Source organism: Photinus pyralis, unplaced genomic scaffold (assembly GCF_008802855.1).
Source record: "Photinus pyralis isolate 1611_PpyrPB1 unplaced genomic scaffold, Ppyr1.3 Ppyr1.4_LG3a, whole genome shotgun sequence".
NCBI lineage: Eukaryota > Metazoa > Arthropoda > Insecta > Coleoptera > Lampyridae > Photinus > Photinus pyralis.
The window spans coordinates 11406884-11551062 of NW_022170509.1; the positions used below are offsets into that span (position 1 = coordinate 11406884).

At 35.5% G+C, this 144179-nt stretch overlaps 5 protein-coding genes and 1 long non-coding RNA gene across 28 annotated transcripts; 5 read left to right on the forward strand and 1 right to left on the reverse strand.

Annotated features, from left to right (window-relative positions):
* The first annotated feature begins 2588 nt into the window (after nt 1-2588).
* On the forward strand, nt 2589-55410 carry LOC116165317 (MAP7 domain-containing protein 2). 14 transcript variants are annotated; one of them, XM_031479644.1, is made up of 12 exons: nt 2589-2718; nt 37817-37846; nt 40829-40879; nt 46454-46960; nt 47113-47235; nt 48751-49212; nt 49888-50353; nt 51358-51814; nt 52189-52425; nt 52475-52587; nt 52632-52738; nt 54110-55410. In XM_031479644.1, the coding sequence occupies exons 1-12, from the start codon at nt 2679-2681 to the stop codon at nt 54121-54123; spliced, it is 2607 nt and encodes an 868-aa protein (XP_031335504.1). In that variant the 5' UTR covers nt 2589-2678; the 3' UTR covers nt 54124-55410. The 14 variants fall into 14 exon arrangements, with proteins under 14 accessions (XP_031335504.1, XP_031335507.1, XP_031335509.1 ...); XM_031479645.1 differs by lacking the exon at nt 2589-2718 and adding an exon at nt 13362-13392; XM_031479638.1 differs by lacking the exons at nt 2589-2718; nt 54110-55410 and adding exons at nt 18848-19353; nt 52804-53091.
* LOC116165319 lies at nt 36524-37050 on the reverse strand. Its single transcript, XR_004144128.1, has 2 exons — nt 36900-37050; nt 36524-36828 (listed from the first exon to the last, which is right to left on the reverse strand). It is a non-coding gene; the product is annotated as an uncharacterized LOC116165319 (long non-coding RNA).
* A 4602-nt stretch (nt 55411-60012) lies between the features above and the next one.
* Nucleotides 60013-63532, forward strand: LOC116165593 (RING finger protein 11). 2 transcript variants are annotated; one of them, XM_031480165.1, is made up of 3 exons: nt 60013-60218; nt 60272-60412; nt 60464-63532. In XM_031480165.1, the coding sequence occupies exons 2-3, from the start codon at nt 60305-60307 to the stop codon at nt 60800-60802; spliced, it is 447 nt and encodes a 148-aa protein (XP_031336025.1). In that variant the 5' UTR covers nt 60013-60218; nt 60272-60304; the 3' UTR covers nt 60803-63532. The 2 variants fall into 2 exon arrangements, with proteins under 2 accessions (XP_031336025.1, XP_031336024.1); XM_031480164.1 differs by having other exon boundaries at nt 60015-60412.
* Nucleotides 63533-68776: 5244 nt separating this feature from the next.
* On the forward strand, nt 68777-91057 carry LOC116166230 (nicotinamidase). Its single transcript, XM_031481097.1, has 5 exons — nt 68777-68893; nt 78906-79092; nt 89649-90017; nt 90068-90236; nt 90293-91057. Exons 1-5 carry the CDS (start codon nt 68859-68861, stop codon nt 90520-90522), a joined length of 990 nt encoding a protein of 329 aa, XP_031336957.1. The 5' UTR covers nt 68777-68858; the 3' UTR covers nt 90523-91057.
* An 8020-nt stretch (nt 91058-99077) lies between these two features.
* Nucleotides 99078-107637, forward strand: LOC116165897 (glutamate-gated chloride channel). Of its 7 annotated transcripts, none has more exons than XM_031480646.1 (9): nt 99078-99579; nt 99636-99748; nt 100560-100630; nt 100903-101126; nt 101182-101264; nt 101882-102016; nt 102077-102229; nt 102282-102562; nt 106549-107637. In XM_031480646.1, the coding sequence occupies exons 1-9, from the start codon at nt 99527-99529 to the stop codon at nt 106777-106779; spliced, it is 1344 nt and encodes a 447-aa protein (XP_031336506.1). In that variant the 5' UTR covers nt 99078-99526; the 3' UTR covers nt 106780-107637. The 7 variants fall into 7 exon arrangements, with proteins under 7 accessions (XP_031336506.1, XP_031336505.1, XP_031336504.1 ...); XM_031480645.1 differs by lacking the exon at nt 100560-100630 and adding an exon at nt 99876-99943 and having other exon boundaries at nt 99090-99579; nt 106546-107637; XM_031480644.1 differs by lacking the exon at nt 100560-100630 and adding an exon at nt 100223-100290 and having other exon boundaries at nt 99091-99579; nt 106546-107637.
* An 11385-nt stretch (nt 107638-119022) lies between these two features.
* LOC116165480 (epidermal growth factor receptor kinase substrate 8-like protein 2) lies at nt 119023-137745 on the forward strand. Of its 3 annotated transcripts, none has more exons than XM_031479949.1 (9): nt 119023-119177; nt 119904-120195; nt 127202-127348; nt 127402-128081; nt 128283-128745; nt 128792-128965; nt 136149-136263; nt 136884-137338; nt 137386-137745. In XM_031479949.1, exons 2-9 carry the CDS (start codon nt 119932-119934, stop codon nt 137458-137460), a joined length of 2373 nt encoding a protein of 790 aa, XP_031335809.1. In that variant the 5' UTR covers nt 119023-119177; nt 119904-119931; the 3' UTR covers nt 137461-137745. The 3 variants fall into 3 exon arrangements, with proteins under 3 accessions (XP_031335809.1, XP_031335811.1, XP_031335810.1); XM_031479951.1 differs by having other exon boundaries at nt 136887-137338; XM_031479950.1 differs by having other exon boundaries at nt 119023-119162.
* The last annotated feature ends 6434 nt before the right edge of the window (nt 137746-144179 follow it).

Consider the following 144179-nt stretch of genomic DNA (forward strand, 5'->3'; position numbering starts at 1 on the left):
TATAGGCAACCAATCGTGCAATTCGACAAGCTTCACCAGCCAGGCATAAGCTACCTGCAAATGACCTCATCTTCCTACAATAAAACCAGATTCCAGACCCTCATTAGCGGCTATTCAACAAAAGTAACTGATTTATGGAATTTCAACTTTCTCCTGATGTTTTACAGTTTTACTAATACTGGAAACCATTGAATATAGAATAGGAAGTCAAAGCTGAAAGCTATACATACCTATATAAAAATATTACTATGTATTACTTTCTAAGATATCATTCCTACTTACTTCCTATATAGGGATTTACAATAATGACTTTTTGAGATTTGGACTTGGGTAATGAAGGGAACAATTTCCGAAACAAGAAAAACTGGTCTTCAATTTTTGTGGTTCATAGCACAAATTTATTTAAACAATTATCACATCCGATCAAACTACGGCCCCATAGATTTCTAAATTTATATGATAACGATTTTCACAGGTGCGCGGATGTAAGAATGGTACTTTTCTTCAATTAGATGAACAGTTTTCGATATTTCGCATGGCTTCCGCAATGTAGCCCGGTATTTGCTGCGTTTTCAACCTTCCCCCATTTATCAAATTATATATCTGAATTTCGATCTAATTTACAACAAAATAAATGACTCATTTTTCATTACAAAAAATGTTTTAATAGATTTTCGGAAATTTTCCAATTCCAACACGACATTCGCCTGATGCTTTACGAAAATAGTTTATTTGGCTAGCCGTCAAACCTACAAATTAACAATTATCAAAAGCATAGGTAGATTAAAAAATTATCAAAGTCCTCGTGTGGGATCGAAGGGAGATCAGCGCATTTTTGTGTGGCAGATCAGTATTGTATTAGCCACCATCAAGAAGATCTTGTCGCAAGCTAACACATTCCCTTTGTCGGTACCCGCTTCTGACGTCCCCTTCACCCACAATTCGCATTTAGATGAATTTTGCTAAAAACTCTCCACAAAATAGTTCTCAATTTTTGGGGCACTTCTCATAGCTCTATTAGCCACACGAGAAAGAGAGATCGCGATTCGAGTTTTCAGAAACAAAATTCGCAGAGGAAGATACCTTTTGGGCGTCCTAAGTCAACTACCCCTCGCAGACGTGCGCCTTGTATAATGAGGTTAATTTCGTACCCAGGAAAAAAACAAATTTTCGCCACGCAGTTGTTGTGTCCGTTCACAAGATCTTTCCAACGGCACCATTTTGAAAACAATCTGAAAACTGATGGTGGAGTAAAAACTTCAAACTCGAATTGCGGGTGAGCGAGACGTCGGAAGTGGGTACCGAGAAAGGGGATGTGGTGGCCTCCGCCAAGATCTCATACGAGGACAATTTTTTACTAACGACATGCTGAAATAAAAAATTATCACTTGTAATACTACTAGTGCTTGCTATTTCCGGAAACTTTTCGAGCTCACAAATATTTGAACTTTCGCAAAATATTCGTGAGCAAGAAAAAAATTCTATTCAAGCACTGTGGTATTCGGTAAGAAAATTTCACACCATAGTGACCCTCAACGAAAAAGTGACGTTTTATGTCTAAACATTATTACCTTTTTACGTCAAAAAATTGACGATAAATTCCTTGGTTGCCATGAAAATGTGACACGAAATCCGCATTTCATTGGTCAACAAAATTGCTGGTTGAAATTTTCGTTGAGATTTATCACCTAAAGTATGTAAGACACAAGATTATCAATTTTTGTATGAACAGTTTTTTAACAGAGCTGCTAGATTCAAGAAGGTGCCGACAACAAACAATTCGTTATGTTTATCTATAATAGGTACATCGTCCAAATTGTACATAATTTCTATGTAATCGATATTATTAAATTGCTTTTTGATAAGTAGGTAACAATACACCTACATCAAATGTATGAAAAAAATGTATGAAACGGGTCTAAAAAAGTAAAACGTTGTTACTCCTAAATATTACATTTATTGACGTACAATATTTTTTTAATTATCGGTCAATTATCGTTGGTATAGACGAATAAATGGAAGGCATTGAGATTCTTTTGTTACTGGTCTAATAGGGTCATAAACCATTGTATATAAGTATAATGGTCATTAGGTGTTAATATTTTCCAGGTAAATGTGCTACCTGAGTTGCCTATCGTCATTGTATGGAAGGTATTGCATTTCTTCCGTCGCTATATTTTATATAAACTTTTGAGTAAAAATTACGTTTTATTTCATAATTTGAAGCAGTTCGTAATATATTTTTTGGGATTATTTTTTTGTTCGTTCATAGTAATACATTATTATGCTTTGCGAGGGGCATGCACATTACACAGTCTGAAGCCTCTGAGGATTAATCTGCTTCTAGAAATAAGGGGTTTACACCGTTGAGTGATTCACTCAACGTTTACACCAACTAAAAGGGTGCTACTTCAATAGCGGGGAAAATTACAACCCGTGTACGTGAGACTTTAGATGAATTTATTTACTTCCCAGGAACCTCGCAAGTTATAGTATAAATCATAAATTTGTTTTATTTATGCTAAAAATAATACAAATAGTAGCGCACTCGAATTCAGCCTTCAGCGTCATCTTTTGAGTACTAAATAGTTTTAGGCTAGAGCAAACTTCAGAGTATAGATTCGTTTGTGTATGTTATGCCGTTGCGTGAGTGGTAGTATGGAAGTGTTGGTGCCAAAATGGCAGAAACTAGACAGCAACTTCAACTGCGACTCGCAGGTAAATGACATTTTATATATTTTTACAAAGTGATAGGTGCACTTTTAACGTGTAGGGAATGGTGACGGCAGTTCTGTTTGATATATTTTTTGTCATATTGTTATATAACTAGAGGTTTAACCATCTGTAGGTTATTATGTGTAAAGGTTTCGCTAAATATTTGTGTTCGATATTAATTTATCGGCTATAAGAAAGTGCCCTTATTCTAATTAACGGTTTTCTTACTATCCCTATACTACGCTGGGATGAAATTACTGTGTTGATGACCTTTTTGCGTGGCCTTTTCAAGGCTAAGAGGACCACCTCAGACAATTAGCATATATAAATTGGGTAGGATTTATTTATTTTTTCACATCGTACTAAAGAAAAACGTGCAATGCAAGGAGAAATTTTAAGCGAAACTTTAATTTGTGTCGTCAAATGTCAATAATTGGAATTACACATGACTCGCCGGTTCTACCTACACCTTAATTTTGTTCCTCTGTAAAATTATTGAAAAAATTTTAATTTCCATCTTAATAACTGCGTTTTGACGTCATCCTACTGCACCTTGCGTTCGTGTTAAGAGCACTTTTTAGTTTTTTTTAATAATCGGCATCCGTTGTATTTTTGGAGCCCGTTAAATACGTGACTGCATATTTTCCTAGTAGGTAATCCTAAGAATTCCAACTTGTAATTGTATATTTTGATGTGGTTATTCATCTCTCCTGATTTTTGAAGTTCAAGTTGTAACTGTCTTTTCTCGTAAATTATCCATGTCTGTAAAAAAAAAGTTAATATTCGTTGTAGAACAATCGATACTTGAATAATTGATATAATAAATAGGATAAAACTCAAATCAACTGATACCTTTGGCTCTGGAACCACCTAAACGTCATTGATATTTAAAAATGACGTTCAAGAAGATGTCTTTCGTATGCAAATTATGCAGTTTTTAAATGTTTCCAATTGGTATTACGCCCAGGAAGTGACGTGCGGTGGTTGCAAAGTAATCTTGAATACTCAAATGGCACACGTCTAAAGAAAATTCAGGGTTCGTATTTACCGAAGGCTAAAAGCTCTTCGCAAATTAGGCTTCTTGTACAATGTGACATTTCAATAATAAAGATTGAACGATCTTTTCTAAGGGCAGGTTATTCATGTTTCAGTTAAACTTATCTGATAATTAATTTGTATGGAAACCAATGTACCTGTCAAGTAAAGACATGTAAAATCTGCCCCAATTCGTTTCAGATTGGTTAGATTGGAAAAATGCACCAATCACATTTCGTATTGAGCTCGGGCTTAAACGAGATTTAAAGGGTATCTCTTGCTTTTTGAGATACTCGTTGGAATTGAAAATTGTAATTTTTTAGAATCTTTAGACCCCGTACATACCTGCAGCGCCTATCAAAAAAGTTAAAACGCAATCTTTCCCTCTTTTTGTGTTTCAGTCAGGAAACATTTTTTAAACGGAACGGAATACAGGGTGTTCCTAAATATGAGGTAGGTAGGGGCTAATTCTTCGATAAAAGTTCATACAAACATAGGTTCGCAAACGCCGCGTTATCCATCTACAGGGTGCAAGTTTTCTTTTTAAAGATTTAATAGGGTCCAACCTTTAACATCCGCAAATTTTTTAGAACAACTTATTATTGTATTATATTATAAAGGGTTTTATTAGCCAGGTTGCGGACAGCATTTTCCGTTATGTTAGACGGCCATTTTCCCTTATAATATAAGTTTATAAGTATAAAACATTTTTATAGCAAAGTTAAGTTGCGGTGTGTGCTGGGCGTGTTCAATTTTGCTTATAAGTTTGAAGGAGTCTTAACCTCACTTTTATTTTACATTGTGTTAAAATGTCCAAAGTTCACTACTATGCTCTTAGACAAAAAGAAAAGAACTACCGCCAACATAAACACTGCACAATTGTAGGTTAGCAGGAAAATGTTATTTATGAGTGATTACGTACTGCGCAGTGACACATTATAAGAACTTCATTTTCATTGGTTCCGCTATTTATAAATATATCGTACAAAAAGCCCTCATACCGTAAATTATTTCTACAAAAATTTATATTTCTTATGTTATAAGAAAAAATGGCCGTCTAACATAACGGAAAATGCTGTCCGCAACCTGGCTATTAACGATCCTTGAGATCGTTATAATTTTGTATTGCTGTCTGTCTGTCCTGGTGCACGATAGCTTTGTTTAGAAACGTCCGATCGCTTCGAAAATCTTCAGGATCTAAGAAAGGTCGCTATTTCTTTTCAGCTACATAAACTATCTGGCCAAAAAGTTACAGCCCAAAAACTGACCATGTCTCTAAAAAAAGGGTTTCCTTTATAATTCTTGTTACAAAGAACATATGAATGTCCGGTTTTCTGTGTTGATAAATATTCCGTAAACCTGGAGCAAATATGCAGATGCAAAAAAAAAAAAAATGCGCATGCGCATCTCAACTTTTGTATTTGCACAATCAGATTTTTTTAATTAAACGTAATTGAAATCTTCAAAATATCATCTATTGAGTGTTCAAATTTCAAATTTTTTTGTTTATTAAATCTTGGCCGGCTCGACTGTGGTCCCTGTGTCGAACCCCCCCCCCCCCCCCCCACCAATACCGACTCAAACATAATTTAAATATTTTTGATGAAATTCTCCATTATTAAAACGTTATGTTGAGAATGGTAGATAATCGAATTGTGTTATAACGTTTATTTAAAAAAATAAAATAAAAAAATAAACGTTATAACTAGGGATGGACGATAACTGTTTTCACCTATCGATAAGTATCGGGTACTTACCTATCGATATATTTTACTTATCGATATGCCGATAATTATCGAAATATCGATGGTTATAGATACACCGATAACTATCGAAAGATCGATAACTACCGCTATATCGATAAGTATCGGTATATCGATAGTTCTCGTTATGGCGATACCTAGTTTTTAATATATAGGTATCGATATAATATTACCGATAATTTTTTTGAAAGCGTGTCTAAAAACTGCATGAGTTTACTTTTATATTTTGGCGAAAGAGCCCGACAAGACAAGAGGGCTCTTTTAACAAAATATGAAAATAACCGAATGCAGTTCTTGCAACTTTAATGGAGTTACCATATTAACTGTGCAATTATCGCAGGGCTCTTTAGCATTTCTGTTTTTTTGTGACTGGTCCTCTGTAACCATCAGTTAGATACCGATACATAGGCCATGATTACACCCTTTGATTGTCTTCTTTATTTTATCTAAAGAGTAGCCATTTTGATGCAACCTTTTGTTCAAGTTTTTGAAGTGCTTCTTTTTTTGAGCAATCGTCAGTAAGACGAAAAGATCTATTTTCTAAAGATTTTATTACTGCGTTTATTTGGCATGGATGATGATGTAACGTAGCGCTTCTCTTGAGAAAGGGAGCAAAGTTAAGTTTCCGAAACGTCGAGCAACTAAAAATAGTAAATTTACACGAGAGTAAACCCGAAAATGGATTTTATTAATAAAAATAGTAGCGCTCGTTGAAATCTCAACAATAACATAATTTTATCGTACAGTTATCGACATATCGATATATCAATAGTTATCGACATATCGATATATCGATAGTTATCGACATATCGATAGTTATCGACATATCGATATATCGATAGTTATCGACATATCGATATATCAATAGTTATCGACATATCGATATATCAATAGTTATCGATATATCGATAGTTATCGATAGTTATCGACATATCGATATATCAATAGTTATCGACATATCGATAGGTATCGATATATCCATATATATATTGGCTTATACAGTTGACCATTCAAATTATAAACATCTATGCGGTTATAAACACTTCGCTCATTCATTTGGAGTCTAGAGGGTGGTTCCAACGGCCCGAATAATTACCAGTTTTATACCTATCTTTATTCAAAGCACAGTGACATTGAGATGAACAATAAACTTAGTGGGAGGTTACACTACTTTCTCCCGATTCCTTTTTTACGTGAGACGATCTAAGGACCAAGACAGGAGTTGACAAAGCAAGAATATCATCTTATCTCTTGCAGCTATAATCATTTATACACTATAATGTAAAAAAGTTGCGCTTAGGTAAAGAAGACTCTTAAATATATGCCACAGAAAATCTAAGAAAAATAAACGTTATAACACAATTCGATTTATTTACCATAATTTAAATACTCTAGTGTTATCTAGTAATTAAAAATTAATTACTTGTTCGCGATATTTATGAACATGCCTATTATTTTTATTGAAAATTTAGTATCAACAATGTCTCCCGAAGTGGTGGTTAATAATTATTTATATATATTTTTTAATACTAATAGCAACATTTACCGAAATAATTGATTTTTTAAATGTTTTCGCAATATGTATTTTTACAAAGTGAAGTGTTTTTAAAGAATCGTAGACACGTCGGTAATGCCTCGATTTCTTATTTATTTGATGATTTCACGAACAACTAAGAAGACCGCAACAGCAAGAAAAATTATTCACTAATACCTCCCGAAAAATTAGGGTGGAAAAAAGAAAATCATTTAATATCTGCGCAAGTGATGCACCAATCAGCAGCACCGGACGACGTTTTAAAAATGATTTATTCATGGAAAACCGGTGTGGAGCAGCATGTGGATACAGAAAAAGTGGTTTGTATTGCTCACCTGCATGCATTCTTTGTAGTGGCAATGATTGCAATAATCATCCACCAATTGAAGAGGATCGAGAATTAGAAACTATGCATTTAGACGACGATTCGATTCTTTTTCGTCTATTTATTATTACTGTAGTATAAAAATATAATATTTTATAATGAAGTTTTAGTAAATGCACAATACAAATAAATAATAAACATCAAGAACAAATTATTATTATATGTACTATTACTTTGTGTGCTAGATGTGTTACTATTATCGTTTAAACAATATAATAATTATTAACCACGACTGGGGACTCTTCAGATTCTGGTGTCTGGCTCCATATCTTTTTTTTTTAAAGAAAAACAAACTTCCTTCTGAAAAATAGCCAGATAAAAACAAGATCACGTAATCAAAACAAGCACTTTTTCCAAATAAACCGCGGGTGTAACATGTTTCATTTGGAAGCAACCTCAACAAGTGGTGAAATTTGCATTTCTTGTTTAATTTTTTTTCTCATTTTTTTTCCGGCAACCATAAGAGTTAGAAGGGTGGTGGCACGTCTTTGAATAGGTTTTCGGGTATGCCCTTTCGGATTTTGCAAAAATGTTGTTAACATTCCTACCACGAAAGCGCGCACCCCTAAATGGGGGTTCGAAAAAAAAATTCGGATTTCGAACAAATTTGGTATTTGGGGGTTTTTGAACATGAATATCACGAATCTGAAATTAGTTTTTAAAAATTCGAAAAAAAAAATTCCACTACAATTCTTGGTCCGACAACGAAAAGCGAAAGAATTCCACAAAGTTCGTTGTGTACAGGGTGGCCAACTAAGAATGCGAGGTACTGTATCTGAGAATCTATGGTAGAGGCTTGCGGTAAAAAAAATATTACTGAAACGGCCACGAGCAAAATCTGGAAAATATTTTTAAGTTTCTGAAATGACCGCTAGGGGGGCGTAACTGCAATCTGGAATCTGAACAATTTTTGTTTGACAATTTTTCCTGTATCTCTAAAAATGAAGTGGTGGGGGGTATTCAAAGGTTTCCGTAAAAAACACCCTGTATCTTCGAAACGACTGAGCCAATTTTAACAAACTCGGGTTAATTGAAAAGAGTTATTCTTCGGCTACAAAGTTTTGTTAGTTTCACATATCGCCGCTTGAGGGCTTTCTTCGACATTCCGACAGAAATGGTTAATTTTCTCAAAAAAATTAAATGCCTTGGTTCGATTTTTTTTCATGAAAACGTAGCTAAATGATGCTTAAACAAGCTCGCGAAAACAGATCTAATTTGGCACGTAGTTAATTGAAAATGTAAATAACGATTTCGCCATTTTTATGGGGCGTGGCTCCCAAACGAAACACGTTGGACACTCGGTTTGCTTGTTTTGATCCCCTCTACCACCCACATTTTTTTACATACTTATATGTAATACACTGTATACCTACTGAATTAAAATTTTTGGTTCTCCGTAAACAAAAAATAACGGGACCACTGAGTTTTAGTCACGATTTTGGCCGCCATATTGAAATTGATTTGAGGCATATCAATCGGAATTCGAGGCAGTGACAGGCAAAATCGGATTCAGCAGTGTTCAATTTTACTCTAAAAAACGCATTCAAATTCATTGTCTCACAATTTGCCGTTAGCACTTTTACTGTTTACAATGCGCTTTTCTGAATTTCTCGCCCGGACTATTTCGGAAGTTTTATACTGTAGTAATGATTTTTGTTATTTAATTAATATTAACTAATAAATGTTCGATCAGTAAATAAGTCGCTTCTGATGGTGCTTTCTTCATTTAAATTACACGATTTGTTAAAGCATGTTAAACGACAATTGTTTATTCAATTATGGATTTTGGAAAGGAAAGAAGCTCTCACTAAACTCGGAAGCTGATAATAATTGCAAAATGTAATTAAATGTGAGAGGCCTTCGTTATTGCGTGTGCATAATTACTGTTAAAATGTGCATTGCGCTTAATGTCTGAGCGACGGTATTTGCACATACAACTCTAACCCTATTAATGTGGGTACTTTCAGTTCCGCTACCCCTCCCGTTCCCCAATATGATTTTTAATGTTTGATTTTCTAGAATTCAAAATGGGCCCAAGTAGAAAATGTTATAGTCATGTAGACTGAAATTTCAAAGTTTCAGAGGTTTTAAGGGTTTCTTCTTCCCCATTTGCCACTTCTTTGCTATACCAAGAAGCAATACAATAACTATCTTCTGGAATATCAAAGCTAATTCATTCATTTTTTATTTAATTCCTTCGACAAATAACATTTGTATGGAACAAGTCAATTAAACAAACAAACAATTAAATATTGGAAGATATAAAAAATTCTTGTATGTAGTAGAAACACCCATTGCCTAGATATACTCGTACAATTTCTTTTTAAATTTATTCCATGTAAGGCAGGTTCTTATATTACGAGGTAAATGGTTGAAAATTTTAATTCCTGAAACTGAGCGCTAATGCGCTAAAGCAAGACGGCGCTATGTCAAAGTTTATCAGACTTTTGTACACTCACGGACAAAATTAATGGTCCTGCGACAGCTACCGAGCTAACCAGATTGTATTAAGCGTCGCTATTATAAATGCAACAAACTAATCGTGTAATTAAAAATCTCATTCACTCACTCATAGCTCCCAAAAATATTCTTTGATTCGTGGTTTAAAGGTGCAGAATCTCAGATTAATATTAAAACACTACACATCAGAGTAGGCGCACAAAAAGAGCACAGTTCACCTGCAAAATTGAATTTGACGGAGAAAATGTTTCTCGTGGGTTTTAACTTGGGACTTGACTCCTCATTAAACATTAATGTCTTCAGGACTTTTCGTTGTTGGGGTTTGGGGAAACAACAATACCGATTTGCGATTTTCATTTGATACATATATGAACGGCATTTTTGTGGCGTGGTTTTATTGATTTGCTTTTATACTCGCTACTATTGGTCGTTGAGAGTGGGCACGATTTTTCTGGTATTATGTTCAAATTAGGGCATAGAATTAGCTAATAACACATCTAAAATGTAATGATTCAATTTCGGGGAAAAGCGTATTTCTTGTTGTTCTGATAATCTCATGGTTGTCGCGCAAAAACGTCCTGCATTGTCCATTTCGATTAACCTAATTGAATAATTTACACACCGCGTAGTTTTCTCACGGTTTACTTAGGTTGATAATTGTGTTTGATTTTGTGAATTGTTAATTTTGTCATTGTATCAATTTTTAGGTAGGTATATTGATGATCCGTTGCAAAACAAATAGTCTAAAATTAAGTGAAAAAATGAAAACGTGCGTTACCATACTATACCTCTGTAGCTCAAAAACCGTAAAAGGTAGAGAAAATGGAGTTGTGCTTCTGCAAAGCGGCAATCTTTCTGATGAAGTTTTAAAAATTATTGGTCGAAATCGGTTTAGTTTAACCGGAGATATTCGCCGGTTAAACCGGAAATCGATGCAACTTCTGTTTCTTTAAAATATTTGAACCGCCAAAAACTGAAAAAACTTCGATGTTACACCTTTTTTGACTCCTCGACCCCAACGCTTGCGCACTGTGCAGCTTATTGTGTTTTCGACGCTGCACAATTTGTCAAATGTTTACCGCTGCTCGCTTTCGGTCGCCATAATCTCATATTTGAATTCAGAGTAGATGATGCAATTTGTTCCCATAATCCCATTGGAAAAAGTTTGAAGTAATTCGCAATTTAAATCACTGACTTACTTAATACATATGAATTACTTCGTGCCAACTCTGTTAGTTGGATAACGAATGTTAATGCAGGATGGGGAGAAAGAACTTCATTGTGTTTTTAATTGCCGCACAAAAATAGCCCATTATTTTGATCTAAATAGTATTACTATTATCTGCATTGCATCGACCTAATACCTATAGTACACTTAAAATGGTGTAAACGTTCCCTTGATGATCTGGACAAATTTGCAACACATGATTATTTTTGCATTTTATTTTGAAATGTGTGTATTTTAATATATTCAAAATAAACATTAATCTCGTCCCCGGAAATCAGTGAAAATCCAAGATGCCTGCTGAATTCTGTATTTTCATTTAAAAATTTATAACATTGTGTTTTCAATGAAATTTGGCAAACAGTATAAAAAAATAACCACCCATTTCATTTTTTTTCCAAATGGCGGCGACTTAAATATATGTACATATTTAACTATTTAGTTTGAAGTATTAAAATGGCCGCCATTTTGAAAATAGTCGATCAATCTTTATTAAACGCCAACTTTTTTACAATTTACCTTATAACAAAACAAAACCAAAATTTCCCTTCTTTTCTTTAAAATCCACGTCATTCACTTCTCTGCTCTTCATCCTCGTTCTCAAGCATTCTTGCACCAATTTATATTTAATTTCTTTATCTTTTACCTCTTCTATTCTTTCCTCCCTCCATTTCCATTCCATCTCTCGTTTCCTTGCACCTCCCTTCCCAAATTTCATCATCTTCGACTTTTTTACATTTAACTTCATTCTTTTCCTTTCCCAAATGCCTTTCCATTCTTTCCATCATTTCGTTCATCTGTTCTACCTCTGTTGCCATGATCACTGCGTCGTCCTCGTATGCCTGTGGTCATATCTTTCGTCTTCCTATTATCATCCCTCCACCTTACTGTTTCCGTGTCTCGTAAGTAGAGATTAGTCTTAGTCCTGTACAGGCCCAAAATATTCCTTCTCTTCTATTTTTACCGTCAATCTTGTCTCTCCATATAGTTCATTGATTCTGCCCTTTAACCTTTTGTCCATCTTCTATCATCTTACATACTTTGACTTTTTCTACTCTGTCAAACGCTGCCTTTAAGTCCATAAAAAACGCGAACACCTTTCCGCTCTTTTTTCCAATTCTTTTTCCACCAGTCTGTGTAATACATATGCAGGCAATCGTGCCCTCTCTTTTCCAAAGCCCGTTTGTGTTTCCTCCAATATCCTCTTCTCTTTCTAGTTTTTCGTTCAGTATCATTGTATAGATTCTATACGCCGCGCCGTTGTCATTATAGTAATTTCCCACACAATCTTTGTCCCTCTTTTGTGAATCCGAACAATTACCTCCCTCTCTTCCTACCTCTACGTCTTTGTAGTCGACGATCGACTTCGGGCGCCCAAAAGTTACTTTCCGCTGCGAATTTTGTCACGCGGTTTCAAGTTTCTTAAAGCTCGAATCGCGGTCTCTCTTTCTCCTACAGCCAATGGAAGCTTGAGAGAAGTTGCCTGTGGAGGGTTTTTAACGAAATCCACTTAAATGGCGCATTTATATGACTGTGGGGCATCAGAAGTGGGTACCGACAAAGGGAAAGTGGTAACCCCGAACACGATCTGACTGATGGTGGAATCAAAACTTCAAACGCGATTTATAAGCGAACGGGGCGTCGGAAGTATGTCCCAACAAAGGGAATGTGGTAGCCTTCGACAAGATTTGATTGATGGTGGAGTCAAAACTGGCTAATAGAATACTGATTTGCTATATACACAAAAATTCGTCCTTTCGTTCTCACGAGTCTTCAGGATTTTTATGTTTGTATTTTACATTTTTGCCAATTTTCTTTGAAACAACAAAATCTTGAAATGAAAAATACAAAATTTAGTTTAGTCGAAAAAATCGAGTATTGGTAAAAATCGATAATTGAAATTTAAAATTTCCCATGCCTTGGTGTTTCTATCGGTACCAAACGCGTTAAACAGTACATAAAAATTGAGTACGTGGTTTTTTTAATTGCTCTCTTGTTTTTTTTTTCTAAAAGTATGTGGAGCCAAGGTCGGCAAGGCCGCTTTATGTCATACCTTAATTAGTATAGCGATGTGTTCGTCATATAGCGTTTATCTCGTGGGAAGAAGCAGTGGGTATTGTTGGTTGACTACCCAAGCACAATAATACCGACAATCTCCCTGATTATCCAATCATATAAGTAGGGTGTTACAACTGGATTTCGAACAGTGTATCAAAAAATGGATTGGATGAGCTTGGCTGAGTAAATTCCGATCACAAAATGTACTATGATCCAGGTAAGGAATTCTGGTTTAGTTCGTCATTCCGGCTTATCGTATTTGCTTAATTCGGATAACAAGTGCTTATCGCTTGATAAGACAATGTTTCCAGTGCATTTAGGTGATGAATTTTTACTTTTTAGTAGTGATATCCGCGTCCACATTTTGTAATATCTGGTTTTGTTGATCACTTTCTAAGTAGGTACATAATTGTGCGACCATAACCATCCCATGTTGTTTAATTATATATTAACAAATCTTGACATTACTTGTTATTTAAATGTTTAAGCTCTCACTTTCCTCATTTACGTTTTGCATTTGGTTGAAAACGAAACTTGTCCTGGACGTGTTGGGTAGGTAGGTATGTTACGCTATACCAGACAAAAATTCGTTTTCTAAATTAGAAATTAAACTTGGATCTCATTGTTATTGCAATTGAACAACCGCCTTTCGGATAAATCACTTCACGACGAACGTTGAAGAAAATTTCCCCGTATCCAACTTTTCTCTTTCGAAGAGGCTAATTGTCGATTTCGATAGATCCTTCCATATAATAATCTTTATTGTTATTTACCCTGGTCTTTCGTTGTTTACTCACAGCAAAATGAGAACGCTTAATAGAAAGACGAAAAAATACCTTCTGTACTTTACTCAACGTAAGAATTCGGAGTAGCCCATTTTTGTAAGAATAATCGATTGTCTAATTATTGATTAGCATCCTAATCAATTATATTTGCTTAATAATCGATCATGTGTGTTGAATCGATTATTTTAATGATTTGATTATGTTAGTACTTATGTCATTTCTAGAATTATGAGACTTTCTATGATCCAATAGCCGATTCCTTAATCGCTTCAGATACCTAATGTGTGTGTGTTGGTTTATAAATATGAATAGTATCAAGGTTTAGAAGTGTACTCTGCTTTAATAATCGCGTAAAGTTCGTAATTGTTGAATCCAGCGAAATTTTCGAGAACATTGAGCACTCAGAAATTTATAATTTTTTATGCTGTTGTTTCGACGCCGCGATTGATTATGAATTCGCGAGAATCTCTATCCGAGTGGCGAAACAGCAAATAACACTCTACGCTGACCATTTCTACGGATTCTGCACTCAACTTCGCCAAAGATCTATTCGACTGTTACACAAAAAAAATCACCGGCGTTGTCAAGGTCGTCTCTACTTGACCCCACGAGAATCTATCTTCGAATCATGTAAAAAAAGACTATTTTCTAATGTTGCACAAAATATACCCGGTGAGCTCTGTACAGTGTACTTACCCCGCGAGAGCTAACAACCATTTCCCCACTGCCTTCATGTTTCTAGCTCGACACCCCGTATGACATACATCTTTTTCGAATCCTTCCGTTCCATGAAATTCGTTGACAGCTAATAGCTATACATTAAGTCAGATAGAGTTAAGGCAGATACTGCGATTGAGGCGTAAAGAAAAATTTTGCTGTAACCTTAGACAATCACGCCGTATCTTACGACTCGCCCACTATATTGATGGTTCAAATCGTGTCTCACCATTGGGATCTCCGTAACGGTGAGACATACAGTGTAGGTTAAAGGGTGGCCACTTTTTGTGATTAAAACAACGCTTTTGAAATTTTGAAAAATCTTTTAAATATCACCCGAAAAAACTGAAAATGTCAAATTTCGTTTTTATCTTCTAGCTTAGACGGTTCCCGTTAGCACCTTTTACGGGTGCTTGTCCATAACAAGCTAGATGTAAAAGCTACAGGCTACTACTTTCTTATTTATTGTGGACGCCATATTGGATTTTTACGGAATGAAAAATAGAACAAAAAAAGACATTAATTTCAATGCGTCACCATCATAGTCATGTTGATTCAGCAAGATCTAGTCACCCCTGGAGTTACGTTGAGAAATAAATGTAAAACATAGGATTTTGAAGTATTTCTTGTAAATTTATGTAAAAGTATAGTGTGACACGTTTTTTGTCTACTATCTAATTCCGTAAAATCCAATATGGCGCCCGTAAGAAATAAGGAAGTAGTAAAGTCCCTAGATTGGTAGAGTACCGCAATTGATTTGTCCACTCCTTTGGAGTTAAAATGGCCGCCGATAATATCTGACGGCATCGCGGCATCGTGTTGATTACATAACCACAGATTATAACCTGCTTTCGTTGATATCACTGTTGATATTCGTCAATTCGTCATCGTGTTTTCGTGTTTGCCAGAGAGAACGTGTTTCGTGTTATTTGGTTTAAAAAACTGAAACAATGCCGGGTTGTTGTGTTCCTGGGTGTAACAATCGAAGCGAACGTGGTTACAGGTTATTTAGGTTACCTTGTGATAACAATAATGTAGAGAGAACTAAACTGTGGATGGAGTAGGTATGTACCTACGAGCAATTATTTTATTTCTAAACAGCTACTTTTCTATGTTTCAATACTAAAACCAGTTATTTGTTCCCAAACAAGCTTTATATCCACAAAACTCCATACAACAAAGCTTGGTAAAAGCTTTAATTTTTATTTGCAGTTGTCACTTCAGTCCCGGAAGTACGAAAATAAATTTTTGTAGATTTATCTAGATTAAATGTGACGTCTTTTCAAATTTCCCACCAAAGTGTTGGAGTCAAAATGGCGTCAATTGCGGTACTCTACCAATCTAGGGACTTTAGGAAGTAGTAGCCGGTAGCTACATCTAGTGTGTTATAGAAATTCTGATAACAGATTCTCCGAAAAAAAGTGCTAATGGAAACCGTCCATTTTCGACCGTTAGAGCTAGGGAAAATTAAAATGAAATTTGACATAATCAGTTTTTCGCTATCTCAGTTATTTTCAAAGATTTTTCAAAAATTGTGTATTTTTAGTCGCAGAAGGGCAACTTTCAGCTACGAATTTGGCCTACCCTGTACAGTGTAATTAACCCCGCAGGAGTCTTCGAATCTTTTCCAAAAACAACCCGACACCCCTTATGAGGCTAATCTTTTTCTACCAATAAAAAAAAATCCCTCCATCCAATGAAGTTATACCGCAAAAAATCAGATAGCAGCAACTTGAAACAATCACGCCGTATCTTACGACTCTTAAGTGTCTTAAAATCACTCGCCCACTATGTATGTAGGTATACAAAATTGAAAACATTTGGGACCTTACTGGAGAAGTACCGTTTCATTAGGCACTCTGTGTACATTAATTTAAAAGTGTTCCAGAACTTTATACGTTAACAAGACTGGATTGCAATAGACGTATGACCTAGGAAATAGCCCAACACAAAGCGTTTACGTATCTGCAGCCCTGCGGGTCGCGGGAAAGTCCCTTGGCCTATTTAAGTTCATCAAACGAGGCGGTTGCGTACACCAGCCTTTGCGAGTGTGCTCTTATTTATGTAATTTGTTGGAGACATCGTTTTTGAAGTCCATAATTTTTAATCATGGGTTCAAAATTAGTGGAAGATAAGTGGAAGCGGCATTCCCATTCTGCTTTTCTAAGAATATATACGAGGTTTGTCCGTAAGTTAAGGTCTCCCATACTTTTACACATTGCAACCAATAATAGATTCTGAAATCTTTGACTGTTTGCTATTTTGTTAACGCACTCTCCGTCACGATCAATGCTCTGAAAGCGTCGTACCACTCTTCCACCGACCTGCACAGGTAGGAATTGACAGCATTTAGCTCTTCGTCCCTTGCGAATTTCATTCCCCCAAGCGTTGTTTCCAGTTGGGGAAATTGTCACTGGGGGTCGAATCAAGGTTGTACGGAGGATGGTCAATGATTTCCCACTCCAATTTGGCGCTGAGATCCGTCGAGGTGTGGGCCACGTGAGAACGGGTGTAGGCGAACTTCCTTTTATTAGCCATACCATGGATTTGTTCTGTATAGCCTTTTTGACACTTGGAGAACTGGAATGCCGCCATTGTTCCTTAGTCTCTGGCGTGAAGTAGTGGACCCAAGTCTCGTCTTCCGTTACGAATGAATCTAAATATTCCTCACCTTGTTCGGCGCGCCTTTCTCAATGGTCTTTTTTTGGGGTTCACACAAATATCCGTTAAAATCTTGTCCACGGTAATCCTACAGTCGTCCCCTTCTGTTCGGCAATCTTTCGTCACTGTCTCGTCTGAAACCGAGGAACGCCCGCTGCCGGCCTCGGCGTGTATGCTAGTACGGGGTTCTGCGAACCTCGTGTACCACTTACGCACATTTTTTTATGACCATACACTTCTCCATACATATATACTGGCGATGGATCTGTTACTATCCACTTACTAGTTTACAGTTTATTACACTTAACACCAATATATTCTGGATCGCCTATGTTAGTTAATTCTCAGAAAATGGTGAGCATTCCCACACTAGAAGATTTAGGACTACACCACTGCCTAACACGAGTAGATACAGTTGTGTTATTGGATACGCGCATCTAATTTTTCCTTACACCCGATAAAAAATAGAGAAACCGGTTTTAGTTTTTTCACCAAGTTTTCCGGGTTTTTACCGAGCCTTTAAAACATTAGTAGGTAATTTTTACTAAGGTAAGGGCAACGAATGTCTTTTTACTCAGCCCTTAAAAATCACTGTTTGCCATTCATTACAACAATCAATGTATTTTCGAAAAAAAAACTGAAATAATTCACTAAATATTCGGTTTAGGTGTGTGACTTAGCACAGCTTTGAAAAAATGAATAAAAACTGGGTCATCCCATTTAAAATAACAAAGTGTGGGGTTCATTCAGTATAGCAAATTTTCAAAAATTTATTTAGATTCAGGTCGTCATTGAGCAAGATGTTAGAGTTTTTGAAAATTCCTTTTAGACTACGAACTCGGATGCAAGGCAGAAAATCGACATCGATTCGGGAACGATGCGAAACGCAAACGTGAATCCCGCAAAAGTTGCGAAAACTGCCTTCACTTTCACGGACATTAGACATTAGAAATAGGTCGCATTAGAACAACAATATTCAAGGTGCAAGCAGAGCATTTCGAGCCAAATTAGTTTAAATTTGGCGGGCGGACATTTTACGTATTCCTGTTCTGGAAAAACTAATGATGTGGTTTTGCTTTTCCCATGAAATAGTTTCCTATATGCAAATCGATTCAGCTCATCCTACGCGTTTTCCATTGAAGTTCACTTTTCATGCTGAGCTTGGTTTATCGATTGGTCGTCTTTGATTTAATTTGGGCATGTGAATGCCGAAATCTCGTTATAAGTCATCAGTTTGGAGTACACCGGATCGTAAATCGCCTCAACCTCTCCTTCCCATTCCGACTAGTGCCAAAATCAATTTATGCCAAGAGTATATCGATTGTGACAAATCAGATGCAGTTTACATAATAGTCGGTTGTGCTTTCATGATTACTTTCCCTTCGACTAGCGACACTTTATTGTATAGAATTCTATCCGTACTATTTATTTATTAGTCATGTCGAGAATTGTTCATATAGCATATCAAATCTTAACACGATATATTCGCCGTTAATCTTTAAACGAGTCGGGATACTTTTCTTCCACAATAGAAACGGGAGTCACTGTGACTCCGGATTAATTGACTGAATCCGGGCGGTTCTTTTCAGTCAGTTCGTGATAGTTGAGTTGGACGTACAACACGCTGCTTGTGGTCATTTATGGCATGGATTTACGGAACTCGTCCAATATGAGAAATTGAAAGTGTTTCTTTTTAGTGCAAAAATTAGTGCAGCGATGACCTCATTTTATAATTAAAAAAATCTAACTTTCGGTTAATTTTATATTAATTGGATGTACGCGCGCCAATTTTTTATTGGAACCGTAGTGCAATATAATTCATTGTGATGTGCGGTTTAAGATGTTAACAGTGTTGCGGCCGCGTGAATTAACCCCAATGGAGGGTTTAGATCATTTATTTTTACTTCCCGAAAGAGTTTTGGAAATGGATACTAAAAATCTACAAAAGGATCTTGCTGGGCTCGATTTTGACGCGCGCCTTTTGCACGAGGCGCCCATGGGGAATGTTTGGCTATGTAAGTTTAAATATAGACCATAATATTTACGGAGGAATTTTTTAATTTACTTCGGCTAATAGTCCTTAACTTTAAACGAGGTTAAGTATTTACTGTTATAAATTGCATGTTAGACACTCTGGTATGTGCTTGCAATTACACATATGGTTTTGGAATATTAATATTTTTATTGCTAGCGATCGACCTTTCAATTGTGTAAATTCTGTGCCGTGCCGTTTATTTGCAAGAGAAATTTAACAATGACTAACCTTCCTTAAAAAAATGTGTATTGCAATAATTATTTCCTGTTTATTTGTACAATATTTTACCCAAAAATGACTCATTTTTATCTTCACCAATTAAACTTTACGATCGCAGATCAACAGTTTATTGGTACTGCAATGCTGTAATTGCCGATAAGTACAAGGCAATTTCAAAAAACTCCAGCTCACACGGTTAAATCGACCATTGTGTGAAGTCAAATTACTTTACTCACTTTCGCTTTTTGATGGCAATTTTGTAATTAATTTTAACATTTTGTTCAAAACAATTTGTATGGCAACCTTTGTTCTTCGTAATCTCGGCGGAGGCAAAATAGAATTGGTTATTATTAAAAACTTTCTTTTGTCATTAGGTTCAATTTCGGTAGATTTTTATAAAATTCGATTTTAATATTCCATATCCGGAAATCTCCTAAAAAGTCTATTAACACGGCCGAGAAATCTCCCCCCAAGTATGGTTTCGAAATTTCACTGTCTGATGAAAGAAGAGGTGTCCTTGTAGAAAATAAGATATTAACAAAAATTAGATCTGTCAAAGCCGTGAACTTCTTTATTAATGAATTTTTTCGCGTCCCTGTACAAAATAAGAAATCGCACAAATTAAATCCACCGTGCACATGGTCGCGGATTTTTCATTAATGACCTATTAGGCGTCAATTTTGCGCGATAAAATTATCTTTTTATTGATCTAAAAACGACGTTTTTTTAGTTGATTTACCGAGTAATTTGCGTAACCGTTGTGCTTAAATGTTCAAAAAAGTGAAATGATTCGGCTCCAAAGATAGGATCGTTTGTTTTATGATTGGGATATTTCACGTAATGCACTTTGTACGGCCCAAAAAGTGCAACAACCAATTAATTTAATATTATCTTGATTTAAGTGTGGTGGAGTTTAAGCTTTAGCGCTCAAAATTTTCTAAAACCCGTTCAGTCTTCTTTGCGACAAATTACGACAATTTTATCGAACGTTTACGTACAATTTGTTTTTTTTTCCTAAGTGCATCGACGAAAAGTTTGATCAGTTCTACGCGTAATCTTGTTTGATGTGTCAACTCCAATTGTATGCAAATTATTGCGATTTCTAGTTACTAGCGCGACTCCGCAGCCTACGCCTACTCGTCTTGCAAGGCATGAATCTAAGTCTCAATGGATGAGTACGCGAGGTGACAAACGCCTTTTATTTTTTGGCGCAATTCTTAGCATTTTTGGCATAAAAAACATGTGGTTAAATGAAAATTTTGCTCGACTTACTTAATCTCGAGGGGTAAATCGCTAGGCAAAATCGTGTACACCAAACTTCATACTTCACGTATTTCACTGATACTTCATGGACTTCATCAGTACTGATACTTAATGAATTTCACTGATATTTTGCACTGGACAAAATCCCATCCTTTTTTCTAGAGTTCTTGCAATTAAAACAAAGCACTCAAAGCAGTAAAAGATATAGAATGTATTGATATAAATGATAATAGAGGCATAACAAAAACGAAACCGTAATATAAAGTAAAATAAAAACATACTTTGTTTATACATAGAAGTAAGTACATAGACGAAATTGAAATGAATCAATTTTTTTAAAGAAATTTAAAAAAAATGTGCTTTTGTTTGAGTTTTGCCCGCCGGTCGGACCCACTTTTGCGGTTTTGAACTACTTTTAGGGAAATGGTCCTAGAGTCCTGGAATTTTTTGCAATATGTAGCCTATACCTTGAAGGTGTGCCACACGGCAATCAAATTTCGCTGTCTTAAGGGAGATGGCCTCCATCAATTATTTCCCGAGATGCTGTTTTTAAAAGTAAAGGTAAAACGTGCATTACTTTTACATACGGCAATCAATTGGCGCATGGCTTTAGTGGTGCAGTAAAAATTTTGAAAATGGGGAGGGGGGACGGGGGTAAACACCCGTTCCACCTTTCATGGTCTCATCGAAATAAATTGGTTTGCACAAACTATAACGTTACCGCGCGACTCTTTTTCAAGTTCAGTTCATGGCGCGGGGGGGGGGCGTATTTTATCTTTCATGATATTCTAATTAAAGGTCTCAACGAAAGGAATTAATTTCTACCAACCATAGTCCTCTTCTTCGATCCCTTACCGTGATTGGATATATCCCCTTATATCTCCACAACAGATTGTTGGAAGAGTACTCACAAAGGGCGATTGGGACATCTTAAAGAAATATATCCATTGAGCGATTATCTCGAAAACGGTTAATCGGAGGAAAGTACTTTCAAAGGCAAAATCAATCGGGGGTGTCGGAGGATTTTCAATGTCCTCCCATCAATCATCTACTAAGAAAGTAAATATCGATAACATGCTACTACCTTCTAACCCAACCATTTACTAAGCTATTTCGGTTTAAAAAATGGCCCTTTATCTTTATCTGCACAGGAGTTGTGCACCATTTATAGGTACTTAAGATTTTATAAGCTTCAAATTTCTGTTATAGCTACCTATGCAGTTATACTAAATGGTTCACTTCCTATTAATGTAATGGGTCCTGTTAAAATATATCTTTTATTAACAGATTGGATATCTGGCTCTATACCATATAAAGGTGTCCAATTCTTCTTTTAAAAATTTCATTTCAACAAACAAACAAAATAAGCGGGAAAATATTGCTTAGGTCTTGTAAAAGGTATTGTAACATATAACCAGGCTGAACCCAATAAGCAACTCTTAATCCTTTTACAACAGGTTGCATTTTTAGGGGATTATTTTCAAGAATTATGCTAATGGTGTTGTTTGTGGGATAGTATTGACCTCGGGATTGACGTTATAGTCGTAAATAACTCAATGGCGTGGCCAGAAACTTGATTTGGAAGGGGCTGATGTACTAAGTTGTGGAGGGTGCTGAAATTTTAAGGAAAACAAAAGCCGCTATCCACGTGACAAATTTTCCGTCTGTCGATTTTATTTTAATATACCTAATAAAAGTGTTATCGAAGTGTTATTTAGCTACCTGAACCTGATGGTAATAAAGGAAAGGATTTATTAAATTTTTAAAAGGAAACAATTTACGATCTTTGTACCTACACATAAATACGACGCAAGGACTATCAGTACGTCTATGAGTCGCTGTCTCATCAGGGCGTCTGTCGCCTGTGTAACTGTCCTTTTGTTTTGTAGAAATGGGCATAGTTAGTCTTTCATAAATAAATGCCATATACTTTTGCGGATAAAAAACTTACCTTTCAGCATAGATTTTTTAATCTATACTTTCAGTTTTATTTCGCAGAAATTTATTTAATTTTACCTCGAATTTTAGTGGTTACAACCGTGAATTGAACTACCGTACGATTTTTGTTAAGGGATTTGAATATAAACTTCGCCACAACCTCATGCATTTTTCCAATAGTTCGCTTAAACTTCACTAACTTCACCAATACTTCATGGACTTCATCAGTATTTCACGGACTTCATCAATACTTCACGGACTTCATCAGTACTTCACGCACTTCAGCAATACTTCACGAACTTCACCAATATTTCGCGGACTTCACCAAAACTTCATATGAACTTCACGGACTTCATCACACTTGTACACCATACTTCACCAGTGGTTCACCCCTCGCTTAATCTCAACTACAGGGAATTGACGTAAAATTGAGTCCCTCTCCACGAACCCAAATTGTTTTGTCGTATTTTGACTAAGTGTGTAAAGAAATGAGGGCTTTGCTCTACCAACTTAACCTCAACCTTAACCAATGAGAGATATCATAAATTTTACTTCCTCCACATAGGCTAGGCATACTAGGATTCTCGGAAGTTTTTGTTTTCTCACCTTGTATGCTTGTTGTGTCGCCGAACACGAATTTGAAGTTTGCAGGCTAAAGTTTGACCCGTAACTTTGTTTTTTGCACTTTTTGTTCAAATCAATTTTTGGTTGATATCTCAGAAAGGAAGCGTTTTTTTTTCCGACAAGTCCATTCTGTACAAAATTAAAGTAGACAAAATGTCCTGTGTTTTTCGTAAACCACTTTTTGTTAGGCTAACCATTCTACCGCTAGAGCGCGTCAAAGACAAACATATTCCCGTACCCAGTATACCTACATCAATAATGAATAATATAGGGAAAGTACTTGAAACAAATAAAAAGGCTTTCGCCCTAACGCGAGTAACTTCAGCGCATTGATAAGTACTTCCCAAAAGGCCATAACTATAGGGGATATCTTTTTCTTTACTAGAGCATCTATGGTTAAAATTTCAAAGAAATCTCCATATATAAAAATCAACCCCTGTTTCTTCTGGTCACGCAATAACTTTAGAACCGATTTCATTCATATTTTTTTTTAAAGTTTTCTAATACTGTGAAGAAGGTTCTTACGGCAAGAAAAACTAAGAAAATCGCGCAGAAAATTGGAAAATTGGAGAATTGAAGACATTTACGCCATTGGTACCGCCACCAGAGCATTCCTTGGTTTCTGGAAATGGGCCAGATTCTATACATTTTTTTACTCATATCCAGAAATACAACAATTGCTTTCAAATTACGGCATTTGGCGCAGCAAAAAAAAAGGTACGTTGCTAGCTCTGAATCGCAAAAAGCAACGTAGAAGTGAGTGCGTTTATTTTTTATTCTTCTGGGGAGATTTTGGGGAAGTGTGTCATTATCTCTTTTCCGGCTAAACGGTTGAACCGATTAAAACCAAATTTGGTACATATATTCTTAGACATAATAGGACAGAATCGCGCATGCGCAGGTGGGGCGGGTGGTACCTGTGCTAGGCACAGCAAATTTCTTGAAATAATTTGTTGTTATTATTTATTCCAGTGCAAATTGATTAGGTATGCATAGCTAGGAAAGAGGACAACGTCCGTCGGGTCAGCTAGTATCTTTGTAAATAAGGAAGTTGACACTGCTTTTTGTGTGAACCCGCGCCACCTACCAGGCACACACCTTGTGAACTTCAAAATATCCGTCAAAATCTTGTGTATGGTAGTCCCATTCCCGAGATCGTCCTCTATCTGTTCGGCATTCTCTCGCATATTCACATGCCCATACGCAAGCAAAAAATGTCTCCTTTTCCGTCACTGTCTCGTCTGACAAACCAATAAAATGCAGTTATTACTAAAATAGTTATGTAGTTACCGGTACACTTGGGAAGTTAATAGGCATCTCCATTGTTAGAGCATTTATCCCAAACGTTGCTCATCTCATCACGTACAAGACCCGCGGGCCGGGTTTCATTTGGCCCCTAATACTTCAGACATGCACGTTTATACTACAAGGGTGTGATGTCGTCTTTTGTGGAAGAAAATGTTACATACCTTCGTCATTCTTGTCCGCACTTTCTGCAAAACCCAGTTCTACTTCAATGTCGAATGGTCCGTTCTCATTGGTATTTGAGAGAGCTGTCTAAAACTGCACCGTGCGCGTGCGTTGGGGTCGGAGAGTCCAAAAACGTGTATATCAAAAAATTGCTTTTTCCGTTTTTGACGATTTTCTCCAAATTTGTTTATCGTATGATGTTTTTTTTTTTATTTTGATTATTAAAATTTTCGCAGCTCTACGATGGTAAAGTTTTCCATACCCATGAAAAAAGGTGGGTTTATCCCAAAATCGTGAATATCTCGTAAACAGATGAAGATGAAATTCTGTTAGCTGCAATAAAAAGAAAAATAGCAACATAATTCAAACAATTACGACTTGTTCGAATTCTGGTGTGGACGGAAAAATTAAAAACCGGTTCTCATTATTTCTACAGATTCATAAACTGGGACCCCCGTACAAGATACTATGCAAAATGTACTTTCGTCATTTTCAAATGTGGCTAAATTTTTCATTTTGCTTTATTTTTGAAATTTATTTTTTATAGGAGTAGCCTACTTTACTAATACCGGTATCGGCTGCCGATATGTTAACTATACAGCGTGTGACATTTACGTATATCAAAACTGGGTGGGTAAACAAGTATTTTTTTCAAATAAAAAGTGTCGCGTAAGTTACACCCCCAAAAGCCGGAAAAATGCGTTTCTATTTTTATGTTTTTTTGGGTAACCCGTACAGATAAAACAGATAGAATGACGAAGCTTGCGTTTCCAGGTTTTTGGATATACCCGTTCCGTTTGGGGTTCGGATCTTAAAAATGGAATTAAATTGCAATATGAGAAAGAGCATACTCAAAGACCTAGCACTCCGTTTTGTTGCCATATTTAATTTTTACACCTTATACATTGGCCGATACACGTAGCGAACCAATAAAACCAATAATAAATGTACAGTAGGTAATATGAGAAGCCGCATGGATGCGAGACTTTAATACTTTCAATTTTAACAACCAGTAAGAATGCATTTGCGGACCATGCATATTATGTAGGTACCTACTGTATTGATGAATTGAAACATTTTTTGAGAAACTTTGGTGCAAGCCTATTTGGCTCGTGTATGCGAGCAGACTATTTTTAGTGATGGTCCGAACGGGTTTCGACAGCTAATCTGTAATCATCAGCAAACAATTTGAATGTTGTTGAAATCATGGCTTTGCTGTTGAAGTATCTATTAAATTTTCTTTTCTTTTTAATTCCATGTTTGCTGCACGTTATAAGCTTAAGCATTACATGTAAGATCGACAGTGGAACATTTCTTAAAAGCGACGTAAAAATCTTAGTATGGAATCGGTCGAATCTTGGATCACTGTTTTAGCGCTGGCCTTGTAACAAAAATTCTAATTGCTGCACAATCGGGTGTAAATTACTAGAACATTGAAAGGTTGTGCACCGAGTACCTACCAACAGTAATTAAAAGGCTTAGAGTGTAAACCTCAGTACTTAACTTCAAGGTGAAATTGTGGAAATAATTATATTTATTAACTTGTGGAAATACGGTTTTTGCGCTAACAATTCTAAGTTCCCCGTTGCTGCATTTTTTAATTGAGTGACTCACTCTTTAACTTTTAAATTTGCGCTTTGTCATAAATAAATTTCGTATGGTCAAATTTAACGCCTTTTTCTTGTTTGATGATTCTGAAACGGTTCTTGGTTGCGTATGCGTTTTTCTTCGTGCGATTGCACGATAAATTTCAATTTGTCCAAAAATAATATGACAGGAAGTCTATCAATCGGTTTTTTGCTCATTGCCGTTTACACCGTAACTGTCAATTGTTTATGGCATACTTTCTAATACTTACTGTAAGATTGCTCATATGTAAAACACGAAAATGTAAAAGTAATTATGTATTTAATTTTTGGCCAATTACTCGCTTTGCGTGGACCAACCAATAATTCAAACATCACGTAGACGTTTGCATCTGTGCGGAACGGGAGAAATTATTAAGAAAGTGCATATGTTAAAGCTGTTCTCTTCATCTCATCACCGATACAAATTATTTAATACACTTTCTCGATTTATTTCATGTCTACTCTACCACTTAATCCATCTCGTAGATTTTCACGTTTACGTAACAAATTCCGTGAGCATTCTTTTTTAGGGCGGCGCACAAAAATATAGAACAGGGCGTAACTAATTTGCAAATTACGTTAATTGCTCATGCATAATTTGGTGGATGGATATTTTACCTAAACTTAATGGTTGTTTATTATAGGGAGGGTCGACAATGAACTCGAGCGCTACTTTATACAAATGTAATATTAATCATCATTTTCTAAACCTAAATTTTAACAAAACTTATTGTTAATTAACCTACATTCTTAATTGTTGCAGATTATTGTTGCATTCTGTTGAATGCATATAAGTAAATCGCAACTTTCGTATTGATTATACCATTGCTTTAGGTTATTGTATGAATTAAATTGAGGAATCAATTTTTGTGTGTCAATGTCTCGAGCTAGGAAATCAAAGATTAGTATCGGCGGTCGGTAACGCAAAATTACCTCTCTTGGGTAATAGTGGAGACCGGTAAAGACTTGGCACTCCCGCGAGTAGTACATGCACCAAATTTTTAATGTGGCTTATACCTTGTATTATAAAAATGACTACAATCTACATGACGTTCCAGATCCGATTAACTATGTTATTATTTTTATTTATTTTTTTTGCAGGCTTGTGTAAATGCTGTTGAGAAAATTCTAAGTTCAGATCAGTTTTTAGATATAGACTGAAAACGGCCGATTTAAAAAAAATAATTTCATTGTAAAATGTATGACAGGAAGTTTTTAGACGAAACTTTCGTATTTACATAGGACAAACTCAAAAATGGTACCAGAGTAAAATTAATAACTTTTTTATTAGTTGCCACCGTATGCAATTTTTATATAATTAAAATTTTTTTTATTCTCTTTGAAACCCTACTTGATTAAAATGTTTAAAAAATACTTAGTTGCATTGGTATTAGATGGTTGCAAAGAGAAAAAAAAACTTCTTTAATCATGAAAAAATTCAATCTGGCTTTCATTTAATAAACAAATTTGCTATTCATATGTCTGTAGCCGTCAGTTTGAATTTTATGTTGCCATTGTTCTATCGAAATAAAAAATACGTAATTACAAATATTTAATTTTTCAGTTTTTTCTTTAAGAACGTCTAATTGGGTCCCAATCTCGGAATGCACATGGGCAGGTTTTTTCGTACAATTTACATGGTGAAACTCATTACATTTTTTAACTTCAAAACAAATCGGTAACGTACAGAAATCAGTGTAACTGTAACTTCAAAAACTAATTTATAAAACACAGGTAACTAAATATCTTCGTAGGTATAACCAAACTACTCTGAAGGATTGAAACGTAATTACACTAACACGAGCAAATTCTTCGTAAAATCGGAGTGTCGAAAGATGTATTCTGCGTAACGACAAAGGGTAATGTGCGTAAAATCAGAAGCATCGAAGCAATTCACAATAGCAATATTCTCCAAAAGGTAATCAGCAGATAATATTTGCAGTTACAAATCAGGAACAGTAACTCAACTCTTCAGAGGTAATTAATTTGTATGTAGGCTAGTGAAACAATATCATGTGATGTCTCGAAACTTGAAATGGCGGTACCATGTAAAAATGCGATGCTATCCAAATTATGCGCATTGAGCAAAGGTGGTAACCTCTTGGAAGAAAACATACACAAGAATACAAGAAAACAAACTCGTGAAAAATGTTGCGAGGCGTGAGAGAGAGAGAGAGAGAGAGATCGTTTATTGAACCACTTTTGTGGTATAACATTGGAACAATTACAACTTCATATAAATGTATAAAGATAAAATGTAAATAGACTATAATATAGATCAAACAAACAACAACATAACAATATTAAATGTAAAGATAAATTTTAAATAGACTATGATATAAATTAAACAATTTATATTTGTGAAGAAGTCTTCCAGTGAATATGGTGCCATTGTGTTAAGTATTTTCCGAATTTTATTTTTAAATGGGACGAATGCCGATATAGATTTGATATTTCTAGGGAGAGCATTGTAAAATCGTAGACCCATTTGTAGATGTGATGTGTCATACACTTTACTTTTGGAGGCGGTTATTGCAAAATTATTTTTTGATCTTGTATTATATTTGCGGTAATCGGAATTAAAGGAGAATAATGCCTTATTTTTAAAAACATAACACAAAGATTCAATAATATACAAACTATACAGAGTAGGAATGCGGAACTGTTGAAAGTACGGCTTACAGGTTTCCATTCGCTGTAGCGAGAATATTGTCCGAAGCGCCCGTTTTTGAGTTTTGAAAATGTCGCTAATTAAATTTTTATTGGTATTTCCCCACAGTAGGATTCCGTATCTCATTTTCGCTTCAAAAAGAGCATAGTACACTTTGATTAGCGTATCTTTATTGCAGAACTGTCTACAGCGCGAGAGCGCAAAAATTGATTGGTGTAATTTTGATTGTAGTTGTTCAATGTGTTCCTTCCAGTTGAGATTTCGGTCTAATATAACTCCGAGAAAGTTACAGGAATTACTTGTTCCGATTATTGTCGATTCGTAGGATATGTTTGAAATAACAGAAGTTGAATTTTTCTTATAGACAAGTACATTAGTTTTCTCAACGTTAATTAAAAGTTTGTTTGCATTAAACCAGTTGATTAGTTGTGCCAAAGATTTGTTTAAGGTGAATTTTAAGTCGTTTTGACTGCAGGCAATAGTTACACTAGTATCATCTGCATAAGTACAAATGTGACACGTATCTATTAAATTATTTGGCAAATCATTCATGTATATGATAAATAAAATAGGACCGAGAATGGAGCCTTGTGGCACACCATAATTCACAGGTCGTACTTGTGACTTTACTTCAACTATTTGTCCCGAACTATAGACTTTGTCAATTACAACATATTGATATCTGTCACTAACAAACGATTTTAATAAATTTAACGGTACGCCTCTAATTCCGTGCGCACGGAGTTTTGACAGCAGTAATTCCGGATCTACCAAGTCAAAAGCCTTGGAGAGATCGCAATTTATCGATGCTACAATTTTACCCTTGTTATGGAAATTGTAAACAAACTTTAGCATGCTTTGTAGTGCCGTGTTCGTCGATTTTCCAGCTCTGTACCCGTGTTGAGAATTATTAAATAAATGGTGAGATTCGAAGTACGAAATCAATCTGTTCTTTAATAGTGATTCGACTATTTTTGACAAGGTGTTAAGTATCGATATCGGTCTGTAATTACATACATCCTTTTTTGTTTTACTTTTATGCAATGGTTTGATTTTCGCAATTTTACCGTGTTTTGGAAACTCCCCTGTCGTAAAAATTAAATTTATTAAGTAAATCAGGGGCGTGAACATTTCCTAGCGAATTTTGCAATATTTCCGGAACTATTTGAGAATACCGGGAATTTAAGCGAATATTTCCCATACATTCTCGAGAACATTGCGAAATTTCCAGTTTATACTAATTTTTAGTCGGCCAACTCTCGATTTCACGAGGTTACGTGCAGTTTTCTCGGTAAAGTTCTTCATTGCTCGGGTATCAACGAGGGTATCAAATTTTAAGATCCGCGCCATGTAATTTTCTGCATTTTCGTGAATGTTTTCGGTTTTTGACTTTTTGTGAAAGTTTTGAATCTTCATGCTTATTTTTGAATTTTTGAACGAGTTTTCTTTAATTTGCCTGAATTTTTCGAGTTTTGTTATAAAGGTTCAGTATTTGTGATGACATATGGACTAAGAATTGTTTTTAATATGAAAAGATTGATTCGGTTTTTGGTGTATTGTACTTAGTATAGAATAGTGAATAGTATAGTATGTTGTAAAAGATGATCGATCGATAAACCGATTAAAAGCGCTCTCAATGACTACGAAAGGTTTTTAAAGATGTTTAAAGACTTCTAAGGCGAAATAGAAGCTTTTTAGTGTTCTCATAGACTCAAAAATGATGACTTTTGCGGCCATCGTACGTATTTCTCAGCCTCTATTTGCGTGAGTTTCGTCCATCCGTCCGAAGGTTTGAGATCTCAGTATTCGGACGTTATAAAAATTTGCGGTTGTTTCTTATTTAATAGGTTTCAACACGCAGGATGGGTGAAACTTTTTTATTTACCAAGATAGTTCTCGTCAAAGTGCATCTACTGGATATAGGTACTATATGAAATAGATTTGCGCATGTGCAGAACAAGCACAAAATTGGCGATTTAAGCCAGTTAATTTAATTATTTTCAATAATAATGAAAATATTCCCTAAGCGTTTGTATGGTATTAGGATGGACTATCGATTCTGTGAAATCGGGGTAGAATTAAATGCAATGGAGGTGAAATGTGTGGGTACATCTATCTTGGATTGTAACATAATCTTCATCTTGTTGCTTCATCTTTGATATAACTCACTCTCACTACTTTTCACGCAATGACGCCAATTACACTTCAATAATTCTTCAAACGCTTTCCCAATTTTTGTAAAAAAACAATTTGATTTTTTCCTGGTCACATTTTTGTCCCTTTGATATATACTATTTTAAGACTTCACTTAGACCGAATTGGTGAATTTGGTCCCTTTTCAAGTGTGATATTACCTTAACAGTCGTGCGGCAAATTTCTCTAATAAAAATGAATCTGAAAAGCATTGCAATTATTAAGTTAAATGTGCACCATTTGGAGCACAACGGTTACCCTTGGGTAGAAGTTTAATTTTGTAATTAGATTTGATTTATTATTAGCTACCTAAATAACAACTTTATAGCAGTTGCTCAATTTTTTACAGTTGATGATCGCAACATTCTACTTTACACTTTATTGGTCATTAGAAAAACAGTGTCATTTATGCTTGCACTCCGTGGAAGAATTGTATATACCTACATCTGCGAAGCTCCAAGGATCAATATGTTGATCTTCTAAATCCAAATAATTGTCGCGAAATATTTAGGTTATGAAAGTTATTACAATGCAGGTAATATTTTTGGCAAAACGTGATTGAGGTCATAATTTTTAATGAGAAAGTTCTTATTGTTGATAAAACATTTACTAAATTGTTAATTAAATTTTGACAAAAATAATACCGTTTCAAATCACAACTTTCTAAAGTTCCTAAGTAAAAGCTTAGGTTTGGACGGTTTCTAGGATTGTGAGAAGTACTTTGAAACATTTCCGTAATTCTTTTTTACATGGTGTTCCTCATGGGTCCATTTTACAATCATTTTCAGTTTATTGTTCATGAGAACATTCATTAGTTTTTAGGAATAATGGTGTTCAGTAGTCGCCGTTCTGAAAGCGTTGATAACGTAGCTTTGAGCCAACACGTTCAGATCGCTACCTATATTTGGGCAGGTTGACACAAAATATTAGTTTTTGCATTAGTCGACAAGGATTCTGCGGTTAGAAGCGGCCCTGGATGCATGTATAAGAAATAAAAACAATTTGGTTGTAATTAATCCTAAAAATTTAATGGTCACGCATTAATTGTATTCCGATATTAAAATTGCAATAATTTTTGTGAGAAATTTTATAGGGACTCGCATTGATGTTGCACAACAGTTCGTTTACATACTTCAAGGTTAAAATGGGAAGTAAACATGCAAGTAGGTACGTTTAAAACAAATTGGGTTTTTAATTTAAAAAAAAATAGCGCAGTTACGTTTAGCAGACCGAAAAATAGTGAACTCCCCAATTAATATGAATTTTAGGTATATTCTGATGGATCACACTAATTAAAACAGCAAGTCAGCCTAGATGAGACCATGCTTTTAAAACTATGAAAGATACAGCATTCTTGAAATGCTTCCAAATTTCATATTTGAACCAAAAAGGGTTGCTGAAGGACGAGGTAGTAGTTGTTTACTTTCCAAAAATCTAGGGAAATAATTCATGGACGGACAAAATGCAAACCATACCACTTATTTACTGTACTTTTAAATGTCATATTTGTAAAATATGTAAATTTCTCTGGATAGCCGAAACTACCTATAACATTTCTACCGATACAAACAACACCACGTACACGTCTTAAAAGGTGTTGGATAGATTTACAACTACTAGAAGTGTAAAACGAGCAATGAGAGTTAAGCGGAAGCCATTTTTGAAGGAAGATAAGTAATTGCAAGTTCTCTGTTGATAATCCTCATTTAGTGTGCGTGAAATTAGTAGGAACGCGGATGTTTCAATGCGTTCTGTGCATCGTACTCTTCAAAAGTATGCAAGTTCTATCCGTTCCAGATTCAACTTCACCAGGAATTGCATCTCAAGACAAGATTTCTGCATACGGGCCTGGAGGAACCCTATCTTACACGCGTGTTATTTACGGATGAATCGACGTTCCATAAAAATGGCGCAGTCAATCACAACTCCCATTATACGCCGATGAAAACCCGAATGCCATACTGGGTCTACACCTTCTGGGTCCTTACTTCTTCTATTCCTTCGTCGTGGCGATTCGTGGAACTCTCATACAATGTCGTAGCCGTTCGACAACAAATGGTTTTCTAACACGATGGAGCTCCTGCAGCCGAATCTTGATGAAAACTTTCCGGACTCATGGGAGGCCAATAAGGTGGCCGCCGAGATCGCCATACCTCACTCCCGTTGATTTCTTCCTCTGCGACTACATCAAGGATGAGGTGCATAAGACGGTGCCAAGTACTGCCGAGAACAAGCGAGAGAGATTCATACGGCTCTTCAGGGCGATGTCTAGGGCCTGCGGTCCAGGTCGCGGTTATGCCACCAATGGGAAGGTCGCCATTTCGAACATTTATTTTAGCTTGTTGTTTTTTCTCTGAAATTTTGTAATTTCGGCTATCCAGAGCTATTTGTTTGTGTGTGTGTGTGTGTGGGGGGGGGGGGATTTGAAATTTAAAAAAAAGTTACATTTGGCGCAAAGGTCAACCAAAAATTTCATTTTTCGATAAAGTACCTAAAAAAATTATGTGGCAGTGGAAGAGATCTCAGCCCATGCCTCAATTTAAAACTTGGTTGCCGGCGCGATTTAGTTGAAGTTAAAAATTGAAAAACTATCGAATTTGGAGGAAAAAAGGTTATAACAGCGAAATGCAAGTAATTCCCAAATCTGCAATAAAGTATAGGGAGTTGCATTACAAAAAATACGCTACTGGAATACTGTAATGATGCCCCTGGTGCGGTCAAAAATATTTTAGAAACATGACGACGGTAATTGTGTACTTTTTTCGGTATCATTTATGGTAAAGGAATTATGATACTAGTAGAGTGCTCCGTGGCAGAAATTATGACTTCCGTGGGGGTTTTGGTGTCACAAGCTGAAATTCACAAAAAATGAAAGGTCATCATATACTGATTCTAAATGTCAAGGCCGTCCAAAATCGGTCCATGCATTAGGGCACAAAACGCAAAAAACGAGTTAAGCACATGTACGGAAAGAAGAAAAAATAACGAATTTTTTCGTATAGAAATCAAAATTTTCTTTGTACAGTGAAAGTAATAATAAATTATCAAACGTTTCCAATTACATTGGGTTTTACGGAAGAATTAAACTTCAAACGCGATTATCTCAGTTCGATATCCCTAAAAATGCAACTTTTGCGTTTACATCGTATTATTTAATAAACGGAAGCCTATATCAAAAAGTTTTACTCTTAAAAAAAGTTTCGCTTATCGTTTATCTTTACATTGCACTGAGAATTATAATTTTACGTGCAATAGTAACCAAAATATGTAATTAAAAGTAAAACAACGAACTTTTTACTCACTTACAAACGAAGCGCTTTCGCTCCGGTGAATACAATCCATCTCTACATTTCCCGTAGCAAAATTTCGCTCTTACTCATAGGTACGTTCTCGACACGGGTATACCAAAGCTTTGCCAATATAATTGATACAGATAATTATTAATTACATAAATCAATGAATGTGAAACTCAAAAAGAGACCAAACCATAATTTTAAGAAACATAAAAAAAATTGTAGATACAGAACATCGCCTTATACTTACAACCCCAGGTAACTTTTTAAATGTGTCATACTAAATGATATGCACTTAATAACAAAACAATAATACCCTAAACTAACACGTAGCAGTAATGTGATTTCTTTTCCTAGGTAAGTGCATTAAAAGAATGACAAATAGAAAAAATTTGATTCCATTTATTTACAACCTTTTCGTCAACTGAGCATTCAGAATCGCCGTGCTCTTAGATGTGATGTCAGTAGAATTTTGCACGATCTTTGGACCATGCTGGGGCATAACTTACCCTTTATACATTCAGTGAGAATTTAGAACAGTTAAATTGTTAGGAATTGGCCGCAATGTGATGAAAATGGACAAAAGTTAGCCATAAGTTGCCACCAACAGAATACTCACTGTTTAAGGGTGTGTTTTTAAATCAAAATATGGCACCCTGTCCAAAATTGCCCCCCACAATGAATAGTACTTATATTAGTAGAAAAAGCGAACTTTTGCCCATTTTCATCACATTGCGGCCAATTCCTAACAATTTAACTGTTCTAAATTCTCACTGAATATATAAAGGGTAAGTTATGCCCCAGCATGGTCCAAAGATCGTGCAAAATTCTACTGACATCACATCTAAGAGCACGGCGATTCTGAATGCTCAGTTGACGAAAAGGTTGTAAATAAATGGAATCAATTTTTTTCTATTTGTCATTCTTTTAATGCACTTACCTAGGAAAAGAAATCACATTACTGCTACGTGTTAGTTTAGGGTATTATTGTTTTGTTATTAAGTGCATATCATTTAGTATGACACATTTAAAAAGTTACCTGGGGTTGTAAGTATAAGGCGATGACCGATGTTCTGTATCTACAATTTTTTTTATGTTTCTTAAAATTATGGTTTGGTCTCTTTTTGAGTTTCACATTCATTGATTTATGTAATTAATAATTATCTGTATCAATTATATTGGCAAAGCTTTGGTATACCCGTGTCGAGAACGTACCTATGAGTAAGAGCGAAATGGAGCTACGGGAAATGTAGAGATGGATTGTATTCACCGGAGCGAAAGCGCTTCGTTTGTAAGTGAGTAAAAAGTTCGTTGTTTTACTTTTAATTACATATTTTGGTTACTATTGCACATAAAATTATAATTCTCAGTGCAATGTAAAGATAAACGATAAGCGAAACTTTTTTTAAGAGTAAAACTTTTTGATATAGGCTTCCGTTTATTAAATAATACGATGTAAACGCAAAAGTTGCTCAAAATTTGTCAAATTTTTAGGGATATCGAACTGAGATAATCGCGTTTGAAGTTTAATTCTTCCGTAAGACCCAATGTAATTGAAAACGTTTGATAATTTATTATTACTTTCACTGTACAAAGAAAATTTTGATTTATATACCAAAAAATTCGTTATTTTTTCGTCTTTCCGTACATGTGCTTAACTCGTTTTTCGCGTTTTGTGCCCTAATGCATGGACCGATTTTGGACGGCCTTGACATTTAGAATCAGTATATGATGACCTTTCATTTTTTGTGAATTTCAGCTTGTGACACCAAAACCCCCACGGAAGTCATTTCTAGACGACTTCTTTGCAACGAGCACTCTACTATACGAGGGGTCTAGATGCTACACATTTTGCTGGATATGTAGGTATATTGTCAATATTGGGCATTGTATTTCAAAACAAATGAAATCATAATATTTACATGTGGCTAAATAATTAATTTAATATTAAACATATAAATTTGGGTTATGTGGTACTGATCGATCTTAATTATTGTTCATTAAAAATACTTCTTCAAGCAGCTGAAATGTAGTCGCGTAGGAGGGTCCCTCTTAAGATCTCAACCCTCAGGTGGACAGACGACATATTTGTACGCGCGTTCAGGTGTAATAGCTAATGACGTATGCTTGGATGCGTAGAAGTAATTCTGCTTGAACTAACAACAAATTAACAGTTACACAAACGCGAGGAAAATGAAAATGGGAAAGTGTTCGTTAACATAATTACCGTTCATTTTTTTATTTAAACATTGGTACGTAATTATTATTTACACGCAACTTCCTTGTGAGATGACCGCTTATTTTGAAAACCTTTCGACCAGACCAAACTTGTGATTCGAGCACGTTGTGTCGTTGAAAGGGATAATGTTGTAATGTGTCAATAACAATAAAGAAATTTATGTTTGTCCAAGGTTCTCAAGTTGTTTGCGCAGAATCGTGTCGTCAAACACTTTAAAAGTTAAGTTTACTAATCACTGATAGTTTATTCGGTTGGCGCGTGTTGAATTAAAGTGAATCGATGATTGAGAGTGTTACGTTATGGGTCCAGAAGCACGTCTGTGTTACGGAATACCAAGCACCTCACTTGAGCATCTTCGCAACATCCTTCTCACGTCTTTGCCTCACGAAAACATTGCCAAACAGGATAGGCTACGTGCGGCGAATTTAAAAAAAATTATTCTGCCTTGCAGTACAGGTGAGCGAAACGTTTCCAAAATCAAAAATCCTGCCCCATCAAAAAAATTTTTGCCGTTCCACAACGATTCCCAAACTTATACAGTTTTAGGCGTCTCCTTGAACGAAATAAATTTTCATATCATAGGAAAATCCGCATGATTTAATGCGTTTCGATTAGATTATGTAAATGATTCATTTTGCTGGACACGACAGTTACTTGTATGTTAGTAATCAATTTTATTCATTTTCCTGAAAGGATGCATGATCGAGTACGAATTTGGATCATGACGTTTTTTTAAGTATATGGTAAGTTAGTGCCAAGGACGCTATTGGAATGTACCTGTACAAAGGCGGGGGGGCAGAGAGGCGTGTTTCCTCATTAGTTATTACCTAATTCTTTCGCATTGCAAAAGAATCTTAAATATTTAGCGCGATTACTTTGTTTCTAACAATTTTTATTTGTTGCAGCTGGGTCCCGTCCTTCATCAGCCAATAGGGGTGAGTGTCTATTGGGAACTATTGCTGTGCACGTCTTTCATTAGTTGTACCCACATGATTTTCAATCTCTGAGGATTAAACTCCTAGCGAAGAGTAGTCAAATCAGCGGTGGGGTTTTCACTACAAAAAACCAAACAATTTTTCTTTTAGAACTCTTTCACATACGAATTTTTTCACGGCCTTCTGATAAATGTCATCTTCTCGATGTAACTTGGACCAAATCGTAGTTTAGTATTTCTGTATTGGGAACGACTAAAATTGAGAATAAAAAAATGACTGATCGATGTGACGAATGCGATATTGGGTAAATGTAATTGATTTGTTTGTTATATTACGTGAATTAGTGCAGTAAAAATAGTAATGGGTTTAACAGGCGAGTATATAAACATTTGTTGATAGAGGTGACCAAAACATTTTTTTCTAAATAAGCCAGGTCGAAAGTGGTTTATTTGGGTACCCCCAAAAGTACCAATACTTGTATTTCTTTTTTTCCCATCAACGCAGAAGGGCCTTTCCTAGGATGTTCTTTCCGATTTGGTACATTTTTCAAAAATAGTTGTACCCAAAGATTGCGCTCTTAAATTGGCGTGCGAAAAAATTCCGAGCTTGACTTCAAAGTCGATCAAATTTTATTGCTTTAAAAAGCTAACTCATGAAACAAAATGAGGGATTTTGAATTTTTTTTACTGTCATGAATTATCCGATTCTTATAAATGTTATTTTAGGGTTGAAATGTTGATGTCTGATTCTAAACGTCAATTACTACAAAAAATACAGAGTGTTCTAGATCCAGGAAGATTGCATGGGTCTGTTATTGATGTACTTTATAAAACCGTGCCCGATTAAAATGTATTATAAAGAGACTGAAAAGCTCCTATTCGGATTTACACAAAAATTACATATTTCCACTTAACGTAATCGCCGTCTTCAGTAGTACTTTATGCAATACCATATTAAAAATTGGGTTGTTCTTTAATACCCAGCAAGGTTTATGAAATCATTCTTTTGCATAAAATAAATTTGCTCAACATATCCCCCCCCCCCCCCCAATACTTCCAATACTTTGTTGCAGATTTCACTTCATTATAAATCCCTCACTTGTAGTGCCAACTATGGCAACAAATTAGTTTCTTGAAAACTTAACTTGGTTTAGACCCCCTCATCTTCCCTTTATGGGTATCCACTTGATTCTAGTTTTTGGTGCCTTAGTTAACAATAATTTACTGTATTGGTTCAAGAATGACAAAAAAATCTGAAAAACGGGTCTCGTCTCCAAGACGCAAGTAATACGGGATACACCTGAACACATTTATGAGAGTTAGATTTATGATGCTGAGAAGGTATTTTTCTGGAGAAATTTGAGGAAAAGCCCCCGGACTGTTTGAGATCTTGGTACTGAGTCTAAAAGTTATCATTTTTTTTCTTATTTAGATTTGATTGAACTAAAACAAAAGGATACTGTCAAAAAAGTGCGTGCCATTAAATTAAAAGTAATCCTAGACATGATTTTAAAAATGTGTGCCGATGCATTTAAAATTTGGGCGTGTACCCTTCCGAAGAAAAACAAGTTGTAAATCAGCATGTGCATGATGAAAGCGCATTTTTTGTAATCCAGATCAGTATCTTTTAGCAAAGTTTAAAATCATCGATTTCACTAGTAATTTTACTTACAATAGACTAGAGCCTGCACATCTAGGCGATATCAGAAAGCTTTTAGTGAAAATTTGAACTCTCTGACTCTTCTAATTGCTGAGATCTCAGCCGGACAGCAAGCCAGGCAGCCAGCCATAACGAATATAACAGCGTATTTTTTTAAAATATGCGCTAAAAAATGTGATACGTGCCGAAGATCAGATATGCAAAATAACTTTAGTCACTAGCGCTAATACTACAGCTTAATCCCTTATTTACGTGTTGATTTTAACACTTTCCCCGTCCATATTTGAGTTTTAGCGAGAATTCATGAGTTTTTCCAAAGATTGGCGATAGGTACTTTAGAGACCGAAATATTTGAGACCTTTGGTGTATTTGGAAGAAATGCTTTTTCTACTCGACTTAATTGTTACTCTGTAGGTATACAAATTTATGGCATAATGTTTGCTTATATTTACTCACAAAGGGCTATAATAAAATCTTGTTTGAAATTCGCAACTTCTTTCTTGAAGGATAAACGAGTAGAAAAACTTGATGAAACGTAATAGCAGGAAATTTTAAAAAGTCCTCTTATTATGCACCGAAGGACCATAAAAGGCAATACAATAAAACTATTATGCATTATCTTTTCTATCGCATATTGTGCCTTGTAAAACTTTGCTAACGGTAATCGCAACAATTAATCACTATATGACAAAAAGCTCCATCAGCTGGAAATAGAAAGTAGTAACTAATTCAAAACCAGTACAGTTCTTATCATTAACGAATACAAAAATTTATTGTAAAACCCTATTAATAATTAAATAGATTGAATTGACCTAAATGTAATAGCTTGTATTACCCACATGGTGAGTAATTTAAAATAAAGTAGTTAATCAATGCACGTTAGATGTACGATATACCATTTAAATTTTGTAGGGAATGTGTTGTCCGTCGTCTCTTACACTCTTCCTTAATTACGTTCGAGGATTGTTTAACACTTGGTTTGGTTAACTGGTTTCGTATTTATTGATATATAGGATGGACAATTTTTGGTTGAATATGTCAATTTGTTGTCGTCATTTTTGCATTGCAAGTGTACATGTCATACAATATTCGATCGTAACTCAATTCTCAAAGCAAAATAACGTAAAACCCAATCGTTTTGAGCGATGCCAAGTGCCAAGAAAAATCTTGGCCATGCGTTGATTCTAGCCCAAAATGTCAAAATTATTATTTATGAACCATGCGCCAAGACATGCAAATTCATATTATCGAAAAAGTAGCAATAAATTTGACTTTCCAAAGAAATGTTATACGTGTGATGACAATGACGCTGTTGTGTTCCAGGTACAATGCATTGGTTTGCTCATTTGGGATCAGATTCTAGTAATGTGGAAGGTAAAACGTGTGCAATTTAGAACTCTTAACTAACAATTTAAAACCTGATTAATTTTTTATACAATTTATTTATAACTAGTGATTTTGAGTGATTGTTTTTATTTTGAAATAACTTTTTAACACTACAATTAACAGTAAGATGCAACATGCAACTAAACCATAGCAGAAACACTTGACACTCGTCTGTTATTCTGGTAATTATTGTGGTTTGTGAATCACCTAACACATAATCTCTGTTTAGTAGGCACCCTTCTGTAACTTACTTGCAAGATTGAACAAGATCTGCTGAAGACGGCTTTGTAAGTTGTCAAGAAACCTACGAGTAAAAATTAAGAGGAAAGGAGCTGCATTAAAAGGGCACGTGACTGAAATGGATAAAATAGAGGTTATAAGAGTGGGGGAAACGCGTCACCATTGGCAGTGGCGAAATAAAATAGACTGACATCGTCTCTTCTGTTTTATCACAAATCAAGGCAATACAACCCACCAGCGCAAAGGAGGTAATGTGATGGCGACTTCCGTCCCGTGCTATTTCCCACCACCGTTACATTCTCTTTTCTTAATTTTTGCTCGTAGGTTCAAACCCATCCATTATAGTGCGCAACGGCCATTTTGAGTTTAAAAAAGAGCGAACATCCCTTAAATCGTGGCTTTGTAGCCATCTTGGATTTTTCAACTCTACATACCTAGTTCTTGTTCAATATCTCAGAAAGGATGATTAGTATGAAACCTTGGGGTAAAGAGGTTTTGGATTATAATAATAAAATACAAGGTGCTCTGATGTAATTCAGATTATAGGAATCGTGCATCAATGCATTATTAAAGAGGCGGATGGAGAGTATGCAGTGTTAAGGACATTTGGTAATTTTTCTCGTAATCGCAGGAAAATAGTGGTAAACGTATAGATACCATTTTTAGGTAAAAATGGTTTGCCATTTTTCCGCCGCAAGGAAAAGTACTCTTTTACCTCACAACAATTTTGGTTTTTGAAAGTATTTTCCTATTACTCGTAATACACATAAAATTATCAACGTCTTCGTGTGAGATCGAAGGGACTTTTGTGTGGCAGATCAGTATTTTATTAGCCAGTTTTGACTCCACTATCAGTAAGATCTTGTCGGGGGAAACCGCATTTCCTTTATCGGTACCCATGTCCCCCCCGTAATTCACGTTTAAAGTTTTGATTCAGCCATCAGTAAGATCTTATCAGTGGCTACCACATTCCCTTTGTCGGTACTCGCTTCCGACGTCCCATGATTCCAAATCATCTTGCATTAATGAACCTAATAATTTCTGTCAAACAACTTTTTGTCACGGTATTTACCGCAAAAATTGAAAAACATAACTTATCCGGTTCAGAGGAATGGCTTCTTCCGTCATCCTGAACACATTTTAAAACTATTTATTTGATTGGCAACACACAGATATCACAGAACCCTCTTTGATTAACTCTTAAAAGTGTAGAAAATATTCTAAAAGCCATTCAAGGTAAAAATGCGGAAACGAATTATTACGTGGGCTAGAGCAATTCCCTTGGTTCTAACAGATACATTTTTTATAAGTGCTAGAATTGAATTCCACAAAGTAATTCCAATAGTCAATACACGAAAAAAGAAGATACCTACTACTCATTAGGACAGAAAAAGTAAAAATGGCTTCGATAAGAAAAAACAAAGTTGATGATGGTTAATCTGAGACGAAACGTCAGATTTAAAATTTAAAACTGGTATCTTGTAGTAAATGTAGAGGGAAAAAAGTGGCTATAATAATGTGTTTTATTTATTTTATTTTTGTGCGAATAATGTCCAAAAGGAGTGGGAATTTTTTCAGTTTCAAAACGGCATTTTGTTAAACATCAAAATAGCAACCGTGCCATAATTATCTATCTTTTACAGTTTCTCAAATCCCCATGGTGGCCCTCGAATTTGAATCATCCTTTCAAAACAAAGTGAATTGCATTGGAAAAAAAAGTGAAACGCAAACGATCGACCGCATTCACGACGCAATTCGCAATCCATGGGAGGGGTATAAAAACCTCAAAAGTCTCGAGTATAAATGTACATTACGAATATGTTTATTCTTTAAGCCTGTGATGAAAACAATTTATTGCGTTTTTCACATTAACCTAACCTAAATTTTAAATAATAACAAATTGCAACTTTGACGTTTCTTTCGCATGCGCAGATTGTACGGAGATTTATGCGTTTTAGCTTAACGTGAGTTAGGTTCTGTGGTGATGATTCAATATAAAAATTAATCTGAAAGAAATAGAGTCGTTTTTTGTAGTTGCTGACGCAGGCGGCCGATCACATGGCAAATGAAAAATGGTTATACCGCGCGAATTTAATAATAGTAATGACATTTATGTAATTTTTCTTTTTTTGTAGGTATGCAGAGTAGCACAAATGTTTCGTAAATAGTATACGAAAATGTTTTAGGTGCATATTATCGAGTGCCAGGATCTTTTACAAATAATAGGCTGTTGAATTCCATCTACAATCTAAGCAACCTATATTTTAAATACTCCTTAAAATTTACAAATTGGAACAAACAAATATTGGGAAATTGCCAGAAGTTAGTGAAATTATTTTTTATGGGCAGTTCCATAAGTACCAAAACTATTATATTTTTGAGACATTTTGTATTGAGCATTAAACGATCCGTAGAGGAATTCTAGTGGTAGGTACGTCATCGAAATATTCTTTTATGCAACTTGGAACAGTACCAAAATATCTACATTTATAAATTTTATGCGTTCTAATTGTAAAGACTTGTGGACAAAGGAATTTGATAAAAATGCGCTCATATTTCGTAATTGAGATTATCACCAGCAGGAATTTTTTGATGTTATGACTCATATTTATGTACTTATAAAAAAGTTATTATCTGTAAAAGTTTTGACCCAACTTATCCGTTTAAGTATCATATCTTATATTGGATGTAACAATTTATGAGCTGTCGTCATTTCGTAAATAAGATTAGAACTAAATACATTGACCAGAAATGTACCTTTTAAGGATGGACAAGCACCTACTGTTTAACCAAAATTCAACTTAAGAAACACCCTGTATATTAATATTTTCCAGAAGTACGTTTATCAGTACGTTTCAAGAAAATTGTTTTTGAGGCTTTTGTACAAAATTTCTTCAAGTACTCTCTGTTAGCGACAATACACTTGTCTAATCTCTTCGGCCATCGTTTCCCTCTTCACCTCCTCCTCGGCGTCGGCGCTTTCGCTTCAGGTTCCTCTTCATTTGTGGGATTTAAAAAAAGTTACTCAGAGCCATGTCGAGTAAATAGGGTGGGTGGGGCGAGACAGGCATGCCGTTTCTTTCCACAGAAAAGAAACGGCCGTGTTAGCTGGGGCATTGTCGTGGTGGAAAAACCAATCATCAGACTGCCACATTTTGGGCCTTTTTCGCCTCACACTGTTGCGCAACCTTTTGACAACCTCCAAGTAGAAAACCTGGGTGACGCTCTGACCTTTTGGAACGAATTCCGAGTGCACAATCCTTTTTGCATTGAAAAAACAAATGAGCATTGTCTTCACATTTGACTTTACTTGACGAGCCTTTTTGACGCGGTGCGACGATGGCATTTTCCAGTGGTTTAACTGTTGTTTGGTGTCCGGGTCGTAACCATAGCCCCAAGACTCATCTCCAGTAATAATCTTACACACTAGCGGCAGAAGTTATGCTGCCCATATATTGTACCTTACCTCACCCACATTGTTAATTGTTGTTTAGCTGATTCTATTTTTCTGGAAGAGTGGAAAATTGCTTTAGTTACACCGGTTCCGAAAGTCAAAGCACCCGAGACGTTGAATGATTTTAGACCGATCAGCATCTTACCGACGATCTCAAAAATTCTCGAGCGTGTCGTTAACTCCCAAATTATCACTCATTTAGAACTGAACTCTCTTATCCCAGTTACACAGTCTGGCTTTAGATCATCCCATAGCTGTAGTACGGCCCTCTTACATATCGTTGACGATATTTTATCTTCAATAGATTCTGGAAATAGTTGTGTACTTGCACTGTTAGATTTTAGCAAGGCTTTTGACACCATTAACCATTCGATGCTACTAGCAATATTTAATTATATTGGGTTTGGGGATAGTGCGATAAACTTATTCTCTATTTAAAACACAGATCTCAGATGGTAAAGTGCAATAACAACATATCCGAACCACGAGCCGTTTTTAAAGGTGTACCACAAGGTTCAATATTGGGTCCTACATTGTTCCTAATCTATACAAGTGCTCTGTGTAAACAATTGAAGCATTGTAACATTCATATGTATGCGGACGACACGCAGATTTACTACTCATTTTGTCATACTGAACTACACGAGGCTTTTGAGAAAATCAACTACGACTTGAAAGTTACCCGTGATTTTTGCCAAAAACATGCTTTGCAGCTTAATCCCGCTAAGTGTAATGCCATGTTATTTAGTAATAAGTTAACAAAATCCCAAATGCCCAGAATGCACATTAATAATCTGGCCATCCCATTTGTGGATAAATGTAAGAATCTAGGCGTAATTATTCTTGACACATCCCTTAGGTTTAGACCTCACGTTACAATGTGCATTCAGAGAGCATTTTTGAACTTGAGATTATTGTTTCCCCATAAATTCTATTTGAGTACTTCAATTAAGTTAATGTTATGCAACTCTCTGGTGTTATCACATTTTGCTCACTGTTCCCCGGTTTACTCATCCTGTATTACCCATGATACAACGCATAGTATTCAACGTGTTCAGAATTCTTGTCTCCGCTTTGTATACGGAATCTCTAAATATGACCACATTACTCATAAGTTAAAGGACGCAATTGGCTATCAATGACGAGTAGACGGCATCTCCAAAATGCTGTTTTATTTCATAAAATCATTTCCGATAAGCGGCCACCATACTTATACAATAAGATCAGATTTAGGACTGACATTCACAATTTAAACCTTAGGCATAGAGGGCTACTAACTATACCTCAACATAAAACAGCACTATTTGAGCGGTCATTTAGCTACACCATTGCTGTGATGTACAATGCATTGCCGTCGCCTCTTAAGAGTTTACCAACTACCTATACTATAGTTTTTTGTAGAGATTAATAGCAAAGTGCCAATTTTAGTTACATTATTTATTAAGGGTGTACTAATATAGTAATAATTGAGCATGGTCTTTTGTCAGGAATTTAATTGTCTTTTAAAGTATATAAAAATGTAGGGTGTAAGGTAAAAAAAATTATTTTGCAATTGTTTTTATAATTCCACTACTGTAAAAAATGCTTCATATTTGGTAATTTTTCCCACTAGCAGTGACCTTTATTTGAAACATGCAGTATTTAACTGAAAACATTGAAGGATTTCCCATATTTAAACATCAGCACACTTTGGAACATACCTCACTGCTTATTAGAATTGTAATTGAGCTAATATGTTTAATTAGTTAACACATGCATGACCTTGTAGAGAAATGTTCAACAATGAAAGAGGTGCACAATAGTTTGCTTTTTAATGTGTTTGTTACGCTTAAATTTTTAGTTTTTATAAATTTTTTCTTGTCTCATAGACGAAAAAGAAGCTAGAATAAAGACTTTCAAGGAACGCCAAAATGAGGAAAGGCAGAGGAAGTTGGACGAAATGAAACACCAGGCACTAGCAGCTCAACGATTTAAGGAACAAAAAGAGAACGAACGAAGGCAGCGTATAGACGACTTAAGGCTTAAGGAAGATGAAAGACGGCAGCAGGTGGAAGATAGGAAAAAGGCAATAAACGATGCAGAGAGAGATAGGTTAGAATCAATTTTAAAACGTAACCAAGAAAGGGAAGCCAGGATAGAAGCGAAACGGAAAAATGAACGAAGTTCTATGGTTTTCGCCTTCGGATCTTCGACTCCTCGAATGTTGGGCCCGGCGGATAGCTCCGGTTCGTTTTGGGGACACAGAAGGGCAACCTCCACCCAAAACATAACATATTCACCTGCTCCTCTCACTAGAAGACAGTCAGAAAGGGAACTTGATGGTGGTAGTAAAAAAAGAGCAACATCCGCAGGCGGTTTGGAACGTTCAGGTGAAGGTTAGTAGTGTTTTTATTATTATTTTTGTTGTCGTTGCGTTGCCAGTTTGTGCTCGTATTGTTTTATTCTCAGTTTGCGCATTACTAGCGTTAATGCACAAGTTCAGTTGCGTTCTCCATGTTTTAGAAATTTTTGTTACTTTTGTTTACAGATATGCGAATGTCTACTTCTATGTACGCAGTTTTCCATTGGGATAGCGATCCTGACTCGTTCAAGTCTCCCATTACTAGCTTACCCGCACAACCAATTTCTCTCAACACGACGAGCAGTTTCGGTATAGCATCAGACTTCTTACGTCAATGGATGCATTTATGCTTGCTTATTATGATTTACTGAGTGCCTTTTTGCAACCTGCATTTTTTTAAGTTCTGCTTGGATAGATTTACACTTCGCCCAATGAAAAAGATGCGCGGCAGTCTAGTATCATCAACTTCCAATACAAATTTTGTTGGAACCTAGAAGTCACTGGTGTCATTTTCAATATGGTGAAAAGTGCAGCACTGTATATCATGCTTACAGCATTTAAAATGTTAGAAATGTAAATTTTAAACGGCTGTATCGATTCGATAATGGCATAGTTTTTCAGGTGCTGGGCGTTAAAAAAATTATTTTGAGTTGCATGTATCACAACACCAATAATTTTTTTGTTTCTTGAGTTGTCATATTGTAATTTCCAATGTTATACAGTTTGGTGCAAATGAAAGGAATAATTCGATACAAATTTTTGACGTCGTGATAACGTCTTTAATAACATTTTTAAAAGGAAATGTGGTGGCTTCTAACACATCATTTGAATGATTTATTAAATATCTCTTTAGCCTTTCAGATTAAGTAATTGATCTGTGTAATTGTAAAAAAATTACAACAAATAATCATTAAATACGAGTGATTGTAAATGATCATTTAAAAATATCATTCAAAAATAAAAAAGTCGTTTAAAATTACAAATCGACTGATCCAGGATTTTTTTCGAAAATCACTGATTTACGAAATAATTAATTTATTCCTTTCCTTTGCTGACATGTTGTCAGAGCCAAGTAATCTTCATTAAAAGGCTACGAGATATTTCAAAACCTTCAAAGGTGCTACCTATGATAAATTTTTGGTGGGGAATCCCAAATTTCTATTTTGAGGAATATTTTCCAGATAACTTTTCACCACACGCCAGAGATCTTTGCGGTCCATCTTGAATGTTTTATTTTCCTAAAATGGTTTTGTAAATACAACATGTGTTTTTGCAGCATTTAGAATTACTATTATCGAAACACTAACAAATAGTGCAACATGTGATACACTTGAAAGTATGATAACAAATGGCATGGAAATAATATTTGGGTATATATTGATAAAGTCTTACAGAAATTGCCTGCATTAAATCTTTTAATGTGCATGTGTGTGCTGTGCATCTTATTTTGTATAACAATATTGTTGGACGTCCATGGATTTAAAAATATAGTTCAATATGTCATTAGATATATTGCATGGTAAAAAATGTGATACAGGTATATTCATAATTATTAATTGATTGTAAAAAGTCCTATTTTGGTTGTCTCCAATAATGAAAATTTTAAGAACGTCACAAACCGGTTATCTGCATTCCCAAGAAAGGTAAAAGTATGTTTGGTCAATTAAGTAGTACATAAAGTTACATAACAACCGGTTTAAATTGTTGAAGAAGGCACGCAAATTACTTGAGACATTTTATTGAAGAATTGTATGTTTATGTGGGTACTTGTAAATAGTGTATAATCTTGTTTTTCACAAGGCTTAGAATAAATAATTTTTTTAGCTACCACACCACAGCATCCGGCGGGCTGTATAAGTGGATACGTGGGCCGTCGACGCACAGATCTGATGCCCACAATACCAGCGAAAGATTCTCCGACCACACTACCCCGTAAACCTTTCATGCGTTCACCAGGTAGGGCTTACTCGATGTCTCGTCTTGACCAATTGTCTAAGCCACGAAAAAGGCCAACTGATTTACCCACCCTAACGGAAATGGCTATCCATTCTCCCTTCAAATCCCTATATCATCCACAACAATCCTCAGTTAGTCGTAGTATGAGTCACCTAGCTTTTAATAAGCCGGCGCAGCCGGTACAGTCCCAAAAACCTTTACGGAAAGCTGACAGCCGCAGTATGCACCAACTTACAACCGCTGTATCTTTACCACCGCCGCGCACAACACGCGCAACCGAACTTAGACAGAAGAAATTAGCATCCACCAACTGTTTTTCTCAGGTTGAAGGTAACAGAATTATTTATATTAAAGGAAAATTAACTTCCGCATACTGGTTTTGGTCAACTTTGCTTGGTAAGGGAGGCACTATTTTAGCTAGAATTTGTGCACTCAAATCGGTTATTCTTCTATGCTTTGTAAATAAATCTGGTCTTTACTGCAAGAATAAATAAATGAAAATAACCTTTAACTACTTAAGAACTCATAAGTACCATAGAAACACCTGATAGTATTTTGTGGTACAGATTTGTTGGTGGTGATAGAAGTTTACAAGACTTCTGCAGCCAGTAATAACTGTTATCTTACATTTATGTATATTTTATTTGTTACTTATTTCTAACAATATTAATCATTAACAAATAAAATACATAAATTAATGGAACGCCTTTTTTTGTTTGCTTTTGTAAATAATTTGTCATTGGTAGGGATGTGTTTTTTTAGGGATAGTCAAACTATTATGAAAGCGTTCCATATCTTTTTTGCACCTTTATTAGTACATTTTTAAAAAAAGTTAAATTGCTTTTATTATCGTATCGCACATAAAAGTATGGCGTCTTTTTAATTCACGGTGTTGGATCAGTTTCCTTTCCTTGCTCCTATATCTCCGTATGTTTCCTGCTGGTTAATAAGATCAAACTAGAACTAAAACGAATACAGATTATTAATTGAGATATTTCAAAACAGCACCATCGCGGCCCAGCAGTTCTCTAAGTCAGCAAAGTACAAGTAGTGTTACCAGCTCAGTTGTAATGAGAAGTCGTCCCTCGACAGCACCCAGAGGTCCCCGACCTGCAAGTATTGCTGTTACTGGTATAACAACCGATCTAAAAAATCTAGCCGATATAAAAAAGCCAGATAACAAACCTCCGCTGCCGAAAGTTAGAAAATCAAGTTTAGTCAAATCGCAGGAGAAAATAGGGAAGAAGAAATCTCTTTCGTCGCCCACGGAAGGTTCGCCTAAAACGTTACTTTCACCGACCAGCACTGCGACGGCGACAATTACCACAGATGTTGATATTACGAACACTCTAATTAATGTAGATAGAAATACCACGAATTTTGTATCTGAAACAATTTCTAATGAAGACAAATTGATTTTAAATGGTCAGGAATGCAGTATTGAGTCGGATAACAAACAGACTACCCCACAGTAAGTATTGGGAGATGTGCGCGAGGTGGGCCTCAATTGCATTGGCAAGGTCTGACTGTCAAGTGGATTTCTTTTTGTTTGCCTGTTTATCCTTCATTGTTTGTGTATCAAATTTAATTTGATATGGGATTTAATTTGATATGGGTGTAGGTTACCGTGGAAGGGGACTACGCCAAAATAGATGTGGCTGCTCTAGCAATTATATCTATTTTCCCCTTTAACATTTTAACTTACCTCACAGATAGGATTGCGAGGACCTATAGTCTTTGGAGCAGATAGACAGTTGCTTCTGGATTTCAATAAGAGATTGGACAGGGGCCACACGTACATAGACCTCAAATTCGGGCCCTTTGTACTACCTCCCTCAATAGAGTTGTCATACCCCTCAAAAACGCACCACGCTACGAGATGGTACCTTGAAGGCTTCTCTCGCATGGCGACAATCTAACATCATGTTATTAGGTTGTTTACAGTTGCAACTGTAAGGGGAAGAACCAATTCTGGACCATAAGCTTTCGACCTCAAGGGTGTTTCTGATTGCTACTTACTCTAGTGCACAGTGACATTCGAAAACCTTTTTTCTATTTTTGTAGTAGTATTTGGGCGTATCTTGTCTCTAAAAAGCACTTTACTGGAATGTTTTTTGAAAATTGCAAAGGTACCCAAGATTTTTTGAAACTTGTCAATATGTCTCAATATAGTTTTCAACCAAGCATGGCTGATACCTACAAGCTCAAAATTCAATTCGAAGGGGTAATCATAACAAGGCTGAGGGTGTTAGGTACCTATATTGTACCACCTGTTTTGTGTGGGTGTGGTTGTAACTTTTATATCGCTAATCCATATTATTTAAAAGCCTGTGTTATGACTTATGATTGTTATTAAGGGCTATTTCAAAGTGTTAGTACTTGTATGAGATCTTGCCAATTTTGCTTCACAGGCAAACCATGTAACACATTCTCTTGTTTTTCATAACTTTTTCTTTTAATTGATTAAATTTGCAGGCTTATACAAATTGATCAAATTGGCCCCACGGATGTAACGGATCAATTAGAAACGAAATTTAACGAAATGAGTATTTGTGATGACGAAAAAGGTGATGCCGTAAAGGATATGATATATCAAATTATCGATAAGGTCGAAGAAAATATTTTTGGAAAATCTGAACCGTCGGCTGTACCTGATAATCAGCTGGACATGTTCGAGAGTCAAAGTGGCGACATCGATATGACGGCCTCTGTGAATTCCAAACCGCGAATTACAACTGAGGAGGAAGCAAAAGCCGCTTTAGCCGAAAGGAGACGTTTGGCGCGCGAGGAAGCCGAACGGCAAGCCGAGATGGAACGACTTCGGATAGAGGAGGAGATTAGAATTGAGTACGAGAGGCAGCAAAGAGAAGAGGAACTACAGAGACAGTTAATTGAACAGCAGAGAGCTGCGGAAGAAGAACGTCTGAGAGAGGTAACTTCAATATAATGCTCTTCGTCTTTTAAAGAAGTTAAATTTTTGCGAATTGGGAAACCCTATCAATTTCAGTAATTTAGCTAGAACTTTCAAACTTACAGGGTGAGTAATGAAAAGGTCAGCAGTTTCTTTAGCAATTATATTTTTTCCATCAATCAAACTGGAAAATGTGAAAGCCCTGTCTCAATTATTAAAATTTATTGAACGAATTGACAAAAAAACGTCACATTTTCTCAATTTGCAAAAATTTAAGAAAATATAGTTGTCTCTACCAAAATGCCCCACCTAAGATTTTTTTAAAGCATAATTCACAGGCGATTTTACTACACTATTTGTATTCGGCAATCTTTTTACTCATTTTTATTGTTTAGGCAATAAAAGAGGCACAGCGTCGTGAAGAGGAGGAAAAACTAAGAAAAGAAGAAGAATTACGATTGAAGGTGTTGAAGGATGAAGCGGAGCGTAAAGCACGGGAAGAGGCCGAACGGCAGAAAGCCGAATTGCAGGAGCGATTGAAAAATGAAGAGAAGGAAAGAGAGGCGAGACGTAAGCGAGTCGAAGCAATCATGCTCCGTACCAGGGGGAAAAACAACTCTGGCGTGTCACAAGTATGAAATAAACGTCACTGTGCACAATGAATAATGCCATTTGTTTTAGACTGAAGAGAAGAACGCCGAAAATAAATTTGAAGTTAAAGTCAACGGATCTAAAACTGATAGTGCAGAAAATGGTCATAAAAATGGAAAAGATATAGAAACAGTAGATAATATGTGAGTTTTACTTTTACGCAGTATTGTTTTATAAATTATTTCAGTATTCCAGTTGACACTTTAAAAAATGCTAACACAGTTAATGTGACCACACTTAGTACGGATGACACGATTAATTCAAATGACGCTTGGCAGCGTAACTCTCAAACAGGTAACTATTACAACGAATAGCGAATTTTAATTAAGTACCTCACATTATAATCTGTTACATTTCAGTTTCGCAAAATTAGTAAAAAATTGTTCACTAAACCACTTGTAGTATCGTTTGAATTTGAATACAAAGTGGTTGATTATAAAAATAACTGCTTTCCAGCAGTAGCGAAGTTTTATTATTTATTAAGAATGTATGTATAATTGCTGTATAGTTTGTGAATTGTATTTTACGAAATGTTTAGTCAAATTTGAATAGGTAGTTTGTTTATAAAGCATCTAATCAAAGTTTAACAATTAATTGTGATAGTTACTAAGTGACACTTTATACAATAAATAAATTGCGTGATTTAACTCGTGTCCACTAGCCACATTTTCACATGCCCCACTTATAAAAAAATAAAGGAAGCTTTATACTTGTTCACTCTTAAGAATATCCAAAGAATTTCACCAAAAATAAATTTGAATTTAGGATCTTACTGTTTTCAGGTTTACATGGAACTTGAAGGATGAGCCCAAGGTCTATAACTACTGTATCAATGACCTAACAAATTTTAAAAAGCTGGCCCCACATATACAGGGCTGCTTGTTTTTGAGTTGCACTCATTTAAACGGGAAAAATGTGCCAATTTTGAGGGGGGGGGGCGCGAGATGAATCTCATTAAAATAATAAAATACTATTCAGTTTTTTGTTAAAACAAATTTCTTGCATATTTTTTCACTGATACTGTACTTCAAAAGATTCCAAGACCTGTATACACATGTAAGCCACCCTATATAGTACTACTATTTTAAAGAGAGTCCTGATAAACCCAAATATATTCTGTAATTATTTACATACCCTGTTGCTGTTGAGTGTTGCCACCATTCCTCAAACTCTGAAATGTTACACTCATTTTTAGATTGAAAAACAACGACAACATCTTATCTAAGAAATAGGGTAATTTAAATGCTGTATCCAGCAGACTTTGAGATGCGAGTCTGACTATTCACCAAAAATCGCATGAAACTGGTCTGTAAATCTTTGGGACTATTGAAAGTTTAATTAATTATTGATAGGTACCATAATGATGGTTACAAAATTGTACTGGCCATAACTACATAAGAATGGCACCAACTGTATGTCGGAAAGTAATAAATAGAGGTTTCTTTAAAATAAAAATTACCAGGGGAAAATGCTGGAAATTGTTTTTGTTTTTGTATGATTACGAAATTACGGTGTGGAATTGGGCGCATTGCAAAGTGCCACACCTAGAAATTTCGGAAGATGTATATTATGTACTGTAATGCAATACACATTTGTCCTATTGTAATTATTTGTTTTGCCATAAAATTTGCAACCACTCACAATAATAATGGTTTTAATTTTTAGATTTGTTAATGTGAGCTCTCACGAGTCCAAACTAGGTGCTTGAAGAAAAGATCACAACTTTCTTATACATAAATACTGGTTTAGAGTTGCCGTTATCATCTTCCTCAGCTTTCAAACTATATGATTTACTGCGTTTGTGCAATAAAATGCGAACTGGTTACTTTCGGTAATACGATTTATATAAATTTTAAGTATTTTTGTTTTTAGCGAGCAAGTTTTTTTATAATCCTGATCAAGTATTTGAATAAAGATTTGAATCGAAAAGTAAAGTGTGTGTTTCTATTTTTATAATTATTTGTTAAATTCTTATTTATTTATAAATATTATGTTGCATAGAAGTGGAAACATGCAGTATTACTAGATGGCATATTGAAAATATTTTATGATTTTTAATGTGTGCTTAGATCTATAAATGAGAACCTTGCTGTTTGAGGCTAGATAGTTTTTAATTCGATTGTTTGATAAATAATTGTTGACGAATTTTGTGAGATTGAAGTTGATCAGGATTCTGTGTGTATTCTTCCAGTGAATAGGACTTGGTCTTTACTAGTCATCTTGATGTACATTGAATCGTTTTGTAATATATTACGAATCGGGAGTGCTGATCTTGGGTTATCACCAAAAGTTCAACACCCTGTATCTCGAGCACAGTTAGTTTTAGTTGTATTGTACTGTATTGCATTTGTAGTCAGGGTACCTTAAATGCCTTACTATCGTTTTTATAGTTTTTTATGTTATTTTGTCAAATGTTAAAAAATGATACCTTTGTGTTTACTAAACTTTGTTATAAATCAATGAAATTTTCAAACATATACCTCTATTGTTTATTAATTCTCTAAATATGTAAGAACGTTGTTTATTTTCTAGGTTTTCGTAATGTTTCAACGATGGTTACTTTGGACATATCACAAATATCTATCATGCGCTACCGTAGTCAATTTTAGAGTGGATATGTCGAAAGTATTAATCGCAAACGTCACTTGCTACACAAAATAATTAACAAAAAGTATATCTAATCATATGTTACAATACTGTCTAAGACTATTGCTAATAAATTATTGGTGTAAACAATTTTTTGAAGTATATCCTATCACATGATTATATACTGATTACTCCCCGTTGGTTCGTTTTAACCCTTAGTGGAATAATTATGTGTGGTGTAAATATTTGTCCTTAATTCTGAATAATTATTTCAATTTATTTGCGAACATTCTCGGGAGTATTCAGAATAAAAAAAACTTGTAAAAATGGTAGATTGTTAAACAGCGCTTAATAAAGTTTAATAAATTTGTCTTAACAAATTCACATTAATATTGTTCCTATTCTTTTAGTAAATTACTAACCTGATTTGGCCATGTGCAATTGCACTGACGCATGAACATTTACCAATCTTTGCCCATTTCCAAGCACTATTTTCTTTACCCGCTTAGTGTTACAACCTGAGTTAAGGTGGCCGCTTTATAGTTACTTTACATTACTTTTGGTGCTTGCCCAAAATAAGCTGTAATGCGTATGCCCGAGTTAACGCTATATGTATACAAGCATTGTATATATACCATACAATGATGCAAGTCTTCTACAGTAATGCCATTTATACGTACGCCCGAGTTAACTCATAGTCGCGCTTGTATACGTCTACTAGCGGCTTGTGTTTAGACTGAATGAGTCTGTTACTTGCACAATTCAGTCCATGTTTATCCTCTTTAAATGTCTTTGTAATCACAGCTCCTTTGCAGTTTATTTGTGTGTCCAAAATGGCGCCCGAGTTACCGCATGTGCTAAAATAATTCTTTTTTTGTAATAGTTAAATTTTTTTATCAACAATGTTAATTTTTTTGAACATATATGTTAATAAACACAATTCAATATAAAAAAATATGATTATTTTTTACAGAAACTCGCCAAAAAATATAACCCTTAAGCAATTAAACATTTAATTAGTTTAAATGTAAGTGGTATAAGATAGTGATACTGGGAGTGCAAGCCTGTGAATTCCGCTTAATAGGCACTCTTAGAAGTCCGAAATTTGCATTTCTTCTTTAATTTTTTTTTCTGGCTGAAATTAACTACTTTGTGGGAAAGCAAAAAATTACTTGACACGTCAGGTTTCAAATTAGCCAGGTACACAGAAGTCACGCCACACGAAAATTAGATTACCATAATAGTCACGACAGAGTTAATTTTTGACTCTAGTTTTCAGGGCCGTTCGGTACATTTTTTCAATATGGTACACGTTTCTGAGACTATTAACGAAATACTTATAGCAAAGAGTAACTCTTTGCTTATAGCTACACCAGTATATGGTTACTAATTAGATTGTTTTGACACAAATAATGTAATCATTCAAAGGTTTCATTATGAAAAAGGGTAACATAGGTTTATATTCGATTCGTTTTGAGCCGAAAGTATTCACTTGAGATTACAGCAACAGGTTTCTAGCATTTTGTTGTCTATATCCTTGATTTCAAAGATGTTATATAATTACTGGAATAATAATAACAATATTTATTTGGTTTATGACGTATTTATACATAATGAAATTTTAATGGGCTTATTACTTTTGTATTCAGAGCTGAGCTTTCTGAGCTTCGTACGAAATATTAAAAGTGGAGTTTCGCTATGGGTTTCCAGAAGCAAATTAACGCTCATAGGTGCGTAGGTGGCTCTTCAGTGGCGTAACTTCATTTTAGAGGCCCGTCTTCAAAAATATTTGAGGGCCCTTTCCTTATATCAAAGAGTAAGTTACTCTTTGCTTATATCAACAATTTTTAAACAATGTTAATCTGTATATGTAGAAAATAGTGTCTTGATTTAGCTTTACTGATTTTGCATTTTGTAATTCATTGGTTCACAGGTCCATTGTAACATTTTGCCTCACTGCGTTCAGTCAGAATCCAGTTGATTTTGTTCGAACTTTAATTGTCAAGCTTTGTGTGGTATTTGTGCCATAACAAAAGGTAATAATGTACTTAATTTTATTTTATTTATAACTCGTTTTATTGTGACTATTTGTAACTAGGGATGCGTAACCCCTCTGCATTTGTTTGTTATTTAATTGTTTCACTTAAAATATTATCCTTATTTTGATTTGTTTAATATTGGCCAGTTCCTTCAATGTTTAAACTCGTTTAGTTTGATTAGCGATTTCAATTCTTTGTGTATGAATCTGCCCTTTTTTAAATGTCTGTTACTCCGTGCAGAGGTAAATGCTGGAGTGTTAAAATTACTTAGCGGCATTCATCTCGAAATACAACTTCAGTCTAAGGTTACTATATCCAGGACCTCCAGATACCTTCTGGATTGGAGAAGGTCCCGCTAATTAACAAAGTATTGCATGTACCTTATGTAAGAGACTTCGGAATGCTATTTATTTACCCTCCGTGAACCATGATTCAGAATTTTCTTCGGACTGTAACTATAAACTGTAAAAGTAAGCGTGTGCATGGCCCTTCGTTTCTTTTTCCATTTTTTTCAGAATTTTGTATACACGAATTAAATTTTTGTACATTTTTTTCCGGGGCCCCTTTTAAGTCGGGGCCCGTCCTCATTGCGTACCTTTGAGGCATTGTAGTTACGCCACTGTGGCTCTTTATATTTATTTGGTACTACTCGGGAGAGATTTATAGTATGCATTGTGGATACCATCTCGCCCAGGGCTTTTATTGAGTTTAAGATGATTGATGCTCCAAATTAATATTTGGATATAGGGCGATGTTTATTCATCGGGTAGTATAAAAGATCTGGGCACCATTTGTGTGTTTGGATATGACAATTTTGGTTTTTATTTGTTTTAGTTTAATGCTAACTGGTTCTCCCAAACGCGTATGAGTTTTGAACTTTTTCTATATTTTCCTAAATGTTACTGCTTCACTGAAAAGCAACTCCGTTTAGTCATTTATGTTTTTTCACAAGAGAGTTTCTACAAGTTGCGTCATACCAAATACTTATAGTTTACATATGAGGTGAAAATAATTTGGTTTCGTATTTGTGATGTTTCCTTTAGAGCTTGCTCGATGTTTTTGCTGACAGCTTCTGGTTTTCACTGTAGGTATATTCTATTTGACATTTTGACATTCCATTTTTGTGCTAATTTCCAGCTAGTCATCAACGTCCTATTATTGTTTATTTATTTAGTTTGTATAATTGAAGTTATACCTTTTCAGGTACTTTGCGTTCGACCATTAAGTAAAATCATTCCATAATATGCATCCATTATTTCCATCACTTTTCGTCCCTCTTTTATTGATCGCACTAGGGCTCCGTTCAAGACCTATATTTGGATTTGATTTTGAGTTTTCTGCCCTTGCTTCTTACCCACTCTTACAAGAAAGTCGCTATCAGCTATTATTATGGTTTCAGGGATACCCTTCCTTTAGAATTCGTATCGTTTCATCCAAACTATTTTGTACAAAAATCAGCGGCGGTTGGCTTCCTGTAATTCGCCATTATAATAAAGTCACCTTTCCCTTACTTAACTTGTGCAATCGGCCATAAGTTAGTTTTTTGAATGAATTTAAGGAAATAAATTCCCACTGTGGGTTCGGGGGTAGAATTGGCCCACTCCCACCCTGGAGATCGTAAAAGGCTACCAATGGGTATGGGTGGCTCAGAGTTTAATGGCCCCACCCATATAATCTTTCAAAATAATTATATTATTATAGGTATTTATATTATATTAATTTTAGAGGCAAGGCTATAAGTCTTTGCTATATTTTTGGGTAGTTTTGTTCATTGTGTCTTTTAATACAATCAAAGTAGCGTGTATGTTTTTCTCATTTCTGCTGGATCTTCAGGCTATAATCCTTCCGAAATGTTCATTTCTTTGTTGATGTAGGAGAAGTCAAAACTTTCTATTGATTTTAAAGGCAAGAGTATGGTCTTTACGTACTGTATTTTTGTTCATTGCGTCTCTTGATATAATTAAAGTAGCGTATGCTTTTCTCAATTTTGATGGATCTTCGGGTTACAATCCGTCAGAAATGTTCATTTCTCCATTGATATAAAAGTCGACTTTCTGTTAATTTTATAGTCAAGGTTTCCGTATTCTTGGGTAGTTTGTCCATTGTCTCTCTTAATTTAATCAAAGTAGCTTATGTTTTTCTCAACAACCCTTAGATCATATATATTGATGACATCGTATGATCTAAGCAACAACCACCTTGCGTAACCTACAAAGCAGAGAAAATGGGGGATACGTGGATAAGGTAGTTAATACAATAAGATACAGAGGTTTACAGGGCTGGGGAAAATACCTCGAAAATATATGCATAACAAAATACTCCATAAAATGTAATTGAAATACGCAATATAAAACTTTAAAAAAAGGTATTTGAAATACCTACAATGGTTCGTGATGGTGTCGAGGCTTGCACCAAGGAAGGAATTTTTTCTGCGTTTATTGCTAAAAAAGTTATTGTAAAAAAACCAACAAACCGTTTTTTTACATGTTCCATAATTTTATACACTTTTGCCGTTTATTAACGATCCTAGAGATCGTTTATAATTTTGTATTGCTGTCTGTCATCTGTTTGTTGGTCTGTCCGTCTGTTCCTTTGTCTGTCTGACCCTCTATTTGTCCTCTCTGTTATTACTCTAAGATTCCAAAATCCAATGTTTAATTTATTGCTCTTTATATTATCGTTTGTTATAGTTTCTGGTTATTTCTAGAGTGAGTTTGTGGTCCATTATCGATACTCAACTTTCAACAGCAAAATTGTCATTATCAGCAAACAGTTGTTCGCCGATGATGACAGCTTTGCTTTTGAAACGCGTTCGATGTTTAATATATTATTGTGGTTTGTTGTTTTTGTAACCTGCCATGCGATACGGTTCTGCTTTCACTAGTCACGAGCCGCTACTGGTATGTCTAGTAATGCACACAAAGGACAATCGATTTGCGTCCTAGAAATAGAAGTAAACTTGTCAAAATTAGTAAAAGTGAAGTTTAGAACCAATCAAAATGGAAGATAATTATCTACATCTACATTGTAATTAGTTTTGTCACAATAAAGTTTTGTTATTAAACATTTGGATTATAATATCAAGGAATACGTATCTTAACCTATTTAAATAGTAAATTAGACTTGTAAAAATAGAATACATGTGTGAGGTATTGGAAATTGTTTATAACTGTACTAAATATCAATTCTTTTGTAAATTTAGAAATGAACTGAGTGTGTGACAAATATTTACATTATGGGTAATTGTTTAAAACGATCAACAACAGATGACATCTCCCTCCTGCGGGGCAGCGATAGCGTAAGGGAATCGTCTTCTGATCAGTTGGGACCTTCTCCATATCAGGTATTTAGGATACCGTTTCACTTAAACGATTCTGGCATCGTTAATTTATAGGAAACATTACCCATTCAGACATCGGCTCCGGTATATCACCCGTCCCCTAGCGTAACACGGCCAGTTGCGCTCTTAACGGAAGAAGAGCAAGTGAAGATTGCCAAGCGCATAGGACTTATTCAACATTTGCCTACCGGAACGTATGACGGATGTAAAAAGGCGCGCGAGTGTGTTATTTGTATGGTAGAGTTCTTAGTGGGTGACGCGGTTCGTTATTTACCTTGTATGCATACTTACCATATGGCATGTATTGACGATTGGCTGATGCGCAGTCTGACATGTCCCAGCTGTATGGAACCAGTTGATGCCGCCTTGTTGACGAGTTACGAGACCAATTAATGGCTAGTGCCTTGCAATTGTAGTGAAACACTGTGATTTGTACTGTCTTCATGTCTGGGTGTGAATGTTTTCTGTGATATTAGCGCATCTGTATCAGAAATTGGGGAATTTCTTAATAGTTTTGTTAGCATTCATATTCTATAGTTAGTTGTCGACGAATTTTAGTAAATGTCGTTTATTAACAGCTAAAAATAGTGCAACACTGCTACAGTTTTCTTCTTTGGCAGAAAATATAATTTCCAAAAATGAATGTTTCCCGGTAAATACATGTTTTTGGCAACTGGACAAACACTCAACCATGACCTTTAAGATTTTCTTTTCTACAAAATGATGACTAACTAAGAAGGTTTGTGCATTCAACTCTAAGGGATATCGATGAGATAATCACTTATAAATTACTACAATCATCAGGTAAAAGGCTTTGAAGGCTCTCTAGTACTTAAAGAGCTTGAAATTACAAAGCTTCAAGCTCATTCTATATGTAAGGATTTGGATTTTCTCGGTAAACCCTTTCCTATAAATTTGAAACTTTGGATTTATATTTAATTTGAATCTTCAACTGTTTTAACTCTGTAATGTATTTAACAAAGACTTCAATTCCAAGAAAGTGGGCTTGACATTAAAACTAAGGGTAGGCCTAGGTGGACGCATGATAATTTAAAAAATGAAATAACAAAAACCACAGTAAAACTTTAATAAAACGAAACATCAAAGCAAGACCAATATCAGTTGTTCGCTGATGAGGACTCCTTTTATTAAAGTTTTGTTTGGTGCGTAACACAATGAAGTTGAGGTAACGCTTATGTGCTCGATTTTCCGTCGTCTGTCTGTCTGTTCCATCAAGATCTCGGCCCCTGGGCCACTTGGAGAGTTCGGGTTTTCGCTAATTGGTCTATATTTGCCCGTTACTCATCATTTACAGTTGTGTTATGCGGCAACACCCACAAGTGGGGTTTGAAACATTTTTATTTCCGTGTTTGTTAATTTAACGACCACGAGGTACAGTATTTTTGTGATAGTATTATTTTATTTAGAGAAACATAATATCCGTAAATTTTCCTATATTGCACACAATAGAGAACTGATACATCGGAACATTTTTAGAACTTCTGGGTTAGTTCTCAAACGCGAAACATTTTTTTAATTTTATGTTTATTAGGCGTTTTGGAATAATTGTTATAAAATTGAAAAGAGTATACCATAATCCCCAGTGAAAGTGTTAGCCAAGGTGTCATCCATCCGAGTTTCCATCCAATGCTTGCTACTAAAGAAGAATGTTAGCTTGTGGCACGTAGCTCTCAAACGAAGGACCCTTGGTGTCTTTGGAAAAAAAGTTTGTTTCGGTTCCCTCTACCGCTCCTCTGTTCTTAAATAATAATAATAATTGTATTGCCCAACAGTTAACAACTAATCACTGTGTTCATGTCTTTTAATATATAAATCTCGGACCTTTTTTCCAGATGCAAATGGAACTAGCAACACAAATTTGAGCGTTTAAAAAATGCATCTAAATGAAAAATAAGATTTGGATTTTTGAAAATTTGAATTGCGAGCCATTTGTTAGGAAGTTTTCGAAAAACCTATCTAGAACTAATGCGGGTGCAAATAGGACTATTAAGAAACGCTTCGGCGGTACATATACTAAAGTGTAGTTCCCGATTTTTGATAGTGATATACTAACTTCACAGGCACGTGTGAATGGTGTGTAACTGTGAAGTTTCCTAATCGAGAATAGCAAATATTCAACATTAGTTACTTTTATTCTGCATTAATAAGGCAAGGTGTAAGTTAGGTGTGATGCAGAATATGCGATTTCATCCAAATAGCTTCGCTCTGATTTATGTGATAATAGCGTTACTGTTGGCTCATTGTAGAGTTGCTTACGACGACCGATAACAGTATTACTGCCGCTCTAAATTAGTATACCGATGAGGTTGCTTTTATTTTAGTTCAGCTGCAGTAATGCGAGGGCTATTATTGTACACTGTGATAACCTTTCGACTGAAGTTCTTTTAATAAAACGTTTGTTTGGGAATACCTTAACTTATTACACATCTTGCATCACACTTGAATTATTTTGCAGATCATCTCTATTGTACTTTAGGTAAACAATTTATTATTTTTTGACTTCCGAAAATGTACAATATTCTTATAAGTGACGTCCAGTTGGTATGGTTTTTACAATTATATAGAATGTAAATAATTTAGTTAGTTGTGAAAATAGATGAACCGTTAATTGCAATAATAGAAAAGGGATTCAATCTTAGGTTGTAGATAACGTGATAAAGAGTGAAAGTGGGTGCAGTTTAATGTACATTAAATATATTTAGCTAAATAATAACTAATTTTTATTGACCATGGGGTAGTGGAAAGTGTTAGTTGTGTCTGTTAATTTATGTTTAGGGACTGTGTATTCATTTGTAGGATGAGATAATTATGTAGGTATCTGACTGCTGTTTGTGATATCTGTTACAAGTCAGTTGGTAGACGAAAAATGGGCACGTTTAATTTTAAATACCTACCTGATAAAATTATATTGGTTTTTGTATTTTTACAAGTTGTGTGTTTCATATGTAAGGTATAAAATGGAACGATCTTCATTTTTGCACCACTCCAATATTAGTAAATTACAGAAAAATTGTGATAAAATATGTGTTTGCTTTTATAAACATAAGTAAGATATGAAATAAATATCTGTAGGTTTAATAAATTTGATTTTATATCTGAGAAGAGGCAGGTCTTTTGTACTTAATCGGCTTTGATAAGAATATTCATTCGTTCAATGATGTCACTTGCCTTATATCATAACATTTAAAATTTTAGGCTTCATGAGCTTAGAGATATGGGCTTACTAAAGTAGAATTACCGTAAAATATGACGTGTCCGATCGTTATTTGGATATTTTGTGTTGACGACCAAAATATAAATAAAGTAATGCTCTCCATCGAGAACCTCAATCAGCACCGCTTTAGATCTCGTGAGCACATAATGTGAGCTCGTTTAGGTTAGTAGGAAACCAAAATTTATTGTGGAGGCAGCCGGCCATGCTTCTTTGGTGTGTGTAGGAAGGGAAATCGTTTATAGACACAAAGCGTCTTGTATCTCTCGGCGCATAAGGTAGTGTGAGATTTGCCCTCTGATCTAGGTTGGCATACCCACTATAAAAGGCCTAGCATGTTTACTGGCTGACACTGTTTTCCATTTAATTGTGTACCAGTAGAGGCAGTATATTTTGTATCATCCTCCTAATTTTCTTTCGTCCCGTTCTGTCTATTATTACCTCCTTTTTACAGATATATACGTTCTCTACCTAGTATTTTCCATGTCCTGCCATTTTTCAGCGCTAGCTCCATTACCGGTGGGCTCTCCCCTATTTTCCCCATGGCTTCTTTTCACTGTCTGGTCCACTTACTACATTGAATGAAAGCATGATGTTCTACGTCGTAATTTTTTTTGCAATACAAGCATTTCGACCTATCCTTTTTCTTTATTGTGTGCAAGTACACCATGACCGCTCAAAAATTGTCCAACAAAATAATTTGCATTCCCTGTTTTATTTCCCACCCGCTTGTCAATTGTCTGAATTAGGTAATCTTTTTGTTCACCCTGCCTTTACTGTGTAAGGTCATTCCCTCTGCCACTGTTCCCTGGTTTGTTGTCTACCTCTTCTCGCGCTTCCTTGTTGTTATCGTATCGTATTATGTTCCTTTCTTAGCTCATATACATAAGAGAAGAAGTATATATATGTCTTAGCTTGGCCAGTGGCTCCGCTTTGTTTATGATACACAGAACTTCATTTGACACCGTTCTATATACAGTTTTTTGATTTGTATGCTCTGTATCTATCTTTGTGTGGCCCTTTTATTATGTTTCTATACTGTTGACCGACTATAATGCAGCCCGTGCAGTGACTTTTTTTCATAATTATGCGTCTGCTGAGCCGTGTTCGTTGCCTCTCTTGTGTCCTCCCGTCAATAATTGTGAATCTATGGTCATTCCCAGCCCCCAGGTATTTTATGTTTCTCTGAACGTTGACCTCTTTTCCTAATTGGTGGAGTATATCCCCACCCTTTTTAGGTGCCGGTGCCTATTAATATTGCGGCCGTAGTCTTTATTGCCGCTGCTTAGCTTGCTTGCCTTCATCCAATGTCCAATCATCGACTGCATGCAAAGTGACATTTACTATCTCGACACTTCTTGAGCGGGCCTATATGATGACCACGTCGCATTGGCATTAACACACGATTTTTATATCCTTTTGAACGGATATCCTCATGACATCGTCATATAATGTTTCACAGGGTCGGTACAAAGACTGACCAATGGCCATTTATATTTATAATCAAAACTGCTGTTATATCTAATTGTACCTACTATATATTTTGTTGCATTTATGCAGTACGTAGATTTATACATACATGCGACAAATATAATCGGTTATTAGCGTTTCGTGTTGCCAATTTAAATGGATTTCTCTTTACACCCGTATGTTTTGAAATATTTAATGCACAACTCGTATAGTAGGTACACTAAATAGAAGCGTTTGCAGAAATTGCATTGAGGGTCTTCGTTGATTGTTAATGGCTTGAAAATTTGAATTTCAATTCGTAAAATAATGGACATTTGTGTATTTGATCTTAGCATTAAATATCGAAATCAGATTCAACGCCCAACGGTGATAGTATGTACTCTGATATGTAGGCAACCCGGCATACTCGACGTTTAGAAAAACGGCCATGATTTTTATATATATATATAGAACATGACGATCTCGGACCGGAGCACCCAGGAAAACATAATCCTCAAGAAGGTTATTACCCTCTCTGCTCTCACATTGCTACTTTGTTATGGTGTTAAAGTCGGTTTCTGTAATTTCCTGCAGTTGGTGCCCACACAACTAGTTTATTGAACTTACGTTAGATGTCAGAACGATACTTTATTGGCAGAACGCCTAACAAAAAAAAAACGTACTGCTCAAGGTGGATTCATTCTCCTTGGTACTGCTGTTATCTAATTTTGCTATTGTTAACGTATTTTCCTCAAAGTGAAAAATCACTATTGGCTGCACTTTGTCGTCCGTCCGCCCGTCCGTCACCCGTACTCCTTCTACACCACTGAACCGATTTGGGCGATAGACGGCTCATTTGAAAGGACTTGGTTCAAGGATTCCGTGCATACCGATGTTTTTTGGTTTTGCGCATGCGCAGTGTCAAAAAATTGGTTTAAGGCATGTGCAGTGCTAACTTTTTTATTTATGAAGATATTTAAATGAAACTGTGTATGTGAACAAATTAACGACGTTTTCAAAATGTTGTTTTGCGCATGCGCAATGCCAACTTTCTATGAAATTTTATACACAGGCGCTTGGAATAAAGACAAATCTAACACCAATTGCAAAATTTGCTTTTGCGCATGCGCAATGCCAACTTCCTTATTTACGGAAGCATTTAAATGAAGTTTAATACATAGATACTTGGAATACGAGCAAATCTAACACGAGTTAAATTTTGGCTTTGCGCATGCGCATAGGCAAATTTCTTATTTATGAAAGCAGTTAAATATCATATGTAGGCACTTTCATTAAACTAAAACTAATACCGGTTTCAAAAGTACTGTTTACGCATGCTGTATGTTTTATTTATGAAGGTATTCAATGAAATTTCTAATGTAGACGTAGACAATACGCAATGCTATTTACGACAGCATTTTAAAAAAGTTTCATATGTAGACACTTCGAATAAAAGTAAAATTAATGCCCATTTCAAAATTTGTTTGTATTTGTACCTATACGCTCCACTATTTTTCATTAAATATAGACTTCGACGATAGGCGGCTCATTTGAAAAACGATGGGGTAAGGATCTCTTGCCTACCGGTCCCGGTCCTAACATTAATATTATTAGGAGAAAAATACGTTCTCGTCATTTATGTTTGCATAATGACTTTTAACTTGTTATATTTATGCAGGGATTGGGAAAAAATTTGCGTTTCATTCATACGATTCTGAAGGAACACTCTTCCTCGTCTCGAAAGCGCTCATTTTTCGTACCTATGAAACAAATACCTAACTATTTCTTATTATTAGCATTGATTATACAGTGTGGAGTGTGTGTATAATCAATGCTATTAGATTACAACCTTCAATAAAGAGTAATTATGTATTTTTTGTTCTTCCGTAAGGCGAAGTACCTAGGATTCTCTCGAATTCTAGTTGAGACAGTCACACAACTGTCTATCCTGGAAGGCAGCTAGAGGATTCTCTTGTGCCTCATTTCGTTATGGGAACTACCCCACACCATCTTTCACAGATGGATCCAAAACAACGAAAAGCACAGAAATCTCTCTCACCCTCCATAAAATACCTACAACTCAATTTTTGAGGCACTTCTCGAGCTTCTATTGGCGACACAAGAACAGCTTTAAGAAACTTTAAACCGCGTGCAAAATTCGCAGCGTAAGGTAACTTTTGGGCGCCCTTTTCCTTGCAAAAGGAAAAAAACAAAATTTTGTCAGGCGTGCGCGTTTACAGGATCTTTCCGACGACACCAGTTTGAAAACAGTCGGACCAAAACTGTAGGAGAAGATACGAAAAAACTGAAAAATTACAACGTTAGTAAACCATGCTCGGGGATGGCGCCCAAATGTCGGCGACCCCACATAATGTAGCTCCGTCCCTAAAATTGTTACTTACACGTCTCCGTAGGTACACGTAGGTACACTCCTGATTTTTCTACAAGCGTTCTTGTTCGGGCCCCCATTTGCTCCCAGCCAGCCGGCCGGCCAAAGTGAGATCAAAAGCTACCTTTTACAAATAAATTTACAAATATACACCCAATATAAATATTTATTGCTTTGTTTTGAAGACGAATTTACCCTAGTGCCTAGATATACTCGCAATATATTGCATTTTGACATGCAAGTCGTGTTGCTAGCAGCACAGATTACTCGACACAGGCAATAACGATATCACGTTGCGTCGTTGTACGAGTTGCAGTATGAAAGGAGCGTGAATAAATACATATTTGCAATAATATTACCCATTGTTTGTTGAAAGTTGCTAGTAGTTGTATATAAGTATATTGGGGCCCCCTAAAATTATTTTGTTGCATCTACAAACGCAGCGTTATTTGGGACCATACAACAGGCGACAAAAAAAGTGCGCATGAAAGCGACCTCAGCGGCAAACAAGAAAAGTTATGCATGCCTACCCGAATAGTTCAAAATTTTCTTTATTAGGTACATACAGATTTCTGGAGCACTAGGTACTAAGGTCAACAAGGCCACAAACAAGTTAACAAATAAATGCCTCGTCCTCGGTTTGTTTTCAGGCATATCTATAGTTACCTATTTGTTGAGGTCACAAGTGCTTTAAATTTAATAAATTACACGCAATCTGAAATGCTAGGGGGAAAAAAGCGCGACTGTTCCTTATACTAATCTTTGTGAAGGTGTTGTCCATCTATCCGCAGTACTAAATGGATTAATTTGTGCAATTGAGCTTTCATAGACTTTCCAAAGCTCATTTAAAAAACAATTTCAAAAAATACGTGAGCCAAACCAAATCATTTTCCGTTTACCTTACCAATTTATTTTCCCGACTGTATATGAACTATTCAAATTATACGGTGCATATCTATCAAATTCTTTATCTTAATTCTTTGAAAGAGATAGTTTTTGCACAGCAAGTGCGCCCTGTAAATCCTCAATTATTTTCTAACGGCAATTATGAAATGCGCGACGTTATTTTTAAACTACAGGAAGAAGCGTCATGGATGCAACCCGGTTTATTCCAGCGCTGATGGTAACAATAGGAGCAATGCGGCGTGGTAGCGTGATAATAGGTATAAACGTAACTTATGGGGCGGAAGTACCCTTCCTGTTGGCACCTTAATGTGTCACGACCATGCTAAATTGGAAAACTATACTTCTTCCCCCCCTTCCCAATGGCGGTACTTCTGACAACTATTTCGTGTCAGTTGGCGACGTAACCTTTCAGTTACTCATGCTTTTCTTTATACCCTACAATCCATTGATTTACTTTACTCGTTGAATGCAACATGGATGCGTGTTTTACTGCATTCGATAAGAACGGGTGAGTAAATTTTGATTTACAAGGCACTGTCGGTGAAATGTTTATTCCGCTAAAATCGCAAAATGTTTATCAACAAATTTGAATTGGTAAAAAAATACAAAAATCCCTAGCATTTAAATGAAGAGAAGCGCGCACACGCTAGTGTGTATATTATTTTTTCACCGGGAAATGTGCTTGTTTAAGACACATTTTGTTTTACACACACCTGCAATGTTTCGCCATTTATCTAATGAGTATATTCTCAATTAATTTCCTGCAAATAAGCACCCGCTTTCAATGGAAAAGAACGTGCATGTATTGATTAACTGGGAGAACAACATAATGCACGATTTACATACACTGGGTAGATTTTACACAAACACAGGTGTCATTTTATCCTGTTTGTTTAGCTTTAGAGGTATTTTGTTGATACGGAATAACGTATATCTATCTTCCTTATCGGTTAAAAATATTCGCTTATTCATGAGTAGGTTTGCGCTTCTTGTTACTATTGCGCGCCAATCATTTTTCATCTAAAACGTACTTGTACCTTTGAGTTTTGTTAGTGAGAATAGTAGATTATTTAGGCAAATACACACACGATGATTGAGGCACCTTAATCTGCATAATTATTTATGGTTGCCATATCGATGGAATTGTTTATTGCAATAGATACTTATTAACTTATTTATGTTTATTTGTTCGAATCGAACTATGTAGGTATATAGCAATGAGCAAAAGAAACGACGACAGTTTCGGTTGAACTGCGAATGAGTGATGCTGACATCATCTTTCACATCACAAACCTTCGCTTGCCCTTGAAAATTATTATTACATATACATATTGCAAAATTTTTTTATCTACGTATATATAGTATAGTACGCAAGTTACCCATAGTTAAGCTGCAATATGCTATGCTTCATAACCACGCCATTATGTATGAAGAGTGAAGAGGTCCGTGAAGTTGGCAAAAAATTAAGTCTACTATTGATTGCTTTTTAGTGCTGTAAAATTGACGTAACGGAGTAACTCACATTTTAAACACCCTTGTACACGTTTGGCCAACTATACTCAGTTGCGAGAAAAATAGAACACGGTTTACACGTTTGTCTAACTAGTTGGGCAAATGAATTGGGCGAACTGGACATATGCTCAATTCTGCATTCGCCATTTTAGACGAGATGGATGTAGAGACTATTGATTTGAGTAATTTAAAAAAAATAACTCAAAAGATGATGGTGGATGTAGTACCTACTTACCTATTCATCGGAACAGAACACTACCATTTCTGCTTTTATACGGCAACTACGAACAGATTAACTGAAGGAGCAGGTGGGTGTGCAGAAAAACCGACATTTGTTAGTCCAAGTGGCCTTGTATGTACATGTTGGACAAACCCGAGGACAAACCTGTACAAGGGGCAGTTCTAGAATCCGTAAACGAACGCACGAGTCATCGAGTTAGACGAGTCATCGAGTTACACGAGTCCGGCGCAGTATTGCAGCGCACACTCACGGCATTTATTTATAGAATGAAGAAAATACTGCACTGTCCCGTCGATGGTCTATGGCAGTTGGCACTGTCTTTCGGTAAAAAAAGCGGCTGTAGCAGACCCAGTGAAAAAAGCCCAAGTTTTCATTCATGCCCACTTACCTAATTTGAAATACCTACTTAGCAGTAGTGTGATTATCCCCGCACATTTAATGCACCTCGATTTCTTAAAATTTTAAGTTCATTCTTTTAAAAATTAATCTCACATTTCAAGATAAATTAGAAAAAGGTGTTCCCGACATAAAACATTCAATACAATGAGTTTTTTCTCCAACCACCTGAATAAGACGCTATTTTGTGACAGTGTTCGGTACGTAAAATTGACGTTTTGCGGATTAATCGCTTTCACCATGGCAACTGTACAAAAAGTAGATACTTTTGGTCCTAGTACCAAAAAGAAATTGACCTTGAAAGTTGGCCAATTAAAAAATTACAATCACGGAGATATGTCACATTGACATCGTTTTACATTGCAGGTTATAAGATATTTCTATACATACAAATCAAATCTTTTTGCATATTCAATGCAAATAATGATGTCACCTATACGTATGTACATGTATTGAAAATGATTTACGCTCGCTATTTTTATTTAAACTATGTGTAACGTAATTTACATATTCGATGAACGTAATTTTAATACGTATACAACCCGCCGTCGCGCGTAACGCCATCTACTTCAGACCCCTTGCACTATTATCTGTCATTTTGAATTCAAAATTTGAAAAAGTTATTTGCAATTAATTTTAATTAAAAAACTGTACGGTAAGTTTTTTATTTCAATACAAAATATAACAATATTAATTGTGTATACAATAAAATGACTGAAACTGATAGCGACATGGATTGCACTCCGCCAGAGATTATAGAAACGGCAGAACATGCTACCTCAAGATTTGCTCCCTACAAAGTCGCGAGAGGTGAGAAGTAAGAAGTCAGAACGAATAGGTTATAAGTTAACCTAAAAACTAGAGTGGCATGACACGTGAGGACAAGAAAGCAGAAGTTCTTATACTAGTAGTGAAACTGTGACTGAATCTAAATTCGAATATAATTTGAAGTAAAGGGGGTTGGAGAAAAAATTGTATGTTTTATTCGTACAAAAAATGCGTTTTCGGGACTCGGAAGGTTGCTGGACTCCGCTAACGCGTCGTCCAGCAACTATCTTCCTCGTCCCGAAAACTGACATTTTTTGTACTAATGAAACAAATAACTATTACAAGATGCAGCCAGCAGCTACTACAAAAATTATACCCTCAATGGAAGAGCTATTTTTATTTTAATATATTTGCTTATCTTGCATAAATAAAAAGAATACGCTAAATGTTAAATTATTTTTTGAAAAGATAAAAACTTTTTTTTTTAATAAGTAAATGAATGCACATGTTTACCTAATAATAATAATTATAAAAATGTATAAATCCAATTTAACCAGTAAAATTGATTAAAACAAATAACAGGAAATAATAATGAGGTGTAATTAACAATGTATTGGGAAATGTTAGCAAACATTGCGAATTTTCTCCACCTTAGAAACAAGTAATTTAAAGAAGATCTCATTATAGACAAATGGAGTAAAAGGAACAGATATTTGTTCAGCTTCATTCACTACACCTTTTCAATAAACTTGTTTACATACTTAGTCCTTGATCATTGTACCTGGTTTATTGTGTTTAACAATAAATGAAGAAAATATGCAAAACTGAAAAGGATGGAAATATACCGTTTTCCCACTCCACGAATATACGTAGAAATGTGTATTGTGGTGGTCTAACCAATTGCAATAACATTGAAATACAAATTGACTACAGAGGAGCCTTAGACCTATCAGACCATAGTGCTCAGCTGCACTATAAATAAATAAATCATTATGTTATTCGGAACTCTCAAAATGAAGAGAAAACACTGAAAAACACACGTACACATATTACACAAATTACAGAATAGATAACTTCTAACTCCAACTGATAATACTCACATCACATCGTAAAAACAATTCTCTTTGAAAAGCTTGTTCATCTACTGGAAGTGTTATAAAATCACACAATACAGTTAGATGAAGGAAATTAATTATAATCGTTTTTGAGTGGAATGGAGTTCATGCCCAATCTACTTCTGATGATGCGTTTAATATATTTTTATTATGTGTTGTTATTGTGTATCAAAACTGTCACAATTAAAGCATTGTGTGCCACAGGGATCCCCACTGACTGTGACCTATACACCGACCACATCATGTTTGCTGATGACACTTCTCTTATTAACCAATTTGATAGCTTACATTCGTTATTAAAAATCTTAAGAGACTTGCTTCAATCGAATCTGTAATTACCCCTCTCCCTCTTGTGGGACCTCTGTCTACCACCATTTCTTCCACCGATCTTATTATGTCCTGCTTCCCCACGGTATTGAAGGCGTTCCTGGTATTGAATGATGCCAAACACACCCCCCTTGTCCTGCGCATTCCACCGTTCGCATTCTTCCTTATGTTGTGCAGCATCTTTATCGCGTCTACTGTTCATCTACCTTCTCGGAAGCGATATTGTCTTTCTACCGGTTGCTAATTGCCGCCTCCAGCGCTTGGGCAAGAGCTGGCCAATAGTACGTCGCAGGGCCTCATCATTCCATCCTAATGCGTACCTACCCTTTCTTGTTGAACTTACCCGTCACTATATCCCATACCCGCTATACCAAACGTCCTTTTAAGTCCTTTTTTCTGTCGTGGTACGTTGTCTTGATTCCTTGAGGGCTGCAATTGCGTCTTCAATAAGAGGCCTTCTTCGCTATGGTCATAATTTTCCTCTTTGCGACACACGTTCTGCGAAGCTATTCTATTTTAGTATTCAAGCAGAACATCACCCTGTGTCTTGGTATTCCTGCCTAGTTCTTTGTGTGTGGGTGTTTTCTCTCCTTCACCTACATATAACGATGGTCGCTCAAGTTCTCTTAGCGATTACTGCCCATCGCCAGACGACACAGGTTACCTCCCTACAAGATTTTCATGAGGAAGCGAATGCTAGGATAACGCTACAGATACAGATGTATTTTTGCTGCTTCTTCATAGCTTCGTTTGCTTGCTGGCCGGTACTTCAAGAAAGATGGTCTTTGTTCCTATCCTTGATATGTGCAGAGGAACTGGCCAAAGGGGGTAGTAACGAATATCCTGTCCTTTTACGCTATCACAGGAAGTGATGTCACGTTATTACTGTCATCAATTTCCAAGCTTGCATGCATTTATTTATTTATTTTTGGCCTTTATTTTCAAGTGAACACACTAGACATTTACAAATAACCATGCCCGAACCCGGATTTGAATCAGGGACCCTTGCCACTTAGTCGAACTTCAACTCCACTGCGCCACACGGCATTTAAAGTTTTTCGAAAGCACTTTTCTTTGCTGTTCACGCTCTAGGAGCATAACCCTCAGCGAGAAGATATATCTTCTGCAAATGTGTTCATCGCAAAACTGTACAAGGTTGGTAGGTATCATAACTACATAAAGCTTAACTAATCACAAGAGGTACTTTTTAAACTCTGAAATCTGAAATGTCGCTCACAGTACCATATCTATCCTTGATGTCATGGGGAAAGCAGTTGAGAATGGCTACATTCCCATTCTCACGACGCTAGAATCACTTCCGAAGGCTGCTATAGATATCGTCCTTTGTGGTTGTAAAAAGGATTGCTCGTTAAAACTTTGTACAACTCTACAATAAAAGAGTTGTACTTTTCGTATTTACGAGAAAAAGTTGGTACATATATTGATACTTGCTGAAGGCCCTGAATTATCCGCGAAATTATAACTCCGCACCACCTTGATGTTCTGAATTTACTCGTTTAGATTTTTAGAAATTGTAGTTTTAAGTTTGCTATGTAAAGATGTATATTGTAATTGTACTTCAACCTGTTCACTCTCTGGCTAGCATCTATTTCCACTAATTTATCCTGAATGTTCTCATATTCGTCGTACACCTTCACTAACATACTAGTTTCCCTGTCACTGTCAATCAACAAATTGTCATCAGTTGCCTTTACAAAATGTTCAATTCTAGTAATTTTCGCCTGAATTCTATTTCTACCTCGCTTGTGTACCATGGTATCCCTATCTGTCATTTTGTTAAAAAAACTTATTCATGTAAATATTTCCGTAACAAGTCTTATGTCCCTACAAAATAATCCTTTCTCAATAATCAAACCCATGTATGTATGAGTTATGTCCATGGTTATGTCACATCTGTTGATTTAACAAAGTACCTATCAGGTTACTGCCGGCATTAGCGTTTAAGCGAACTTTAATATGTATTTTAATAATCAAACTAAACATGGACTATACCTATAAGCACTAAGCTATAAGATAACGTATGTGTAAGTGTAACAATATATACTCGTAAAATGGTGTGACTGTATTTTTTGGAGATGCTGAAGGTTCACCTTTGTTCAACCCTTTTTGTAAAATATGTTTGAAACGATCGCTTTAGTTCGTATCCTTGATCTTGTGATTCGGTTTTGCCCTTGTAAAAAACTGTCCTAATAAAGCTGCCACCAATCCACAATCCTTTCCTTAGTGAAATCCCGCGAAATCACTCGTATGAACCCTTTTGTTCTCGATTAATCCGCCTCGAAGACGACAAATTTTCAATCCAGCAAGCCTGGTTGGGGTAGTTGGTTGGAAATAAGAACGAGGTAGCTTTTCACGATTTTTCCTTTATTAGCACCTTACACTGTTTCTTATACTAAGCGGAGTATCCTTATACAACTGTGCTTACTGAACTAAACTTAAGCCTAGAAAAATGAATATATAAAACAAAGTGGTTTGAGAGTCTTTTTCCCAAAAGGACTCTGCACTCTGCATTTGATATACTGCGCATAATTTTTTTTTAAGTAAACACTTTTTGTCTCCCTGCTTCAAAGCTTTGTTTTCTGTAGCCAAATGAGTCCAGAAAGTTATCATTTGCTGGCCTAGGCGGGCAAAAATATTACTAAAAATTGGTTGGTGTAACTGATTTTCATTTTTTCAATGACATTTCTAAATTGAAATTAAATTGTTAGAATGATAGGCATTTGTGCAAATTCCATTTTAAGCACTTTATGGCTTGGTAACAGTAATATCTAAATGCGTTAGGTAAGTACCCTAATCAAGGATTGTAAATTTCACTTACAAGTTTTCGTTTAGTGAGGTTATGACACTTGTACATAGTTACCGATGGTAAACTTACTATTTATGGCAAAAAACAGATAGCTAATTGAAAGTATAGGAAATTGAAGTTTACCTACTTCCACACTGCAAATATAGGAATGCCAAAAAATGGTTTCGAATGTAAATTAGCACAGCCAAAAAACACAACACTAAACGGATGAACAGTAACGGCACTATGATTTGTAATTATTATTAGTATATTTCTTTGAAGATTATAGTTTCCGAAAAGGAGGTGTACGCATATGAAAACGGCTTCTTGCCGATATCAATCCTCGTATCTATGATGAAAATTCCCGACATCAGTTACTTCCGTCATAGCGGAAATACAATGTAGCGTAAAGACCACAAAATGGCAACTGTTCTACAAAATTTCATTAACTATAAAGCTCAACGATAAAAGTTTGTTGTTCTATAGTATTTTTTAGGGTTTTTATTACTATAAGCTTAAAGTTCGATAAAAACGTCACAACAGATTATGGGCCCCCAGGTGCGTGCTAACTGCTACTTTGTGCGTGATTGAACTTAATAATAACGTGAAAAGAAAACTGAAGCGCAAGCAATGCGTGTGGGAATATAGCGTCAATGTAACCCAAGCGTAATGAGTGCGGGTTTTTTTGTGCAAAGGTTACAGAATTTGTACAGTCCTTTGCGAGCTAATTTCATTTTTCTAGTAACACATACGTTGTGTAGTAGATTCTTTTGAAATTGTTCGCGTCATTCATTGGAGAGCTAGGCGATTATCTAAATGCGACAAATTTAGGCACTTACCCGTGTCTCGCAATTCATTAGTTTATACGTAGACATTCAGTTAGTTAACGATACAAAAAGGCTTCTAAAATGAGATTAATGCAATAATCCAAATTTTCATATTAGGAACCACAGTAATGTTTGAAAAAGGAAATTCGACGTTTGTGAAATATTTTTTCAGCAATTTGTCGTGTAAAAATAGTTGAATGTTGATGAAAACGTTGGAAATATAATTAACAATTCAGGAATGGAATAGGTCACGTGAAGCCTGAAAACAAAACCGTAAGGGTAAGAAAGTCGCATTCAGCAAAGCGAGAAAAGTTAGTTGAAAAAGGACATGTTCAGTGCTCAGCATCAGAGTTGGACTGGGTCAAGCATAGAGTGACCCAGTGACCCGGTGACCCAGTTAGTTTACTGACCCAGTGACCCGGTGACTCAGTGACCCGGTGACTCAGTGACCCGGTGATCCAGCTTGACCCGGTGACCCAGCTTGACCCGGTGACCCAGGTTGACCCGGTGACCCAGTTTGACCCTGTCACCCAGGTTGACCCGGTGACCCAGCTTGAACCAGTGACCCATCTTGACCCAGCTTTACTCAGTGACCCAGCTTGACCCGGTGGCCCAGTAATCAAATTATTGTTAGGTATCATCCAAAACAATTTCAAGTAACTTTTAATTTAAAAAAAACTTCCTCATTAATATTCGCCAACAAGCACGTAGCCCAATTTCATTCAAGAGAACTAATACCTAAAAAAATCAAATGCATTTGTTTATAGTTTGTAGTCAAGTAGTCAATGAAAGTATTTAGAGGAAAGATTTATTTGAATTAAGCTAACTAGTAGAAAAAAATTAAATGTGAATGAACACCTGTAAGCAAACTGGTAAGCCCTGAAGCAAAGAAATGAAGGAGGGAACTGTTTAGAAATAACATTATTCTAATACAATTCGGGACATGGAAAGTTTTTTACGGCAGTATTAAAGCAAACATCACAGAACCGGCAGTTGTCAAGCTATCGAGTATTATTTTCAACAAACCAGCATTTCATTTATTTCATAATCTGTACACTTGAACCGAGGGCACTGACTTAACTGCGTTATTCGATCAAACTAGGTGACTGGGTCGAATTGGGTCCCCGGATGAAATTGGGTCGCTGGGTCAAACTGGGTCACTGGATCAAACTGGGTCACTGGGTCAAGTTGGGTCACTGGGTCAAACTGGGTCACTGGGTCTAACTGAAAAGAGTATGACGTGACCCAGCGACCCAGTTGACCCAGTGACCCAGTCCAACTCTGCTCAGCATAAGATATTGAAAGGTTCTGTAGAGAAACTGAGAGAAATATGAATGAAGCCAACTGACGTGCGTCAAGAACCGATTCATATATATATAGTAACTAATACTTACCTCCTTGACAGCTCTGTTGGAGAAACAAAGTCAAAGCAGCACACGCAGATGACCAGCTTCAACGGTATATCAGATCAATAAAAAAAAATACATTGGAAATTTTAACGTTGGGAAATCCATAGTTACCTATTAGAAATGGGGAGAAGTGCCTTGACCAAGTACAATTATAGCGAAGACCTTGATACAGTATAGATTACTTTCCGAACACCGTACGAGGGTGCAAATTGAAAGGTAGATTTGATTAACTAAGATTAATGTAATTCGAAATTCGCAACCCTTTTGTAAAATTGTGAATATCCAAAATTTTATCCGTTCGCTAAATTCGATATAGAACAAAGCCCTTAGAAGTGAAAGGCTGTAAATTTAAAGTCTATACTACATAGTGTGACACGCATTTGAAACGATCTTGTTTAAGACTTACCATTTCTTTGACCCCCATGCCAAGCTGGATTTTACGCGTGAAAATTAGAAATATATGTATTTCCATTCTTCTAAAATGTATGCAAATTTGTGTATAAATTCGACAGGGTGTAACGAGTAGTACATAAAGTTTGCCTTTGCCTACCTTTTGAAATTCCGTCAAAATGCTTAAATACAAACATTATTATAGATCTGTAATTCATAAATAATGATGATCCTTAGTAAAAAAGATTGCGAACTTAATGAAAGATTTCTTATTTGCATAACTTTTATAATTATTGTGTGAGAATAGTTATTGCGTCATGTTGTTGTTTCAATTTTTTACACCCTAACCCAGGCCCTAACCCTACAGGGTCGCAAATGTATTTTTAATTAAATTTCAGTGTTTTGCACCCTGTAGTCGACTATATAGCAAACTATTCGAATGTAACTGCCGTTTTTGTCTTTAATGACTGACTCACCCCCGACTTGGTGTCCTAGAGCGTTCGGCACCTACCTAATTACGCCACTGCCAATTTAAGATATTGTTACTCATAGTATCTGAACTGAACTTCCATCTTGTGGGTCATGCAATATCATTATAGTGATTGTTTTTATATACGTTAATAAAATTATGTGTTTGTATGGCAATATTATTTAACATATTTGTTAGAAACGCTTTTTTACTAGGCCATAAACCATAATAAAAATGACATCATTATTTTATTTTTTCAGAGATGGGAAATTAGATTTAGAAGAATTTAAATTGATTTGTCGTGCATTATTTCGAAACGACAAAGGAAAAATATACAGTTTACAAGAAAACAAAGTGAGAGAAATTTTCAACGTGTTCGATAAAAACAATGATAATTTCATCGATAGAGAGGAGTTTACTTTCTGTTGGAACCACTGGATCAAAATTGTAAGTACCGATTACGAGTAGAAAAATATTCAGCTAATAAGAATGCCATCGTCGAGCTTTATTAAAATTTGATATCAAATTAAATTTTTGCGGGTACATTGTTAAGTATGGCGGTATGAGAGGACAAAGGAATGTGTAGATTATTATTATTATAGAAGTAATAATAAGTAAAGATAATTTAAAATAATGAAAATACTTTACTATGCGATATATTAAATTAGGAACATAAAATGGGAATAATATGAGTATAGTTTACTTCAATTTATAGCGTAGTACATATACAGTGTAAAAGTACTCTCAATAGATTGATTTAAACAGGTGCTTACATTTTATTCTTCAACATCCCCTATCTTGTTGAAATACGTTTTAAATGATCGAATATTAGGGCACGACCTAAGTTATACTTATAAGATAAAAGTAATTTATTCCAAATATCATAGGAAATGAGTATCTAAATATTTACTTTAGGAACATTTAAATCTACTTAATTGAAAAGATTCAACTATAGTAAACATTATTAGAGTAATTCATCTGTAAAAATTAATGCAATACTTCTAATTATAACTATTCGAGAAATATTGGTAAGGCAGGGGGGTATGTGGCACTGGAGTCTGGACCACACTTAGAACGTAGGACTTTACTTTCAACGGTTTTTTTTAGTAGGCTCTTTTCTATTAACTCTACAAATAAATAAGTGTATAAAATTATAAATGTTTCGGAGCAAAAGTACAAGAAAACTTTATCTCTTTTCAGTTAATAGTGACGAGCTTACGTTAGTTTATTATTATGACTAAAAGCAAATCGCATTGCACATTGATACTAATTACTTTTTGTTAGAGGACGCTAGTTGAGAGTATCTACACGAAATTATACAACTGATACGGTAATTACACGCTTTACATGCCTACGATAAAAGGTAACATATTAGGTAAATGCTGTTCACGCAACTTCCATTTTTAGCGCTTATGTCCTCGATTTTCGTATTTTCTTGTGCAGGATAAAGCTTTGCTCCTAGCCCACGTATATTGTAGCTGATGCTTCCTTGTTGTGCAAAGTAAAGTGTTCCAAAAAATTACGTAGGGGAGTGGTGAAAATTTTAACGGTACGGATGCATGCGTTAAGAACTTTTCGAAATGAATGATTACATTCAAATTTTCTACACTAAGTAGTGCCGTATACCTTCCAATTCAAAAGTATTACAGGAGCAAGCGCGAGCCCTAGGGAGGGTTGTGTTAAAATGTTTCTAACCTTCATGGCATTCTAATAGAAAGTATACTTAATACAAAGTCGGAAGTTAATTGTAACTGGAAAATGAAGGGTGTGGACGTGATGTATTCGATCCGAGTGTCGGAATACTGTACTTTTAGGAGAAAAGAGAAGGTCTGGATTGCTTTTACTACTTCTGTAGAACAATTCGGCAGTCTTGATTCAAGGGGGGTATAGAATAACTAGCGAAGTTACGACTGCTCTACATAAATAAGGCGTGGAATGCGCACCCATACTAATTTCCGTACAATTCATATAGACCTGCATAAGGATTGTTGGGAGTGGGTTGCTTTGACAACATCTGCACCGTGTCGATTTTAATTTGTGTCACACATTGCCTGAAAACGACTATTATTCTTGATTGACATAACTTATTTATATAGGTAATAAGTATGAATTGTTGCTGAAAAAATATGCAGGGATGGACTGAGGATCAAAATTATAAAATTACCCCAGCAGTTTATTTTTCTGTTCTTTGTGTTGGGCACATAAGCTTATTATGTGCCGCATTACCAGATCTAAACATGTTTGACACTCCTCGATTCTCAGTGATTAGTGAACTATGGACGAAGCCTGTGTGGCCCTTTCGGAGTAGTCTGGCTAGATGATTTTTCTCGTCTGCATGCTGTGGATTTTTGTCTGAGATGAGATTACTCCGTACTGTACTGATTTTAATTTCGGTGATAACGAACTGGTTCATTTCCAGCGTTTTTATTGGCTATAGTTTTCGAGATTGGAGTGAAAAGCCTAAAATGATTTAGCTGCTGCGATTTTGACGAAGTATTTAGGGATAGCTAGTGTTTCTTCTAGATAGGGCATAGTTCGAAAAGCTTCAACTGAGAGGCGTATGGCTTGGTTCTGTATTGAATTTATTAATTTATTTAGATCTGATTTAGACGCTGTGATGTACAGGATTAATCCGTAGTCAACGATTGATTGAAGATGACTTGTGTAGGTCCTTAACATTGATTTTCTGTCGTGTCCTTAGGTTGTATGATTTAGTTTTTTCATAGGATTGATAGCACCGTTTGATCTGTCTTATATAATGCTTTCTCCAGTTCATTTTTGTGTCAAGATGTAGACCCACAAATTTGTGGAATTGAACAATTGCGATGGTAGTTCCATAGGAACCAGCTCTGGTATAGGTGGCGAGGTCGTCGGTGAATAATGAGTATTGTACTCGTCATTTAGTGCTATAGTATAAATAGGAATCGACTTAAACTGTGCCTAAAGGGTGTACCGGTTTCTTATTGGGTCTGTATGAAGCGAGTTAGTTTGCATTTTAGATTGAGTTTTTCTCATACTTTCATTACGGTCAGCTTCCATATTTGATCGAACGCTTTTTCGACGTCAAAGAAAACGCTTACCGTAAACTCTCGTGTTGTATAGCCGTCGATTATTTCGTTCTGGAGTTTTATCAATTGATCCGTTGTGGAGTGCTTCTTTGTGAATCTGCACTGGTTTTTGTAGATCATCATTCATTATATCTTTGTCCTGTAAATGGATGTCTTGTCTGTTGGGCTCTGCAATTTCTAAGTGGAATGCACGAGGGTGCCGTCTGGACTTTCAAAGGCGCTTATTGCGGCGGAGGTAAATTTTCCAGAGAGTCTTAATTTTATTCCAGACTTCTTTGGCCGAAGTCCTGGAGTTGATTAACGATATCAACGGCCTTTACAATGTCGATAATATACAAAATTTTGATGTAGGCTATCCCAAAAAATACTTTGTAGAATATTGGGATATAGGTTTGATTTTTTGAATTGGTCAGCATTTAGAACTGTGAGATGATGGTGCTTCCAATGTGATAATCCCTTGTGTTTAAGTATACTTCACGCACGAAATGCATATTTCTCAAGAACGAATCCTTTGGCCTTGACAAACCATTAAGAGGAAATTAAAGATTCCAACAACGAAATCGTTAAAAAAGTCAACTTTCTAAACACCTACTCACGAAATAAAGTGTTGTTTAGTATGAAACCTGACTAATGGGCGCTAAAACAATAATCGAAAGTAAATTACTCTTAAGGCTGGGATTGCCTGAAAAGAGAAGTACCCATAGTAAAGGACAAAGTTTTTTTCGTTAGAATGTGCTGGTACCTAATAATGAATAGCGTAACTACAGCAGTTTTCTATACAAATATTTAAATAATTATACTCTCTTTAAGTGGGCCCCAAACAACACAGAGGGAGCTTTAAAAAAAAGGCAATTTGATTTGCATAACCACACGACAAGAAGATACAAAACACAAACGCAAGGTCGTTCACGGCTCCTTACAGACTGCTAGGTTAACAAAATTATAATTAGCGCTCTACCACAGCTTACTTAATAATGAACCGCTTGTAACGTAACGTATGAAGTAAAAATCGCGTAATTATTGGCATGGGGGACTTTCAAAATTAAGATCGTAAAATTGGTTCACAAGTGGCGACAGGGGCTTTTTGTTTGGAAGGGCCCTCAGTAAAACTCTTGATTCCTTCACTTAACGGTAAAACGCCGACATTTCAAAGAAAACACCTTTGGAAATTCAATTCTTTTTCATTGTTACCATTGAATAAAGAGGTTTATTCAGTGTCATTACGAAGTGTGTTTGTTATAACGATCCTAGTGCCTATTCAAATAACAGGTAACGAAGACATTTGTAACTAACGAAATGTTATTAGTATTACAGTAGAGACGCGTTTTGACTTTTAGGACTTGGAAAAAGTTCAACCATATTTTCGTTTTTTTTTTGTATTTTTCTCTGAAACGGTAGGGAAATTTCGAATTAGAACAAGCAAAAGCTTTTATGGAGAATGCATTTTTGTCAAAAAGTATAGTAAAAGTTTTTCTTCTTGTAAAGTCAATCCGGGGACATACGGTATACCGATTTTTTTTTAATTTTTTAGCCGTTTATACCTAAATATACATTTGTTCCCCATGTCTTACATTCGAGGGATGGTCTTTTGTAAATTAGTAATATACAGGCTGATTCAAATTCGAGGGCCACCATGGCAGTGCCATATTTATATAAGGGGCAAACGTGGGCAATTGCCCACAGCGGCAAAATTGTAAGGACGGCAAATTTGGAGGAAAACAGAAAAATTAAAATGCGTTCAAATTTTTTAGGTAACCGGTGAATCGGTAAATGAAATGAAGCAAAAATAAAATCTGTTAGTACATTCATTGCGTTGCAAATATAGCCAATGAATGCCTTACTTTTCCCACCTTGTAATAATGGTGATATAGTGATATGTCAAGGGCGGCAAAAAATGTTTGCCCACAGCGGCAGAAACCCTAAATCCGGCACTGCACCATGGGTATCTCGGGAACTGTAAGAGATAGGTAGGTGGTAAAGTTGTGTATTTTGATGCTTAACAAAAACAGTTTTGAAACTGAAAATTCTGACTACTTTCGGAGACATCCGGAAAAAACAACATTTTGAAAATCGTTTTTGTTTTTTTACTGAAGTTAATAGTTGTTTACAAAGATATTTAATAATAAATGACACATTATTATGGCCACTTTTTTCCCTCTACAAGATACTACTTTTAAGTTTGAAGTTTGACGTTTCGTCTCCGGTTAACTATCATCAACTTTGTTTCTTATGGAAGTAATTTTTACTTTTTGTGTCATTTGATAGAGAATTTCTTTCTGATTTCAAAAATGTACACATCAATTTTTTTAATGCTTGTAAAATATCTTTTTTGCCTTTGTCTTAAGTAACGTAGGTACGTAAGTAGTTTCTTGCGTTTTTACGAATTAACGTTATTTCTTATTAAAAATAGATGATGTTACCATCAAGGGTAACTTTGTCAAATGTAAACTACCTCTACCTATCTCTTACAGTTCCCGAGTTCCCCATGGTGGCCTTTGAATTTGAATCACCCTGTATAGGTCAATTATTACACATTACACTAAACTGACTAAACTAATACTAATATGTAATAGGTACTATCATTGAATAAAGAGCTTTATTCAATGGAACTATTGAAGTTCAAAAAATTTAATTTGCAACAAGGTATGGATTATAAATTACGGTATTTTAATCTGCAATAAGCAAAGATAAAGAATAAGGAAGACGGTCAAACAAATCGCATTACAAATAAACACCCACACAAGGTCACATCTTGCCAGACATCAACAACAATATACAACAGCCTTTTGTTCTAAAAATTACGTAAAATTTTGATATTTGTTGTAAAGGAATGTTACCTATCCCCATTTCTATTATTTATTTCATAAAACGATAGGTAGAGGAGGTACCTTTTGCAATGAATAGGAAAGAGAAACCAAATACATTTCGAAGCAAGTAGTTGACAAAATAAAAATATACCAGTGAACGATCTTTTTCTTGCTGTCAGCAAATTCTCGCACGCTCTGTTCAACCTTGAAAGAGAATCGCTATATGATTTAGCATAGGCAACTTACATAGCCTGCTAGTTTTTTTTTGCTCGTAAATTTTTGGTCTTTTATTATCCCCATTACACAGTACTAGTACTAGCCTAGTTAAAAAGTAAGAACAACTCCATCGCAAGATAAAAGCGCTTACCTATTTCATATCTTTATCGTATTTTTTACTGACTTCATAAAACTCTTGGTGGCACCCTCTGTGAGAAAGAAGCTAACTGTTGACCTCGATATTAGTCACAGCTGCGTAGTTTATTTCCATTTCTCCAGTTTACATGCCCATTTTCTTCACATGAATGGCCAAAATATAGATAACTATTCACGCTACCGATCCCATACACTCGTATTGCTTAAAATGCTCCCTAATTTTTGCAATTAATTCCTAACCTATGATCTCTTTTGACGCATGTTTTCTGGATTTTTTAAACATATATTAGTGGACAAAATATCAGTTTATATTGTATGGAAACTATCCTCTGTACATCTATCTACCTAATACATATTTTTCCGATCATATACACCCCTTGCTTATGGAATGGTGAATGAAGTTCAGAGGCAATGCACGCCCCATTGAATTACATGTGCATCACCAGTTGCCTATACTCTCTAAATCCAAACCTTAAATACGGACGTTATCAAGAGCGTAATGGAAAAAAGAAAACACTCACTGGGTAAAACCTCCGTAAAAATAGCAAAAAAATATACAGTCTGAAAAAATCGGAACTCATTACATTTTCAAAAACTAAGTTTGACACCCAGGCCCCAGGCACCAAATTTCGTTGCCATCAGGTCTTTATTAGCGCTTCCTTTTGGGGTTGTGCTATCTGGCGGCAGGAATCTTGGAAGTACTTTCAAAATTGAAAAGGGCATACAAAAAAATCTAAGTAACGGCTATAGATCGAACCTTCTATGTGCTACGGTTGCTGAGAAAAAAATTGAAGAGGACCCCAAAATATTGCCCCCCCCCCCCTCCCCCCATTATAGTCGAATAACAATTTTTTTTTGCTGAACATTTTTGAATGCTTTAGGGGAGTTGGAATAAACAGTCAGAGCTGAATTTTTGAAGGTTGAAGGGTTTATGTTACCTCTTGAGCCTCATTGCAAATTCCTGGAGGCCAAGCTAAAGTGTTTATTTTACGATGGACCGTTTTGTCTAAGAATCTGCGATCTGGTAGCCAGAGACCGATTTGGGAGATATGGAATTCCACTACTTTTTAAACATTATTAATTAATTACTTATTTAAGGAAGTAAGCTTTATTACTAGAAAAGGGTGTTCCTAATTTTTTTACCATACGTCGAACTGTTTTTTTTTCAATTCCTCACTTTTAGTGCGTGGACCAATATAGTATGACTACCACGTAGACTGATGAGAGGTGAACGATTTATTCCTTTTTTGTTTTCCTGAAAATTGAAATCTATAATAGTTGTGGGAGGGACTATAAAATTGTATTTGTTTTATTGGCATTTGACGTGTTACAGACGATATCGATCTTATCTCAAATTCATGCTTGTTATTTACGTTAACGTGAAAGTTGAAGCTCACGAATACTTGATTAGTTTATCAAGTAGTTTATTTCATTTTACCTCTCGTCTCTGCCAAGATCGTTCCATAGTATAGATAATATATTAAAGGACTGAGAATGCGCTCATGGACTTTATAGCAATTGTTTATATAGTCCTAGTCTTCAAAATTTACAGTTTTGTCTTGTCGGAAAATTTTGGGTATAATGTGTCTCCTTAAGGTGCATTTTGTGATAAATTGGATTTGTATCGTTGTAGGGGTGCGCTTAAAACAGGTTAAACTCTCAATTTCTATTAATAGACAACTCTCTATTGCTTAGGAGAGTTACCCAACACTATTCTATTACCCAAAATCACAAGGTGGCGCTGGTGCCAATGTGCAAAAAATCAGCAACAATTCACTGATAATAAATTAAAAAAAAGAAATTTATCCAACTGCGCTACTATTCCTTGGAAAATGCATGCTGCTGCTGATTACAGGAGCTAATTGCTTCTCTTCGGTCAGTTTATGTAGGGACTTTGTGTTGCTCAAATCATCCTTCAGAGTTTAACGAATTGTTTCTTTGTTGATGTTTAATGGCACGTGTCTCATCGTCTTCCAGCCTCATGGCTTGGGTCACTCAGAAACGTTTTACGACGTGTTGTGTTTATATTACCGGACTGGTTTTGAATTTCAAGGCACTTTTTCACTTTTAATCATATATGCCTTGGTAACTTGTGTGACAATTTACAGAACAATTGCAACATTATTAATTTTAATATCTTAGTCAGTTTGTGCCGTCGTACGTTGTTTCGAAATGAATAAAATAGAATATCGGGCGCTTATATAATTCCTTACAAAATAAGGAAGTTGTAAGACGAGTGCAAAAATTACTATGTAATTACTTAGCACAATAAATGAAATGAAATGGAAAACCTCCATAAATTATTCTTGGAGTAATGTTGGCTGTATACGGGGAATCCCTTGTTCGATGGATATTTTAGCGAATTTTTTAAGAATTAAAAAAAGTGTGCTATTGTTTGCGTTTTGTCCGTCCGTCCGTCTGGGCCCACTTCTGCCGTTTCGAACTACTTCTAGGGGAATGGTCCTAGAATCCTCGAATTTTTTGCAGTAGGGAGCCTATACCTTGACGGCCATAAAATTTTGCTGTCTAAAAGGGCCTCCCACCCCCCTCCCCCACGAATTATATCCTGAGATTCTGTTTTTGAAAGTAAAACGTGCATAACTTTAAATACGACAACCAATTGGTCTCAGTGGTGGCCTTTAGTGGTGCCAAGTTAAACTTTAGAAAATGGGGAGGGGAGGACACATGTTCTACCCTTCATGGTATTCTAATGAAAGGTCTCATCGAAATAAATTGGTTTGTACAAACTATAACTAGTTTTATCCTTCATGATACTCTAATGAAACGTCTCAACGAAAGGAATTAATTTCTACCAACCATAGCCCTCCTCCTCGACCTCATATCGTGATCGCGTATATTTCCTTATACCTTAAGAACGGATTGTCGAAAGAGGGTACTCACAAAGAGCTATTGAGACGTTTGCAAGAAATAGATCTATTGGTGATGTCAAAACAAAAGCTATTTCGGTTTTAAAAATGCGCTTTATCTGCACAAGAGTTGTGCACAATTTATACAATTTCAATTTTTCATTCAGATTCAGATTACCGTAATCTTTTGTTCAATTTTCGCATAGGTACTGGAATTCCTAATTGAAGGAACGAATTTCTCTTTTTAGTGCGATAAACTATCTGTATCTGTAATACCCTCATTTTTTATACCTTGTTATGCTGCTTGGAGCTATACTCTGACATCAATCACTGAATTGATCGAATTACCTATCCATAATCATAAATTGAGTTTCACATAATGCGTCTATGTAGAAAAGTTTTTTTTGTTTTATTTTCTGGGATGAAATAAAGCAGAAATGCGATCGCGATCGCTCTCGGTTGCCATCTAATATCCATTACCAACTAATATCCTGTTTCCTGCATAGCTCACCGAATACACCTACTATGATTTTCAATATTGCGGGAGCCATTAGTAAAGGTATCTATTCGAGAGCTTCTTTGTTCAATAGACGTTTCGTATACAAAGCATGTTTGTTATATGGCGTATTTTTCAACCTTTAATGAAGTAAATAACGATCGAACTGTAATTCTGCTTTGACTCGTTCAAACGCTCGTATGCGAGCGACTCTAATAAGCATTTGGTATAGGATTTTCAAGAGACTGTTATTTATCTATCAGTAAATGTGTTTTCTCCCAGTTCTCAACTCAGGCTATTTATTACCTTCAAAAAAGTTCGATCGAAATCGAAAAGATGTTACAATTTTTGAGTTGTATATCACAGTTGAAACATTGAATAAAAGTGTGTTTACTCAATCGTCGAAATTAGTCTTTGATCCAAGAAGTGCATCCATAGATTATAGACAATATGACATTTGTCTTTCTCACAATATTAAGGAGAAAAAAACGATTATGTATTTTTCTTAAGTTGGTAGCGGAAGTTCCACTCCAAAATGGACACGCGTGAGTGATTAATGACCTTAAAACGGCGGTATACAGAAGAATAGCACAGTCTATTCGAACTGATATCGGGATGATATCGTTCGAGTCTAACGACATATTTGGCCTATGAATACTTTCTCCAGCGACTTTGAAATGGTGCAGAGTGGAGTCGGAGCAGACGAATGGGGCGATAGTTGCCATGATGCGTATGTTTCCACATTTCGGGGAAATATCCCAATCTTAAATAAGCTTTGAATATTGTAGTTAAGTACGCTGTCGATTATACCATAGACCAAATACAATCTATGATTATACCTAAATGTTGGAACGTTGTCTGGTAATGTGTCGAGTGGCTTGCATCGCGGAATCATTTGATTCCAATGATTCAATATATTTTCTGCAACTGGTGATCCTATGATTTCCTAGTTCTCTTCGTATCCGGGGGGAGATATTTGTCAAATATATACGAAAAACAATACATAACACATAATTTCTAAAGATAAGAAAATTCTATGAATAAAACACGTGTACCTTTATCATCTTACAATACCAATAAAAGCAATAATTTTGCATTTATCTAATAATGGGCCAACATTCAAATTAAACAATCAAATTAAACGAAACTTCATAAATAAAAAATTACACAAACTTGCCGTTTTATTCAGACAGGGAAAAGGAGATTCGACAATACTATAATAAGTTATCTAATGGTATAGCGACAATATAAAATTGAGCAGTTTCGTGTCGTTCCAAAAGTTGTACATGAACATGCCGATAGGAAACACATCTGTCACTATATGGCATTTTTATTTCCACTCGGTATGTGGGTGAATAATATAATAATTTGTATAATTAAAATTGAATTACAGATAGTCCGTCCAATTTCCGCTTTCCTAATCGTAGACGTTCAAAATGATTTTATATCGGGTACTTTAAATATAAGCAATTGTTCTGCCCAACAAAATGGTGCCGAAGTGATCGAACCAATAAATAGGCTACTGGATACTGTTAATTTTGACGCTGTTTTCTATTCCTTGGATTGGCACCCGAGCGATCATATATCGTTCATTGACAACTTACACATGAGGGAATTAGATCCATCGAGCCCATTAACAGTAGAAACGGCGAACACGTACGACACTGTTATATTTTCCGGGCCTACTCCGATGAAGCAGCGTCTTTGGCCACGTCACTGTGTTCAGGACACTTGGGGATCTGAGTTACATCAAGACCTAAAGGTAGGGTTCCTTTTTTAATTGAAGCTGTTATATAGATTTATTCGTTATAGATTCTTGAAAAAGCGATAAAGGTGTATAAGGGAACCAACCCTGAAGTTGATTCCTATTCGGTATTTTGGGATAATAAAAAATTAACAGACACGACTTTGTGCGGTCAACTGAGGCTAAAAAACGCCACCGACATATATATCTGTGGGTTAGCGTATGATGTGTGCGTTGGTACGTAACTACATTACCTAAGTATGCCATGATCTTTAGTTGGGTTTTTTAAAAAGGTGCGACCGCTGTAGATGCGTTAGCAATTGGTTATAGAACAATTTTACTGGATGATTGCAGTAGGGGGGTAGATCTTCTGGACATTGAAAAAACAAAAACTACAGTGATTAAGAACAACGGCGTCATTGTAAATTCAAATCATGTTAAAGCCATGGTAGAAGGAAGAGACAGGCGACCCGAATTAGGATATAAATTGGCGATGGAACTTAAATCAAATAGCTCACACTAGCAGTGTGGAATTTTTTGTTAAAACCATATTGTGGCTTAGTAATTCTTAAATCTTCCCTATACAGGTTTAGGTTTTAGTGAAACCTTTTTATGTACAATTTCGGCATATCCGTCAAATTAGTTGACAGATATGCTTCGACATCATGTGATCGCTCTGCTTCAATATGTAATTTTAAGAGGTTATTTAGGATAACAGAATTGATTTTTTGTGATTCTGGTGAATTATTTACCTAATTAAAATTCATGTTTTTGAATACTTATTTTAACAGTTTAGTGCGTATAAATCGGTGTACAGGGTGTATTCTGTTTAACATTACGTGTTTATATGGTAACTCAGTGGTGCAATTGTTACCGAATTAATGATTTTGGTTTTTTACAATGCATATTTAATGTACTTAAGTTTGCTTAGCTACCTATTGCACCACTGGTCATTTATATTTCATGTTGTTGTGTATGTGTATGCCAATAGATAATAGATAAAACTTATTTTTAAATACTTATCCTGTATTATAAATTGTACAATTTTAAAATAAACGTTACTTGTTGCTCCATAATGCAACCTTTTTATTGTTGTGTGCGTCGGCACTTTAAATTCAATGGTGCAACTAACAAATGGCGGTGGGTGAGAGCAAACGAATTCAAAATTCAACATTATTTTTCCTTTCATTGTTTAAAGTTTATACTTTGTTGGCGAAATAAGGTGGTGGAGGCCATCTATTCCTACCATTAATTTTTAAGTAAGTAGAAGGAAGAGTTCAGAATTTACAGGAGATGCGCCGCCAGCCATCTATCGGTTCTAATTCACTACGCTTGTTACGAATCCTTCTAGGGTGAAAATCAAGTAACTTTACTTAGAAAGAATGAACTCTTGCCTGGCGCAGCTTCTAATAAAAACCATTTTTGGTATTGACAGACAACATTTCGACAAAAACCAAATGGAATTTCCTAACCAACCCTTCCCACGATGTGAACAAGTTTATGATCGATGCAAGACAGTAAGCTTGAGCACAGTATACCATACTTTCACTAGTGTAGTCTTAACGTTTTCTTACAAAAATCACGATCGCGCGTATTTGAACCGATCCTAGTTCAATTTCTCTTCGAAATTGGAACAAATCTAAAAATAATGATCAAGCTGTACACATTCCGAAAACGTTTGTTCATTTATTTCTCTTTCTCCTAAGCAATCCTCCGAAATGTATTTATTTAGACATTTATCTCAACAGAAAACAAATTCCAATTACAATTTTGGGTACATTAAAACGTAAAGGGATTCAATGATAATAAGTAGCTATTTATAGATATAACTTTCATTTGTAAATAAGATTTTCGTAAACTGTGGGAGACAACTCAATTTGGATATTTTTCGATTTCTGTAATTTATTGTAAGTTGACGTTGAGAATTGCTATGCGCAATGGAACTTGCGTGCGGAACTTCAAAGAGCAGGAATTTCATCTCGTTATATGGTCAGGGATATTAAATCTAATCAATGGCAGTAAATATGGGAAATTAATTGGATAATTACCTACCTATGATCACTTAATCTCTCTAAACGAAATAAATGTATTACCTAAATCGCTTGAAACTGGGGTTATACGCTGCAAGTTTAGCGTGGAAGCAACGTATACATTGATTTTGAATTCTTATAGTAGTAGCATTGAATTTATAACTTATAAATTAAATGGTAGTATTGGTAGTAGTAAGTTTGTTTCTATAATGTGACCAAATAATAGCTAGCATAGTAAGGCATTTTAAAGGTTTTTACAACAAACTGCAAACTCTCATACGCATCTTAAATTATCATTTCAGTATATGAACTTCAAACGTTGAAATATCGTTCAAAAAATCACTTCAAGATCTCTGAAGATTCGAGGTCGGTTTGTAATTTTCCGCAGTCTTCGAAATTTCTGACAATATAACTTAATTTCAAATCATTCGCAAATAACAAAGGATTTATGTACTTCTCTACCTTAGGTAAAAGTAAGTAAAAGGCCTAGATTTGACCCCTGAGGTAGGTACTCCATTACGTTATATACTCTATATATATCTATATAATTGAAACCAACAAACTATTGACGAGATAACAGTAAGGATGCGAAAAATGCAAGCAAAGAATCAGAAAACCCAAAACCGGTAAATTCAGTCATGAGAAGATGCAGTAAAAAAATTGTCAGTATAGGTGGAGGCAGTGGCAGAAACAACAAATAATTATTGACTGATTACTACAAAATTTGCGTTTATAAGTGTACAGGATCTCTATATTTTGAGTGGAAATTGGAGTTTCTTGGCTATTAGCAAAGATAGAGACTTGCTTCTGCTACTTTTTTGCAAAACTTACACTGATTTTGAATCTCGGCAATGCTACCTACAAGTTACTTACAAGGTTAAAACAAGCTATATCAGATTTCAGTGTTGTATGTACAGGATCTTAATGATAAACATTATGATTTTTAATGTTTTTTTAAATCTTCAAAAAGAGGTTACCCGAGATGACACCGTCCTTGTAGGTAGCTGCTTTAAGGTGCCGATAGTTGGAGGGATTCTGCATATTTCACGGTTATTCTTGATGAAAAGGACTTTTCTCGCTTCGTCGACATTGAGTGAGGGATGAAAATGTGCTCACTACGTCGTCGGGACACTGTTTCCAAGCTTCAAAGACATCAGTTTTCTTTATACGTTTCTAAAATTCATCTTACACAACAATCCATAATTAATTAGCTATTACCTGAAGGGGTGGTTAACCCGCACTGAAAGGGTACAGATTTTACTCTTGGGTGCCATAACAATAATTATGCAAGTTTCGAGCTAAAGCAATAGTAGTAGTAGAGTTAAAAAAAGCTTATCTCACTTTTGGATCTAAGCACCCAGACTAAGCATGGATATAATGTAACTTTATTTGATCTACTTTACTTTTATACAGTGGCACGCATAACTCCATCCATAAAATGTACTTACCGGCTCATCCAGTTCAGTGATAGTATTTAACGACTTCCAATCTACAGAGTTCAAGGGATGGAAATCAGATGCATTGCAATTAAACTATGGAGGTCATCTCTTCTGCACAGTGGTACATTTTATCAGTAACGGTGGATGATGCGCATCCAAGCACGTAGGTATACAGTAATACAGTTGGTATGCGAGGGGTTCACGTTTAAAGTTTAACCTCCCTCGCTTATGGTCAATTTCACGTTGAAGGCGTGGTATGTTGGCGTTACCCCATACGATAATCTCGGAAGTATTGGTTCTAGATTATTATAAAAGACAAATAATGGTCACTATTGCATTCTGGTTTCAAGCATACGTTTCAAACATACATTTGGTTACCTGGTCTATCCCTTCTAAAGACGGTGTATTTTTGATCTATAATTTCAGAACTTGAAAATGAACTCTCTGTAAAAAGGACAATATCATAACTGCGGTTCAATAAATTTAAATAAATGTTCTTACATTTACTGTGAATACTTCTTACATTTTCAAAATAAATTTAAACAAAATCATTGGAATTAGACACCACGAAACAAAAAGAAAATAAAAATTGAATCTTCAATTGAATTGATCTGGAAAGGAAGCACATAAAAAATATTAACTGTTTATTTCAAACAAATTTTAAACGCGATCGAGATCATTTTCGGACTTGACTCTTGAAGATAAATGTTTCAATTGACTCCATAAAAACCTATAATTTTGCAGTTTTTTGAACGCGCATGCTTTTGCCAATAACTGTCCGCGATGAGACGGATGATCAACCCTAAATCCAACGTCGTTGGATTCCTTTTATTCACTTTTATACGCATTACTAATTCTTCCTTTAATTCCCTCTGCACGAATTTACACGCAATACCCGAAGGCGGATGGGTCAACTTTTGCAACCCTAAGCGACGACATATGCGTCGCTATTATATTAATTTCATTGGAAACTCCAAAGGAGCATTTGGCTAACGATACGTTTCCATGTTTTATCGTGGGAATTCCGTGAATTTCCGCATTCGACGGATAACTGTTAAATATTTGGCTTCGCTTTACAGTAGGCCAGTGGCGTTCCAGAAATTTTGTTCGGGGGGGGGGCTTGAACTTTTAAATACATAAAACAATTTTTACAAGACGAAATTTAATTTCCTATTTTTTTTACATTCTACGAATTTATCAATTACCATGTCATCGGTAATCACAATATCTCTATGGATTGCGAAGGCGTGAAATGTGAAACCGCAGTACAACAGTGCAGTGCAATTGCGCAGTGCGCTAATTGCTTGTTATGGAAATGGAAACATAATACACTAGCGAGTAAAAACCCTAAAAACAGTTCATTAAGCTTAGGTACCTGACATTAGCCCGTTTTGTGCATTCCTATATTTTTCTCGGAAAATTAGGTAGGTAAGCGTAACCCAAACTGTTAAAACATGTCTTTTTAAATACCCACTCTTTTTTTCCCGTTCTTACATATCCTTTCCTTATTGGCAGAAAATATTAATTAATAATTATGGTGTGCCACAAGGCTCCATACTCGGTCCTATTTTATTTATCATATATATGAATGATTTGCCAAATAATTTAATAGATACGTGTCACATTACTCACATTTGTACTTATGCAGATGATACTAGTGTAACTATTGCCTGCAGTCAAAACGACTTAAAATTCACCTTAAACAAATCTTTGGCACAACTAATCAACTGGTTTAATGCAAATAAACTTTTAATTAACGTTGAGAAAACTAAAGTACTTGTCTATAAGAAAAATTCAACTTCTGTTATTTCAAACATAACCTACGAATCGACAATAATCGAAACAAGTAATTCCTGTAACTTTCTCGGAGTTATATTAGACCGAAATCTCAACTGGAAGGAACACATTGAACAACTACAATCAAAATTACACCAATCAATTTTTGCGCTCTCACGCTGTAGACAGTTCTGCAATAAAGATACGCTAATCAAAGTGTACTATGCTCTTTTTGAAGCGAAAATGAGATACGGAATCCTACTGTGGGGAAATACCAATAAAAATTTAATTAGCGACATTTTCAAAACTCAAAAACGGGCGCTTCGGACAATATTCTCGCTACAGCGAATGGAAACCTGTAAGCCGTACTTTCAACAGTTCCGCATTCCTACTCTGTATAGTTTGTATATTATTGAATCTTTGTGTTATGTTTTTAAAAATAAGGCATTATTCTCCTTTAATTCCGATTACCACAAATATAATACAAGATCAAAAAATAATTTTGCAATAACCGCCTCCAAAAGTAAAGTGTATAACACATCACATCTACGTAAATCGTCGAACCCAGTTGGTACCATGTGGACTATTATAAACTCGCATAGACTTGTCAAAGAACAATCTACCTCAAACATAACCCCTGACGAATTTAATAACTTTTTCGTAAATATAGCTAACAGTACCATTAACAATAGCCAGCAAGGTGTTGCTACTTGTAATCGAGTGAATCACCCTAATGTTAGGACAAGTAACTTTACTTGTTACCAAACTTCACCTATTGAAGTTCGTGACACATTATTCTCTTTAAAAAACAGTAATACTAGGGATGTTTTTGGTATAAGCGTAAACATGATAAAGCATAACATTAGTTTGTATGTGCCACCTCTGGTGAAATTGATTAACGATTCGTTTAAAAATGGTATTTTTCCGGATGATTTGAAGATTGCAGTTGTAATTCCCTTATATAAAAAAGGTAATGTGAATGACATGAAAAACTACCGTCCCATATCAATTCTTCCAACATTTGCTAAGGTATTCGAAAAACTGATTAAAGTGAGAATCGCTCGGTACTTTGAATTGAATAACTTACTGTATTCCAACCAGTTTGGTTTCAGAGTAGGGAGAAGTACATCAAGTGCTATAATGTATCTAATTAACAAAACCCTAAATAGTTTCGAAAGAGGTGACTATCTAAATGCTACATTTATTGATTTGTCACGGGCCTTTGATTGTGTTTCACACACTATCCTGATTAACAAACTTGCTGCGTATAATTTTGACAAAACAAGTTTTGCATTGATAGAGTCCTATCTTAGTAATAGATATCAATGTGTGCGTATAAGAAACGTAATATCAAAAAAATTACCGGTAGTTAGAGGAGTACCACAAGGAAGTGTCTTGGGACCTTTTCTTTTCCTTATTTACATCAATGATTTGTCAATTTCTCTGTTAAAAGATACTGACTGTGTCCTATATGCAGATGATGCTACTCTGTTAGCAGGTGGTGCTAATGTAAATAATGTGTTACGTGTTTCGGAGGCCAACATAAAATTGTTAAATGGGTGGTGCAGTCAAAACGAACTATCGCTAAATGTAACTAAAACGTAAAACAGAGAACCTTATGTTAAATATAAAGAACTTTGAAAGCAATGTAAGCCAAAAATCTATTAAATTTCTAGGCGTGTACTTGGACAGTAAACTATCTTTTAACGTCCACATTAGCAACGTTGCTACGAAACTTAACAAAAATCTCTTTGTGTTGCGTAGGTTGGTAAATAATGTATCTCAAAAAGTCATCTTAAATGCATACCATGCGTTATGTCAAAGCGTTCTAGCTTATGGAATACTGGCGTGAGGTAATTGTCCCCAATCTAAACATGCTTTCAAGTTGCAGCGGCGAGCTATTCGAGTTGTTGCTAATATTGGGTACCGCGACGAATGTCGTCACATTTTTTCTAAATTAGGGGTACTTACTTTGCCTTGTTTGTACATTCTAGAATGTGTTTGTTTTATAAGGTCCAATTCAATAAATAATATATTAAAAAGTGATGTTCACGACCATAACACTAGGGACAAGCTATCGTACAGAATACCTTTCTGTAGATTGACCAAATCGCAAAATAGTACTAACGTCGTAGCTTTAAAATGTTATAATCACTTACCTCAGTCTATAAAAACATTAAAACCTCATCAGTTTCGAAAAATAATCAAACGGTATTTAGTAAAGTGGGCGTTTTACAGTGTAGATGAGTATCTAAATTCCGCTATATCTTTATAAATGTATATAAATATGTTGTGTTCATTTTCCATATGACGATTGTAAGCTCTTTTTGTACTGCCTGCACATGAAATAAAAATTATTGTTATTATTATTATTATTATTACAAATGGGTCTACGATTTTACAATGCTCTCCCTAGAAATATCAAATCTATATCGGCGTTCGTCCCATTTAAAAATAAAATTCGGAAAATACTTAACACAATGGCACCATATTCACTGGAAGACTTCTTCACAAATATCGCAATTTATTAACTGTACTTTTTTATCGAAATTTTTATATACATTTAATATTGTTATGTTGTTGTTTGTTTAATTTATATCATAGTCTATTTAAATTTTATCTTTACATTTAATATTGTTATGTTGTTGTTTGTTTGATCTATATTATAGTCTATTTACATTTTATCTTTATACATTTATATGAAGTTGTAATTGTTTCAATGTTATACCACAAAAGTGGTTCAATAAACGTTCTCTCTCTCTCTCTCTTAAGATGATTGGCAACTTTTCGGGGGGGGGGGGGCTGCAGCCCCTTCAGCCCCCCCCCCCCTCTGAATACGCGTCTGCAGTAGGCGTCAATATCAATGGATTCGCCACATGCTTCACCCTTGATTTTGATATATAATTCGAAGCGGTAAATAAACGTAATAATTACAAAGGGTTTAATATGTAGTTGAGCTTTAGTGGATTCTCGCCAGGCTGCTTCACCTTCAATGTAGGTATGCGTTCTTTTGAAGACTTTCGGAAATAAACAGCAACTGCCGTTCTTCAATCAAGTAATTATAACTTCAGTTAGTTGCCCACTGAGAATGAAATTGCCAATGAAATGAAAGACGGCAAGTTTAAGAAGCGTAGGGACACCCAAGGCGGATAGATAGACAGATACTTAAAAGAGGTGATATTGATTATCAATAATTAAGATACCTACTTACCTTATTTTAGGTAGGTAATCGGGAACTTTTAGATTTGCGAAAAACGAGAACTAATGTAAATGGATATAGGAAAACACGCACGGGTCTACTGTCTACATACATAAAACTGTTCTCCTCGCATATCTACTTGCAATTTCGAAAATATCCAAACAGCTACTGTTCGGCATAATAATTGCGTTGTATCTACAAATGCGCTTTATTTAGAATGCGACCCGATATTAATTAACACAAATACTAAATGCAATCATTAAATGGGGGTGAGCAATGACCATTAATCTATTTCATAAACAATCAGCTAAATTTAATCAATGCACTGGTAACGGCCCAAGTAAGCCGTTTCGGATTTCGAAATTGGAAAGAAATTATTGACGTGCAAGAACTGTTATATACAGAGTGTTTCATTAAACGAACAAAAAAACAAAACGATCATCAAACCACACAGCAATGATATCGTTAATTTAAGAATGTAATGAACAGAAATATAGGGACCGGCTCTAAATGGGGGGGTGCCCTTAAAACAAGTTTCGATAAATCGTAATGATATATAAATGTAGTGACGTAATCGTGACGTAAGTGCAGTGCATATTGACACCCTTCGCGATGCCTTTTGTGTTCTCGCGTTTCTATTTTTAGAGTTCCAATGGTTTTGCTTGGATCGATAGATGAACAGCGAGCCTTTTTTGCTAATATTGCGGCTTTTACTAAAAGAGGAAATGGTAATTTTTAATGCGAAAGCGAACCTTTTAAATGAAGCAGCTAAATTTACGGCGAAAGGTTATAAGAGCTAATGTAGTTGGTGACGTTCTTCCCGGGTCCGAAACGTATGCGCTTGGTTTGTGTGCACGCGTGCAAAGAGGCGCGATAGTTGCGCGAGATTCAAGTTGTAACGATCAATACAGCGTCCCTTGTCGCGGTATTCGTCTGTGAGCTGTCCAAGTGATCAGATCTCTAATGCCTCCGAAGCTTTTACGAATGTGATGAGAAAGGTGTTTCATACGAATAAATGAGATGGTGTGGGGAATGGCTCAAGAGTATAGTTAAGGCTGTAAAGTGTGCAGGATTACACTCACAATGAACAACCGTACCCTATTTATAATAATCGCCCATGTGATACACGTGGTTCTGTGAGTATGCCGAAACTATCAACTGTCTTTAATGCATCAATCGATTTCTCAAATAGGTGTAGCAATCCCAAACTGAATTTTCGCGAAAAGGAGAAGGAAATTCTGGACCAAATTTTGGGACCTGGTCGATACGATGCAAGGATCCGTCCCTCAGGTGTAAACGGTACAGGTGAGTTAAATTTTGGTGAGTTGTTTTGTGTCTTGTCTAGGTCAGATGGCCAGAGAGGAGGGTTCTGTCTTTTTGTCGTTGCTTGGTGTACATAAGATTCAATGTAACATATTGTCCATCACTCCAGATGGGCCAGCCATTGTCCGAGTAAACCTGTTTGTCCGCAGCATTGCAACAATTAGTGACATCAAGATGGTAAGTGGACCGATGGCCACACCATGCAGTAGGGTAGGGTAGAGGTGCTACACGAGCCAGCATGGGGCGGCGGCGAGTAGCGGGGCGACATTTCTCCGTTGCTCGCCGACACCAGTTTAGCTTCGTAGGTTGATAGCGTTTGATTGCTGAATGCCTTTCCTGAGTGGGCACTAGGTAGTCGCTGCTCACCGCCAGTGGCACTGGTGCCGGTGCTTCATTGCATCCGCATCGCCGGTGACGATGTCCACTAATTGATGCCATTTTCTTTTCACCTGTCAGATGGTCCCGCTGTTGTCCATGTCAACATATTTATCAGAAGTATCTCAAAGATAGATGATGTCACTATGGTAAGTGGCTGTTGGCAGAGGAGAATGATGGTTTGACTAGTGTGTGTGTAGTGTTGATTGGTACTTTATCTGGTAGTATAGCTCATCTCTCATCTCCTGTGGGGCGGGACGGCGTGCGTGTGCTTTCGGTGTCTAGTGGGGCGGCGCACCGACAGCCGCGTGCTTGCATGCGGAAGTGGCCAATGCGAGATGTGATTGGCGCCGTGCCCCGCAGCCGAGACTGTATCTGCTAACTGAGTAATACTGTTTGTTTTGTTCACACAATGTAGGAGACGGCCCGACCCTTGTATACATCAACTTCTTTCTGCGATCTATCAGCAAAATAGACGATTATAAAATGGTGAGTGGGCGGTCTGCCAGTCATGTCAAGTATTGGATGGATGTGTATACTTAATACTTACTCGGTTGCGTTCACTTGCACAAGGCCGAGTGGCGATGTTGCAATGAGGGCACCAGCACCAGCGCGAGCATGCAGTGTGGCGCTGCAGCCCTGCAGAAAACACGCGGTGTGAGCTGCATGTGTGTTTGTGCTGCTTGCCTAGCTTGCATGTGCCACTTGCATGGTTGTTTTCGAGATCGCCGACCGTCCCTTCATTGCCTTGGCTATTCCAGGAGTACAGCGTTCAACTTACTTTCCGTGAGCAGTGGCTGGACGAACGGTTAAAATTCAACGATTACGGAGAACGCCTCAAGTACCTCACACTCACTCAAGCCAACCGTGTTTGGATGCCCGACCTGTTTTTCTCTAACGAAAAGGAGGGACATTTTCACGATATTATCATGCCGAATGTCTACATCCGTATATATCCAGATGGGTCGGTGCTGTATAGTATAAGGTATTTTCATATTCGCCATTCTTCATCAAACTTGCTACGAACGTTCATTTTTCAGAATATCACTTACGCTCTCATGCCCTATGAATCTGAAACTTTATCCGCTAGATCGCCAGATTTGTTCCTTGAGAATGGCTAGCTGTAAGTACAGCGGCTACAATAAAAGCGAATTATCATACCTATACTAAGAACTGGACATAACACATTAAAAAGTACTGAAGTAATTAAACATTAGAACCTTAGCGAATAGTTTGAGTTAGCGATCCATGTCTATAATAGTGCATGTAGTTATCTACTTAAAAAAATGTCTAACTTAGAGCTCGGATTTTAGTTTCAAAAATAACGACTGTACTTCCAAAGGTAAATAAGCATGTTTTATTGAACTTATTTTTACGATCCGGGCTTAACGACAGGGGAGGTTTAATGGGAAATTACGTTTCTTCTTTTTAATATCGACATTTACCATAGGATCCTTACAAAACGTGGTGACCTTATTTAAAGTGCCAAACATGTTTTCGCTCGAGTAAATAACGCCCGATTCTTTTTTAGACCACTGTTGGAATCATGCAAAGGCACGAGGAAGCTATAAAAACAGAAAAGGCACTTAACTGTATGTAACATAAGGGCCGGCTAGCATGTAAGTGTTGATATTTTGTGGAAGTAGGTACTTCACAAAGCTAAGGATTTTACTTAGTACTTTCTGAATATGGCGATGTCCAGATCTCCTAAATACATTGTTTTACACATTCGCATTTTAGATGGTTGGACAACTGCCGACTTAGTATTCTTATGGAAGGAAGTAGATCCTGTTCAGGTTGTAAAAAATTTGCATTTACCGAGGTTCACTCTCGAAAAGTTCCTCACGGATTACTGCAATAGTAAGACTAACACCGGTATGCACATTTTCAATGCCACAACCGTTTGCTAAGATTTTTGTCTCATTCTCTTTTTAGGGGAGTATAGCTGTCTCAAGGTTGATTTACTATTTAAGCGCGAATTTAGTTATTACCTCATTCAAATTTATATTCCATGTTGTATGTTAGTTATAGTTTCATGGGTTTCTTTTTGGCTTGACCAAGGAGCTGTTCCAGCTCGCGTTTCCTTAGGTACGTTCATTATGTTTGAAACCTGTTCGATTAAAACACTTTCTACATGTAGGGGTAACGACTTTGCTCACGATGGCAACACAGACGTCAGGAATAAATGCTTCACTTCCCCCTGTTTCATACACCAAAGCAATCGACGTTTGGACTGGAGTGTGTCTGACCTTCGTATTTGGTGCCCTGCTAGAATTCGCGTTGGTAAACTACGCGTCTCGATCAGACATGCATCGAGAAAACATGAAAAAACAAAGGCGACAATGTGAACTGGAACATGCCGCGTCCATGGATGCCACTTCGGATCTCATGGACAGCGATAGCAATGCTACCTTTGCTATGGTATGTACCCACAACCTGCTTTGATAATTCTATTTCAATATCGGGCAATAAGATTAAATTAAGTACCTATTGCACAGGGGAGATTCACGATTGTGATGCAACAGTATCCGGGTACACCACTTGTGAACGTTGGGATTTTGCACTTTGCATTTTCCTCTGTGAACCCGATGAAAGGAACTTTACAAGTTTAATACATGAACTATTCCGCACAAAGGCATTTATATCAAAAGCTCTTTCTGGAGTAAAAAATGGTTGACTAATTTTAGTAATTATATTTTAGTATTATATTAGTTACTCGCAGTTTAAAAGCTTTTATTGCCAGTATCGCTCCTATGGATTACATACATTTTTACATGATAGGTTCAGCCGAATTTGAACCTGAAAATGTAAAATAACAATCCATTTTTTGGACGGACACTCCGTCTATCTAAATACCAACAGGGACTGACAGTGAATTCTGGAGGACCTGGGAGGGTTAAAGATTTCTCTATTTAATATGATGTACCTATACAATACCTACCTATATGAGTAGGTAAGATGATACATGAAATGAAGTATTGTTTCTTTGATGATAATAAAAATCACATCAACTAGATAGATCACTAGATAAACTTTATTCATATTTACCGTAAGGTGTTGAATAATCTTGCACAATAAACAACAATTATTACAATACAGATGTGCACACAAAAAAAATTTTTAAATATTACAATACACATACAAACAATTTAAAATATGTATAGGTAGTTATTTAAAAGAATCCAAAAATTCACATATAGAATAAAAAACAAATTCCCTGAAGTATGCATTCAAATTTTTTTTTAAACCAGAATTGTTACTTGCCTTTAAGGTATTTGGTAGGCTATTGTATATTTTTATAGCTGTTACAATGAAAGAATTGTTAAAAATACTAGATTTTGAAACTGGGGTTCTAATAAACTTAGCACGTCTTGTATTATAATTGTGAACCTTGGCGTTAGAAACAAACAGGTGAACTCTAACAATGCATAATATTGAACTAATAAATACCTGAACAATTACAAAAATGGGATAGCAATTTAGTTTTAAATTTGCGTTGGATTTTTATGATCGAATCGAAGCCGAAGTTGCTACACCTTCTAAAAAACCGCCCATAAACAGCCTTTATTTTCCCTTTATGTATAAATTTTAGGAAAGTATTTACAGTGGTCTCACGTACAACATAATGCAAACAGCCCCCCGGTGACCATCCTGTATCTTGTATTAGTTTTAGTTTTATTCTAATAAATGTCTAATACTTCCGTAGTCAATTTTATGCTGCCTGCAAGGAGAGGTCATTATAACCACGGGGCTGTTCCTTTTACGCATGTTGTATTTACTTTTGTACTTTATAAGACTCCGAGTTTTTAGGATTTAATCCAGCAGGATCATCATACATATGTTTCTTTGCGAATTAAATTAATTATAGGTATAATTTCTCCAAAGAGCCAATTAGGTACGCTTTCAATTGAGTCCATACCATTTTAATGTTACTAACAGTGCTGATTATCAAACGCGTTGCCTTTACATTTTTCTGTAGTAATAGAGAGGTCTCAACAAATTGATGTCATTATTTTACGGCTCAGAATAGTAAAAATTCTTCCTCGCGGCGTGGTTTGTGCCGCTACTCCTAGTCTTTGAGGGCTGGTAAACCTCAGAATCGGAAATTTCTACTGGAGTTGACTCAGTATTTCTTGCTTAAGAGAATAGTAGTTGGCTCATTGGTTTTGTCACTTTAGGTAAGGCAAATTGAATTGGTGATGTAGTTGCATCTTGTTTCTTTTTTTTGTTGGCAACCTGGGTTCCCTTACTCCTAAAGTGAAATATTTTTGTCTGACACGCTGCATCCCTGTTTATCACACATTGAGTGATCTTCCTTTTCATTTTGTGAAGGAACAGACGCTTCTATATGTGGAATTTCGGCTTGCAATAGAAGTTCCGAAAAATGCACTTTCATCATGCATATTATGCTGATTTACAACTCGTTTAGTGTTAGTATGTAATTAAGTCTTCCGAATCATAAGTAAAACAGAAAGTACGGAACCTGTCTATTGAAAATACCGATGTAGTGTGCGGTCTCCTTATAGTAACCATGCAGGGATGGAATATACTGTGCGATCTACCTTTTGCAGTCGTTGTAGTGTTATTAAATTATTGTAGATTGATTAAAGTTAATTATTCGGATAATTTATTGATGTGACACATCAACATCATAATAACCACTTTCGTTAATGATGTACTCGGTGACTATAGAATTGTAATTACCTGCCTCTGCCACAATGTTAACTTAATTACAAACTCTAATATAAATTGACCACAAAATGTTGCAGTGGTTCAGGCGTTCAGTTTGCAGTTTAGGTATACAATGTGAAGTGCAGCACGGTTCAACATACATTTAGGTGAGTGGTCAGCGTATTCTAACTTTACAGATTTGGGATGTAATCTATTTTTTATTTTTTAATATCTATTGACCGTACACTACATTCCTTCTATGGCACGGTTACTATATAGGTAGGCCGCACACTGCATTGGAAATAACTTTACACAGCGTGCTCAGGTTATACTATGCATCAAGTCTAGACATGACTTCCAATCAGACTGAATTGTAAACGGCTTGACGCCTTTTTGGGAATACAATTAATGGAGAAAATATAGGCCTTCGGCTCATTAAATTCATTCAAACTAATGCAATTTTGCTTGTAATAAGCCTTACCCAAAAGATTAAATACGGCCCTAAAAATGAAATGGAACTTTTGGTAGACATTTAAATTCACGAAACTGAATCTTTGTGTGAATAATGAATTCATTGCATCTACAGGGAATTAGAGTTGAGTCTTAATTTTACTACATCAATTCATTTTCCTTACTCCCAGATGTTTACGGATAAAAAGACAAAAAGAGGGTAAATTTCACCACCCCATAACCATCGGAACTCAACCAGGTCCGCACTTTCTTTACCTTGTTTTTTAAATAACATAAAAAAAACTAATAAGAAAAAATTCAATTGGCAAATGAATTTCTTAGTTTCTTTAGTTAAAATGTTGATTACTTCTTGGTAATGAATGGTGTCATTGTGTATCTTCTGCAGCTTTAGGTACTACCTTCTAAAGCTCATTTCACATGTTGACGAACAAGCCGCAAGTGTTGCACAAATTCCAGTCAAACATTTCCTTAGTATACTATAAATGCGCTTCACGGCACCAAATCTCAATCAATTTTGCCAACTAAGAATTATACATATCGTTTTTAAGATCTTTGTCCTCAGGAACCTGTGGCCTCTGTTGATCAAAATCTTTATGCATTCACTAATTTCACCAGTTAAACGGCAAATACATGTTGGCTCATAATTTTTTTCTATTTTTTTTTGAAATTTTTTCGATACACTTACAAAACTGCCATTTCAAAACCAGAACTGAAACCCTCTTGATTATAACCGATTATTTTTTCAATTATTGTCACCTGGTTAGCTTGTGCTCTCTTTTCTATCAACCATATCGGTAAAATACTTGTTTACGATGTGCGTTCATACAGGTATTACGGAGACATAACTCAGCTCTGACGTTATGGCAAAAATTTTGATAATTGCTTCTTGCATTTAACGCGTAAATGCACAATTTTTTGAAATTCTTACATCGTTAACAAAAGCTTTCTTGCTTACACTTTAGTATACAGGTGGACTTTATAGACATAGGTATAGGTAGTAGAAAATCATATTGGGTTTTTATTCTAAACACTTTGCGTCGGTTATACCTACAAATTAGTACAGGTGCTACACAAGGTATAATAGATATTATGACTTATGAGGAACAATTGGAATATCACGCAAATGCTGGAAAATTTAAATTTCATCAACATTTTGGTCAGTACAAGGTGTTGTATACTATTGTATAAACGTGGGGGTTGTATATTTCCAACAATAGAATTCTAAGAGTTGAAGAACCGTTATCCTAAAAATCTATTTTCAGAAGCCATTGGTACGCCATCCAGGTGATCCGCTGAGTATGGAAAAGGTACGTCAATGTGAAATTCACATGCAGCCCGCGAGACCTAACTGTTGCCGTTCATGGTTGTCCAAATTTCCCACAAGATCTAAACGTATCGACGTAATTTCAAGGATAACGTTTCCCTTGGTTTTTGCGTTATTTAATGTAATATATTGGTCTACATACCTATTCCGAGAGGAAGCAGAGGAATCATAAGCAGTAGTTAATAAAATTAAAAAAATACTTATTGTGATGTTATGGGTATCTGATGTTTACTGGTTTCCAATATCTGATACCGTAGATTGAAAACCCTATGATTTTAACTTTACTTTTATTAAGTAGGTGCATTTACTACACAATTTGGTTGTTTTAATTGGGACGAACCATACTGTTTCATGTTAACATAGTACACAGCTACAGATCAAAATTTAAATAATAAGAAGTAGCTTTAAATGAATAACTGTCATTTTGCAATCAAACTCTGCAATAATTGCTTATTTTACAACGATGTAGTCACAGTTGCACAACGATTTTACTGTTTACAGTATACTTACTTAGATCTACTTCATTCCAACACCACCGTATAAATGACAGTTACTCATTCATGCGCAAATTTTATTCCGATACCAATACCAAGTATGTATATACGACGTTACTCATTCATACGCACATTTTATACATTACTGACCATTATAGTTATGTATCAGAATTTTAAATAATAACATAAGATATCAGGATAATTTTTTAAATCGTTAAATAATGTACTGATGTAGAATTCTTGCTCAGTATTGGTAGTTTAGTTTTTTTTATGCTTATATTTTGTGAAATTCCTACATATAATAATCAGCGCTTATACAGGGTGGTGTAGTTTTTCCAACTTCTTGAAGTACATAGTCCCTTACAGATTTTAAACACAAACTTCTGATGTAGTTGTATTAAAATAAAATTTTTATGGCGAAAGTAAGTATGAAACAATTTTATAAAATTACGTTTTGTATAGACTATTATAATACTGGGAGATACTCAAAGACTTGCATATTTTTATTATTGTTACTTCATTTGAGATTGGCCAAATATAGTATATACAATTCAGTATTAATATCGATAGGTAGTTGAAATGTAGTGCAGACTTGGAGATGTTAACGCAATTTCTTTTAAATATTACTGTATGACCAGAACTGAAATAGAGACTGTTATTAATTATACTTAAATTTAATTTTTTAATATGTGTGTCTGTGTAATACTTGTAGATCATATATAAAACGTTATACAGTTTTAGACTCGTTCGTTAAACGAAGAATTCTGCACTTCATTCGATTACCTAAAACAAGCATAAGTAAAATACTTAAACCAATTATAAAGAATTGTATAAGTATTAATTATAATAATTAACAAAATATATTTTAGAAAGTTGCACACATACTATTGCAACAATCTTTCAGTAAACTTTTGCCTTGAATAGATAATTTGTTCAAACTAATGTTAGCTAGAGTATTACTTTGGATAATTATTTAAATAAAATAATGTTACCGAGGTACATCATTGGACATTAAATTAACAAATTCCAACAAATTTTTATATCTACGACGACAATTCCTTTCATTTACTTATATCAACAACTAATTTTATAATGAATCCTATCTTGTACATCTTCTGAAATTAACAAAAATGTATTGAAATTTGTACCTCAGCACGGAAATACACGATAAGATTTAATATACAATAAGTTTTATTATACCTGCACCGCGTCCATCTGCAACAAATTACACGAGTAGTTTAAATGGCATGTTACTTTGAGTTTCATTCAGTTCAAATTAACAATAACCTAGACCTCTGCTTTGAATATGTAGGTCAAAAATGAACAGTGAAAGTTACTTTACGTACAGAAAACCCAAATATCACGTTACAAATCCACAAAGCAACTGGGTGCTGTAAAGCCAATTTGATAACTCATCTTGAGCCTCTACTAATGGCACAAAGGACTTATCAAAACTTTTGCACAATATGTTGCTAATGTCTTGGACAAAAAAGAGCATAGATTGATGCCTTCTAGATCTACACTAATTTCCAAAAAGCCTTTGATCAACTAGATCACATCCTCCTAATACATCATTATCAGAGTACGATTTCAGTGTATTGACAGTATAGAGGCACGTAGAAGATGTACGTCTATATTTTTAGATGAAACCATAGTGTATGAAACTAAAGCCTTTGACTTTTGATCTCACAAGTTACTGATAAAAAAGTTAAATTTCTATCATTTCACGCAGCAAAGTAGGTACCATAAACTTAATTCAACTTAGTTAAGTAACCGTAGTCAATTTGTACAGTACAATAATAAAAGATCTCAATGTCGAGCTGTAACATTAGGCGTTCCGCAGGGTTCCATAATTGGACCTCTTTTATTTTAAATTTTTATTAATGACATTTGTTTCTCTAGTTCAGGTGCCACATTCACACTGTATGCTGACGACATAACGTTAACTAGTATTTCTTCCGATCCCGTCCATAATGAAGAAAAAATAAGTAATGCTTTATTAGATGTATTAGTGCTAATAAGCTAGTTTTAAATAATAGGAAAAAATTCAGTTCTCTTCATCAATGTCAAAAGAATTAATATCCATTAATTTCCTAGGCGTCCTTATAGATTCAAAACTGACATGGGACCAATACGAAGACAAGAATTAGTGCAAAACTGGCTCCAGTCGCGTATCTGTTAAAAAATGATCAAAGTCCTCGTGTGAGATCGAAGGGACTTCAGCGCATTTTTGTGTGGCAGATCAGTGTTTTATTAGCCAATATTGACTCCACCATCAATAAGATCTTGCCGAAAGCTACCACGTTCACTTTGTCGGTACCATTTTCTCACTTACCGTGCACTCGCAATTCGCGTTTGAAGTTTTGACTCCACCATCAGTAAAATCCTTTGGGGGTTACCAAATTCCCTTTGTCGACACCCACTTCTGATCACCCGCAACAAATCGGATTTGAAGTTTCGACTCCACCATCAGTAAGATCTCGTCGGGGGTTACCACATTCCCTTTGTCGATACACAGTTCCGACGTCCCGTTCATTCGTAATTCACATTTTGGTAGATTTCGCTAAAATCCCGGCATAAAATCGTATTCAACTTTTGGGTACTTCACATAGCTCGACCTTCTATTAGTGACACGAGAAAGAGAGACCGCGATTCGCGCTGTAAGAAACTTTTGGGCGCCCAAAGTCGACTACCCCTCGAAGCGCGCCGCGCAAAAGGTGGTTTATTTCGCCCCTAGGAAAAAAAAACAAAATTCCGCCACGCAGGAGTTGTGCGCGTTGGCAAGATCTTCCCGACGACACCAATTTGAAAACAATCGGAGAAAAACTGTAGAAGAAGATAGATAAAAACTGAAAAATCTCCAGGTTAGTATAATACGCTCGGGGATGGCGTCCAGATGTCGTCGACTCCAAATCTTGTAGCCCCATCCCTAACGTTCTTAATTACACGGCCCCGATAGTTACATGTACACTCCTTGTCTTTTTACAAGCGTTTTTCTACGGGCGCGCATTTACTGCCAGCCAGCCAGCCAGCCAGCCAAAGTGAGATTAAAAGCTACTTTTTACCAAAAAAAATTTTGCAAAAATGCGCTAAAAATGTATCTAACATGGTGTCAAAAACCGATTTTAAAATGTATCTATTACAATTATGTCTATCTCAATACCTAATCTGTTATGGAATCATAGCGTGGCGCCACTCCTCTGATGCAATGAAAAGAATATTTGCGATGCAAAGAAGGTGTGTCCGAAGTGTAGCTAGTGCTGAATACAGAGAAGACTGTCGTAGTCGAAGTCGAAGACAGTACGTATACTAGAATGTTTGGTGCGAGGTTTGGTGTATGGCCATCAATATAAACTAAATCATGTAGCCCATTCAGACATCCACAGGTACAACACTCGTAACAGTAATAATAATATTGTATGCGCAAAACTTAAAAAATCGCAAGCTGCACATAACTACCTGGGGGCCTCTGTTTTATAACAGGTTCGATAAGTAAATGTAAATAACTTTCAAAAACAAAATAAAGGCTTTTTTAACTGAAAACCCCTTATACAATATTAAAGATTTTCTTAACATTGACGTTAAATTATAACTTTTGATATTTTTTGAAGTTTACGTTTTATATTTTATATTTGTATGTATTGTACTGCTTCTATGACGCGTGTAAACATTACTTTTAATGTACTAGCACAATGAATATATTGTTATTAGCAGGTTTGATCAAATTCTATCTTGTGGGCAGATCGCATTTTGCGTCCTATAATAGCCATGATTCAAAAGATTTCACTTCTATCTCTGGTACTTCACAAGGCTCCACCTTAGGTACTTTTCTTTTTTGATTTTTATCAATGTGCTATCTTCGCGCTTCGCAATTACATTATGCTGATGACTTTTCACCGAAATTTCCAGCAACGACGATTGTGCCACGCTACAGGCAGATAAAAAATACATTAGAACCAAGTCAATAAAACAAATTGTATCCGAATATTTCTAAATGTAAATCTATGACATGTTGGAGAAGGTAGCTATTTCAATTATGCAATATCCAACATTCTCCCATAAGAATCTGGGTGTTACATTTGATAAGGCGCTACGTTTTCTCTATGTTTTTTCTATATGATCTGAATAACTTAGAGTCCTTCCTAGACCTTTGCACCAAATCGTATACGTCGTTCCCCGTTTATCGAGTATGAAGACGACAGCGTATGTCACTTACATGTTTTAAAAAATTCTCCCAGTTTTTGTGTTAAAACTTGTATTTGTTCTACAGTGGCTCGTTTGAACAATAAACTTTACGTTGCTTCAAAACAGATCGTGAGAGGAGGCGTAACATCTCCTCCCACGTTAACCGATTTGGCTGATTAACGAAATGGGTTGAGGTTTCCTCTTAGCTTAGCAGATTTCGAAAATGCGATTTTGTTCTGGAATTATGGCCGGACGGACGGACGGACACACAAAAACAATGAAACCAAGTCTGGCTAATCGCTGTTGCCCAGGTTCCTATAATAAAGTATTTAACGGGGAAGAGGCAAAAAAGATATGAACAAATTAATTCTACAACGTGAGTTTGAATAAAGCGACCGGAATAATATTAAAATGTAGTAGAAAACATGAAACACTTAATTCTAAGCTCGCACTACATGCAAAAACAACTACCCCTAATTAAAACTTGAATAATATGTGGAGCAAACTAATTGGACATTAATGGTGCTGTATAAAAATAAATTTCAAACAACTCAGGCTAAAAAGGAGCACAGACGGATCGCATTACGAGCCTTTAGTGGGAATTGTCAATTTGTCACGTGGAATTACGTTTCTGTAATTCTGATGACAATAATGAAGAGAGCTCTAATTGGTTTGACTTTGGACGGGAGTAATTTGATACGTAGACTTATTGGAACTAGCTATTCAAATTGAAATAAGAGGAAAATAGCATAATTACCCCAAGACGGCAAACGTGTCTGGTATTGGACAGTTGATTACGTTTGACCTATCTGATGATTAAATCAGGGTCGCAATTACGGATGATCGACTTTTACACGCGCATTTTTTATGGAGCGAAAGCGAAATTGGTCGTTCATTATTAGGTACCGTAATATGAGGCAAATAATATTTGGTAAGCTAATAAAGACCATTTTTACTGTGTGTTAGGTCCTACAACTATATTTTAAGACTATATAAACTAATATGAGTCAATTAAATCGGTGTAGTGGATGTGAAATAAATCTGAGATTTTTGTACTTGGGAAAGCAATTGTTGCGGCAATCGCTAAGGAAACTGACAGCAGCGACGTCGGAAGTGAATAACGGCTGGGGGGGGGGGGCAAAAAAAGGGACCATGGGGCCTGAAAGGTCCCCCCCATGCAAAATTGTGTACGAATTAATGCAAAGCAGTGGGTTTTTTAAGTGACCCTAAAACCTGTTTATTTAATCAATCGAATAAAGTATTTTTGAAAGAAAAGTTTTGAAAAAATTTTAAAAGTGTCGGAGGATGTCTAGTTATGTGCAACTCAGAGATACTTGACTTGATTGAGAAAACCATAGCCATAGATCATTAATATTTTCTTTAAACAATAAAAATAATGAACTAAAACATACAAAAGTTACAAAAATTTTGTTCCTATTTATTGCACTATTGAGCATTGTAAAGAAAAGCAAGTATAAAAAATTAAATATATCCAAAAATTTTCCGCCTCTCCGCAGTTTTGCTGTCAAATTCTTTCAGTATATCCTCTACTTCTACACTCTTTGTAATTTCTGCATGCACATGCCGTAGGTAGATGTGTTAGTCGCTTTTGAGTGATTTATCTACTCATTCTTAGAGGGGGCGCGGCCCCCCTTGTGTAAAAACTGAGGGGGCGAGCGCCCCCTCTGACTCGTACTTCCGACGTCGCTGACTGGCAGACATGCGACTTATGGTCGTTGTCTCGTAAACTAACCGTAACTTCTTGAGATTTAATTGATTTAAAGTTGATGAAAGAATCTGAGGATTTCTGTTTTATTTTCATTTTTTAAAAACCATTCCATATGTTCATCCATTACATTCATTTTCAGGCCATTTAAAAAAGAACGCCTAGTCTGTATATTTATCAGTCCATATGTCTATGTAGGTAATTAATCTCAAGAGGTAAACCTCCTCTTTCCGAGAAGTAGGTACTCCTTCAGATTTCAAGACTGCTTGTTCCTAAGCCTAGCCAGCAGATGTCAAAATTCTTAGGAATACGTCTAAACGCACTAGTTTGATGGCCAAGAAGTGAATTTGATGTATTTTTGTTGATCCCTTTTTATTTGGACCAAGACAGAGGTATCAAATTTGTTATTTATGGTATGAATTCTTTCGGAAAAAAGCGAGAATGTGCGTTTGAAATGCGGTTTGGGTAATTTTTTTACATAAATGATAAATATGATTTATCGAAATCGATTAATGCCCATATTCGGAAAGTAGCATTGTAAACTGGTATACCTATACGTGTACATTCTCTGTGTCGCACATCGTTAATAGCATTACGAGTATATTATTTATTATTCAGATTTCAGGAGGACCTAGTGAATAGACTTTATTGTGTTTTATATATGGCGTTGTACTATTATTATTCCCAATGTCGAAATCTGTGATTTCCAAAGAAAAGGGGGGTATAACTTTGGATGTAGGGATTCAATCTTCAAAATTCTGGTCGTTTTGGATTGTACAGGCCAAACTCTATAAGAAACCATTTTTCAGATCGGCCTAAAATTTTTCTATTTTCAGTAAAATAGCAGCAAATAGCGTAGCAGGTGCGCCCCAAGGGCTGCCGGGCCATATTTATCTTCATAGAGAGAAATGCGTACAGAAGCTTCCATATACATCACTAGCAACAATTTCCGCACTCTTAAAGAGCTAACAACCACCATCCTTATACATATCTGTTCTTCGAGAAAAGAGGGTCACTTCAATATCTCTTTAATAAAAATGTTTGGACAAGCATTAACTGAAATGTTTACAATTGAAAATGTCCCTGTGGGTTCGGGGATAGAATTGGCCCACTCCGCCCTGGAGATCGTAAAAGGCGATCAATGGGCACTAAAGGTAACGAGTTTAACCGCCTTTAGTACTTACCTACCCACTTTTGTTTCCAAGTCCCACACTCACCTCCCCTACTCTCCTATTCTTTATTCCAGGTGCCTTTACCCACACGTTCCTCATAGATAATATAAATATAAATAACATATAATAATAAAATAACAATAAAAATATAAAAAAAGGTCTCGGTCTGCTGGCAGTAGCAGTAACTGGTACGACTTAGCATATGAAAATGAAACAACTCCTGGAATCGATATAGCCCCACGCTACGTTTTGGACAATTCTAATGGAATCGGTAGTACAATTATTGTGAACAGGGACACTAGAAACACCCCAAAGAGTTGCCAGCAACGAGAGGATGGTGATTCCTTGGTTCTTGCTCGTCAAAGTAGTGAACGGTGGCGATTTTGCGAGGGTAAATCCGTTCCAAATATCCCATACAATCTATGACTTAGCCGTAAAGACAATTAAAAAAGTAATAGATTGGCTTCTGATGGAAGCAATAAGCAAGTAATGCGGATAATGGAAATTAAAAGATTCTGCGAATTCGAAGTAGAGGTGCAACCACATGATGATACGTTAATAATAGCAAAAGTGTTGTATACTAGAGGGATTTCTTGAATTGTACAGTGAATGAAACTGGAGAAGGCAAAATGTAGGTAATAGATGTTAAGAGGATATCCGTTAAAAGAGAAGGACGATATATTGAAACCCCTTGCCAGATTCTACGAGTAACATTTACCCTGAGGTATTTAAAATTAGCGTTGTGGTACCGTTATTTAAAAAAGGTGAAATTTGCAACTTAAACAACTACAGACCGATTACCATTATTCCTATATTTTCAAAAATCTTCGAAATTATTGTAAATGATAGGCTGTATAATTACTTTAACATTCATACACTATTAAGTCCCGCTCAATATGGTTTCCGTAAAAGCTGCTCTACCACTCAAGCAGTTTCCAAAATCATATCTATTATAATTAATTCTTTTGAAAAGGGTGAACAAGCATCTTTAATATTATGCAATTTGTCCAAAGTTTTTGACTGTGTCTCTTTCAATATTTTACTTCATGAACTGCAAAACTCAGACTTGGTGGGTATGAAAGTTAACACCGAGAACACCAAGGCAATTCACCTCTGTCAACGGATACTTGAACATGAATACCCGAAATTATATATGAATGGTTCAAGAATCCCCATATCAGAAAGCATAAAAATAATAGGGGTGACGTTTTGACAATCGGTTCTATTTTAGGATCACTGCACTCTTCAGTTGGCAAGACTTCTCCCCAGCACAGAGGAGAGATTCGACTCTGCTCTCAATTAACCTGTTAACTTCTAACAGATAGTGGGTTAAACCAAATACCCCACCAAACTGAACTGCAACATTTTCAATAATTAAAATGGACTTTGGGCAAGCATCCAACAAAAACACAATTGAATTAAAACTGAAGTCGTTAGAATGAAACACACGGAAATTAAGTGAAAATTACAAAAGTGCGATTTAATTCTAACACACACGAGGAAAATGATACAAAAACAAACAACAAACACACGTTGAAAACACATTCATGGAGGCGCCGACAACCTCTTTTCTTTGAAGCACCTTATTAACGAGCTCCTAGCGAGTTTATTAGATGGTCAAAAAGATAATCCTCCAGCACGAATAAACGTGAAACGTAGAATAATAATTAGCCACCAACTCGGTTTCCGGCTACGCAAACGGAACTTCCTCTATCTTCAAACTTCAAAAAAACGTAATACTGCCAAAGAGTAATTATGGTTCTCTTTGATACTGCTCTGACTCTAGGCGTAAAGCTGATTTAAATTTCAATAACTTAGTTCTGCTCACAAATTTGTATAAAGCGAATTAAATCTTCAATGATACGCAGTTCTTTGTAAACTCTGCGTACAGCGAATTTTACAACTTCAAATAAACGTAGTTGCGCTCTGAACCTGGCTTAAAGCTGATTTCAATTGTTAACAAGACGTAACTGCATAAACTGTGCGTACAGCGAATTTTAAATTGACCGCACTTGGGCCCTGAACTAATACTGCGTAAACCGTTAAACGCGATTTAAACTACATACGGAACGTACTTCCGTGCTGAACTTGGCCAAAAGCTCTCCTCAATTTACGTTAAAAGACCAAAATAATAGAGGCGAATAATTTTACTAAACGTATCAGACATAGGAAAAATAAAAATTCATCTTTTAACTACACAGCAAGGCGATAAATCACATCCACCTGTCAATTAAATTAAGCATTTACAATTGATAACAGACAAAAGCAAACAAAACTCCGGAAATTCTACGTTAAATAAAAATAAAATGTAAACAAAAACAACCTTGACCGCTTTCTCGTATGACAATAATTTCCGTGTCGTCACATAGTCTAACGGCAAATAATAAAATTTAATTATGAAAGTTAATTGCATAAGAAGGAGACCGCCCTTGTCCATTTTAATTATGATTTCCAAAATCTCATCCTGCCGGACGAAATAAACACAGCAATTGCTTCGTACTGCCAGCAGTAGATTATGAGGCTTACCATAAGTTCCGGTTTGACCGGGATTGTCCCTGTTTCACATCTATGTCCCGCCGGCACGGCGTCCCGCCCGGTTTGCCATTTCGTCCCGGTTGTTCTGCGTTTGATTTTGAATAATGCGCTAATAAGATCTCAGTTAACAGTGTTGCAAAGAACGTGAAATGCCGAAAAGCCAGGTCCGTAGCCAGGGGGTGGCCAAGTGGTGTTCAGCTCCACCTACAGCATGGTCCGGTCCCATCTATATTAATTTTTTGTCTAGGCGAAGATAGTCTAAGGATGGCAATGACACACATCAAAGGTTGTCCAATTTGGTATTTCTAGCCTTTGAAAAAGAAAGACCAGGAATAAGTTAATCTACAGACGGTACTCAGTAGTCAATGATTTCTTCTTAATCACCACATAGAAAACTGTTCGCTACCTCTGCTACTTTATCCTGGCTAGGGGCCTGAAAACAATACGCAGTTACGGGGGTTGCGTTGCAGTCATGGGATTCAGATAAGTAGCTGATAGGGGCTATATTTTCCTCGGAACCCCTGAATGACCGTGTTACAGGTAGCGATTTTTATGAAAAAATTAAGAAACTAAATAATTTGTTAAGAAAAATACACTCCAGCGCAAAGTACGATTGGTATGAGAAATGAGTGTAAACAGCTGTTTGAGTAAAACATTTTTTTTACCTACAATGTATACTGTCTTGCTAAAACGGCGATTTTTAATTAATCAAGGCATAAACTTATTATGATATTACACACATTGTTTTGCTCTTGCAAGATAGAATGCAGGAAGAGTTGTCTGCATTGCCCATCAGCATGCACTGGAACGCATTGCGATCACCAGTCACCTTCAGACTGTGAAGTTCCTAACGCTCCAGATAAAAATGAAATACTATTTTCTTCGCAGGAATTATTAAATTGGTCATACTGTAGGTATACTATGAGGTTCAGTATACATATGTAAAATAAATCAAAATTATTTATAATTGTGTATATATTTAAAGCTCTAAGAATCAGAACAGGAATAAAGTTAATTTCTCCATAACTCTATGGACATTTATTGCGCACACTGAAATGTATGATTTCAGGTAGTGTAATAAAAACACATCAAAGAAATTTATCACTAGGATTACGCTTTCCATGATATTAGTATCATTATCTTACGAGGTTTTCAGTCAGTTCCCACCCAAATCATTTTGGGCGAACCTCAGCGTAAGCACTATTTGAAAAAGCGAAAAATTTGTAGCTCAAAATGAACCCAATGTATCGGGTTCTCAGTTCAATGTACAAACACTGGTTTCTTTTGCACCCTCACCGTTTTTCGTAAAATCGTTTGAATAAATCTCCCAACCACTAATGGTCTAGAGATTTATTTAAGTACAAAAGTTGTTTCCTTTGTATATCTGCGTTTTTTTGGAAAATTCGGTTCTAAAGGTTCACGAGAGAACTGAAAATACATACTTCAAATAAATTCTAAACTACTCGTGTTTTCATATCCTCTTCTACTTCAATCTACTATAATTAATTTCCCATTGTATATCCAATTTCGAAAACTCAATCACTGCCAACTAGCTTTACTTGTTTGTTTATATGAACCTCGCATATTATGCAATAATGAAGTTATTCTGGAAATTTTTAGTACTGCGGGGCACAGCATTACAGTAGACGTTTAGGAAGGTACATTACGAAAATCTTGTTATGCACGCGTAAAGTTGACGGTGATCCTTTCCAAGCGGATTTTCTGCAAACGGCAGAGTTACAATGGGTTTTGATACATTGGGGTACATTGAATTCTGAAATTCGTACATTAATACTTTGAGCATTTTTTATTAAAAATTGCATGATTATTTGGAACCGGAACTTCATAAATAGACGACTAACCATTTTAATCTCTATTACAATAGGAAATGAGCTCCGTGGTGTAATTGTCGTTGCCTAGCTTCGGTGTTAGAGCGCCTTCAGATTAGAAATGTTAGGCAGCGAAGGGGAAATGAGAGAAAAAGAAAATTGAAATATAACTAATAAAATACTTTTCAGTTATTATAGGCTTTGTTATAATTGCAAACGACAAACAAAACTAGCAATAACGGTGCACTTTCAGGACATTGATGTTGTTTAAAACGTCCTACCAAACTTGGACATGGCTTTTTTGAAATAGGAAAAGGAAACTGTTGCATTATTGATGACTCCACACTTGTTCTTATCGTTATACGCTATGAACAGGTAGAAATTATAAATGGATTTTAATATTCATCAACACTCCTTTAACTCCCGCGTTAAGGCAGTTTTACCGCGCATGACTACAGGTAGGTATTATTCACTACCTGCTTAGTTTAGTAGAGAGGTAAAATATTTACCTGTGTATGTATCATCATATGCGAAGTAAAACGTGAAATATAATACCGTTTTGTGATGTGTTTTAAACAATAGTGCTAAAAATGTTGAATATTTTGGTTTATTAGGTGGGACTCGGTCAAGTATGTTTGAATTTGTTTGCCTTTCTAGTAATTAATTGCCTTTTACGCGACCTTTATTTATTTTGTTATTATTGTGATCGCCACCGTGGCTTTGGTAGTTTCTTTATATACGTGTTGCTGCCGTAAAAATGAGCACCTACATAATTTTTTGACATACCTACCTATCAGTAATGCCAATTTGTATTTATTTACTCAAAAAGGTCGCGCATTATTAACTTAGGGACTGAACCGTTAATTTAAATAGTACCCTACTTTATTAATATCATACTTAATCCTAAATTGTTCATCGCAACTGTTCATTTGTATGCGTAACCAATAGTTCGTCCATAAAAGTACAAGTACCGATAATACGTGAAATACATGTTCGAATTGTTAACATTCTCTAAATTCCATTATGGTTAAAGGTGTGGCGATGGGAGAATCAAAAATACGAGTTTCACATTTATTTCTGTAAAATTCGTCTTAATTAATTGCTTTAATAGATAGTTAGACTTGATTTGATTCCCTCCAACGCCTCGGGCATATTCTTAAGAAACATTGTAAAAATTTTCTTAAAAACCAACTTCTGTTGACGTTATCAACTTTTGATAGAACGGATTTAGTCATATAGGGTAATCCATGTGTTATCAGAAACATTGATAATGTTATCAAAACCTCTTATATAGTACAATATACCATAAAAGTAATGTACCTATTTTAATCTACGAGGCCTTTTTGCTTGTTCAGATAGAAAGAAAATTTATTTGTCATTACCATGGCATACCATTCCAATGGCTATTCTCCACAAGATGAAAGAGAAATTGATAGAGATGACAGAGGTACCGAAGGAAGTGATAAGCCCACGTACCACATGGAACATTTGGCGACTTTTACTGTTTCCAAAGACAACGGAATAGTTTATCCGGCAGATGGAATGAGAAGACTTTTGCAACTGGAACAATCCAATGGCATTTGGTCGCAAAAGATGCAGCTTTGTCTGGATCGCTCCTGGGTATTAATAATGGATTTTGAATCTGGGGTAAATAAATCTCACTTTTTTGCTTAGTATTAGATTTATATTTTCTCTCGTTACATATAGTAGGGTTGAATCAATCCAAATTCGGGTACAACTTTTTCACATTCAACTCCAAAAGGGGATATTTCGAGGGATATTTCTGTTATGAAATAAACCTCTTTTCATTTTTCTACAAAATTTATGTCACTAGCTACTATTTGGCGATAAATAAATTTTGCAATGTGGGAACTGAGAACACTTGATTAGGTATGCACAAAATTCTGCTATGAAATGAAGCGCTGTTCGCGAACAGCTATGTCCAACTTCTATATCATTAGTTGCATTGCTTCGATTCGCAAACCGTCAATGTGTTCCATGAAACGTTAACTATTACGCCTGTGTGACCGATTCGTTAGACTTAGTGTCTTTAATCCAATTATGTGATTTTACTACCACCGTATGGTCGTTACAAAACTGAAATGCTGAATACAGTTCAATAAATTGATACTTAATCATAAATAATTCGAAATCGCATTTGTTTGATCATTATTTTATTGGGCTCAAGCTTTTCAATTAATCAAATTTACTTGTAATAAAAATTGACCACTTTGTTCTATTTTAAGTTAATAGCAACAAAATTAAGTATGGAAGCAATCGGTAAATGATGAATAGCCTAAACGTGACTCGAGACGTGACTATTTTGTTTATGATATTTTTTTCACTAGTGGCTCATGCCGTTTAGTTGATCCCAATTAAATTGTAAACACGAATATCTCAAGAACGAAATATTGGAAGTGGTAGCTCACAAAGAGGGAGGGAATACATCCGGCGTAATTTCGCCAAATAATGGAGACATTGAGGTAATCCTTTTATATCTCGACCGCACTGTATATAAGATGCAGCGCCAAATATTCACGGCTTGACTATGGAAGAAATGGCGTAAATTAACAATGAAGTTTAGTTTTTCAACATTAATGCACTCGCTTCACCCGCAATACCCCTAAAATGTTCTGTTTGCTTTCAAAATGTGTCTCCTTAGATCTTTTTCAATTTCTCAAACAAGTAATAGTCACTTAGGGCCATATCTCTACATAAGGCAACTAATCTGTGATTAAAAAATATTATTATTATTATTATAAACGGGAGGTGTTCGGTTTGTTCAAAACCGCAATCACGAATTGCAGCTTGCCCAATTTTCATCATTTCATTCATGCAGCAAACTTACGCGTCTGTCCAATTTCCCACGTCTTTTTTCCAGAATATTTTGCCTTAATTTGTGCAGTGTTTAATAATTGACGGCTATGCCGCGTTCTTTAAAGTTAATAAGAAGGATTTCCTCACAAGGTCGTAGCCAGCACCTTTCTTATCGACTGACAAACCTTGAACTTTATCGATGATGCTTCTCCTTTTCTTTTCCATTACACCGACTCCGTTCTGGATAGTGAACCATAGTACAGGACCTTAGTCTCATCCCCGGCTACAATTGTCTTTAACACATCAACCTGAATTTTATCGGCGGGACCTCCTGTTCTTCCCCATATCCCCGGTTATAATGGGATTTATCACGTTAACAAGGTTTTCTCCATAGAGCTCCAAAAAGGATCGAGCTCATACCGAGAGTTGCACTAATTTTCTTCATCTCCAAATGGTCGTGGAACGGCGACCGGTTGTGTTGTGTCAGAAAACCCGTGCTTCTCTGCTATTACGCTTAAACGTGGATCGCCTGGCACGAGGTCTTCAACAAGGGCTATGTTTTGGACAGTCGTCACACCCGCCATTCTTTCTGTTTTGCAGTCATTTTCCAAGGATTCCCGTCTCATTCGCAACCGTTTGTTCAATCTCTCATTACACAATAAAACGGCGAATTTTCCCCATAGGAGTACAGCTGTGTACTCCATTTTTGTGATTTTTGACATGGTGTTAAACGAGTGACAATTGTAAGAAAACTAATTGCGATAAAGTTCATGATTTGTTTATCTAAGGTAATTAAATCTAATTAAGATTTGAACTGTCGTGTTATGAAAGTTTTGGCTGGTTGCGATCTCTGGATTTATGTCATCCTAAGTTTTACGCGGTCTTCTACCAGTGTACTTTTACGACGGAAGTGTTGACCTGGCGTACATTGGAGAATTTTGGACACCCAGAGGGAGAGGGGTGAAATCACATTATCAAGTAATTTCTGTTACACGTAAGTGAGTTTTTACTTCATACGAGTACGTGGTACTCACTGACCGAGCCAAATTATCTTTTGGCGCATCAAAGACGAAACGGAGCGATTTTTGAATTGTTAAAAGAACATTTTCTAAGAACGCTTAATTTTGGTTTCGAAGGAGACATTGTTCCCGATTAAATTTCTTCATTAATCTTTACACCCCTTAGCGCTAGGGGTGGATGCAGTCCCTGAAATCTTAAATTGCGTAATGTTGTAAGCATTATTGACAAGGCCTTCCTGACCTGAATATTGAACAGTTTTTGATATTTTGGTCGCACTCTGGTTATTGTAACACAAATTGTTTAAACCATCTTAAGAACTAAGTCTTTGCTGAGGACAAAATGAAGGTTAAAAAAATCAAGTTAACTCCTGTTAGTGACAGATCAATGCATCTAATGGAGTCGGAGTCGTTAAACTTTTACTAGCTTATTGATCCTCCTGATAGGATAAAGAAGTTAGGGAGTTTTATCGCAAAAAATGCCCCTCTCGAATGTAAAATTCACATATCCGAGCCTTTTTCAAAAATTCACGTTATACTGTTGAAAAATTTGGAGTAAAAACGCACAACGTGCGAGACTTTACTGGACACCGACGCGTAGCGCCGCCATTATAAGTAAAACCAACAAGGCTAATTGTGAAAAATAGCACGAAATCCGATAATTCGCTTCAGAATCTCGACCCGTTCGCAGTACAGTTTGAATTGTGGACGTATTTCTATTTTTAGTGAATTTTCCAAAAGGAAAATGAACGATATGGCCCGTCTGTACCACTACGAGTCCTCCCAGTTTAAGCTGTTTCGTTGTGGCTTCTTATATGGTGTGACACAGCCTCGAGAACGACAAAAGATTTTTTGGATTAGTCACTTCCGTCCCGAGTTATTACTGATTCTTTCAATGTCTTTTTTTTTTAACAATTTAGATATTATCTACTTTCATTGATACAAATGAATGTCCGGCGTCATTAGTTGGTAACCTAATCTCAAACAGGTTTTTCATTCCACTATCCTCACATTAAGAAAACATTTGAAATGTGTTTCTGGAAAGGAAATTAATTATATATATGATGGCATTACGTAAAGTACCACTTATTTTCATTGATTCGCCAAAATTTTACTTCACATTGTTTTCACTTTACCTTTCACGGTGTTTGATATAATGGTTTTTTATTTTGAATTCAATATCTTCCCTTTCTCACTTTTGCTGCATTTCATATGACTTTCTTCACTCTTGATATCCTACAATGCGCACATTGCCATCTCTGTTTGAATGCTTGTGCAGTTCCTTGATCTAAGTTCCATACTGTACATTTTTATGAGACTGGCCAAAAAGATTGCTGCATGTGGAATTTTGAAATTTTCTTTAAAGTTAAGTTAAGTTATATTTGTCATGAATTTTTCTAATGAGAACACAATAGTTCAATTAACTGATTACATTTTGATATAGACGCGAGATGAGGCACCAAGGACTCATCCAAAAAGATTCTAAAATCAAGCTTACGAAATAGTATTGAAAGTAAATAATTTGTATTGTATTCACAAGCTGTAAAAGGATGCGAATATTATTTGAAAAATTAACAATAAGCAGTCGTGTACGAGTATAATTATCGTAGTGTAAAGTAAAAACTATGATGTTAATTACAAATGCGGATATTTGCATAAGGTGTGTGAAGAATGTATCTATTTGTATTGAGATTATTGTTTTTCATGTTCCTGATATCACCTTCACGAAACTATACATATAGCTAGTAATTAATTACTACTTGCAAACAAATCCTCTTTACTTGTATGATGTTTACTCAATTGATTAACTTATTAGGAATACGTTGTTGCTGCTTAATTACCTACGTACAGTACACATGTACTACACATACCTACTAGATCAAGTCCGCCTGGGAATAACTATTATAGGTATATAAAAACGTGCTTGCTGAGAACAGAATTATTTTACGTACCAGGTGCCAACAGTCAAAGTATGAAAGGCAGAAAAGGCTCTCTGTCCATTCTGCATTAGAAAAATGTAATTGACTAGGTTGTACATAGAGTAGATACATATCGACACGTACTTGAAATAGAATAAATTTGGCACAGAAAACGAACGATTTATTTAATTACCCATCAAAATGTGGTTTTACAACATACTCTTAACGGTATCATTATTTCGGTTGTTAGATAATAAAATATTTTAGTATTGACTCATCAAGGTGTTGCTTACCGATGAGTTTTTAATATAATAAGATTTAATAAATAGCACCCAATTACTGTAGATAAACGTTTTCAGATTTATTCATTTCCAAGTCAATGACTACTACCATTGAATAAAGATTCAGTTTCTTTATTCAATGCTACTACTACAGTCACATTTAGTTCTTGTGTATTCGTACCTTCATCGCTTCAGGCCTTTGATCTTTAAAAATTCTGAATCCGAATTGCGTTTTTGAAAAAACTTACTGTCAGAAGAAGAATGTTTTTCGACAAAACATAATGATTCTAAGACGCGTATAGGTGACTGTAGCGTCAGAAGAAAGGTGTGGTTTCAATCTTCTTGGTAATGTTAGACTGCAATTATTCGAACAACTTTGCCTTGGAGTTTAAATACTCTTTTGCTCATAGACTGCGTCCCGGGCAAGTTTTTCGAAATTTAAGATGATGTGTATTAAATCATAGTCCAGTATAGATTATTTGAAGTACCCTGGACGAGGAACCCTTATTGTTCTTCTAACAGCAATCACATTCTTATCAAATTTCAAACAGTTCTGATGTAACGATTTTTAGCTTAGTCATTTCCCCGTTGATCACTAACTAACTGCCCAATCCGCAAGCGCATGCACTAACTGTTTTGGGTCAGTTGTAGAAATATTACTGAGCAAAGTGCCCGTAAATCACTTGAACCACTTCTGTAAGCAATTCATTACATTGAAGTTGCAATGAGGGTAATAAGACCATAAAACGAGAATTAAAAAGTTTCTTTTACGATTTTTTATTATTATCACTTTACGAGAACGTTTGAGGAACAAATTTTTGTTACGGATTTTGCCAACCTTTGACCTACATGATTTTGACATGCAAATGTGGAAATTATAACGGACTTTTCTTACAATCCTATGCCGAGAGAAATTTTCCTTCGGGGAGAATGATTAACATTACTCGCGCCGATAGAATGTGTACATAATTAATCCCAATAATAAATTAAACCAATTCCCAATTTATCGATTGATGTTTAAATGTTTGAGTCCCTAATGTAAAATGCTTGTTTTTTTTAAAATAATTAATTTAGAGAAGTGCTTTGAAAATAGGAAAGTTTTTAATTCATGTACTACTTAATTGCGTACATATAAATGAAGTTTTAGTTTCTATTGAATTGTGCACATTTTTTTAACAAAATTCAAATGGATTGATGCGTTATAAAATCGCAATTTGGTTTAGTACTCTTACGTCGGATTGACTATGGAAACGATAACAACTGTAGTGCCGCTACCCAAATATTGCACTTTCAAAATGTTTCACCTATACAAATTTATATGCGAAATGAAAGTGGAGAAAAATGAAATATGCACGTTTACTAGGAAGTATTGAATTTTAAGTACGTATTAGTATTTAATTGCTTTTATAGTTAACTTCCCAGTAGTCTTCAGTTATATTTCAACAGCCTTTAAATTCAATATCTTTTAAGCAGGGAGTAGGTACTTTTAAAATCTAAATGGATGTCCTATTTGTTTAATTCTTAGATATATATAATACGGTCCTCATAATACAGCTTATAATTTCGTTCGTCCGTCTAAGGGTTTGAGATCTCAAACTCGGACCTTATAGCAGGTTGCGTTTTTTTAATTTATCACGTAGGGTGAGCGAAAATGAAAAAGAATGTCGAATACGTTTCCATTTCTGTGCAAGCGCACATGTTCACTTTCTTATTTATGGAGTAATTTGTATGAAATTTTAATATTACGTCCTTATTAAAATCCAACGTTTAAAAAATACGCTAGATCCAATCGCCAGTGGGACTGCTTTAGAACTTGCTTCTAGCTTCTAGATTTGTGTAAATATTTTGGCGGGTCATCAACTAATACCCACGAAAGTCAAAATTTCGAAATTCATCTACTTGCTCCAGAGAAAATACTTTAAAATACAGTTAAGTATTCTTAAATCAAATGGAATAATGCACCACCAATCCAACGAAGACTTGAGTTCTTTAATATTACAAGGTAAAGCGTTAAAAATTTGGCAGGCACGAAATAACAAATTTTTTTGAAACGCTGTCCTTTGTTGACCAGGCTTTTTTATGGAAATAACGTCCTATGACGGGTATTGTACCTACCTATCTTGAGTTTTTATAAAACATGCTCTCTTTTTATACGCATAGCAAAAATGGAAAATGGGGCAGAACACCATCGATTTAAAGATTTTGGGGCGCAATGCATCCTCTTCTTATAGGGTGTCTCGGTTGAAGTTCTTCTAACAGTATTATTTAATTTAGATGCTCTCTTCAAAACTAAAATTGACATGTTCGAGCGTTTTTGGCAAATCTGTCGTTAAGCGACGAAAATTGACATTGACTGTTTTCAGTAGACCACTCTGCATGTTAAAACGGCCACACAAATACATATGTTTTTTATGGAAACAATACAATTTATTAGTAGGTACCTAAGAGGACCTAATGATGGGACCTTTGTATTGCGATAATCGCCTGTATTATAGTTAGGCAATGTGTTGAAGATGAGCCTTTATGCTATGTCAGATCCTAATTTCAAAATAAAAATTATTAGCAAATATGGTTCCTAGTGATTCAATTAACTCTACAATAATTTTGTTATTTCTTATAGACTGTAATGGAAAGATTTCCAGCGAATTCTATTCAAGAACCGACAGCTTTTACGAGTCACGATCCCATGGAGATATACAACAATATACTTGTATTTATCGTAACAAATTCGAATCCCTCGTACCCTCCCGAAATGCACATATTTCAGGTACCTATATTTAATCTTTATGTTAACCACTTGGCGTAAGCCTTCACTTTTAGTGCCAAAGCATATCCGCTCAAGATTTGGTAGAAGATTTGAAACAGTTAAGAATGGGAAAAACCTTAACAAGAAGTCGAAAAAGTAGCATTCCTCCACCCTCTAATAAACCACCGCCCCAACATATTATAAATCCGTCACGAGAAGCGTACCGTGAGTCTGATTCAGAATTAACGTTAAATAATGATGACACGAGTTCGACAACAAGTGAAAAATATGAAAGAGATGTAACCATATTAAATCATTGCTTTGACGATATAGAAAAATTTATAGCGAGACTGCAACATGCTGCTGCCGCTTCCAAGGAATTGGAGCGACGAAGGCGTAGTCGAAAAAGTAAGAAAAGAGATATGGGGGATGGAATGTTATCGATGAGAACAAAACCTCCACCGGAAAAAGAATTTTTTGATATTTTTCAAAAGTTTAAGTTGTCTTTTAATTTATTGGCCAAGCTTAAAGCTCATATCCATGATCCGAACGCTCCGGAATTGGTCCATTTCTTATTCACGCCGCTCGCCCTAATTGTTGAAGCATCCCACGATACCCATTTTGATTTACATTTACCGCAAAAAGTCGTATCGCCGTTACTAACAAGAGAAGCGATTAATCTACTCATGAATTGTGTAACAAGCAAGGAAACAGAATTATGGCATTCTCTTGGTGACGCATGGTTGTTACCTAGGTAATTTTTTTAATTATTATTTGAAGTTGTGGGTGAATTGTAAACTAAAAAAGGATGCGCCCACCTACGAAATATGATTGTGTTTCGTTTACGTAAATATTTCGACACGCACGTGGTAAGTATCCTACGTGTGTGTGTGTGTGTGCATCCTTCATTGTGGGCATCACCTATTTGGTCGACGCTGAATTAAATTTTCTTTAGGGATCAATGGAAAGGAAATGTTTTACCTTACCACCCAGAATTTATGGACGGCTGGGCGCCCGATTACCCTGTTATAGACGAAATGGATTCTCATGTTCAGAACAAACAGTATCGAGATTCCCATGAACATTACAGCAGTGACTATAATGACTACGATTCAAATCAAGAGAATATGTTCATCTATGACAGTCGAAGTAATGAACCTCCCCATCATGACTCAAGAGAGCCAAAAATTGAACCTAGCTCTGAATTACCCCCAAATCTTAGAGATACCAGCACACGAAGCGATATTTCAGTAGACTCCATCGAGAGAAATGGCACAGAGGAAAGAGGATTCACACGCAGTCAAGACAATTGGTTGGATAATTTACAAGCTCGAGGTGCTGCTATTGTTCAAGTAACTTATCCACGAACTGCAAATAATGATAAGGAATTAACCGTCGCTCGCGGAGAATTTTTGGAGGTTTGTACGTTATGAATCGAACTCCCTTTGTTCTAAATTCTAGCAGGTTTTAGATGACAGTCGTAAATGGTGGAAAGCACGTAACAGCAGGGGACAAATTGCCCACGTACCTCATACGATAGTTACACCCTATCAATTAGGCGGAAACGGGACAGACAGAAATGAAGATATTTTTAATAATCCATTATACACTCATTACAATCGAAATTCACAGCGACAGGTGAGTTTTTATTAATTTTTCCCAAAGTACTTCCTTTGTGGTAGCTTTACTGCAACTGTTAAGTCCTTGTTCTTGGAAAATTTTACTTAAATTATATTGCATCTTATAATTAGATATGCGTTAATTTAGTAAGTGCCGGTTTTTCTTGCCCCAGTTAAACTTATCTGACTTCCACCAAATAAGATAGGGACTGGTGAGTGGTGATGTTCCAAGTGTATGTCAAATTTGCTCGCTTTGACATAAACGAAGGATACTATTTCTAGAGAAAAAATTGTGATATATGTATACAGTGTGTCCCAGATCGCGTGGGATTGCATGGGTAACTTCAATTCTAAATTAAGCGTATCAAAGACAGCAACTCTACTTTTTTTATATCTCTTATACTTTCGGTGATATAAGACATTCAAGGAAATGAGCAATTTTAGCTTTTTTGAATTTATTGAACCTATTCGACATTTTGAATTTCCACAAGGAAATTTTAAATAAGCATCGAAAACTGCACCATTTAACCAATTCTCTATCTTTAATAATAAGAAAGTTACCCATGCAATTCCACATTTCCACGCGATCTGGAACACACTGTATATAATTATTATAATCTTGTAGATCTCCGATCTACCATTTTGGTTAAATTCGTGCAGTTGCTAAATTATTTAAAATTTATTTGCATATTTACAATCTACCCAGTAATGCAAGTGAGTAATGACTAATGAGTAAATGTTATCTTGAATATATACATGTCATGATTTGGAATTAGGCCTTTACCGTCTCGCCAGGGTTATACACTAACAGAAGGCAGTTAGGGGAGTAAATCTAGTGGTCAGATGCGTTGGAGTCTTCTGCAGCTGTTGGTTGGCGTGCGAGATGCCCTACAAGGAAATTTTCATGTTCTGGTAATTTCAGGTTGTATGTTCGTGCGAATCTTGGTATTTCAGTTGTTACATCAGGGATTTTCAGGTCGATGTGGATAGAATCGTTGCTTACATACCATGATGCGTCAGAAATTATTCGGAGTAATTCTTTGTTTGATTTTTACATGGGATGCTTTTCCATGGCCCCAGAGCCGGATATCATATGTCCAGATGGGTTTTATGATGGTTTTATAGAGCAGCACTTTGTTAGATAATGAAAGCTGCGAACGCCTTCTGTTAGTGAAGGTCATTTGTGCTGACTTATCGCTCTTTACTGTGATTCTCCATTTGTTGGTCCAGTCCTGTAGGAGGTTGACGTGGTTCTGTAAATGAGTTGTCGCTGCTGCAGGTGATTCACTGGTTGAGAGGATGGGCACGACGGCAATGGTAGTATTTTGCCCGGTTGGTGAATCAGATCAAGTAGAGTAAAGGGCCTAACACACTTACTTGCGGCATCCCTGTTTTAATTTGATGGTATTCCGAGACCTAATTATTTATTACAACTTGGAAGAATCTTTCGGTGAGTGCTTTTAGGATGTGAGCTGGAAATTGTAGTGTGATCTTGAACAGGAATGCATCATGCCAAACCAAGGCTTGCTTAATATCTAAGAAAGAAGCTGCAGTTAATTTGTTTGTAGTAGTAGATATGCGGTGAAGAAGCGTGCACGTACTCGAATCGACTCTGTGTATTTTGTGACAAAACTAGCGAAAAGATACTGGTTTTTTTTGTTTTTTTTTTTTAAATTGATTTTGACGTGAAATTGTGCAGATAGAAACTCTACATCTAAAGTGTAAAAACAGTGCTGTTGTACTGTATGGAGAAACGTAAAATGCTAAACCTTATTGGTTTAAATTGACTGCAATTGAACTGATATAGGTATGTAAGTTGTATTCGTATTTTCGACTTTGTGGAACTTCAATTCAATTCCCACTACGATTAGAATACAATAAAGATAAGGTTCATAGTATCGTTTATCAACTCCATTGGGTAATAAATCTACAGTACGGTAAACATGGACCCTGCTAAAGTAATACAGGAGTTGCAACTAGAAATTTTAGCGCTAAAAAAGCGAAATTACTTGTTAAAAAAAGAAATTGAGGAAAACCTCAATGAAAGTATTACGATGGAAAATTCTTTAAATGATGAAAACTCCAAATTAACTTCACTTGTTTATAACTTGAAAATTGATATCAAAAATATTACTAGAGAAAATTTAGATTTAAAGGATAAATTAGAGGAACAAAATGTTAATTCAATAAGACCCAGAATAAATCTTACAACCAGCTCTACGCAAACAAGTAGCGTAAGATAGATTTAATTGAGTTATTTGCTAGTAACTATTCATTGGATATTTTACTACTTACGGAACATTGGTTGTTAAATAACGACATTGAATATATTAAAATATCAGACTTTAAGTTAATTTCGTATTTTGCACGAACTGTTAAAAAACATGGTGGTGTAGCAATTTTTGCTAAGGAAAAACAATGTTTGAAAAATGTGTGTGTAAAAAAATGGGCAACGGAGTGCGTTTTTGAAGTGTGCAGTGCTAGCTTAATCTTAGAAGGTGTTGAAACTCGCATTTTTTGTGCATATAGACCACCTTCGGCGGATATCTCTACATTTATTACCATATTTGACGACATGATAAAGAAATATAAAAAAAATATTCTAATAATGGGAGACTTAAATATCGACTATTTGCAGAACTCACCTAGTAAACTAGCCCTTGAGGATATATTTGACTGTTTTCATCTTAAAACGTTAATACACGAACCCACCAGATCTTTTACCAATATCAATGGACATTCATCAAACACATGTTTAGATTATGTTATAGTTGACCAAAGTCTTGAACAACGGCTGCGCAGATGTGATAACCATGAATGCAATATTGCAGATCATACGGCGCAAATTTTAGAAATCAAAACTACAAATTATAAACAAACGAACTTAACTAACAGAAGAACTTATAGGGCTATTACTCAAACCTCACTTGCCAGTTTAAGATCTGACTTAAAATTTCTACCAAGTATAAATCCTACGAATATTGATACATCTGTTCATCAATTTACTGTAGCTTTAAGATACTACATAGAGATATGGTTTCCGAGGAAAATACTTAGACCCAGGTCAAATAAAGGTTGGGTTACAAGTGAAATTAGAAATGAATCAGAAGCGCTTCGTAAACAATTTTCATTAATAAAAAGTGTGACGTCGCTTGAGCTGAGAAGAGAGTATAATTTAAAAAAAAAAGAATTTCGCCGTAAAGTAAAACAAACTAAACAAACACACTTTGAAAACCGGATAATGCGGGCCAAAAACGTGAACAAAGAGACTTGGAGTATTGTTAACTCCGTAACTAGTCACGACGCTTCTAAGAATAAGAATAAAATTATTACACTTAATATAGAAAACAGTCTTATTACGGATGATCTGCAAATAGCTAACTGCTTTGGTGACCACTTTGCTACTGCTCCCGTTAAAGCAGTAAGACGTCGCTTTAATTGTACAACTTCATCCTGCTGTACTGTCGGTGCTCAACGCGTTTCCTCATCTTTTATCTTGTTCCCCATTGTCAAAGAGGACGTCATGGCAGAAATAAGGAATTTAAAAAATTGCTCACCAGGTCCTGATGGCATTCCTGTAAATGTTGTTAAATTGCTTTCTACTGAAGTTACAGATGAGTTAGTTAAAATATTTAATTGGTCCATAAAGACCGGCCTTTTTCCCTCAGACTTCAAATGTGCGAATATTGTCCCAATACCAAAAGGTAAAGATCCCTCAGATAAGAACAATTATAGGCCAATATCTATCCTTAATGCTACGTCTAAAGTATTTGAGAGAATCGTGTATCGGAATTTAATGCAATACTTGGAAAAATACAATATGTTAACTTCATGCCAACATGGTTATCGAGCAGGGAGAAGTGTGGAAACGGCGTGTTATGAATTTACACAAGAAATCTTTAAACAAAATGATGATGGAAACTATGTTGTAGGAATACTTTTTGACTTCAGTAAGGCCTTTGACACAGTTAATCACACGTTCCTTCTTCAAAAGCTTGAAAACTTTGGGATACGAGGCGTCGCGCTGAAGTGGTTTGAGTCGTACATTAGGGACCAAAAAATTGCTGTAACTTACAATAGTGCTACATCCAGATACTTTAACTTGGAAATGGGTGTACCATAGGGTTGTGTGTTTGGACCACTGCTTTTCTTGCTCTACGTGAATGACCTTCCAAAATACATTAAGAATGGACATGTTATAATGTACTGTGATGATATTTCTATTGTTCTGGCTTCTAAATGTGATGAAGATCTTAGGTCCAAACTTGAGTCAGTTTTTGAAGATATGATGTGGTGGTGTAATAAAAACAATCTAATCTTGAATGTGGACAAAACTGAAGTTATTAGTCTTTCTAAAAAGAAGGTATTTGATGACGCATCTCTAAGCATAAGCAATATAAAAATAGTACTTAGCCAAACGGTAAGGTTCTTAGGGACTGAGATTGATAATGAGTTAAAATGGGCTGCACACACTGATATGGTTCGAAAGAAATTAGCTAAATCATACTTTGCACTATATCAATTAAAAAATCTTTTGTCTGTTAAAGGGCTACTAAACACGTATTATGGTTTAGTGTACTCAAATTTAACATACAATATTGCCATATGGGGCAGAACTCAAAACTTAAAACAATTATTAATAAGACAAAAAAGAATAATTCGCTTAATATTCAACCTTTCATTTAGAGCTACGTGTAAGCCTATTTTCATTAAGCATAAAATTTTAACTGTTCCTTGTATTTTCATATATAAAATTTTATGTCTAGTCAAAAAATATATCTTAAACAACACTGTTAATCCAAAAGAGATTAACGGGTATAATACAAGGAGAAACCAGTTACCTGTACCTCGTCATAAAAAAAGTAGTTATATGAAAGCACGACACTCTATTGTGGAATAAAGTTTTATAACAAACTGGACAATGCAACTAAACAGCTACCACTGAAACAATTTAAAACTACAGTCAAAAAACTTCTTACATCAAAAGCATTTTACACTACACAAGAATATTTAATTGATCAATAAACAAAAAAATTCTATTTCGAATAGCTTGTTATTAATTTTTATATATTTTATGTAGTAGTATGTTTGTAATTTTAAAACTATATATGTTCCAATGTTTTTATGTGATTTTATCTTTATCTTTTATCTATTTATTTAATGTATATGTGCCCTAAGCTTACGATGCAGTTTTTAGCAGTTTTATTGTAACGTGATGTCTGACTTGTCCTACATTCAAAAATGGATATATTGGATCAATAAAGATTATGATTATGATTATGATTATGTTTGTTTCAGAACTTTCTATTATTTGATTAACGATCCGGTGGCATTCGTGTATCGTTGTGTGGGCCACAAAAACCGAGTCGAAAGGTCCGGATTATCTGATCAAGATGAACAGTTTTTGGGTCTGGGGTGTTATCAGTGGAGAGGTCCTAATTAGATTCTGTGTTGGCTATTTCATTGAAAACTGCATAGTCTAATAAGTCCGGGAGTTTTTGGGGGTCACTAGACCAGTACGTCTGTTTTCGGGTTGATAAAAAGTTGAAATTGATTCTCTGGATTGTTCTTAGTAGGTTGCGTCCTTTCGGGTTGATAAGTCCAGAGCCCCAAGCTGTATTTTTTGCGTTCCAGTCTCCTCCTCCTAAAAGTTTAGGACCTAGTGATTTGATTCTTCATACTACTCAAATGAGATAGGGTGCCTCGTTGGGCTGTAGATAGCTGAGATTACCAGAATTGGGGAAGGTTTGAACGTATATTGCGGCGCTTTGAATATTTTCAGTTAGGTATAGTTGGAGTTCGTGATAGACAAGCATGTTCTTAATTATCACAGCTGATTCGCCGTGTGCCGTCCCGTCTGTGTGATTGGCATTATATGTGGTAATTGTATGTGGTATAATGCGGTATTTTTACAGTATGTCAATTTGTTGTAGTTGTAGCCATTATACGCTATTTTATTTATCACCGTGGAAAGCATGTTTAATAACATGCTGTTCTGACTTATGAGCTGGGAAAAATGTTTCTAAATTCGTTGAGAAAAGTTGTGAGCATTTGGGGAATGTTTATTACTTGTTGGGTTTTAGTTGAGGAGCTAAAGTTCCTTTTTGTCCATGCTTTATGAGTGTTGATTACGTGTTATGTTTCATCGCTGTGGTTATTAGTTTTGTTACGGCTATGGAAAATTCAGTTAGGGGTAAGTCAGGAGGAGCTCTAGACGGGATTGGTTAGTTATTCCTAAAGGTGACTTTTTAAACGGCGGCATACTTTTTTGTACAGACTGTTTTAGTTGTTTAGTCTTTATTTGTATGTATATCATAAGTAAGTTTTGACATGTCAATAAATATAGTAGATAAATAAATTAGGACAAAACATAGAAAAGAATACTAGACAATTATAAACAGTTTAAAATTTTAAATAATACAAATTAGATAAACCGTGTAGCTAAAATAGAATAATAAGTATTAAATTACAAACAGTATAAAATTTTAGTTAAATATAAGACATAGGTAGATAAAATATAAACAAGTAAAGGTAAACGACTAAAGACACGAATGTAGAATAAAGATAAAATTAAATAAATAAATATCATTAATGTTATTGAATAGTTCTCCCGGTCGTATGCAAAGATTCAGTTATATTATAAAAATAATGGCTTAATGTGTGCGCTTTAATGACTCTTTTAAATTAAAGAAAATTATAAAGTGTGATACAATCAGGAACGATGTTGTATAAGTCGGCCCTCAGACTGTTAGCTCTACTTTATAACAGGGCGTTTTAAATCTTTTTGCTACTCGTGTTGAATAGTTGTGAGTGAAGTCATTTATCTCAAATTGGTTTTTGTTTTTATGAATTTCTAGTTTTAGTAATAATTGAATAAAACTCAATTTTCTATTTTTTATTTACAAGTTAACTGTAGACATTGGCGGCTTAGGTTACGAGAATATTCCACATTTTAAACATTTAAATATAAGTAGGTATACTTTTAAACACATCTTTTATTATTTTTTCTTCACCTTAAATTTGTATTTTCAGATTTTTGAATAGACATTTTTTTCTGATTAAACTGATATGCCACATCGTATATGTAGCTTTATACTACGTTTTGCTATCTTGTTCAAATGAACTAAATTGTGATTGGCCCAAAATAATAATTTTTTTGTCGGCTTAGGAACATTCTTTATATTCAACTAATTGATTTTTAGGATTCTCCATCTGAACGCTACAGTGGCGGACGAAGTCCCATTGGAGCTGACCACGCACCTAGTTCTCCATCAATTTCTGCCGCACCGGCAGATTGGGTTCGGAAGGAAAGGCTCGGTAAGAAAGGAGAATTTCGATATTTTTAAGTTTTGGTAGTCGTTTGCTGTAATATTTGTACCTAAACATATTTTGTGCAGTTGTCTGTTCTCGCTTCTTGTACAAAACGTTTTATTTATGACATTTATTTTCTCGTGTAATTTGTATATTGTTATACTGTAAAATGTTTAATTGTTATCAAATACACATTCACAATCCGAATAATTGTTGGTTAAATTCTTACTCGAAGGAGTAATTTGTCATTGAAGTGTATTCTTTACCGTAGATCATTTTTATCTTGTTTTATACTAACTTCAAACATTTTGAATGTTTATATTTTACTAAAATAAAGGACCGCTCATTGTGTGTTTATCATGTTTGCTTTATGTGTACTTTGTGATATATCAAGAAACTTTTTGCGCTATTTAGCTCTTTTACAGCTTTTGTGGTATGGTTTTACACCAATATTTCACAAAGTTTAACCAATGTCGTGAAGATTAACGGTGTTTAAAAAATATCTTCAAATCGAGGACGTACCTATATTTCTCTTCGCGTAAGGTGTTGCGAGCTTTTTGGGAACGATCTGTGCTTCTATGTGTTTTTGACCTAACTATATGAAATGATTAATAAACTATTCTCAGAAGATATAGATACACGATCAGGTCCTGTTCCACCTCCCCCTCCTCCTCCAATGCCGACTGTGGAGACTATACAACTGAATGACATACCTAATACTGAACCAATAATTAGACCACCGTTAAAAAGATCCCCTTCGATTATGTCCACAATGACTACTACCAGTGAAAGAATGCAGGATGAGCTTAATATCGTATTGAGCATGTTTCGCGACAATAAGTCGAAGAATTATGATATTACTCAAACGCCCGAAATTTATATCGATCAAAGATCTACACCCAGCGAAGTTCAAGAGTGGTTACAAGCGAAGATGTTTTCTGCGGAAATATGCGCCAAATTTAAGAAAACCTCTGGATATCAACTGTTAGGGTTGTCCTATGACCAACTGGAGAAAATTTGTGGTCCTATCGAAGGGAAACGTTTAGAATCACAAATTAATGTACAGAAAGGAGTTTCTGGGGTAAATTTCATTGTAACCATAGTCCTTACTTAATGCTGTTTTTACAGTACCAAACAATGGGAAGATCTGAATTGCAAGCGGTACTTGCTAAAGCGAGGAAGAAGATAGAAAGCAATTCTTAAAACTGTCTACTAGGCATGGAAGTTTGTTATAATACACAGAGTGACTATAGTATAATTAACAAGTTTTCACATGTAATGGCAAAGCTTTGATAACTTGGTCCATTATGAAGCACACCACATCTACTTTTCCCGAGTAAAATCAACTTGCTTGCGTTCTGGGGTTGATTTAATTAATTCAATCATTCCCTCTGATGCTTGTTGGTTTACAACTTCATTACAACCAGTATATTTATTAGTCGTACTTTAATTAATTATATTTGTAAAGAATAAACTTTAATTTTGTGACATTTTTTATTAAAAATAAAGTGATATACCTAATCAACACGTTCTTGTGTTTAGTAAACAAAAACTTTCGTGTTTCGTTAATCTAATTCTAATGGAGGAACAAAACTAACCAAATTGGCTTGAATTTGAATTACCTATTTTTAATTATATCCGCAATTGAAGTATGTATTTGTAAAGTGTCTACAAAAGAATTTCACTTGACTGATTTAGAAAACCACGATGTGTGTACAGAGTTGAGAGTGTAACACAAGAAAGTAGTGATTCTCACTTGCTTCTTCTCTTTGTCTGATCTTGCGCAAGTCAAGAAGTGATTTTTGTTCTTGCATGGCGTTGCAAGACAAGGCAAGAGGAACCTTTGCAAGGCACAACGCTCACTACAAAACTAGAAATTGAGTGGTAGAAGGGACTACAAGCAACATTTCTTTACAGCTAGTTAGCTTCCCTAAACCTAAAGCCCCACAAGTCATGTCCACTTTTAATAACCTGCGATGTGGGTTGGCCACAATCTTTCAAAAATGTTAATTTTACAGTCGATCTAAGGCAAGTCGACTTTCTATTTAGAGGCAAAACTATAGTCTTTGCTATACTTTTTGGTAGCTTCTTCACTGTACCTATTTCTTAGTATAATCAAAATAGCGTAGTTTTTCTCATGCGCATTTGTCAATTTTCCCATCTTCCATACTTTTTATCTTCCAGCTCTGTCAAACGTTGCCTTTAAGTTCATGAAAAATGCGAACACCTTTCCGCCTTTTTTTCCAATTCCTTTTCCACCAATCTGTGTAATACATATGTATATGTATGTATGTACGCTTTATTGGTGATTTATACTTAGATACAAGTATTTTCACACGTCATTTTTTCACAGACATAATTGACCATAAATTATCTACCAATACAATATAAATTTAAAACCTATTTTCTTAGACAAAATGACAATTAGGTAAAATGGCAAAGGACAAAATAAATATACATTTAGACAACAAAATCGCAACATCTTCACAAACAGAGCTAACAATCTAAGTCATTGAAACTATTGTTCAAAAATTCGTTTAGTGAGTAGAATGCCCGACGTTTTAAATATTCCTTTACACTAGCTTTGCTAGCATATGCGCAGTCTTCAGGCTTCTTCCAGAAATATTCATTTTTCCGTCGATCTAAGAAAAATTTCCAGGAATTTTAGAGGCAAGATTATAGTCTTTGTAATAATTCATAGTAGGTTTTCGTAGTTTGTGCATTGTGCCGCTTAATATAATCAAAGTAACGGAATTTTCCTCATTTGTGCCTGCTCTTCAGGCTGTCATCTTTCAGAAATTTTTCATTTTTCAGTCTATCTAAGACAAGTCAACTTGCTATGAATTTTAGAGCTTAAAACTTTTTTACGCGAAAATCCAATATATAACATCCAAGAGTTTTTAGATAACGACCTCAAGACTTTAACGCCTTAAGTTTTTTTTTGTCGTTTGTATTTTTTTTGTTTGTTTGTTTGGTTTAATTGTTTTATTTCTAAATGATTTTTCATGTTATTTAATATTGTTCTATATGTCTCATGTATTTTATGTTTATGTGTTATACGATTTCGACGGACGAGTGTAAGCATTTTTTTAAATGTATTAACACAATAAATTACTTACTTACTTACTTACTTACAAGACTAAAGTCTCTGTTGTATTACTTTTTAGTTTTCCACAACACTATTCTTAATATAATGAAAGTAGAGTAATTTTTCTCACTTCTGATAGCTCTTGATAATATAACTAAGACGTGCTGTAGGTTCGACGCCCCCTCCAAATGACCTCCTGCATGACCACTTTATATGATTCCCATACGACAAAACTCGCGGAATTTTCTGTTCAACCTTGTATCCAAAAATCGGTGGTCAATATTATTCTTATTATATGCCTCGTGTAATTCTGACCAAAGTGTACACAGTAAATTTTGAAAAAAATTTGGGGAGGTACCTAATTGGGGAGGAACCACCTTTCTCTGTTACGGTTGCTGAGAAAAAAAGCATATTGAAGTGACTTCTTATTTCTCGATATGCAGTAGGTGTATGTTTTGGACGGGAGTAAAATCATCCAGGCGTAACGCCACAGAATACAATTTCTACTTTCTTTAGTCCTCATGCATAACGCTCGGCAGCCGAAGAGGAGCTCGGCCCACTACCCTGGCTCACAATTGTTTAAAGAACATTTGTTCATTTGAAAGGAGATATGGCATTAAAATCGTCGATGTGTCTTTGAAATTGACTATATAAGTACATACTACATTTATAAGCGATATTTAATATTTAATAGGATGACGCATAGCGCAACTGCATGGTTGGATTGTGAGAGAGAAAGCTCACTTTTGTCGGCAATTACAAGTCCCACTTTCAATTTTTTTAAATACCCTTTGAACGCGACTCAAATGCCCTTCAGTATATTTCGACACTCCACCACTCATTCTTTCATATATAATATTGTAATACCGCACCCTGTATATGAGTGTTGGCAGAGATACGCAAAAAAACCACAAAAATTTGTACAATACAAATTTTAAATACTGCCTTATCTAAAATTGAGTAAACGGAATCTTTAATGCCAATAAATAAATAATAACATTTATTCACAGGGAAACCCCAAAAAAGAACATCCTAAATATAACAATAATAATTTGCCTCGGACAATAACAAATTTAAAGTATGCATTACACATAAAAAATATTATACAATATAATTTAATTGGATATAATACTAACTAATAATAACACATTACTGTTTACTTATAAAATATTTTTAATGAACAAACATACTACATTTTCATTCCAAGAGTACAATGGTTAACGTTTCTGATAAAGATCCATACCAACTTACATGTGAGATGTAATTTTAAGTTTCGATTGAGTGAATTTAGAGAAACATAGAATAGGTAGATCAATACAGAGATCGTTAAGCATATATAAATCTCTAAATGGTAGGTTTTTGAAGTAATTAGTTTTGGAGGATTGGATTTAGAGAAAAAGTTGAGTGTGTCTAACATGTTTCTCTGGTATATGATTGAAGTAGCAAGGAATTATCATAGATAGTTTAAAGAGAAAAATTGAATCAAAAAATCTTCTTCCAGCTAGTTGTAGGCATGGCCTAATATACTCTTATTAGGCCATGGTTGTAGGTATATTGATAAGGGGAGCAATATTGTAGGGGCATCTACGAATAGTATACAGAGATTTAAAAATTAATTGATTTCGGAATTGACTTGTGCTGGGAAATATAAATCCGAGTTGCTTTCGTGCCTTTATTGTTGCACATGCGAGTGAAGTAAAATCATAAGAAATTTTGCCGATTAAGCAAAGATCCGTCGATCGAAAAACGAATGGGACCTTTTATTCTATGAAACCAGGCGTATAGCCAGAATTAACCTCGAGGTGGGGCGAAGAAATCCAAAGTTGGAGCGCGCACTTTTTTAAACATAACATTTATTAGAAACTTCAAGATAAATTTACAGTATGACAGTGTATGGTTCATCTTTTCCTAAATTAAAACAACTGCAATTTTCTGTTTTTAATTGCATTGAATTTAATTAATTCTTGATTCTGGCTATACGGGCCTGTATGAAACGTGATCGAAAAGTATTTAATTGGATTCAAAGTCATTTCGGTATAGAAGCGCAACAAGCCGAAAGTGAGTCTAAATCCTCTTGCAAGTGCAAACAGTCTTGTATAGAACGAATCGGCTTAAAGGTTTGAATATCAACAGCAAATAAAATATTGGAGAATTTAAAAACGTGCTGTATATCGTTTATGAATATTAGAAATAACAAAGGTACTAAATGAGCACCATGTGGCACGTCGAAAGTCACACATGCCGTTTTAGATTCAAAATTATTACACTTGACAATTTGCGGACTCCCACTCAAATAACCATGAAGCCAAGACAGTAATGGTTCACTAAACACCGATACGATTTAACGTTGAGTTGAGATCAGTATTTGGTGATTAACTTTTTTGAAGGTTTTAGTAAAGTCGCCATGTATTGAGTCCAGTTGAATATTTCCTCCAGGGCAGCAAGAAATAAATATGCGCTGTTGATACGGTAATAAATTGGAAGTGGTCGAAGGGTTTGTCTTTTGCCAGAAAACCATGCTGTTCATAAAAAATGTTGAAGTATGAGAATTAGCTGGCCTGTTACGAGCTCGTCAAAAAGTTTTGAGATGGTAATTACTTTAATTATTTCCTTTTACATTTGTATTTAAAGCAAGAGTACCTTTTGGTACCTTTAACATTTTGTGTGCGCTGTGCGTGCTATGCTAAATTCAGAAAATCAAACTAGTATGCAGACTTTGCCGCCCCGGCAAATTTCGCGCTCACGGGCTATTCAAGACATGCCTTGTAACTGCAGAATAATAAATCTCGTTTTGGGGAAAGACTGCGGCTAATCATTTTTATTCAGGCTGAACATAGTGTTAAAAAATTTCCTGTAGCTAGCACAGATACCATCCGCACTGCACAACGACGCATGTGCGTTTTGCCCAAAAGCTTTTGAGCTCTTCATTTTATGTGTACGTACCAAATTTGGTTCCAATCTGTCCAGCCGCTTAGCCAGAAATGAGAATGCAGGCAGACAGATTTTGTTTGATTCGGATTCCTGGTGCTTGAAAACGTGTATTTCCGGAAAAAGGTGGGGGTCATTTTTTACCCCAACCTCCCCTACAAACGTGCGAGGGGTAAACATAAAATGTAAATGAAAAAGATATATCAGCTAGCATTATCTGCAGCTGCTCAAAATTGTAATAAAAAAAAGATTTCCAAATTTCGCCCTAAACCTTCACTTGATACGGTAAAGCTCATGATTATGAAATTAATTTTTACAAGATCTCGTTGGTGTCCTGTTTTCTTTTCTTTATCCCAAGGACGTCTATACGTATCAGTCGATTCAATGGCAATTAGTCATTGTATTATTAATCGACAATCGTATATCAAACACTGAGAACAAGATCGTCCTAGAACGACAAGAACGCATCAGTTATCAGTTGTACGTATGCTGTAGTAGGTATAAATCCTTATTGTCTTTACCAGTTTCTGATATAAACATTTCCAGAACAGGGACCGCTGTTTATGACGCTACATTACTTTTGGGTAAAGAAGGAAGGGCTATACACAAATATAAGGTAAGTGTACACGATTGGCTTCCCTTTAAACCAGTTGTTACACCTACGTAATAATTACGTGGTTATCAAGTACACAATTATTATTTACAATTTACACCAAGAAAATTTTGGTTGAATCGAATGTATATTATACTTGTAAGTATACCTATACTTAGTAGTACACTTAAATTTTACACCGAGCTTTATACAACCTGAAATTTGTTATGTGCTTCTTATATCTCTTTCTCCAAAATATTTGAGTATTAGCAAGTATTAGTAACGATAATATCTTTAATTAACTCATAACTGTGTTGAATAATTAAGTAATGACGCAAATATGATAAGATTAGGATATAATCATACACGGCAATTACATAACATCTTCCCAGTGATCACTTTCTGTTGGCAAACAACAGGGATGCCATGACGCCGATTTACCAGTGAAATGGTCTTGTGCTCACAGGGATGTTTGCAGGCTTCTTCCCCTACCTAGATAGAGAAAAACGTAGTGTATTTACTCTATGACAACTGTAATTAAATATCGGGCCACCAAGGCCATGGGCATCTTTTACGTTTTATACCTTTTGTAATTAGCGTTACCTAGTGAACGAATGGGGGAGTATGCGGGGATACGGCATACCACTGGTAACTTAAAAAATAAAAAATCTCCATCCATATTAATACAAAAATCAGATCACTATGGGATACGTGGTAAATCATTGCAACTATTCCATTCTTATATAATAAATAGAAAGCAATGTGTTTCTTACAATAATGTCACATCTTTGCATGAAGTTGTGGGTAAATATCTACATTTTACAACATTTGCGAAAATCATTTATGCGTGTCCCATAAACCTCCACTTATGTTACGCTAAAGCTAACATCGAAATCGATTGCATTTAGAAAATAACTAAATTTCAGAAATCTTGAATAATTACAAATTTGCCCATTTTTTATTTTTTACGTCTGAATACCCTCATTGCGTATAAAAAATATGTAAAAAAGATAAAATGTTACAGTTTATAGGTTCTATTTTTTATCGTTGTTGAGGAGGAACGCACATTTTAAGACTTTTTGGAGTTTCAAGTAAAAAAATTTTAACCCTCGGTTTATTTTGAAGTGCTTCTTTATTCTCCTTCACCGTTCATTTTTTTTGACATATTTATAATATAGGTCACAGGGTTTACGAGTAGAGGTGCGTACAAATATTACTGAATTTATACAGATTTTAAATACTTTTTTTAATTAATTTATTTATGGTCGCTTTTTGACATCTAGGTCTTTAGCGATCTCGAAATTACATTAAGAT

Bases quoted from the DNA above. Each gene is read 5' to 3' on its own strand.
- LOC116165317 (XM_031479638.1), top strand. From the start codon at position 19,179: ATGTTAACAGTGTTGCGGCCGCGTGAATTAACCCCAATGGAGGGTTTA. The intron at 37,847-40,828 runs GTGAGTGTCTAT...GTTGTGTTCCAG, and splicing joins TCCTTCATCAGCCAATAGGG to GTACAATGCATTGGTTTGCT. The intron at 47,236-48,750 runs GTATAGCATCAG...TAATTTTTTTAG, and splicing joins CAACACGACGAGCAGTTTCG to CTACCACACCACAGCATCCG.
- LOC116165593 (XM_031480165.1), top strand. From the start codon at position 60,305: ATGGGTAATTGTTTAAAACGATCAACAACAGATGACATCTCCCTCCTG. The intron at 60,413-60,463 runs GTATTTAGGATA...GTTAATTTATAG, and splicing joins TGGGACCTTCTCCATATCAG to GAAACATTACCCATTCAGAC.
- LOC116166230 (XM_031481097.1), top strand. From the start codon at position 68,859: ATGGATGCGTGTTTTACTGCATTCGATAAGAACGG. The intron at 79,093-89,648 runs GTAAGTACCGAT...ATTGAATTACAG, and splicing joins GGAACCACTGGATCAAAATT to ATAGTCCGTCCAATTTCCGC. The intron at 90,237-90,292 runs GTACGTAACTAC...TTTTTTAAAAAG, and splicing joins AGCGTATGATGTGTGCGTTG to GTGCGACCGCTGTAGATGCG.
- LOC116165897 (XM_031480643.1), top strand. From the start codon at position 99,527: ATGAACAACCGTACCCTATTTATAATAATCGCCCATGTGATACACGTG. The intron at 99,749-100,559 runs GTGAGTTAAATT...CACACAATGTAG, and splicing joins CTCAGGTGTAAACGGTACAG to GAGACGGCCCGACCCTTGTA. The intron at 100,631-100,902 runs GTGAGTGGGCGG...TGGCTATTCCAG, and splicing joins AAATAGACGATTATAAAATG to GAGTACAGCGTTCAACTTAC.
- LOC116165480 (XM_031479949.1), top strand. From the start codon at position 119,932: ATGGCATACCATTCCAATGGCTATTCTCCACAAGATGAAAGAGAAATT. The intron at 128,966-136,148 runs GTGAGTTTTTAT...ATTGATTTTTAG, and splicing joins ATCGAAATTCACAGCGACAG to GATTCTCCATCTGAACGCTA. The intron at 136,264-136,883 runs GTAAGAAAGGAG...AACTATTCTCAG, and splicing joins GGTTCGGAAGGAAAGGCTCG to AAGATATAGATACACGATCA.